The following is a 144,179-nucleotide window of genomic DNA, read 5'->3' as shown; positions in this document are numbered from 1 at the left end:
CTTCCTCTCTAAAGGCTCAGATCCCACTGAGCAAATTGAAGCCGTAGCTAAGAAATTTCAACTTGGTGACCTTGGCTCCCTATTGGACTTGCAATTTTTAATGTCTTGTCTTACCTCTGTAGATGTCATGTCATGATGGCTTTACATTGTTTTGTCTAATAGAATGCAGATCAATATCCATGGGACAAGGACAAGAGGTTCATGCAAAGAAGCTTGTTCAGACATCAATGACACAGGTGCTTATATAAGTTAATGAAACAATAGGTTGCACAAATTTATGGTGTTATAGGGGAGTGCATTGATATGTTTTTTCAAGAGCATGTTCCTTAAATTTGAAAGAATGATTCATTTGTTTTTACATTCACATAGTGTATTGCTTTCCTTCAAATACTTCCTGTTTGTGTGTAGATTTGCCTGCTCATGCTCAAAACATTTGTTGCGGTAACTATTGGAGAAGGTGGAGGTGGGAGGACAAGCATGTACATGGGATGATTTTTTTAAAATATGGTTTTCAAGGTGCTGTACTTCAAATATCTTAATTGCCAATTACTTTCTGACTAATAAACTGACTTACTTGGAAAGAAAATATGCTCAAAATGATGGACGTCACTCTTAAATGAAAATATAAATATGCCACCATATTTTAAGAGTTCCTTAGTAGATTATTTCTCTTGATGTATAGTCTCTGTGTGGTATAGGGAGGTTGGGTCCTTCTGCAAAATTGTCATCTGGGCTTGGAGTTTATGGATGAACTTCTTGAAACTATCGTGACTGCAGAGGACATTCATGATACTTTCGAAGTGTGGATCACCACAGAACCACACAATTTCCTATCACGCTCCGACAGGTGACACTTTACAATGCTTTTATGTAGAACAAAGTGTTAAAAACATATTACTCCAGCTATTGTTTTGCATCCTGACCCTACCTGTATAAATTCTATGATGCACTTTTTTTTTTTTTAAACACAATACCTCCAAACTTAAAACTTATGTCTCTCCCCTCTTTACCTCTAGTGCTCTGTTAAGTTTACCAACAATCCTCCCCAGGGAATATGAGCTGGACTGACAAACATTTGCAGGAATTTCAGAGAACCAGTTAGAAATCAGCAACTTGCCCTCATGGAAGACTTTGCTCTACAGTGTTGCCTTTCTCCACAGTGCTGTTCAGGTAATGTCCATTCTGAAGTCATGGGTGCAGTTCAGGAGCTTTCACAATTCAGATCGGGAGCAGAGTAAAATATAAAAAAAAATAACCTGACACAACCTTACTAAATTAGATAGTTCAGCATTTTTCTGGCATTATTTTGGGTGCAGTTAATAAATTATTACCTAAATTCATGTCATTTTGTGGGGATTCTGCCATAGGAGGTGTTGTTCAGACTGTCACGACCAGAGGAGGGCTGGACCCAAGCAGAGAGCCACGCTTCCACGACCAGAGGAGATTTGGAATGATTTATTTTAGGAGCGGGGAGCGGCTGGTGTAGTGGGGGGTTTTTGGCAAGGAATGGGGGGTCCAGGCAGGCACAGAAGGGGTCCAGGCAGGAACGGGGGGTCCTGGCAGAAGGAAACCAGTGAAGAGTTGCTGGGGAAAACGGACAAGGGTTCTGGATGGCTGGATCCCGGACAGCTGGGTCTGAGGGGAAGCAGGAGAAAACAACGTAAGAAAAGCAAGGCAGGAACTTAAACTGATTGTGCAAGAGGCTAGAGAGCGAACTGAACTGCGTGGTTCTGGTTCAACAATCTGGCAGGGAGTGGAAGGAGGAGCCGGTTCTTATTGTGGAGGTGAGTAATCAGTGTGATGATCGTCAGCTGTCTGGGAGCCGTAGAGGAGGTTGATTGCCTGAGTGGAGTCAGCTGAGAAGCTAGACTCCACTCAGGCACCGAGCTGTAGGGGGAGAGACAAGGCAGAGGAGCGGATGGGAGACAGCAAGACAGACAGGGCAGAGGAGCGGATGGGAGACAGCAAGACAGACAGGGCAGAGGAGCGGATGGGAGACAGGCAGGACAGACAGGGCAGAGGAGAAGGGAGCTGTGACACAGACGGTAAATATATGATATAAAAAAGTAAAATTCAGCATTAATTCCTAGAATTAAGTAGAAGTAGTAAATATATGGATGGTGCACGGTGGATCGGTTGTTAGCACCAGCGTCTCACAGGTTCCTCCACACCTTCCTCGGGTCTTTCTGTGTGCAGTGTGGGTTCTCACCGTGTACTCCAGCTTGTGAATATGGGTGTGCTTGTTTGTCTCTGTGTGTAGCCCTGTGATAGACACTTTCCAGTTTGGTGGTAAATTTTTATCTAATTAAATATAGAGAAAGTTTCCCAGCATCTCTGCAAGAGTACAAAAGGGACAATTTATGTACAGTATGGCAGTTAAACTCTTTTTCCTTTTGCACATTTTAAATGGTTTGACAAGAAAAGCCATATGTTTACAAAAGAGTCTCCTCTGATTGAAACACCATTCCTCAGGACACAAACACACACTTCACAATACTGAAAGCAGTGGTAGGCTTTTGTATAAAATACGTAAGCATTTCATTTCTCTAAAAATGAGGAAATCTATAAGTTCATGATTGTGATATGAATAACTGATAACCTAAGAGCTCACAAATTAGTTTGTTTTCAGAGTAGCCCTCAATGATGGAGTCATCAGTGGCAAAGTGTGCTTATTTGTTCACAACGGTACCTTTGTGATTAAACAACTTAGTTGTCACAAATTCGCCATATGTTCATGACTTTTTCTTTCCAAGACAGGCTAATCTTGTCAATTATATGTTCCTAAAATCTTAGGATCAGCTCGATTTACGTTGACTAGAGACTATTTTCAGTTAGATTTGAGCATAACTTCAGTAAGTAATTGTCAAGAGGAGAACACAAAAATGCAGCAGCACCATGCAATTGCATGAACAGTTAAATTAAAAAATACCATTAAAGATAGTTTAATAAAATTTGTAATGGTTATTATAGGTTGTTATATCTACAGTAGTCTCATTTGAGTGACATACACATCTCATGTTCAAACTGCAATAACATGCAATTTTTACTGATTACATATTTTACAAGCTCATGGAACCCTACAACTTCTATAAACACATGCCATGAGATATTGACATGAGACTGTAAATCTGCTTAGAAAAGAAAACTGCAGCTGCTTTTAACAAATAACAGATGTATGTGGTGAAGGCCAGACACCATTATTGTATGGGGCAATTTGCATTTTTGGCAAACAATATGAAAACTCAAACAACAACTATAGTGCTTTTTAAAGAGTTTTTATATGCTCTTCTTGCAAACATAAGAAAGTAGAGAGGAAATCAGTCAAACCAGTTGACTGTCTTCAACGTCAGTCATTGAATGCTAAATTAATCCATTAGCATGTGTGCCGGTGCATGTCATGCACATGTGTGTAAAGACAGGGAGAGAGTGCTGTTTGAGTGATGTACCCTTTTGCTAAAAGTGAACACTGAGGCGAAAACTAGCAACTGGCGCCAGCCATCAAATCCCCCCACCCTCTGAGTGATCCGCAATTATGTCAAGAGGGGAAAAATGGTGTCCCTTTGAAAAGTGTTCTTAATCAAACCCTATTAATTCCGCTCCTTTCCCTTATTATTTCCACCATGGACCACGTCCTGCTAGTCAGCCTGTTAACTAGAGCCTGGGCCCCAGAGAAGGTCATGCTTGGCTGAGCAAAACAACATCATAATGTGTGTAATTAATTACTAGTTCTGAGTGCATCGTGAGCATATTCTGGGTGTTGCCACATTAAGTATTTGTGACAAAGGTGTGGTGAAAGACAGTTATGACTAAATATAGCATGCTCAGACGCTTCTTACCATATTCTTTCTTCTAATTTATTATCTATTAATTATTTTAAGCTATTGAGATACAAATTATATATTTAGCAATTGATGTCACTACAAAACTAAAGAGTTGCAGTTACTAGCAAGGCAAAGAGAAATAACCTTTTAAGCATACTTGCTTTAGCTGTAATACATTATGTTGTGGTATGGTATTCTAGTAGAAAACATATGTCGTTTTTGTCTCTAAATGACTAAAAGGTGTTTCTACTCCATTATTGTCTAAACGTCTCCTTAACAGTTTGAGCAGTAGCAGTGTATTAAACACTGTAAAAACTGGGACAGGACAGTATGTCTTTGCCCTTTTTAAATGGTAGGCTTTTTCTTTGCATCAGATGATCTGTGTCTATCCATTGTTCATTTATAAAATACTGGACCCAAGCTGTTTTATTATCCAAGACTTCCAGAGCACAACCTTCTATTCGACTTTTTGATTGACTGAAGTTGTGAAACTTCTCACAGATGCATATGATTGGTATAAACTGAAAAAAGGTCATTGTGTTTTTAAAGTGTAGTAGATAAAGAGTTTAGGTTGTCTACCAACTTGTACAATGTTGCAAAGGGCTTGGAAGCAAAATAGACCTCTATGCAATCCTCCCTCCCAAAATAAACTGGGCCAGTTAAGCCACACAGGCTTCTGGAGGGCAATTACAGCTTGAGCCCTTGTGGCCTCACAGCCTTGCAGGCAGGGCCCCCTGACACCCCAAGGTGGGTCTGATGGAGTGGAGCTTCATCTGCCTAACGGCCTGGCAAAGCTCCATGGGCCTGGACGAACACAACAGGCCTCCATCAGGCCAGCTCTCTCTGTCACAGCTTACATGGCCTATTGTACACCAGCACTCATTAACAGCACAAAGTCATGTTGGGGGCTCACTAATGGATGTGTGGAAAGAAAAACAAGATTCACAATCAAGTTCTTCTACAGTACTGCTCGATAACTTTATTCTGTGTTTTGCACATGGAAAATGAAAGCCATATTCTAAAACCTTTAAAAAAAAACTAGAAATTAATGCATAATTATATTAGTGATGGAATAAAAAGTGTTTCTTCTAGTAAAAGTAAATGTTGATTTTTATTTTTTTGGCTTTTTTATCCACTGTAGACAGCAGAGTTTACCACAATGAGCAACAAGACTTATGAATGTGATAGTGGAGGGGCTGCCATTTTGGAGACCATCGTATATAGTGTTTTGTCAGATAAAATCACCATCAGACATTTTACCTTTAGATATGTATTCAGAACATGAACCTAATGACAGTGGTTTTGACAAATAGATGAAACAACAAGTGTGATGCTTTGGAAGCTTCTGGTCACTTGATCCATGACATAAGATGTACTTACAGTCACAGAAAGAAGTATGAAAGAAGAAATATGATTACCTTTGCAAGCCCAGCACCTTTCTGCATTAATTTAATGCACATGCACCAAATGCACACACAGAATAAAACACACACTCCATATCACAACGACCTCATGCCTTTTAGCAGTGTCATATTCTTGTAGACCAGGGGTCGGCAACCCGCGGCTCCGGAGCCGCCCGCGGCTCTCTCAGCCATCTGTTGTGGCTCCCTGTTAGCCTAGCCGCGCTAGACCCATGCTCTGAAGACACAAGGGTCTAGGCACGCTCGACAGGGAGGGAGGCGGGCTAAAAGGTTGTCTATCAAATCACTCTGCAGTCATTGGGTAGGTATACAACCAATCAGCACAACGAATAGGCTCCTAGAGCGCCGAAAATCAGAGGATGCGGTAGTTCGGTGAAGCCTTATTTATACAGTCAATGGGTGAAGCTCAAGTATATTACAGACATGTTAACAGAAAGATTATTCAGAGTCGGTGCTAATGGAGCTCAACGACTGTTGTCGTTTTTGTTGTCGACCCTGGCAGAGAATTAAATTCGTTGCCGTGGGTTATCTAGCGTGGCTAGGCTAGTTGTTTCCGTTTTTTTCTGTCAGAATCGTCGCGCCTCTGTCATCACTTAGTTACGCCCGCCTTCTGACTCTACACTTCATGGTGATTCGTCCGGCCAGTTTTAGGAGCATCCAACCTCGAGCCTTATGGAGGGTAACTAGATCCACCCTGGCAGAGAATTAAATTCGTTGCCGTGGGTTGTCTAGCGCGGCTAGGCTAGCTCCCTGTAACTTTGGAAAATAAATTGTTCTGCCTTTCAGGTGCGTTTCAATGCATTTTAATATAGAGAATTTTATTGTGAAATTACCGCTCTTATTTTGACGTGTCACTCCACAGGATGTGCTGCTGGGATACTATTGCATGAGAGCGCAGAGTTGATGCAGAGGGACAACACGGAGCTTCCGATTCCCACATGTTTCATGCCTTTTTTTTGTTTTACTCCTGGAGAGGCAACGCCTGTAGTTTCACATCGTTTTGTACTCAAGAATGGCAAGGCTGTATATTAAAGCTCCACTCCAAGAAAGACAGGTCTTGTCTTTGAGTCAAAAGTACTCATGATAGGGTAATACATGTTACTCGCAAGAACACGGCTCGATGTCCAGGCAGCAGATCAGAGAGTCAGAGGAGTGTCCTCTTGGAAAATAGGGCAGCGACTTACCGGAAAAAAGTTATTAGCTCAAGATAAATAGATAAATAGATTTTACAAGTTAAATAGACATTCGCAAAATATTGATTTCCAGCTAACGTTATGTAACATATGAGGTCCAGGAGCAAAAATGACATTAATCAAGTAAGACAAATATTAGTGGAAGGACACGATTAAAAAAATGAATCTATCTAATTAGAGGCTTTATAATTAATTAATCACGACTGATTAACAAGGGCATCGAGGTAAAAAAGTGATATATGCAGTGTTGTCTTCATTTTAAATGCCAAAAGGATTTTGCTGCTCCCGGTGTTTTCTTTTCTGTGGGAAACGGGTCGAAATGGCTCTTTGAGTGTTAAAGGTTGCCGACCCCTGTTGTAGACCAACAGTTGCATCAGCAAATGAGAGGCTAGCAGAACCCACTGACTTTCTCACTCTAAATCCACCCAACTGAAGTGAATATTTTGTGAACAATGAAACAAGAAGCATCCTTAACTAATAATGATGAAGATTAAGACAGTGTATGATAAAGAACTAGATTCATATGTAGTACTGTAGCAGTAACTTGGAAATATTAGAAATTTGCAACTTTCAGGGGAGGGGCAAAGTTAATCGGGTCTTGAAAGCGTTTTTCAGGAACATCTGAGGGCATTCTGTCTATGGCTGAGAATCTGGGGTTAATCGCTTTAAAAGCAGTAATTAGGTGTTAAGAGGTATGCTTGTCTGTTTAAATTAGCCTCCAAGTCAGATTATGCTCTGTGACTTCCGATAACATCCCCCATTAGAACTCAATGTTCTTCAAAAGGCCATTTTAATTACTTAAATATAAACTTTCACATTCCCTTTAAACCTACATCAAAGTTAACTTTGAGTTGAAAAGTTGTTTTAAATACCAATTTTTACTCATTTTATAGCAAAAACCAAATAGCTGAAAACATATTTTTAAAAATGCTGGGCAATATTCCACTGCAAACACACAGTAAAATTGAAAAAGACATAACCCAACCAAGCAGACATATGAAAAACCTTCTTGGAAAAACAAAAACATTTATTTGTATACTGACAGTCAATAGAAACTTTGAGGTAGAAATGTACGCAGAATTCTACTTGTAGGGGGGTTGTGATTATTCATTGTGGATTTACTGATGATCAAGTGCCCTGGTAGTTGAGATAATGATGAGTTGTCATTTTGTCATGATTCATTGCACATGGGTTGGTCACTTTGCAAAAGTGAACCAAATACACACCAAGCAATACTCAGTGAGTATCTGCACAATTTGAGAATGGGTTTTGAAGGCCTATGTAAAGGCCCAAAAAAGGCCACCATTGTTAGTCCAGTGAACAGCATCATGCCGCGTCTATCACATGAACGTCGTCTCCGGGCACTGGCTATGGTGGAGGACGGTTTGAGCTACAGTGATGTAACCAGGCGTATGGGCTGTTCCCAACCCACAATCAGAAGCCTGGTCCAAAGCATGCGCCGACAGATTGCTGCCTACATCGAAGCAAATGGAGGCCATACTCGGTATTGACTGTTGTGACTTTGTGTTTGGCAGGTGCAGTTTTCTTTTGTGAAATTCTTTATTTTGAAATCATTCTTGAAACTTTAGATTTTTGTTTCTGTATGCCAATATGCTAAACAAATGATTCATATGAAGAAAATCCAGTTTCGGGCTTCAAAATAAAAATTATGTTGAAAAATATGGTCTCAAAGTTTTTAATGACTGTCAGTGTACTAAAACAGTGGCATTCTAAAGACCTAGACACCAACACCTCAAAGCACTGTACATTGGTCGGTAATCCTCATAAAAATATTATTACTTCAAGGGAACTAGGAATTGTTACATCTGGGCACCTGTAGACAGTCTGTGCCACACAAAAAGGGATCAGAACACAATTCAGTTAAGACAGCAAACTTGTATGAATTTGTTGAAATGTGTTATCAAGTAATACAAAAACACTGCTACTTCTGACAACATGGCTATACGTAGCCTCTCTACGTTGTATTGCAGTTTGTCAGTACTGTCTAAAATTTATCTGAGATATACAAAATTAATGCTGATAACAAAGTGTCTTGTATGAGTGAGTCAGCACTTCTGTTGATCATTCTCCTTAGGGCTACAAAACAGTTTGTTACAAATTAAATGCAGTTTAGAGAGTTCTGAGAGTTACTTATTCATGATAAGATACCTTTCAGACTTCTTTGGTGCCATGCATCCTCTTCATCAGTACATAAATCAAACAGTGTAAAAGCAGTTTGTAAACATTCATAGGAGCATCTCAAAAATCCAATCACATTCACATGTGCTGCCAGGTTTTATCCATTGACTGAATGTGCTCTTTGGCCTTCATCCTGAGTACTGCAATGCTGGAGCTCCTGTCATCCTCCATTGGGTATTTATCATTGAAGCTGGGTGGGCACTGATAGGGAGGTGGACCCATAGGCTGCATACCCTGAACCATGCCAGGTGGGGTGTTGAGGAAACTGTGGCTTGGATAGGCCGGCTGCAGGCCCTGTGGTGAGCCCATGAACCCTGGAATGGTGTGCATGGGTGCGGCACTGGAGATTGGTGAGGTCAGCCAGGGATCAAGTGGCATTGGGTTGGCCACCTGCCCTACACTGGGAGGCATTGGGGGACGGCTGAAGGATAGCATGGGGGAATCTTGGAGCTTCATGGTGCTAGTGTCCATCTTTTCTTGACGTCTCCACTTTGCCCTTCGATTCTGGAACCAAACCTATATAGACAGAAATGGCTTACAATGACATTGTGACATGGAAACACTAAGATACATGTTACCAGAAAAACGTCTCTGAGACTAAAATTACGATATTTTATGGTGAAACCACAATGTAGTGCAACATTGGTTTCATGCTTGCAGTTAAGATATATCTCTATAAAATAGACTGATGTGTTTGCAGCCAGTTGAAAATACAAGGCATTATAAAATGCCTAAATTTGGCATTTGGTCAAGAATATGCAGTCATGTGAAAAAATAATTAAAATTGTTGGCTTTTTAAATATTTGGGCGAGAAAACATTTTATCCTCATTAAAAGAGTATCTATTATTACTATGTATAAGGTGATATTCTCAAACAAGTTATGCATAAAATTGACATATACTGTATAGTCATTCTCATAATTGTTAAAAAAAACAGTTACACCAAAGAAAAGACAAACATTTATGAAATCCAGTCCAAGAACAAACCCTGTATTGCAAAAAGAACCCCACAAATTTCCTCAGAATCGTTGTTTTTCATAGTGCTGCATCCACAATCACAGAGAGATTGTGTAAATTAGTTAAGATTTTAATCCATTTAAAATGTTGGGGGGGGGGGGGGGGGGTTGAAATGAGCAGCACATGCAAGAAAAACCCCAAACATTCTGCAACAAATGGAATTTTGTGCGGAAGAATTGGTCAAACGATTTAGCAAGCTGATGTCAGAGACTAATAGATAATTATGCAAAAGACGTGGAAGAAGTTATGTCTTCTTAAGGGGACAGTTCTAGTTTTTGAAACCACAGAAGAAAGAAAAAGCTTATTTACTTGTGGTTGTGTTTACATGTATCACCCTTAGCTGGGACTAGCATAAAGAGGATCCAATGTTTGCTCTTCCAGATAAATAAGTTACCAATTTTCATGGGATCTACTTACTTTCACACATGACTGTATTTCATAGTGCTTACCTGGACTCGAACCTCAGGCAGATTGACCTTCATTGCCAACTCCTCACGACTGTAGACATCTGGATAATGAGATTTCTCAAAGGCTCGCTCCAGCTCATGGAGTTGATAGGTGGTGAATGTGGTCCTGTTCCTTCTGTGTTTCTTTTTAGTGTGCTCCTCCTCCTTAACTGTCTCTGGAGAGCCCTCATCAACGTCCACGTCTTTCTGCAAGTTGCTCATTTCTCCATCACACTTGTCACCAGAGAACAGGTCTGATTCTAAAATCAAGGATGGGAAATATACAGTGAAAGTCTTTTTTTTTCACTCAGATATCTCTAACAAATTACTAAAACAGGTATCATCAACCATTTGTGTTGTTTCCATGTTGTGGAAACAATAATATTTGATATAGCTGTTTTTCTTGATGTGGATGTTAAAGGAAAACAAAAAGAAAAAGCTGTTATCACCATATGACTGTTATGCCGAGTTAAGGATTACAACAATTTACACTTGCATTCAAATAGTTAATAGGTACAGACAAAGATGTAGAGAGAGAAAGGGTATATTTGGGTGACATAGGGTGACTGAACTGTGTCATTTAACACCTTATCCATGTAAAATTTTGAAACAGTCAAACAGTCACTCCAGTAGGGCATCCTTAGAGAGGGTAAACACCTTGACAAATCTTTTCTGACTGAGCAAAGTCAAGGACATCAGGACAGAGCAAGGAAAATAATGATCAGGATTTTAATTAAACAAAGACATATTTTTTTAGTAAAGGAGTTCATTACTTTAGGGAAATCAGATTTGTATTTTACGCTAGATCCCAGTTAAAAGTCAAGTCAAATTCTGAAATATTCACCAGTTTGTTCAGTTGTATCAGTCAGTCTCTAGAAATTGATCCCTCAGAGTCCTGTTTGGGTTTCCAAGGACAACTTGATTGATATTTATCCATACATTATAACTCAAGCATTTCTCAGAGTAGGGATTTAGAATGTAAAATTGTATTTGTTTTTATGGACAAACTGCCCAAACAGTCACTCCCTACTCTGTCACCCTAATGTAGTGAGAAATGAAAATACCAGTGTTAGCAATGTCGAACATTCAACAACATGCTCCTATTTCACAGTGTGTTAAAAAAATTTTTTGTCTTATTTTATTTGTTCTCTAGAAACTTTGGGGGGAATACTAGTAAAGCTTTCTTTCCTACAATTTGGGACAAAACATGCCACCTGAGAAACACATCTTTATGTATAATTGTTAATTACTTTTTTAAAAAGTAAAACACAGGCTTATCAAAAAGTGAAATCTTTATTCCTCCTCTCATAATGAAACAACTTAGTGACTGGTGAGCCTATCTTTGCCTTTAAGGGTTTGTGAACCCTGGGGGTTTGACAGTTCCAAATGACATCACGTCTTTCACTGAATTCTTCCCTTGCAGTAATCCCTTAGTAACAGATGTTACCAGTTAAACCTGCAAGTCCCTGAGTCTCTTCTTTCTCTAATCTAACAAGGGACTTTAGGTGGTTTTTGCAAAGGCCAGGTAAACAGTTGTAGTCCAGATTGTGTTTTCCAAGTAAAGGATGTAGAGCCAATGAGCCATGTGAGTGATGCACCAAAGCTCATTAGTCATACCAAATAGTTTCAGACAATATGGTGAACAGATCATTGCTTTTTAATAATGATGCCATGCAGCAGAAGTGTGATTGTACTGAGGACAGACCAAGAGGAGGGAATAAGCAGGATGATGCTTTTTGTACTTATGAAGCATGTTTTTCACATCAGCATTCAAGATTATTTAATTATTGACTTTAATAAGGCAAATTTTATATTAAATTTAAAAATCTGGGTATTTTTTTGAGTTGGTCAGAGGCCACTGTTAAGCATAGAACTCACTGCCTACCTTTAGCATATAATTGTTCTTGTAAGTTGTAGGTATGAAAGAGATTTCTGCACTGGACACCGGAGGGGGAACAGAGAGGAGGGCAACTTAAGAACATGTGACAGTGGACTGTGAAAGCAGAGCTGAAGACCTTCATCCACAGCTGGAGTAGCTTTAAGAAAGAGAGAGGTGGAGGATATTTGCCACTGCCCTATATGCTGACCAGCAAGTTGGGAATTTACTACGGAAGTAATGTAAGTATGCAGTGTCCGAAAAAATCAAAAAATAGACCTTTGCTTAAAATCGAAACTGAATTGCAGATCTTGCTGCTACGCTAGATCTTTTAAAAATTATCAAATTTTCCCTCAGGGCTCATACAGTACATGCAGCACTTTACAGTGTTTTTTCAAACAACTAAGCTGTGGCAGTAAACATCAGTGAAGAACAGAAGCTGTGGTCAGCGGGGGTTGTTTGCAGTGGCACCCAATATTGAAAATCTTTCACAGTTATTGGTTAGACCTGCTCTGCTATAGCTCATCCATAGCTTTTTTTATCTACCACTTTTCACATATGCTGCAGCTATGTCAAGCAGCATGTCAGTAGGTTCCTGACATTTAAACCTTTGTGTCTTTCATTATCAAAACTGAACTGAATGCAAACTGGTCAAAAGTGTCAAACAACAGTCTTCTTCACTGATTAATAATATAGGCCAGCAAAACATTAATTTAACTGGATTCTAACCTCTTATTTGCAACCAGTGGATTGATACTTGCACAAGACTGCTATGTGAACAAGAGTTGATTTAATCATCAGGACATTATTTGAAATATGCTCTACATTCTAAAGTTTAAAAAAATGTGAGCCTGAATGAATATATGGCAAAAAGAACACAAGTGTAGAAGATTGCATTAATCTGGGTTCTCTCCGAGTAAGAATGAATGCACAACAGCCAGACTCTGGCACAAAAACACCTGGATAGAACTTTAACCATCATTCAGCATTTATTGGTGGTTACACCTGTGTTTGACAAGTTAGAAGAGAAATAAGGAGGCTTATGACATGGAAGTGTATGTAAGATGATGTACACAACATTTAACATATATCCATTCGAAGTAACAGGCATTGTATACTCAGTGTATGTTTAATATAGATCAAATGAAATTTAGAACAAGACTACAAAGAATCTATGTGACGTATGCTTTCTATCATTTTAAAATAGATTCAAGGGATATTTATTGTGAAATTCCAGAGTTATCGGTTTAGTTTGAACACTCACAAGCAAATGTAACATTATCTTGGGCAGTAAAAGCATGTTGTTAATAATCTTTCCTTTGCTGGATTTTGTGTTTCTGTGGTTGGACTATATATGTGAATCTAGTTGCATGAAGTGTCATATTATCAGACATACCAATAGTCTATTCTCTCAACAGAAAATAAACGCACTTAAATACATGACTGCAGTTTGATGCACCTTTACAGTTGCCACAGCAGCTAAGCTATTCTAATTTGCAAAATAGGAATAACTTACTTCACATCCCAGTCATTTCAGACAACTAAGAAACTAAACATGGGAGCTGCTGCAGATAGACAACATTGAAGACTTTCGTTGAAAGCAGCTGGTTCAAAACTGTGAGGAGTATCATGTTTTATGCTAGAGAGACACTGACAAACTCTGAATACCTTAGTACAGGTTTAATTCCACTTGTTGCTCAATTAAAGACAAAATCCTCTAAACTCATTACAATAAGAGAGAAAATGTATCAAAGGTTTCATCACTGGTAAAAGATTGTTTTCTCAGAAGACTCACCATGGTAGGAGGAGTGCTGGGAGCCGTCACCCAGTTCTGGAAGGTGCCCGTAGTGGTTTGATGAGGCCTGCTTGTCAGAGTCCTGTGGGTTTGCTCCATTGGTTTTCTGGCTGTCATCACCTGCTACCGAATGGAGTAATGGGTCCTGGTCTTTAGTGAATCCCAGTATGACATCAATACTGTGGACTCTACCTCCACTGCTTGACCCAGCTCCTTTTGCCATGTCGTAGTTGTCCAGGCAAGTATCGTCCACTATTCCAAGGGTATCCATTGATAAATGCATCCGAGCCTTTGGACAGACTTTCACTCTTCTTTGCCAGAAATAAAACTAAAAGCCACCAAGTGAAACAAGGTAAAGTAGTTTTTGTACTGAACTGCTGTTTTGCTTCACATTCGATGGAAAAGATTCATGTGAAGTGTCGGGACTTTATCCTTCAAGGTACACTTCAGTGCGGCTGAAGGTATTGTCTCCACAAATGCGGGACAAACTTACATTTTTTTGTCTGCAAATGATAAGGAAAAAAGAACAAGAGACAACGCATTCACTAAACTGCCGCACTTATATTAGACAGTTACTTTAATAATTACTTTGTTATTCTTCATAAACTGTTTTACATTTTACAGAATTGTAGGGGAAAAAAGATGTGCTAAGATATTTATTAATATGCAGGTCTCTTGGTTTAGCTAATCAAGTTAAAATACTGCAAACAATGAGAATTAATATCTCTAATTTAATTTCATTTCATTTGCAATGTCATGTGTGACGTGAGTCACATGTTGTTGACTACATGCAGTCCATTTTCTACAAAAAGAAATTAAAGTAAATATTCATATTAGTCAGTAAAGAATCTTTGCTATAGCATATTTTTTTTATTAGTTAATATGTTTAATCTCATTCTCTCTCAAGACCTCATTTTTAGATGTCTATTTGTTTAAAGTTTTACATAGATATGCAGCTAATTTACTTTAAAATTTGCACCTAATTTGGTTTAAAAAAGATGACACAATTGACAGAATGCACAGTGAGGAAGTACATAAAGTAGTCTTACCTTGGTTCAGGTTCTTGATGCTGGCTATGCAATGCACATGATGTCTCTGTAGTCTGTAAGTAGACAAATGACACCAACGATGTCTACTGTAGGCACTTGTTACTCCGAGTTAAGTCTTTGAAATCCCCTGCAAACAATTGAGCAAAGTACGTACTGGCAGAGTCCTGTGCAACAAGAACATGTAATGTCTTCCTATCTCCTAACAAAATTCTGCTTAACCACACAAGACACCAAAGCTGGTGGGGGAATGGTAGTAAAACCAAAGGCTTTAAGAGGTTTATTAATTGGAATCCTTCCCCTTTAAGAATGACTGACAGTTGTTTTCTGGTCAAGTAATTGCTCCAAATGTGTCCTGCATTCAGACCACAGAGGGAGGCCATTGCTAATGAAGCCTCAACAAAACTTTCTTTCAAAAAATCTATTGTCTAAAAGATAATGGCTTGTACCGAGAGTTTTCACTAATCCCTTCATTATAGACAATGTAAGGGAGAAAAGACACAGAGATGGACTTTTTACTTGAATGACTGCACACTGTATAGACATGTATTCATAAAAGTTTTGTTCAAGTAAGCACTTAATTCTTGCACAGTTGTTTTTTTAATAGCAGACTTTGAAACAAAGTATATTACTTGTGGTTCAAAGCAAATTTGGCTGCCTTTTTTTGGAGGAATTGAATACACATTGTATCCTTAAAATACCCATCATAATAGTTTCATATTTAACAAAAACAATATAATTATAAAATTACTTTAAATAGAACACAAAACTGGGAAGCAGTAATAGTAAGTGTTTAATGTCTGATGCTGCATTTTTCATGTTTATGAATTTAAAACAAACAACAGGGTGAAGAACAAGCCTACTGAATCAAAGTAAGGCACTCATCTATTTAACCTAATTAATTCAAACATATATAATTGGTGAGCAAGACAAGGGTTGAACACAATCTGTATCACTCCTTTACAGTATCTCAGTTTATTCAAGTAAATACGTAATAAATACCGGCAGTTAGATAATTGTGTTGTTCGGCTTCTGATCGTAGAATTGGGTTGGGGGCTTGCTGATTTTCTTATACCCATGATCTAATCATTCCTACAGGGGCCACCGGGGGCATTTTGTTCGGCTTCTGATCGTAGAATTGGGTTGGGGGCATCAAGGGTGTTGCATCTTGCAGCCAGCAAGTTTCTCCTTTGCCAGCTGGCGCAAATAAAGCTGCTACAGCTACAGTAGGTGTTGCAGAGATCAATCCTCTCTCTAATTAGCCTAAAGACTTCAACTAGAGATTTCCTCTGACCTCACTCCTCCTACCTGAAGATATATTAGGAGTTCTTTGCACGTCACACACAAAAACCCCCCTTAAAAAAGGCACAGAAAATCATTTTGACAGTAAATTGTCTGTATTTAATATTTGAAAGCAAATATTTCAAAAATGCAAATTGTTTTGGAAGACAAACTTGATTAATGTCATAAGCTAAGCAACAACAAGGGCATGCAGGAATTTGCATTATTTATTCTAAAAATATGTTGTTGTCCTTTTAACTCTCACACCCTTCAGGGGAAAGCATGCCTGTATTTAAACACGATGTGTGTCTTTGATGGTTTCATTGAGTTCAATTTTATTTTAATTTAGACTTATAGTTTTCAAGTATTTATTATATCATTAGAATCTTTATAAGACGGGCAACCATCTTTTTCATAATTTTTCCTATAGATGCTCGTCTTTGACTTGTACCTGGAGTGCATTTTAACAAGAACCAGTGCAAGATCTGCATAATGTGGATTAAATGTGAAATGAAATGTTTTTGAAATGCTTTCTGACATGCACTAAAGAATGTAGCAAAGGATACACCATTATCAAGGAATCAGTGGGATCTTTAAGCAGCTGAGGAATTGTAAAAGCTAACAGGTTTAAGGCCATCTGGCAACAGTGGACAACACTGGCAATGCTGTCTATCAGCAGAATGACTGCAGGTTAAGTGGCTTTGGCAGACTGCCTTTCTTGGTGGTTGTGGTTGTTTTCCTGGAAAGGATAGATTGAAAAGCCAACTACTTTTGCCTGTGTAATGAAATAAAGAATTCAAAGATGCCCCCTGGCAGGGATTTGCTATGAAGTGGGTAACTACCATATGGTGACTACAAGGAAAGTCAGGCCTATGAGGTGTTGCAGTACCACCTTTCTCTAACTTTCAATATATACTATTTATTGAAGACACAAACAGTTTGTTTTATTAATTAATTATTAACACAGCTAATATGGAGCTTATAAACAACACAAATGGTTAATTCTAGTTCTAATTCTGTTGTTAAATATGTTCAATTTATAGATATTTGTATTCAACATATTTATATTCAATACATTCAGTGTTCAATGCATCAACCCTGGCTGGCAGAGAGTTCCTCTCTGTCCTGTAGCATTTTTTTTTCAGTTCTGTAATTTGAAATTGTACACTTTTTAATACTCTTGCACTCTTTGACACTTTTTGCACTATAAAACACTTAAACATTTGCACATCCTTTACATTTTGCTTTTTATGTTTTTCTTCTTGTTTATTTTTATTTACAGCACATTTTGACTTACATGTCTGTATTTAAGGTGGTGGGAATTGCATTCTTTCTGCTGTAGCAAACAAATTTACTTATAAAATCAAATTAACAAAACATTTCTATTCTATATCACGATGGTAAAGTATTGAATGAATCATTGTTTGTCCTAGTAAGCTAAGGATATGAGAATGTGAATGATAATGATTATTAGTTTCATTAATAAATAATATGCATGTGGATATTAATTGTTGGTAAAATCCTGTTGCATGTATGTTGAAAGTGGATACTGTCACATTCTAAATGCCTTAAAGAACAATAGTCCGCACTGAAGCAGCTTTTGGTTGCATTATATCTTATATGCGGTTGTCTAAAAAAAATGCTCATTTAGTTGATCTATTATTTTCTAATTTTGGTATGTAATATCAGGGAAAGTACAGCTGTTTTAGTAATATTAATAATATTAATGCTGGCTTGATTGTAGTGAGCTAACATGTACAACACATACAGGGGCCTTAAAATGATGCTCACCCTGTGCATGGAATTTAGTTTAATAAGAATTGTTAGAATTTTAAACCTGTTTGCTAATTCAAAATGTTTGCAGTACATCTAGTTGGAAATGCTATTGTCACTGTTGAAAGATAATGTTTAATCCATTCTCAGATCTCATCATTTTATCACATTAATATATTAAAGCTGTCCCTCTTTGCTTGTTTCCCCATTATCCTAATTGAGTACAAATTGGTTAAGAGGGCGCAGCACAGCTATCAAGCGCCTTAGTTTTATCAGATGACAATTTAAGTCCTTGAGATCCTATTAGAAAGAAAGCAGCTAATGTTTAAAGGCGCTGTGTCAGCTTACAAGGGGAAAGGGGGATGGTGAGCAGCAGGGGGATGACAGGGAGATGATGGAAAGGGAGGGTAAAATGCCGAAAAACTGCTCACGTGATCGGCTGGAGCTAAAATGGTAAGAAAAAGCTCACTTGGGGACATCTTGTTCAGCCATGGATGTGCAAGTTCATGGTTCACTTTTGAATGGTTTGAAGGATTTTACCCCAGAATGAAATGTTTTAAAATTAATTTTGCTTTGAGTTTAAAATATGTTAAATTTTATTGGAAGCAAAAAAAAAATGGACAGGGCATTTACTAATTGATTAAAAGAAATCATGTGATGTAACTATAGAGGAACAGAGGGGTCAAGCAGGTAGAAAGGATAAAAAAAATTGATCTCTGGATTGAACTGAACGTCATGGATAGTGCTCAATAGATACAAGCAACTCAGAATTCCTCATGCTACTTCATCAACTGATGCAGCTGAAGTCCAGAAGGAAAAATAAACCTTTGTAGCATTCAAGTACTTTGTCTGTTAATCTTTTTGTTTGTCATAAAGTCATAGAATTTACACAACCTGTGCTCATCCAGATTAAGATGTTTCCATTGTTAAAGCTTTCCTCACTTAAAGTCTAATTTAATGTCTTTAACCTCTTAACAAGCTGAGTGATTGTCACAAAAAGGATTACATGTTGCTGTTTCAGAGACTCTTCTGTCCTAAATAATCTTAAATATGTTAAGCACCCACTGATTTTGCTCCATGCACATCCAACTCACGTTATGCTCCTTGTTAAAGGTGGAGTATGAGATAGATAGATAGATAGATAGATAGATAGATAGATAGATAGATAGATAGATAGATAGATAGATAGATAGATAGATAGATAGATAGATAGATAGATAGATAGTCCTTTGTTGCAAATTACACTTTGTAAATACCACATAGGTCAGTTAGTCTAACTTTGTCTTTCACTGGTCAAAAACTGGACACCTCAAAACTTCCTCCAGCTAGATGAAGAAAAGCTAGAAATAATCTCCAAAATACATATCCACTCTGCAGAGTAGACTTACCTTTCTGTCCACAAATCTCAAACCACTCATGAGAAATCAAAGTATATTTTGGGTAAAGTAGTTGCTAATCACTAGTCTTGTCCATTTATGGTTTCTACAGTTAAGGAGAACTTCAAAGATCAACTACTTCCTCAGCTTCACTGACCTTCCAGAATGTCACACATGTTAAACAAAAAAGAAAAAATATTTCACACTTAGAGTTCATTCAAAATGCAGCTGCCATAATCTTAATTAAAACTGAACATGAGAGCAACAGCAATGCTTTAGCTGTTTTTCACACTTCACTAATTGCCTCTCAGTTTTAGAATTCATATTAAGATTTTCCTGATAACAGTAAAATAGCTATGTTTGCTAAATTGTTGCAGCTCTATGAACAAAACTGCATCTGAAAAGGGCACAGTCAGTGACATCTTTTAAAAATGTATTTTACGAATGTCTTTGTTTTTCTTTGGTCTCCAGTAGGTTTTATTAATTACTGGGAGGTTTAATTTGCTGTGTTCTTTAGAGGCCGGTCTCTGTATTTTACGGGGTTGAACTGTTTTCTCTGAAGTTCCCTGTGTAACACACTTTATAATTCTGTTTTTTTAAAAGTGCTTCATAGCAAAGGTACTATGATTGTTATCATAATTATTAGTGTTTTTAACAGAGGCAACCAAAGTGTCAGTCGAATTAAGCATCATATGAATAAAGTAAATGAATTCTGATAATGGAAGGAACTCAAGAGCTGTGAGATAGAGAAGCTTCCATAGCCAAAGCACTTTATTTCTGGGAAACAGGTAATATGAATCACAATCAGAATCGGTTTTATTGCCAAGTAGGTTTTTACACTTAGGAATTTTCTCTGGTGCTCTTGGTGCAAGTACAGATAAAATAAAATAAAATAGTAAGTAAAGCGATGTAAGAAATATTGATAAAATGGACAAGGTATATACAGTTACTACGCAGTAGTAATTAATATAGTCAACAGAGCTGATTTGCAGTGGCACGGGCAGTGTTTATCAGCGATGCAGCAGAGGGGAAGAAGCTATTCTTGTGGCGAGAGGTTTTAGTCCTGATGGACCGCAGCCTCCTGCCTGAGGGGAGGGGTTCAAAAAGTTTGTGTCCAGGGTGAGAGGGGGTCACCCTTGGACACAAACCAAGGGATCTTGGTTGCACGCCTTAAAAGCCTAGAGATGTACAGATCCTGGAGAGATGGCAGGATACATACGATCACCTTCTCAGCAGAGCAGATGATGCGCTGCAGCCTGCTCTTGTCCCGAGTGGTGGCTGCAGGGTACCAGACAGTGATGGAGGAGGAAAGGATGGACTCTATGATGGCCGTGTAGAAGTGCACCATCATAGTCTTTGGCAGGTTGAACTTCTTCAGCTGCCTCAGGAAGTACATCCTCTGCTGTGCCTTTTTGGTTATGGAGGTGACGTTCATCTCCCACTTCAGGTCCTGGGAGATGATGGATCCCAAAAAGCAGAAAGACTCCACGGTGAGCACTGTGGAGTCAGAGAGCTTGATGGGAGCACGGGGGGCTGTGTTCCTCCTGAGGTCCACCACCATCTCCACTGTCTTCTGGGCATTGAGCTCCAGGTTGTTCCTGCTGCACCAGGACACCAGGTTGTCTACCTCCAGTCTGTAAGCAGACTCATCCCCATCAGAGATAAGTCCGATGAGGGTGGTGTCATCTGCAAACTTCAGGAGTTTGACGAACTGGTGCCTGGAGGTGTAGCTGTGGGTGTACAAGAGGAACGATGAACATTGTTGCATAAAAATAATAATTCTATTAAAAACACATTGAACTCCGATTCTCTAATAATGCAGATCATGTGGAGACATTTTGAAGGCCTGAAAAAAGTGCACGTAAGGTTAAGTTTTAATGACAAATCAACTCAAAGCCTTTTTTGTCAATGTCTGACAGTCACGTGACGGTGCACTTTTCTGCTGTCTGCTTCATCTCCGTCACTGTGCCCTGGGCCTCGGTTTTCAGGGTATCCACATCCATGTTTTAAAGTTTATTGAGGAATGAATCATTGATCTCCTCTTCTTCCTCATCTTCATCCACCATTTTTGTGAGGTCCTCTGGCATGTCAGTGTCATCTCCGACCATCTGAACTGTAGGAGTGTCTTGGGAGCTCTGTTACAGAAGACATGAACTAGCAATACGCTCACAATGATGGCTAAACCTGCAATCCAAAGATGTTTGTTTCTAGAAATAATGTTTGGATTCAAGTTATGACAAATTCTAATGAAATTATACCCAACCAATTAAACCTGTACTGTTTTTTTTGGGGGGGGGAATGAGGCTTTCCTGTGCAATCACACAATTTGATTTATTTTTTTAAATAGCATAAACATACATTTTTAAATTGATGATTCTTTTAAAAAAATGACAATTTCAACTTGTATCCCCATGTTATATAAAGCCATATGTATTTAATTGCCATCATTATAAACACAGGTGTTAACCTTTGCAAGTTTAAAAAAAAATCTTGCTTCAATGATTAGTAGGTTGGGGTGGGATTGGAAATCATGACTTCAAGCTGAAGAAAAGTTACCTAAACTTTGAATAGGTTTAAAATCAACTAAAGTTTAAATTGCACATGATATGAAGTTGAATGACGTGTTTTATATTTTAAAAATTTCTAAAACAGACATTTTATAAAAGAAAAAAAATGCTTTAATCCTGAGATGCATAAGTGGGTCAAAAATGACCCAGTGAGGTCATTTTCTTGCAACATCTTTGTTTGTAATGGAAAAATTGTTATCATTCTGTTTTACAGCTATTCCTCATAAAGCATGTTTTTGATATCATTCCATTAAAATTTTGAAGTTACTATTTATGTAATTTTAAAGAAATTGTAGTTTGTATTACTGCCCCAAGCTCTTTATCACTGATAATATCATATCAGTGATAAAGATATGATGAAAGATGTAATGAAGTGCACAAACTTGGAGGGACAGAGAGCAGCAACAGCTGGAGGAAAAGAGTGGAAAAATGTCAACAAAAAGGATGTTGATTTTCCTTTATTGCTGTTCTGTGTAATATTCTTCTTTATCAATTATAAAAATGATCAACACCTGTTAAAACGTGAAAAATAAACATATTTCAACCATGAAATCATTCTTTTGTGGACAAAAATATACTACAAACAATATTACAAATCATTATTCTTAACCAAAATTATTTAAAAATGGCATAAAAATGCGTTGATTTTTATAAAGGTCATCTTTGACCCACTTATGGAAGAGTGTAGAGTCCAGTCACTCGTGCATCTAAAGGTTAAAGAATAGCAAAAGAAGCACAGAAACATGCTTTCTGTTGCTATTACAGTCACGGTCTGTTACAGACTGACACCTGAGTGTAAATGTAATTAAACTTGTTGAAACGCACTCAAGGAAACCAACAAAAGTAGTCGTTATCTAGCTAATTATCTAACTTAGCTTGTTACTAGCTAATTATGTATAATATGTACTGGAAAATATTCAGTGTGTCAATCCGACTGTAATTACTTCTGCACAGATGTCCCCTTCCATCAAATGCCTGTCATTTAGTTATATTATCAAAACACTTGACAGCAAAACCTTGTTGTGCAGTAGGTTACCTTAATGAAATAAAAATGCTAAAAATACATAGATACGAAGATAGGCATCAAACAAATATAAATATGTGCTTGTGCTAATGTTCTGTTGGGAGAGCATGATTCAGTTTAGAACAAACTAGAAAAGCACTCAGAGAGTGCAGACCTCCGCCAAGGATAGAGAGGAAAACAGGAAACCCATGCAGTAAAGGATCATGAGCTGGAATTGAAGGTCTGAGCCTTGATTTAACAGCTTCTCTGTCACATGAGGTGAGTTAGTGGCAAATACGCACCATCTCGTCACTATTAGCATAGCCGCATTGCTTCACAAGTAGCTTTAGCTCAGTAACGAAACGCTCAAAAGACTCCCCTTCGCCTTGCAGTCTCTCATTGAACTTGTACCTTGCAAAAATCGTTAGTTTTAGGCATGAGGTACTCTTCAAAGCGTCCGTAATAAGTGTCTAGCTTATTAGCTTCATCTGCGGTCAATGTCCAAGTGTTAAAAATATCGCGGCCTCTTTCTCCTACCCACAAAAGCAAGTAGCTGCATTGGGTCGCTTCCTCCTTTCCCTTTAGCGGTCCAGAAAAAATTAGCTTTACGTGCTGCACGAATCTCCGCCATGCGTCGGGAAGGTTTGCCGAATCCCAATCCATCTGCGGTGAAGGCTCTCCCGATGGCTCCATCATTAACTCCTTTCTTTAGAAGCGTACGGTCCGATGAGTCTCTGACACCATGTAATATTGTGGTTTGCATGAAATAAGACGACTTATTGAAGATTCTATCGGAGCTTTATTTGCTGCTCTGCCGCTCACATTGACCTTCATTATAACTGAGGTAAACAACACATCCCAGCATGCATTGCTACTCCCACTTGAACTCTGGTGAGTGATAAGAGACAAAATACTAGTACGCATTGGGAATACCATAGAAATAATATATATATGTCAGGGTAGAGACTGCGATTTGGTAGAATTGGAGTTTCTACCAGTAGAGATTGCGATTGGAGTCTCTACCGGTAGAGATTGCGATTGGAGTCTCTACCAGTAGAGTTTGCGATTGTAATCTCTACCAGTAGAGATGGAACTTTAAATCTGACCCCTGCCCTGACCCCTGCCCCTAACCTTAAAGGCATTAGAGGAGATTTAATTTCCTACGACTTTGAACGTAGCATGCGCATGCGCACATACAACCTCTCCCTCACCCCCCTCTAACCTCCCCCCTCTTAACATTTACGAAGAAACGCCCCCCTCCAGAAACTTGTGTAGCACTCGTGAAGTTGTCTTTTACGGCTGGGTCCTCCTGGATCTTTATCTGCCATTATGTAAAAAAGATGAGCAAAACAAGTCGCCAGCTAACTACGAAGCTATACCAAAGCAACACATACACAAAACACCTAAGTCCAAGGCGTACGTAATCTACGTAACTAGGCCTGAGCTGGAAGATTTTTGATTGACAGGAAAGGGAGCAAACCAAATGCCTCGGTCCGAGCGCAATGATTGGCTGATGTTTTTCAGGTCCTGCCATGTCCACAGTTATTTTTTTTAATTTTTATAGAAACCATACATACAAGTCCACTAAAGGTCAGTATATTCTTTTTATGTGAATCAGACAAATTAAACAAAAAAAAACATCCTCCATAAGAACATCCTCCTTTAAATCTGACCCCTGACCCTAACCTTAACTGACCCTGATCTAACCCCTGCCCTGACCCCTGACCCTAACCTTAAAAGTCTAACCTTAGCCCTGACAAATCTCTACCGGTAGAATTGGAGTTTCTACCGGTACTGGTAGAGACTCCAATCGCAACCTCTACTGGTAGAAACTCCAATTCTACCAAATCGCAGTCTCTACCATGACATATATATATATATATATATATATATATATATAAATTATATATCTATGGGGAATACAACACATACTAAAAACACATACTAAAAAACATACTAAAAAAACAGAATCCAGGATCCTTTCCGGATTGCCACCAAAATTAAATCAGCTCTTCCTCTTACCATAGTCTACATCCCCTCAAAATTTCATCTGAATCTGCCCAGGCGTTTTTGAGTTATCTTGCTAACAGACGGACACACAAACGCCAGGTGTCACATAACCTTCTTGGCAGAGATAATAAATAGTGGTGGAATTGTGTGTCAGCAAATGAGTAGCTAAATGGTGGCAAGAGAGTTCCTCACTTCTGGAAGTCGATATTTATCTCTCAGTGCTACTGTTAGATTTGCTCTCTCAGCCTTCTTTGTGGCAAAGTCCTTGTCACGCTGAGTCCTGCAGAACAAACACACCACATATGAGACAGTGAATTAAATGAGTGAAACTTTTAAGGACAATGCAGTGTAGTCCTTACACGAAAATCGTCAAGTGTGAGTCAGAAGAAAAAAGCTTATATGTATCACTGCAACGTAACTTTTTACACTTCAACAATTCACTGAATGTATAAATTCAGACAAACAAAGTCATTGTGCATTTGGAGGAAAAATTTCCTTAGAAATCAGTGTCTATCATCTCCAGCATTATTACATTACAGTGATGTTGTTAGCAAAGGAAAACAATAAGAACAACGATCCTTCTATGAAACATAATATTAATCTGATTAACAACTCACACTACACTGCTTTGGTTTACTTGCCTTCATCTAATTTGTATGAGAATTTATGGAGCCGTGAGAATGACATCACTCCCATTTCTAGATTATAGAATTACCTTTATGCTGTATGATAGAATAGAATAGAATAGAATAGAATAACTTTATTCATCCCCAAAGGGAGATTCAGTTCATTCATTCTAATTTTATTTACAAATTTATAGCCATGATGCATTTTGAACTTTGTATTTTGTCACAACTAAGTTCAGATTGACCCGAAGGGGCTGCTTTGACTTGTCTCTATTTAAGGGGGGGTCTGCTAAGGCCCTGACGCTACTTTAATAAGATTAGCTGCACCGAGAGCTGCAGCTTGGCACAGATTCGAGGTTACTTGATGTCTTGGCCAGGGCTGCACTTCTTTACCTTACTCCCTCCCACGAAGACAATCTAAGCAGTTACCGGGCTACTTTGTTCTCCAGTGGAGTCACAGGAACTGCAACAGGCAAACTCAATGACACTGAACTTCTGTGGCAAATAAATTGTGTTTCTTGACAGTGTGGAATTACTGAAACTGAGACTGGACCACAGATAGATACAGTCTCTTTTTCAGATTTAACAACATAGCACATGTCTAATTAGCCAGACCTTAGTTTTGTTTTTTCTTTGTTTTTTTGTTATTTTATTGGCTTATTACCTAAATAACAAAAAAGAATAACTACAAGAAGTTTTCTAGAACAACATCCTAGCCTAATAAGATCTTCAAATAAATCAAATTAAATTTGTTTTTTGTTTTTTTCTTTCATTTCAACTTCCATCATTAAATGAGAAATATCAAATTGCTTGAAGTTAAACAAAAAACTGTTGTGCTGTACAGGCGGCAGCAACATTTTCTCGTGGACAAGGAGACTTTAATTTCATTACAATTTGCAATTGAAGACAACCAACTGTTCTGAATCATTTGAGTTTGTAAGGTGATTAAATAATTATTGTTTTAAAGCGTACTGGCTAAGAGACGTGTAAATGGCTTCCTGGAACCGAGCCCTGTTGAGTTATTACACACAGAGCCTAATCTTCTTCTCTGGCTAATTTGAGCCCCAACAAAATAAACCCCTAGCTAAAGCTATCCTATAAGCCTGGCGCGCATCCGTTGATGTCACACATGCATCACACACAGCCTCACAAGCAAACAACACCATGTAATACACGCCCACACATTTCTACAACACTGAACTCAATTTTAGCTTTTTTGTGCTGTTATAGATTGAAATCTTCCAGCATCCATGTTAACAAATAACAAATATATTGGAAAGCACTTTGAATTTATAATAATGTGACTTGACTTGATCTGATCATACACTTTTGTTATGATGACTTAAACTGAGTATAAAATAAGTCATGTCCTGGTGAAAAGTAGCTTGAGGCCAAGACTACACCAAATGGTTTTAATTTGAGAGTCAACAAGAACCTCAGGCATCATTGAGGACAGCTGATTGGATTCAAATATGCAGGATCAGCAAACTTAGGAATTTCTGTTTTACCATTATGGTGCCACTTTTTTTAAAATTGTTTGAGAAACTTGTTTCCTTCACATTATGGCTTTGCTTCAAAATTCAGACTAACTTGTGTTGTCTAAGACCTGAAAGAGACTGTACATTACACCTATTTTAAAAGTCTTGGTAACACTTTCTATGAAGCCCACATTTATAATGCATTATAATGGCATCCATAATGCATTATAATGCATTCATAATGCCTCATAACTACACTTATAAGCAAACATAATGCTTCATGATGCTTTATATTAACGGTCATAAAACATTATGTCATTTATAATGAATTATAATGACTTGTTCCATGGATGCTCATGAATACTCATGAACACTACATTCATAATGCTTTATGAGGTATGAAGCCCCGACAATCACAATGCATTATGAGGGCATTCATAATGCTTCATAACTACACTCATAATGCTTTATGATGCACTATATCAACAGTCATAAAACATATCACTTATAATGAATTATAATGGCTAGTTATATGGATGCTCTTGAGTACTTATGAACACCTATATTATGCTTCATGAGGGCACTTACAGTGCATTATAATGCACTCTTCACTGACTGCTCAGAATACATTATGATTACCTATACACACAACTCAAGTCAACTGTAGTGACAACTTATAGTATGTAATAATAGACTATGAAGTATCATTAGTCATCATTGTATGCATTAAGTAAAGTGACATACATATGGATGCATTTATAATAATGCATAATCCATCATAACACTTCATTGTAGGGGCTAAGTAAAGTGTGATGCATTTGGATGCATTTATAAGAATATATGTTGCATCTTAAGTGATTAGTATGCAAAACATAACACAGTAAATGCGGGTTCTGTAGAAATGGAAACTCAAGGTATTCAAAATACATATTCAAAGTAAGAAAAAGACCAAATATATTTTTACAGTTTATTCAGGGTGTCAAACAAACTAGCCACTATTATAAGAGATATAAAATACAAAATTTAACCGAAGAACGCCCTCCCCCCAGAGGGGCATTAAAGGACGTTTGCTTGAAGCAGCTTTTTAAAGTGCAACTTAACACTTACAGGTAAACAGTATACATATGTAAACACTTGGCCCTTAAGGGCACGATCACACTAAAGTATGTTTGCCAGCTGGGATATGACCATGCCCTAATAGTACAAACAAATAAATTTATTTACAAATACAAGTTTATTCAGGGTGCTCGAACAAACAAGCAACTATTTAAAAAGAGGTATAAAACAATACAAAGAACCTTTCATAAATCCATATCAACACTCATGAACATTAAATTTTCTAATATCATGAAAAAGGCACCCGAGAATGCCATTTCTATGCGATCTCCCAAGCCAGTACTAACACTCAATTACTCTTAAATGCTCTTAACAGCTTGGTCGTTCGATTGCCTCCATGACGCCAAATCTCACATTTAAATGTTTGCCAGGCCCTCTCTAAGTTTTGTGTATGGGCTCTGGTTACAGAATCTACAAAGTGTCTCCTGTGGCAGACAGTATGGTGATCATAACCTTCCTCTGATAGAGCTCTTCACTCATCGGTCACAATGCTGGATCCCCTCCTAATATGGCGCCGTACAGCCCGGTCTCACGGGGATTCGTGAAACTGTCATGTCAGTTTTTGTTTCGGTTTCGTGCGCACTAACACAATGTCATGTTTTTCGTGCCGCTCACCACGAGCGAAACCCGCTGTGGTAATCACGTCTGAAAGTGGTTTATACCGGCGGATTCATGACGATCTAAGCTGTCCATCGGCGTTTGCGGCCTCCGCTTCGGCCGCCGGACATTCTTTAAATTCCTATGCAAATTCGGCGGATTCATGACGATTTAAGCTGTCCATCGGCATTTGCGGCTGCCATTGCGGCCGCCAGACATCCGGCCGCAGCAGCGGCCGCAGCGGCGGCCGCAAACGCCGATGGACAGCTTAAATCGTCATGAATCCGCTAGTATAAACCACTTTCAGATGTGCCGCAACAGCGGCCGGATGTCCGGCGGCCACAATGGCAGTCGCGGCGGCGGCCGCAAACGCCGATGGACAGCTTAGATCGTCATGAATCCGCCGAATTTGCATAGGAATTTAAAGAATGTCCGGCGGCCGAAGCCGCGGCGGCGGCCGCAAACGCCGATGGACAGCTTAGATCGTCATGAATCCGCCGGTATAAACCACTTTCAGATGTGATTACCACAGCGGGTTTCGCTCGTGGTGAGCGGCACGAAAAACATGACGACATCGTGTTGGTGCGCACGAAACCGAAACAAAAACTGACGTGACAGTTTCACGAATCCCCGTGAGACCATGTTGCGCCGTATGATGGGAAGAAGCTGCTCTTTGGAACGCTTTGCGAGGATCTTGAAAATGGGTCTCCTGGTGGTCTGCGCAACTTCCAGCATACCAAATACCCATTTTTTATTCCGTCTCCATGCTGGTCCCATTCTCCCCTGGTTGTACTGTCAAACATATTTTTTGTAATTTACATGCACAGGTAATGACATTTCACACACACACACACACACACACACACACACACACACACACACACACACACACACACACACACACACACACACACACACACACACACACACACACACACACACACACACACACACACACCTTACCTTTCTTTTGTGTGAGAACTTGCTTTCGTCCAGCATAACAAAGCAATGATGGCCACCAACTTTCATTTGACATTGAACTCAAAGTTTGCACACAGCACGACTGCAGACCTGCATGTAGGAAACAATGACAATTCAGTTAAGCTTTGTTAAAGTGTATTACTATATTCACACATCCAACCTCAACTATGGTACTCAAAAACTAACTGTAAAGCCATGGTAGGTTTTGACAAAATTTCAAATCATGCAGCCCATCAGCATGATTTGAAATTCTGTTCCTGTTAACAAAGGCTTCAATCATATTCCACTTTGGAAATTTAATTTGAGATGTTATTCTCCTTTTCACGTTATACAAATTCAATTTTGAATGGCCTGATTATGGTCCCTGCACATTTGATTCAAGTAGGTTAAATAAAAGCAAATATGTGGTCTGTTTTTATACTTTTCTCAGAGATGAAGCCATCTTGGTTAAGGTCCTGCTACTGCCTGTAACACCATCTTCAATAAGATCTGTCTGCTTCAGACGTAATCCTTGGGAGAACCTACAAAGAGATGAAAACAACTTCAAAACCACTTGCCCAATGGACAAAATATTCCATTAACAAAAGGTGGCTCATTGTTATTCTTATGAGTGAGCCACAGTGGCTTTTCATTTCAAATTCCTAGTGCAAGCATAGCTTCCCTGTAGTTGAATGAGAAACATTTAGTTATAAAGTAGGTAATCATTTGTTTCATAGAACACAAATACCCTTTTGATATTGACAGAACTTGCTAAAATGTGTAGCTTTAGGAGTCCTTCATGATTCCATTTTAAACCAGCTAAAATAATTATTGCATAAAATAATTGTTTTCCTAATGTCACATTTGCTAATGCTTCCCAAAAATGTGTAATATTGTGGCAACTTCAATATTAATCATAATTTAAGGAAATTCAAGTAAACTGAAAAATGCTTGGAAAAAATAATTTCAGCAGTGAATCTAGAAATAATCCAAATTTTACATTTTCACATCAAATATGGTAAATGCAATTGCCACCTATTTTATACACCTGACTTGAAAACCTTAAAGCAGAAGAACAGTAAGATCAAAATAAAATATTGAGACTTAACCACCTCTAGTTTTTATACTGTGTTTGTTCAGCATATGGCTAAAACACAAAACTTCATAGAAACTCTTCTCAAACAGAATAACATTAAGCAATGGTCGATACCACCAGCAACTGGACTGCTTGAACGACCACTGAGCCATCTTCTGTTGTTTTTTTTAATACCGTGAGACCAATATCGACCCTCCCCCACCCACTGCACCTGCGATTTCAGCACAGAAATGATTCCCGGTTGAACTCCGGTCACCGTAGGAAAACGCTATGAGCCGCGGTTGGTGTCAACCGCCCTGCCCGCAACAGCTATTTTCTAAATGGAGATATCGTGCCCGCTTCAGCCCCGGTCGCCGGTCCGCCGCCGGACAACACAATAAGCCCCGGGAGTCGCCGGCGGTCGGGGCAAATGTCAACCGGGCTCATTATGTCGTCCGGCGACAGACCGCCTCCGCCAACAGCCGCGACGTAAGGCGGCGGTGGCTGTGACCGTGGCTACTTTGACATAATGAGCCCCAGAAACCGTCACAGCGACTTCTAGCTGAGAAACGTTGTCACCGTTAACTACTAACGAATATCAGGTTCAGTTAGCCAGGTACTTGCTAGCTAAGGTTAGAACAATGTATGCTAACATTAGCGCTAGCTAAAACATGCTATCACACACACGCTCTCGATCGTAAAGCCAAAGGCAGATACACATTTACTTGAATTTAAGTTACCGTCGTCGGTATATCATGTCTACTATTTAATACTCACTACAAAAGTTGCTTTTCGTGCCACGGGCTCTCTGAAAACAGTGAGGTTGTGCTGGTTACTGTCCTCCGTCTCTTCACTTTTGCCGCCACTTCGACCTTTTTCGTATCAATCCTCCGTCTTCTTTCATTTTCTAGGTCAGGCAGGTGCAACCACCATTCTGGCGCGTTACCGCCCCCTAGAAATACGTGTGTACTACACCCACAAACCACATTCAATTTAAAACAATATCCTGATCAAATGAAGAATTCCAGTTTCATGTCCTGCGGCAAATTTTACATTCATTAAATGTAAAAAAAATACTAGATTCAAACCTAAAAAACATTTGATTCAGTGATCAACCAAATAATTTTCAGTTATTCGAATGTGAAAATATACATTAAATGTACAATAGCTTTGTTTTACTTTTTCAGTGCATAAAGCATTATGAGTGTAGTTATGAAGCATTATGAATGCCCTCACAATGCATTGTGATTGTCGGGGCTTCATACCTCATAAAGCATTATGGATGTAGTGTTCATGAGTATTCATGAGCATCCATGGAACAAGTCATTATAATTCATTATAAATGACATTATAATGTTTTATGACCGTTGATATAAAGCATCATGAAGCATTATGTTTGCTTATAAGTGTAGCTATGAGGCATTATGAATGCATTATAATGCATTATGGATGCCATTATAATGTATTATAAATGTGGGCTTCATAGAAAGTGTTACCAAAGTCTCTAGCTGACTATGTACCTGCTTTGGAGCTGACTTTAAGATCCTTTCACTGGTTTATAAAACCTACGAACCTTCTAAAACCATCAAGTTTTAGTGGCCTTTAACTGTACCCATGGTCAGAACAATAACTCGCCGTGAGGCATTATTTTGTTATTATGATTCACATCTCTGGAACAGCCTTCCTGTGGCATTTTCAAAGCAAAACCTAGACCGAGTCTGGCTTTTAGTTGATTTTATTTGTCTATTTAGTCATATGCAACAAGACCAGCCTCTTTATTCAGAAAACAGATATCAGCTTCTGTGAATCATAAGTTTAATCTAGGAAATGCAAACCCACCAGATTTTCTTTATTTACATTGCACTGTGGATCTTCTATTAGTATGGTCCACATTGCAATATCACCCAGTGTTACTGGATGTGCATTTACTTTTGGCTTTTAGAGCAATAGAGTGCCCTATATCATTGTTGAGCATTTATCAGAAGATGTGAGGCTTATTAGGCTCAGAGAAAAACCTTTAATTTTTTCTAATCACACCTGCCAATCTGGTGGCTGTATTTTTGTATATTAATAACTCTCACTTTTGCCAATAAAATGTGCATCACAGAAACTGCTTCCAGTTGCACACTAAAACATTCAGTCATTTTAATATGTTATTTAAAAATGTTGGTTTGTGTGTAAAATTTAAACAAATCTTCACACAGCGCTCACATTGAACATTTTTAAACAGGGCCTCCTGTTCTGTTTACCTGCTGTGCTACACCTGCTGTAAACATTGTTTTATATCATCAGTCTTTTGCTAGGAGGGTAGAATATAAGCAGCTCTGCTTACTCACTTTTCTTCCACCAGGTACTCTGGTACTCCTCAAACTCCTGCCTGGACATGCCTTTGGACTTTGCAGTTTCCTTTCCATCTGCTCCTGCTTTGCTGTTATCTTCACCTTTTCCTCCGGTAAAACTCTTTAACTTATCACCCAACATTTGATTCATGAGAAAAGCCATAGTTCATCTAATGTTTGTCAGTCCCACTGGGAAGAGGGAAGCCACAGTCTAGTAGAGGGGTGAGGTAGTGGTAAACCTAAATCTTATTGTTTAAAGGAAGAAATTGTTTACAAGAGCTGCTCACTATACAAACTTCACATATTACAACTGTGCCTATTGTGTATCAGGATGATCAGATTGTATTAATAACTTGTGGCTGGAGTAAAACCGCTCAAGAGCTTAGCTCATAATTGGCAGCATACCGACAATGGAGGGTGTTTACTTTGTCAACAAGATGCTCCTGAATAGACCCTCAGGCTGTAGGCCATGTAGTCCTCCTGCCAAACCTGCAAGATTCAAAAAAATTTCATCCAAATCTGTTAGTCCATGTTTGAATAATGTTGCTAACAGGCAGACAAACAAACAAACCAACGCTGATTGTCACATAACTCCGCTGCTTTCCTTGGCAGAGTGATAAAAATGGTTGTGTTAATGTTATTCTTTATCAAAACTGGTAAATTCAATTTAAACTGAAAGTGTTTATATTAACTGTACCCCAGAAAGCACCCATTATTTTTAAAAGCGGATTTGGAACTGAAGGAGACTAAAGAAGCATTACATTTTCCTGATCAGCTCTACTGCTGTACTTTTGGGACACTGTGGACTTAACACCTCCCTGACCTAAAACCTATGTACCTAACACACAACTAATAAGACTCTGGACATTAACCTTGTAGGACTTAAGATCACCTAATTACACAGGATTTGTTTCAGATATTCTCCTGTCCTGTTAGTTGAAGCCAAACTGTCATATCCAATGTCTGCAGACTCTCTAGTACACATACACACCTGAAACCTGAGATTATTTCAAAAGTTCAAATGAAGGTTTTGGCAAAATACACCTAAATAAACTTCTTTGTAAAATAGTATCATCCTCTAAAACGTCCTTATTTCCACCAGACGTTTTTTGCTCTGTTGTGTGAGACTGAATGCTAAATTATGCTCCAAGGGTGCTAAAAGCTTTGCATATTGTGTATTTTGTTTAGAAATTTTCTATAATGAGACTTTGTCACAAATTGAATCTGTTGACAATGACTGCTAGAAGTTGAAGCGGAACATAGCTGCTTATCAAACCTTTCTAAGTCACCGGTTGCCGAGTCTCAGTTCTTACAGTAAAGGCAGTACATGTGTGGACAGTTAAGCCAGAACCCTGAGCTCATGTTTTGTTGTAGTGTTCACTTTTAGTCAGTTACAATGATGCTGTGCCGCTATCTTGCAATGATACAGAAATCTTCAAATCCAGACTAGAAGTCGCATCACTAAAATCTAATCACTATTATGTTCATGTCCTGGAGGAGCCAGTTCAATGTCAACATCTCAGTCCAGTTTGTGAATTAAAGGAGGACTTGAATGTGGCTTTCAAAACTGCTTATGGCAGTTTCACAAGGATCAACTGGCAAACAAAGTGTGATGTTAATGGAATGATGAAATCAACCTAATGATATTGCAGTGTTGCCAAAGATGGGTCTTTACTTGAGGAACATGAGCACGCTTTCCCCCCCCATTTTGACAGTGTTTTTCAGTCATGTATTAAAAGCTTATTAAATCCACTGTGATTTTTAAAAACATAATGAAACATGAAAGGGTTCAAACGGGTGTTTAATCCTTCTTATGAGCATTCTATGGTCAGCTGTTAAAACTACTTGTATTACTATCATAACGGCAAAGACAGCTCTGCAGTACAAGACAATGTACTGCTGTGTGTTCACACAAGTTTAAAACTATGCACATAGTCCCTTTCAGATGAGCTGAACAATAAAATCCTCATCATATTGTAGACAACTTTGTTCTTGTGTCATTTCTGACCTTCCCTGAAAATTTCATCCAAATCCATTGGTCTGCTTTTGAGTAATGTTGCAAACTGTCACGAACTAGGGAGGGCTGGACCAAAGCAGAGAGCCACGCTACCAAGACCAGAGGAGATTTAGAATGATTTATTGCCGGGGATGAATAATGGTCGGGATGGGGAAACCAGAGTGCAGGAACGGCTGGTGTAGTGGGGGGTTTTGGCCAGGAACCGGGGGTCCAAGCAGGGACAGAAGGGGTCCAGGCAGGAATGGGGGTCCAGGCATGAGCAGGGGGGTCCAGGAGGGGAAAACCGGTGATGACTGGGTTGGGGAGAGCCAGAGGGGAAGGAGGACAGCAGGGATTCCGGACAGCTGAATCTGGCAGAGGCAGAAGGAAAAAACAATGTAAAACAACTGGCAAACTGAACAGATTAAACAGGAGGCTAGACAGCAAACTGACTGTGAGGTCTTTGTTCAACAATCTGACAGAGAGTGGAAGGATGAGCCGGTTCTTATTGCAGAGGTGTGTAATCAGAATGATGTTCGTCAGCTGTCCGGGAGCCGGAGAGGTGGTTGATTGCCTGAGTGGAGTCAGCTGGGAAGCTAGACTCCACTCAGGCACCGAGCTGCAGAGGGAGAGACAGGGCAGAGGAGCGGATGGGAGACCAGAGCATGAGAGGGAGAGGAACAGGAGAGGGGGAGAGGAGCATGAGAGGGAGAGAGATGGGGAAAAAGGTATTTGGGATGCCAGATGGGAAAGACAGGGGATGAGAAGGGAGCTCTGACACAAACAGACAGACAGACAGACAGACAAACCAAAGATGACTGTCACATAACTGTCGCGTTTCTTGGCAGAGTAATGATTACATGGATATTCACATAACTCTAAACAAATGTTTATCTGTTATTGAGATGCTTTTTCACAGCACCATTTTGTATATGTGGATTACTTTAGATTCAGTTTTGTACAGTGAAGCTGATCAGTTATGTGTTACACTTGAAGGCTTCACAGTGTTACCCTGACATATGCTGTAAATTTCTCTACTTAATGAATCACAAATACATTTCATTTGTATACATATTGCACATTGCCCTCCAACTGAGTATGATTTGGACTATAGAGTTTATAGAGATAGGAGCAATCCTTTTAATAACTCCCAACAAGGGAATGTGTGGTGTAAGAGGTTTAATTTGGACAGTTTATATTAATCTGTGACTCACACAATTGCAACCCTCTAGGAAAACAGGCCAGAAAATCCAGCATAGGTATAGCAGCTTTAGCCAGAAACCTGCTGAACTGAAACCAGAAGAGTTATGTTTGTCAGGCTGCTGCCAGACCCAGATAGTGCTCTCTCTCTTTCCCCTCCCCTTTTTTCTTTTTAGGTGCTCCTCTCGGGCTGCACAGTGGAGTAGTGATTTGCACTTTCTCCTTGCAGCAAGAAGATCCCTGGTTCAAATCCCGGAGTGTGCCTGGGATCTTTCTGCATGGAGTTTGCATGTTCTCCCTGTGCATGCATGGGTTTTCTCTGGGCACTCTGGCTTCCTCCCACAGTCCAAATATATGCTGAGGTTAATTGATTACTCTAAATTGCCCATAGGTGTGAATGTGAGAGTGATTGTTTGTCTGTATATGTAGCTCTGCGACAGACTGGTGACCTGTCCAGGGTGTCCCCTTACTTCGCCCGAGTCAGCTGGGATAGGCTCCAGTACCCCCTGCGACCCTAGTGAGGATAAAGCAGTGTATAGAGAATGGATGGATGATTGTCTTGTCAGTGTTCCCTTTCATTTGCATCTCTCTGCTTTTGTTTATTATTCTGTCACATATTCTCAGTGTTACTTCTACAGGGATTTGGAATTGTCTCTAGTGCTCTTCAAATGTCCTGCGTTCCACATATTTGTGGGTGTACAAGAAGCAATTAACTGCTTGGGTGTTTTTTTCTTACATGCTTAACATGAACAAGTCACATGGAGACGTGTAAATCTCATATAATATATTGTACCACCAATTTAGCTGATAAGAGTGTAGTGTTTTCTCAGTGGAGGCCTACAGTGGGCCTGTATAATCACATCTCTCCTGCTGTATCTCACCTCTTTATTTGACAGGTATTCCCCAGTGGGAATCATCTTCCTGCTGGCAGGACAGGTGGTAAAGATGACAGACACAGGACAGATGGGCCATGTATGCTCTTACTGTGATTACTGGCCTGATAATCCACAGCTTCTTCACCTCGCCCCTCATCTATTTCATTGTGACATGTAAGAAGCCTTTGAAGTTTATGGCTGGGCTCCTCCAGGCTCTCAGCACTGTTTTTGGGACTTCATCCAGGTTAGTCTTCATATTTAACATCCACTGAATAACAGTGGAATATCTGGGACTTTAATAGTCAGTACGTTTTGGGTTTTGTTGTTGCTCTGCAACCCTCCCTGTTACCCTGCATTGTATGGAGCAGAATCACAACATGGACAAACAAGTGACGCGCTTCATGCTCCCTGTCGGAGCCACAATGAACATGGATGGTGCAGCCCTTTACGAAGCAATAGCTGCTTTATTTATAGCCCAGATTAATGATATGGATTTAGTCTAGGACAAATTATTGTTCTCAGGTATGTTCATATGTACAATACACTTGCATTACATACACTACCTTTTAAAAGTTTGGGGTCACCCAGGCAATTTCATGTTTTCCATAAAAACTCACACTTTTATTGTGCTAACATAATTGCACAAGGGTTTTCCAATCATTGATTAGCATTTCAACACCATCAGCTAACACAATACAGCATTAGAACACAGGAGTGATGGTTGCTGGAAATGTTCCTCTGTACCCAATGTAGATATTCCATTAAAAATCAGCCATTTCCAGCTAGAATAGTCATTTACCACATTAACAACATCTAGACTGGATTTCTGATTGATTTATTGGTACCTTCATTGAAAAAAAGTTTTTCTTTCAAAAATAAGGACATTTCTAAGTGACCCCAAACTTTTGAACAGTAATGTATAAATATATGTCTTCAGGAAATTAGGCTAGTGAATAATTGTAAAAATACTGCAAATATAACCTTTCAGGCTTTCACATTCGTAGTGTGTGGTAAGGTTTTTGTTAATTTACATATCCCTTTCTTCATGTGTATGTTTTCTTCTTTCACCTTGCTTGGATTCTACCTGACTTGGCAGGTATAAAATCTTTTTCATGAGTCACTTCAGATTTAGCTAATGTACAGTAGAAAGAACACTAACATTATGTAGGATATTCACATTTTCAGTGTTTACCTCCACAAGCATGACTGGTCAAGCTTAAGATCTCAGTTAATAGGTTCTGTCTGAATTCATAGAATCTAAAATTATTTTTCCATTACAAAGCCATTACTGTATCTATTGTTTAGTTTGATTGTCACAGCTGCAAGTACTGGTGGAGCAGACATCCCACAGGCTGGCATGGTATCCATGGTGATTGTGTTGGCATCAACGGGACTGCCCACTGAGGACATATCACTACTCATGACTCTTGACTGGATTCTGTGAGTGCACATGCAGCTATTGCCATGTTCAGATCTTGATAATAATAAGGCTTTTGGAAAGTGTGGACTGTGTTAGTTTAGGATACTGTAAGCACTGGCTACGGTTCAAGGTTGATGAATACATTCTGTCAGTGAGGCTCTTTACAATTAGAGTAATACCAATATATTCAAGGACAGTAATAAGCTGAATTATATTAGAACAAAAACAAAAATATTTGAGCAAAAATATATAAATGCAGGAATATTTTTATTCCACTTGTAACATAATTAATTTTGTAGCATGATCATGTCCTTTTGAAAGCACGATATAGTTTTGGTGGAGTCATGCTGACTCATAGCTTGTGGGTGCAGTTATAGGGATCGTGTCAGGACTGCTACCAATGTGCTTGGTGACTGTATCCGTGTCGGTATTGTCAGGGCTCCCTCCTCACCCCCGTCCTTCCCACCTGACATCCCAAATACCCCTTTTTCCCCATCTGTTTCCTCTCCCTCTCCTGCTCCTCTCCCTCTCTTGCTCCTCTCTTCCACTCATGCTCCCCTCTCTCTCTCTCTGTCCCTCGGTTTCTGACTCTGTCTCCCATCCGCTCCTCTACCCCTGTCTTCCCCTACAGCTCGGCGCCTGAGTGGCGTTCGGCTTCCCAGCTGACTCCACTCAGGCAATCAACCACCTCTACGGCTCCCGGACAGCTGAAGGACTTTCACCTGATTACTCCTCTGCAATAAGAACCGGCTCATCCTTCCACTCCCTGCCAGATTGTTGAACAAGACTCCACAGTCAGTTTGCTCTCTAGCCTCCTGAAGTCAGTTGAGGTTTTGGCGTGTTTAAACATTGTTTCTCTTCTGCTTCGTCTAGACCCAGCTGTCCGGGACCCCCGCCGTCCCTCTTCCCCTCCGGCTCTCCCCAGACCATTTGGCACTGGTTTCCCCCTCACTGGACCCCCTGTTCCTGCCTGGACCCCCGACCTGCTTCCCTCCTGACCTCTGGAACCCGCAGCAGCCAATCGGCTGCTCCCGCCTCCTCGGAACCCCTCCTCATCCACCGAATACGATTCCCCTCCAACGTCTGCCCGCCAGGGATCCCCCCCACCTCCGTCTGCGTCACTCTGGTCCTCCCCAGGACCACAGATGACCGCCAATCCCCGGTCTCAGACCCACCCGGCCACATCCCCCCCCCCCATCAGCCTCCCACGTCCCTGCACTCCTGCCATAACCACCAGTAAACAATTAAAACCCTCTTCATTCCACCATCCTTGGTTGTGAGGCTCTCTGCTCGGGTCCAACCCGCCTAAGCCGTGACAGGTATAGTGCAGCATCTGTCCAGACATGAGCTACAGAACTCCTGTCCTGCAGATAAAAACTTGGTGCAAGAAAACTCCCAGCTTTAAGATGCATGGAGCATTAATTTTCAACCCCAAAGAGTCTTCTGATGTGTGGTTGTTAAAAGGATTACAGGTAGTGTCTACAGATACGGATCGTACTCGTAGCCTGTGACATAAATATTAATGAGCCGGCTACTCTGATGAAGGCGCGTCCGTGATTCGAGGTGAATCTGCGTGCAGAGCCTGTCGGATACGGTCCGTACCTCTAGCATCAACCATTAAAAAAAACCCACAAACTCCATTTACTGTGATATTGTGAGATTTGTTTGTGGTGATGTAAATTACCCATTCAACAGAGTCCGCTAACATTAAAGTGACTGTGACGGTGTCTGTTGACAGACGCAGAAAATACGTCAGGGTTTTGTTTAGGTTGTTAATATGTAATAGTCTGTCGCTACTTTTGAAGGTAAAAAATACTTGTAGGTTGCTGGCTGTTAGTTCTGCCATTTGTTTTGTTTGCTGTTTGTGCTTTATTAGAACAGGGTCACGTGAATAAAAAGTTTTGCTGTTTTTAATAGTAGTTCTGATTTCAACCCCCAAATTGCTGTCCGTGAAATACTTGTAGTTTGCTGGCTGTTAGTTCCGCCATTTGTTTTGTTTGCTGTTTGTGCTTTATTAGAACAGGGTCACGTGAATAAAAAGTTTTGCTGTTTTTAATAGTAGTGCTGATTTCAACCCCCAAATCACTGTCCGTGAAAAAGTCAGATAGTGATGTTGGACTTTTCCACAGACAACGATGACCCCAGCACACTGATTGTAAAATATTTCTTGTAACTTTATTGGCACTTGATATTGAATGAATGGACTTTAATACACAAAATACATTTATTTTTAATACAGTGTTATATTATGTGTTTACATCATTAAATACTGATGTTCAAATTCCACGAAGAGCAGATGACTGACATGACAGGCTCCGCAAGCAGATTCACCTCGAATCACGGAAGCGCCTTCATCAGAGTAGCCGGCTCATTAATATTTATGTCCGTCGGATTACCAGCCAATCACGAAGCACGTTCATCAGCCGGCTCATTAACATTTATGTCCGGCTCATTAATATTTATGATAAGGGAAAGTGCTGTATCCAGAGCCTTAGAGATAGTAAGAGTTGCGACACTCCCATAGGGTGCCGTTGTACGCTTTCTTTCGGTCTACTTCCGGGTTGTGGAGGCTTGTTTAGTTCCAAGCACCGCTTAGACCAGGGGTCGGCAACCCGCGGCTCCGGAGCCGCATGCGGCTCTTTCAGCCCTCTGTTGTGGCTCCCTGTAACTTTGGAAAATAAATTGCTCTGCCTTTCAGGCGCGTTTCAATGCATTTTAATATAGAGAGTTTATTGTGAAATTACCGCTCTTATTTTGACGTGTCAGTCCACCGGATGTGCTGCTGGGGTTTTCCCCTGGCTGGGACATGAGAGCGCAAGGTTGATGCAGAGGAGATGGAGAAGCAACACCTGTAGTTTCACATCGTTTTGTACTCAAGAATGGCAAGCCTGTATATTAAAGCTCCACTCCAAGAAAGACACGTCTGTCTTTGAGTCAAAAGTATTCATGATAGGGTAATACACGTTACTCGCAAGAACACGGCAGCAGGTCAGAGAGTCAGAGGAGTGTCGTCTTGGAAAATAGGGCAGCGACTTACCGGAGAAAAGTTATTAGCTTAAGATAAATAGATAAATAGATTTTACAAGTTAAATAGACATTCGCAAAATATGGATTTCCAGCTAACATTACGTAACATATGAGGTCCAGGAGCAAAAATGACATTAACCAGGTAAGATAAATATTAGTGGAAGGACACAATTTTAAAAATGAATCTAATTAGAGACTTTGTAATTAATTAATCACGACTGATTAACAAGGGCATAGAAGTAAAAAAAAAAGCGATATATGCAGTGTTGTCTTCATTTTAAATGTCAAAAGGATTTTGCGGCTCCCGGTGTTTTCTTTTCTGTGGGAAACGGATCGAAATGGCTCTTTGAGTGTTAAAGGTTGCCGACCCCTGGCTTAGACAGTGATAGCCACAGTTCATTTGCACTGCAGGTTGTTGAGTATATGTGGAGGTAAGTTGATGAAATGCCTACCTCTTTTGAATTGTCAACTGCCTATATTTTATCAGAGGCTCTTTATGATGCATATGCTGAGCTTTATTTGTATTTGCGTAGCGTAATTATATATATTTTTTTTATCTTGGTAGACGACCGAATTTCTGCTACATTTTTTAGCTCGACTCTGCTGTTAGCTGTGAAGTTATCTCCAGGGATATATTGGTGGATTAATTGTTGATGAGTCGCTACCTCTTTTTAATTTTAACGTCTTTATATTATATCAGAAGCCTTTTGTGGTGCATACATTTATCTGTATTTGTGAATATTGGCAGATGACCGACTTTCAGGCATTGCCATGTGCTTGTTAGCTCTTCTTTGAAAGCTACTTAGCTACATTGCTACCTCTTTTTAATTGTCAAGACTACGTCCTTTATATGAGACCCTTTATAATGCATAAACTTATACTTGTAAGTATTTAACAAATATATTTATTAATATCTATCGTATCTATCTATCCGCCAGTATCCCGAGAGCCCTCACTGAAGACACGAAGACCCTCATTGTTTCTCCCATTGTCAATAAAACATACTATTTCATTCATCAAAGCATAATGAGTTGTTATTCTTGAATATATATTTTGTGTATGTCTTAAAATGGTTATAGTGAGTCAACTCCTGCCTCATCAGAAGTGGCTGGACACTATCTGCTGAATGGACTGTTGTTACTCTGCTTTTCAATAACTCCCAGACTACGGGTAAGTGAATCAGAGAAATATAGACATTGTCTGGAAATACAATAATCCAGCTGGGCAAAATTAACATCTTCAATCATCTTACATTTCTGTGTAAAAGTCGATTTTCCATGCTAATACGAATGTGAAACATTCCCTCCAAAACCCCAAAAGTGTCTTTAATATGTCACCTTACGGCTCAAAATGTAAAACTGACATTTACATACATACTCCAATGAATTAATAATCAAACAAGGACTTGGAGGTGTGATTTTATTCCTTTTTTTTTTTTTACCTGAAATCGCCGCTCTCAGTCCCATAGAAGGAAATTACAGCGCTGCCTGTTTGGAACTATTCAGGCTTACATGAACCACGTGACTGCCCCGTTGCGAGAGCATGAGTATCGCAACTCTTAGGCTGTGTCCGAAATCGCATACTAACGTACTACTCATACTAAATGTGTAGTGCGTTCACACTGGATAGTATGAATAGATTGAGTACGCGAGAAATACCCGGATGTATACTATATCCGGAAAAATTTTAAGTATGCGCGGTGACCACACTAGTCATACTCAACCGCCCCATAATGCTTTGCGAGCTACCCAGCGAAATGCAAGCCTCCGCGGGATTTGTGGCCGGACCGCGGCAATTTTTATTTTATTTTATGTGGTTAAGTAGTCATCCTAATCACCCCACAGATTTGAGAAACAGGTGTTTTCTGACCAAAATATTAAATTTGTCAGACTCACAACGTGCTACTGAATGCTAGCAGCTAGTTATAGTAGCTCGCTTTGCATACAGAACAAGTAGCAGCTACCTCGAGTAGCCTGCAGCTACAACTGAAACGATTCGCATAATCTGGCTAATAACTGCATGAGGAGTGCCGGCTTGAAATTGCCACATTAATTATGCAACTGTTTGTTAGCGTAAAATCGACCTGAAGCCGGCATTCAGCCGAGATATTTGATAGCCGTACTTCTGGTTTTTGTTGTCGGAGGTTTGAAATGCATTATGGGAAACGGAGTAGTATACTACAGTGTGAACGGTCGGCATTCTAATCATACTTATAGTACCTAGTATACAGTATATACTCATTGAGAATGTAGTATGTAGTACGTTAGTATGCGATTTCGGACACAGCCTTAGTTTCTCTAGGGCTCTGGCCGTATCCATAGGCCACAGGCTATGGGTACGGGTCTGTATCTGTAGACACTACCTTTTTTAATTCATGCCGAATTAAAGAGCTGCTCCTCACCATTCACGAGTGTTTGTTTCATATTCGACATCCTTAATTTTATCTTGTAAATTAGCGTCCGAAATTAAATGGGAACATTTGCAATGGAGTTCGTCAGCCGCTTCTACCACTGAACGCGGTAAACTAATTAATAGGAACTGGAGTTCAAACAATTTAGACACGGCGTCTAAAAGCGTAAAAACTACATTGTCTAAAGTGTGAGAGGAGACGGTGTATTGTTGGTTAAATTATAGACCCTTTAATGACCCACGTCACGAATGACGTCACAGCTTTAGCTGGAGGCAAAAGAGGAAGCCCGCGGCCGTGACCGAAAGGCGAAAGACTGAGGGACTAGGCTCTGTCAACTTTTCTAAAATGTCGTCCTGCTGTGTTTTTGGATGCCAGAATAGGAGGAATGACATTGGCGAACGCAAATTAAAATTTTATAGGATTCCACCGAACACTCGTGCTCAGAGGGAACGAAGACAGTTGTGGTTAAATGCACTGAGGCGAAAAGACTGGACAGAGACGATCAGCTGCAGTCAATTCCAGCCATTTTCAGTACAAAAAATCGCTAATATTCTATTTGTAAATAAAATATACTCAATTCAATTCAGCTTTTTTCCAGACACTGGGTCCAAATACACACACCATAAGAACAAGGACACAACAAGACACAGAAATGTCAGGGCTCCCTCCTCACCCCCGTCCTTCCCACCTGACATCCCCAAATACCCCTTTTCCCATCTACTTCTCTCCCCCTCTCCTGTTCCTCTGCCCTGCCTGTCTCTCATCCACTCCTCTGCCCTGCCTGTCTCTCATCCACTCCTCTGCCCTGCCTGGCCTGCCTATCTTCCATCTGCTCCTCTGTCCTGTCTTTCCCCTACAGCTCGGTGCCTGAGTGGAGTCTAGCTTCTCCAGCTGACTCCACTCAGGCAATCAACTATCTCCACGTCTCCCGGGCAGCTGACAATCATCTTGCTAACGACTCACCTCCACAATAAGTACCGGCTCAGCCTTCCACTCCCTGCCAGAGTATTAAACAAGAACCATGCAGTTCGGTTTGCGTCGGTTTGTCTTCTCCTGCTTTTGTTCAGTTCAGCTGCCCGGGATCCCCCGTCATCCTCCTTCCCCCTCCGGCTCTCCCGTCAAGTCCTCACCGGTTTCCCCTGCCTGGACCCCCATTCCTGCCTGGAACCCCCACTCCTGCCTGGAACCCCCACTCCTGCCTGGAACCCCCACTCCTGCCTGGAACCCCACTCCTGCCTGGACCCCCACTCTTGCCTGGACCCCCACTCCTGCCCGGAACCCCCCGCTCCTACACCCTGGTTTTCCCCCACCTAGCCACCCTTTTCAACCCAAACAATAAACCACTTGCATTCAGCCAGCCCTGGTAGTGTGGCTTTCTGCTCGGGTCCACCAGCTCAGTCCGTGACAGAATACTCTGGCCAACAAACGGACCCAGAGAGCCCACTACCGGGGTTGGACCAACTATCTCCCCTTCACAGCCCTCGCCGTCCTCGTAAACCGGAATCCCTCTGCTCTGCTCCTCGTCTGGTCACCCATCAGTCCCTGTGAGTAATTTTCCTTCTGCTACATCTAGTCCAGCTCAGTACACCCCACTGTTAATTTTGTTGGAGCCACCCTGTTTAGTTTTCAGTCACCATGCCTAGCAAGACCTCGACCCAGCCCGCTGACCCCCAGACCCAGTCCTCGGTACCCCCGAGCCAGGTGCCGACCCAGACTTCTGGTTCACCCTACGTGTTCTTCTTTTCTTGTAAGGAGAACAGTGTTTTTTTTTTATGCTGTCAGCGACCTCTGGTGGGACTGGAAGGAGACTGGCAAGGAGAGCACGGTAGTCTTGGCGCGCAGGTTAGCAGCCCAGAGGCCCGAGCTAACCTGCCGCCTACCCAAGGAGATACAGGACTTCCTGGACACTCCTCCCCGCACCCAGTCCCCGGCTCCAGTTCCGCCCCCGGAGGGGCTCCAGTCCCCGGCTCCAGTTCCGCCCCCGGAGGGGCTCCAGTCCCCGGCTCCAGTTCCGCCCCCGGAGGGACTCCAGTTCCGCCCCCGGAGGGCTCCAGTCCCCGGCTCCTGTTCCGCCCCCGGAGGGGCTCCAGTCCCCGGCTCCTGTTCCGCCCCCGGAGGGGCTCCAGTCCCCGCCCCCAGTTCCCGCGGAGGTCGACGACGCTCCGCTCCCAGTTCCCGCGGAGATCGACGACGCTCCGCCCCCAGTTCCCGCGGAGGCCGACGACGCCCCGCCTCCGCTCCCTGAGGAGGCCGACGACGCCCCGCCTCCGCTCCCTGAGGAGGCCGACGACGCCCCGCCTCCGCTCCCTGAGGAGGCCGTCGACGCCCCGCCTCCGCTCCCTGGAACCTCGGCAACCTTAAAAGGTTCCCCGAGTCCAGGAAGAGGCTTTGCGCCTCCCATCCTGCGCCGCCCCCGGAGGGGCCCCTGGATCCTGCGCCGCCCCTGGATCCTGCGCCGTCCCCAGAGGGGCCCCTGGATCCTGCGCCGCCCCCGGAGGGGCCCCTGGATCCTGCGCCGCCCCCGGAGGGACCCCTGGCCCAGTGTTCGGTCCTGCCCCCGGAGGACCCATCGGACCCGGCTCTGCCCCCAGTCCGGCCCCCGGGCCGTCCGCCGGAGCGGCCCCTCTGCCCTGTCCGGCCCCCGGGCCGTCCGCCGGAGCGGCCCCTCTGCCCTGTCCGGCCCCGGAGCCGTCCGCCGGAGCGGCCCCTCTGCCCTGTCCGGCCCCGGAGCCGTCCGCCGGAGCAGCCCCTCTGCCCTGTCCGGCCCCCGGGCCGTCCGCCGGAGCGGCCCCGCCAGTCTGTCCGGTCCCCGGGCCGTCCGCCGGAGCGGCCCCGCCAGTCTGTCCGGTCTCCACCTGCCCGGCCCCTGGGCCGTCCGCCAGAGCGGCCCCGCCTGTCTATCCGGCCCCGCCTGTCTGTCCGGCCCCCGGGCCGTCCGCCGGAGCGGCCCCGCCTGTCTGTCCGGTCCCTACCTGCCCAGTCCCTGGGCCGTCCGCCGGAGCGGCCCCGCATGTCTGTCTGGACCCCAGGCCGTCCTCAGAGGAGGACCCTCCGGCGAGTCCAGCTTCGGCCGGCCCCGCCTCCAGGCCTCCCTCTGAAGCGTGCCCTCCGCCCTGTCCTATCTCAACCCGTCCCGCCTTCTGGCCGTCCCCCAGAACGGACCCTCCGGCTTGTCCTGCCTCGACCAGTCCGGTCCACGAAGCGGACCCTTAGGCCGGTCCGGCCTCGACCTATCCCGCCTTCGGGCCGTCCCCCGAAGCGGACCCTCTGGCCCATCCAGCCTTGGCCTCTACCGCCTCCGGGCCGCCCCCCGGAACGGACCCTCCGGCTTGCCCAGCCTCGACCGGGCCGCCCACCGGAACGGACTCTCCGTCCTGTCCATCCACGGCCAGCCCGACCCCCGGGCCGCCCACCGGAACGGACTCTCCGTCCTGTCCATCCCCGGCCAGTCCGGCCCACGGTCCGTCCTCCGGAGCGGACCCTCCGGCCCACTCATCCCCAGCCAGTCCGGCCCACGGTCCGTCCTCCGGAGCGGACCCTCCGCCCTATCCATCCTCGGCCAGTTGAGCCTTCGGGCCGACCCCCAGAGCTACTGCCCTGTTAGTTCGGTCCAGCCCTTCCCTTCACTCAGTTCAGTTCGGTCCAGCCCTTCCCTTCACTCAGTTCAGTTCGGTCCGGCCCTTCCCTTCACTCAGTTCAGTTCGGTCCGGCCCTTCCCTTCACTCAGTTCAGTCCGGCCCTTCCCTTCACTCAGTCCCGCTCAGTTCAGTCCTGCCCAGTCCTGCCCTCAGTTCAGTCCTGCCCAGTCCCAATCCTGCCCCAGTCTAGTTCCCCCCTTGGGCCCTTCTAGTTCCCCCCTTGGGCCCTTCCAGTTCCCCCCTTGGGCCCTTCCAGTTCCCCCCTTGGGCCCTTCCAGTTTCCCCCTTGGGCCCTTCCAGTTTCCCCCGTGGGCCCTTCCAGTTTCCCCCGTGGGCCCTTCCAGTTTCCCCTGTGGGGCTCCTGGCTGCCCTTGGTAGCTGTGGGTTCTCGCCCCGGCTGGCTCCGTAGGGCGCCAGGAGGCGCCCATTGAGGGGGGGGTACTGTCAGGGCTCCCTCCTCACCCCCGTCCTTCCCACCTGACATCCCCAAATACCCCTTTTCCCATCTGCTTCTCTCCCCCTCTCCTGTTCCTCTGCCCTGCCTGTCTCTCATCCACTCCTCTGCCCTGCCTGTCTCTCATCCACTCCTCTGCCCTGCCTGGCCTGCCTATCTTCCATCTGCTCCTCTGTCCTGTCTTTCCCCTACAGCTCGGTGCCTGAGTGGAGTCTAGCTTCTCCAGCTGACTCCACTCAGGCAATCAACTATCTCCACGTCTCCCGGGCAGCTGACAATCATCTTGCTAACGACTCACCTCCACAATAAGTACCGGCTCAGCCTTCCACTCCCTGCCAGAGTATTAAACAAGAACCATGCAGTTCGGTTTGCGCTCTAGCCTTTAACATTTTCCTGTTTTGAGTTCCTGCTTAATTCTGACGTTGTCTTCTCCTGCTTTTGTTCAGTTCAGCTGCCCGGGATCCCCCGTCATCCTCCTTCCCCCTCCGGCTCTCCCGTCAAGTCCTCACCGGTTTCCCCTGCCTGGATCCCCCACTCCTGCCTGGATCCCCCACTCCTGCCTGGATCCCCCACTCCTGCCTGGATCCCCCACTCCTGCCTGGATCCCCCACTCTTGCCTGGACCCCCCGCTCCTACACCCTGGTTTTCCCCCACCTAGCCACCCTTTTCACCCCAAACAATAAACCACTTGCATTCAGCCAGCCCTGGTAGTGTGGCTTTCTGCTCGGGTTCACCAGCTCAGTCCGTGACACAGAAAAAAAATACAATCAAAAACAATAACCCGTTAAATATGACGAGAAATACAGGGAATATTGGACGCGCATTGCGAGGTGCATTTCCTTGAAAACGACCGATTCGTGGATTATATACCGACTTCAAGACATGTTTTGGACAAAATAGTTTACTGGCTTGTTTCGTCTGGATGTCCAAGGTTGGATTATGGCCGTTTTTTGTGGAATATTTTCATCTGTGTGTAGTAATGAACCTGGAAATGTGAGTCACGCTGTGTACGTTAAAGCCGTGTACAGAGAAAGGATGGATGGATATTCGTTGTTTGTCGGACAAATGTGTTTATATTACCCGCTGTGGTAGTCACATCTGAAAGTGGTTTATACCGGCGGATTCATGAGAATCTAAGCTTTCCATCGGTGTATAGTGTTTATATAATCGCGTTTGCAGCCTTCGGACATTCTTTAAATTCCTATGCAAATTAGTAAGTGTACCGCCGGCGGTACACTGAAGTTTAACAGGTTAAAAATGCTCGAGTTTGCAGCGCAAACTATATACTCCCAATCCCGCTTGACTTCTCGCTCTGCTTTTGCCTCCAGCATAAAAGCCCCGCCCACAAAAAACGACACAATGTTTGTAAACAAATAAAGGGTCTATACAATGTTCGCCGTCAAAGTCATTCATATAAACTGCCTGTAATGTGCAGCAAATAGTAGTTAACCGGCGCCAGCTCTTCAGTGACCATAACGGGTCCGTACCTCTAGTACAGATGCTACGGTTACGGTCCGTACCTCTAGCATCAACCTTACAAAATACCTTCCTGGAGGAAAACATGTTTTAGCTCTTTGTAAAACAAGAAAAGATAGAGCAAAGACTAGGTAGAGGACAGACAATTTTCTTTTTGCGTTATCTGCACCTGCTCCTGCTGGTGGAATCATGAGTAGTACCAAATATTGAAGACATAACTCTCAGTTCTGGAGAAGTGATTAACAACCCATTCCCTATAGTATTGCAGTATTACAAAACTTTGCTAAACTGGGGTCTCTTAAAAGCTTTAGGATTTTTAAGGGGGTGGGAAATTAATATAGACTAAAACTATTTAGGGGAACGGTAAACACATTTTGTACCCGTTTGGTTTGGATGATGTGTTTAGTTAGTTTATATCTGTTATAAAATTATAATCATGTTATAATTGAATGCTCTTTATGATTTCAAACTACTGTGTGACTGTGAATTCATAAAACCCAGTGTACCCAGTAAATTTCCATGATCTAACTTTGACCATGAAATATAACAAGTTCATCATCCGGTTGAAACTGGCTGCTCAGAAACTGATATTACCAATGTAATTTGTTTATGTACCTGCTTGAAAACTAAGCTATTTCCACCTATTGCTGCAGTCACTTGTTTAGACTCTGCTCTATTCAAGTGATTCCTTGCGCAAGTAAAACGTTACTTTGACTTGAGAGACGGCTCTGAGTATTTATTTGGAGAAGTCAGGACTCCACTGAAGAATTTTCCTGACAGTATCCCATAATTCTTTGTATGATAAAGCCTTTGTTTGCTGTTATTTTCTACTGTATTGTAAAAACGGTTTTTGTAACTCATTTACTGACATTAACAGCTGTTCTATATTCACAAATGTTCTTATGCATATTATTGCATCAGTAGCACTGTTAAACTGCATGGCTTTAAAGAAACACTGGAAAAACAGAGTTACTAACTTTGCTGAGCATATAAAACAAAGTCATGGACGAAAGTATTGGCAAAAGCGCTTTGTCTCCAACCATTTCTTGGTGCTATTTGATGTATGTTTTGGGCCACTGTCCTGCTGGAACACACATGACCTCTGATGCAAACCCAGTTTTCTGACATTAGTCTTCAGATTTCATGATTCCTTGCCACTGTCAAGGCACCCAGTGCCAGTGACACCAAAGCATCTTCGAAACTTCACCATGTTTGACTGTAGGTACTGTGTTCTTCTCTTTGTGTTCTGAATTTGTGTAGAAGTTGACTGAGGATGTTTATCCACCATTCGAACAATCTTGCATTGCATTCTATTGTCAATTGTTCTCTTCCGTCCCCATCCAGGGAGATTAGCCACGGTTCCATGAGTTATAAACTTCTTGATTATATTACACACAGTGGACGAAGGAATTTCAAGATGTCTGGAGATGGTCTTGTAACCTTGAGATTGTTCATATCTTTTCCACAATTTTGCTTCTTATGTCCTTAGACACTTCTCGGTTCTTCTTTCTCTTCTTCATGCTCGGTGTGACACACATAGGCACACAACACAAAGGCTGAGTCAAATTTTATACATTCTAACTGGCTTCAAGTGTGATTTCTATGTTGCCAGCACCTGTTACTTGCCACAGGTGAGTTTAAACGAGTATTACATGCTTGAAATAAAATGGTTTACCCACAGTTTTAAAAGGGTGCCAACAATTTTGTCCCATTTTTTGAATATTGTGAAAAAATTATGTCAATTTTGGCTTTTTTCTTTTGCTTTTTTAAAAATATTTTTCCAGTGCACATCAAGGAAATAAACACGTGTATGCCAAAAACATTTGTAATTGCAACAATTTCTGGGAGAAATGGTGTATTTCCTGGAAAAATTCCAAAAGTGCCAATACTTTCGTCCATGACCCTATAACACAGGTGTTACTGAGAGGTCGGGCCCAGGTGTGAACTAACCGTGACGTCACCCGTTGGGTTTTGGATTTTTTGGAGCCAGTGACGTAAAAAGCATCATCCAACAGGCTGGACCAGAGAGCAACTAGGGGCAGGATTGGCTGAAGACTCTCTTATCCCGCCCACATTTTACCGCAGAGGCTTCTGTTGCTGTCTATCAAGTATAGCCACGCCCCCTGGCTCCGCCAACTTTAACGATTTATTTAAAATTCAGTATTGATTTATTTTAAGATCGACCACCTGATCTCTCATTTTGACCATGAAAACTAACGGGAAAAAAATCCTGAGCTGTAGAAAATCAGTCTATCAAATTTTATTTTTTAAGAAATGAATTGGGGTCTATGGTGCAAAAGCTTTTTGGAGCCAGCCCTAGTGGACGGCGTGATATTGCAAGTTTATGACACTTCCGGGTGAGCTTCAAATTTGAAGCCAGATGCGATGTCCATCTTTATATACAGTCTATGGTCAGGCCATGTTTTACACCTAATAAGCGCTGATTCTTATAGAACACTCTTCCACCATCTAGTGGCAGGAAGGCCAACGTGCAAGGCAAAATATAGAATTAAATGAGTGACCCAGTTACACATTGGCTTTGCTTGAAACTGTTCAACACATTATGGCACTGCATCTTGCAGAAGTAAATATAAAATATTGTAGGTCTGGAACTGAAACACTGCAGAAAATTACAGTGTTTAGCATTAAAATGAACCAAAACATAATCAACATGTAATTTCACTTTATCGACTATTAATAATGAGTTTAAGATTGGGAAAAGTCAGGAATTCGAAGCAAGAGAGACCTTCCTTGAAGATAAGATAGACAAACCATGACTTCTTTATTCTATTTATTGCAATTAATTCATGAAAACAATGCACTGAAATACCTAAAAGCATCTACTCTAAATGTTGCAGATCTGTGTCAAACAAATGCTTTTACCCACAAATTGGGCGTATTTCAGTATTTAAGTGCTGTGCAATGTGATATTATTAATAGAAAACTGTAAACATAACAGAAATACATTTTTCAGCCAAGCAGTGAATGGAGATGGACAGGAAACTATGGCTATTGGCTCTGGGCGGTGAGGACAGTGCCACAGATAGGCCACTGTGTGTTTGCTGACATAGTGCAGAGCTCAGTGCAGCTGTGAGGAGAGCAGGGGAGGAAGAGAAGGAGAGGAGAGGAAGGAGGAGGAGTGAGCGTTACAGGCAGCAAGCAAGAAAAAGGAGGGAGAAATCATGTGGAGGAGGGACTTCATCGAGGGCGAGAGAGTTATAAGTGATTGTGAGAAAAAGCGGGAGAGAGAGAGACTGTGTGTGTGTGTGTGTGAGGGAGGAAGATGCTGTTGCCAGGGAACAATGCTGAAATAGAATCTTCCATCTTCTCAAGCTCGGAGGAGGACAGAAATTCATTTAATGATGGATGCTAAATGGACTGGGGAAAGCAGGTGATCCTGACACGGAGCAACCTGAAAGAATCAAAGAGAAGGTAGGCAGTTGTGATTACATAACCATCATAACACAGCGCCCATACGGCTGACATCATCACAGCAGGATTAAAGCCTGGGGTGGGGGCATTAGTGTTGGTGAGGGGAGGAGGCAGAGGGGGATTCGGTAGAGAGGAGCCGAAGTAAATAGGAGGCCGAGAGCAAGAGAGTGATCATTATGAGACGAGCTGAAAGCACGGGGTGAGGATTATCTTTTGTCCAAAAAGCCACACACGATCTGAGCGGCAGAGGACACAGAAAAGATGAGAGCAGGATGGTGTCTGCTACATGGTGACTCTGACTCTTCTCATCACTCTCCACTCTGCAGAAGGACACGACTTCTCTCTCAGCCTCCATTAGCATCCGTAAACAAGAGCAAGTGAACAGCAGCCCAGGTTCTGAACACAGCGGTGTCCCACCTACAGGTGTAAACAGGGATGACCGTCACTCAGCAGCTGTAAGGAGGAGGAGGAAGACAGGAAACATCTGAAAGCAAAACAGGGAAGGTTTCAACACAGTGAAGAGGGAGTCACTGTAGTTACAGCATGTGAGTATCTTGTCCTTTGATTTTCTAGTTCCAGCTGAGCAAAGATGTTATGTTTTGTTCTGTTGTCTGTGATTCAATTTACCAAGACTGTATTTTTTGGGTAAAAAAGGTTGACAGCCACGAAATAATAGCTTCTCTGCTTTCATACTCAGTTTAAGGCCATGAAAACTGTCATTTTCTCAGCTTCTGGATAAGAGCAACGACACCTGTATGATGTAACATAAGTTACTGTTTTGTAATTTCACATTAAATATTTCATTATTGCTTTCCAAGAGTTTTCCTTGTGATTTGAAGTGAAGAGGACTACAAAAAAGGAAAAGAGGATGTTTTAGATCAACATCTGATAACAGATTTAGGGTTATTTGGTCACTGGCAATCAACTCTGATGACACTACAGAGTCACTTCTCTGATGAGGCAAGCTGGCTGAGGTTTCAAATGTCAAACTCAATTACTCAGTGCCAAAAGATGTGTATTACTTTGGTGCCTTTTAAGTCATTCATGTCTTGTGAAGTATATTGAAAGTGTTCTTCCTTTTCACATCACTATCCTCTTACCTGCAGATAACAGTCAGCAAGGAAAAGAAAGCTACACTCGTACATCGCGATATCTGTTACCTTTCATCCTCAGATCTGTTGGTGCTTTTCTCCAAAGCCATGTAAATGTTGTTATAACACAGAGGAAAGAATACTTTGATGCTTTTTCAAGTGGAAACTCCACTGCTTCCCTCAATTATATTTACTGCATATCATAGAAATGGTATCTGTCAGGAAAATGATGTGGTAAAAAAAAATGCATATTTAGGGTCTGTATCTTTGCAACAAGTTTGTGTTCCATCTGTGATACAGATTTTTGGGGTAAATAGGTTTGGTAAGCACAATCCAGTCATTAAGTCAAGTGACAGTGTTGGAAAAATGAAGGCAGCTCTGCCATCTGGAGACAAATCCCCACCAAACACGTGCTGCTGCAACATTACTTTGTGTCCATCAATCACCAGTTCACTGTATGAGCAGCTGAGCCTTAGAAAGAGACATTTGCACAAACAACCAAACACATGCACTGATCATGTGAATCTCTTCCTCGGAAGGCAGCGTGATTCAGCTTGAAGGGTCTTAATTAAAGTGCTGTTTAAGGAATTCCTCATAATATCGCTATCAAACTCCAGAGTGTAAACACTATCTCTTCTATCTATTATTGAAAAACCAATCACAGCGCAGCAGTACCCGCAGCCTGCAGCTGGAGGGCTTGTGTCCCTTTTAGCCCACATTTGCTGTTATTTTCCATATGGGCAGGTTATAGAACATCAGTGCCACCCCAGTGGACAAATGGACTGTGGTAACGTCTGCTATAGTATGAACTCTGGCTGGGACACTGACGTAGGAAGCACACTCATTCCCCAATGTACTTGCATGACACAAGACTTGCACATGATGTTTACTCTGTGTATGATTTATCCTTGATTGTTTTATTTCAAACTTCATTTATTTGTATAGCACTTTTCATGCAGAACAACACAAAGTGCTTTACAAGAATTAAAAACAAAGAAAGCAATAAATAAATACAATTAAAAATAGAAATAAAAATAAAAAACCCAACTCTCCACCCTCCCTACATATATACAGCCATTCACATGCAACACACCCACGCAAGCACACACACACACAGACTCACACACCCACATAACATGACATCATCAAGACATGGCGAGGCACCGAGGAACACTAGAACTGAAATAAATAAATAGAAAAAATAAATAAGTTAAAAAATAAGTTAAAATAAAAGTTAAAATATGTAAAACCATAAAACCCTAAAAGTTCAAAAATTGAGTAATAAATAATAATAATAATAGTAATAAAAAGCATAACACGAAGAGTTAAGAAGTATCAAAACAAGATGAAGGTCTGGTTAAAAAGATGAGTCTTGAGCCTCTTTTTAAAAATATCAACAATTTCTGTCTTTCCCAGAGGATCAGTGTGATATGTGGAATTCTTATTATTGTGGCTTGACTGTGCAGTAATTATCCATAGCTAAATTTTACCTGAGTGCTTGAAACTTGTAGATGTGTTCAGTGTTGTAGAACTCAACAATGTTAGTCAGAAAATGATGAACTTCTAGGAAAGAAAATACATCTACACATGTTGCTGACTTTCAGATTTTAACTACAACTCATAAAACATAAAAGTTGTCTCATCTCATATTCATATACTCCGGAAATTTTGTATAAAATTTTTTTCAAATGAAAATTTTTACAATACAAGAACTTTATTTATCATGGAAGGGGAATTCAGTAAATATACATATATATTCAATAAATATAAATAAATATAAATATTAAATAAAAATAAATATTTTAATAAACAGTGGTATAAATTGAAGCAGAAGAGGCTGAGATATAGACTTTTGTGCATGGAACAAACGCAATGAAATTCCACATTTACCATATAGCAACCAAATAGTCTAGACTGAATGAAAAAATTCACTCATCTCTGTCTGGTGACCATCCACATCTCTCGCCACACCTTCAGTTTGTAGCAAAGATCAATAAGGTTAAAATACATAGCTGATCTGCTGTCACTTTATGAAACATCTCAACTTCTGAGGTCATCAGGTACTGGTCTGCTTTCAGTCCCTACAGTTGAAGTAAACACAGTGAAACAGCATTTACTCATTATGCTCCACATAATGGAACAAAATCCCTGAAAGCTGTAGGTCCACTCCTACTCTTGCTTCTTTTAGATCACAGCTCAAGACTTTTCTGTTTGCCACTGTTTTCCTATTATAGCTTATTTTAAATTGTTGGAAATGCAAATTGTAAACATATTTTTCAATATATTTCTAATATTCCTGTTTTTTATATGTTTTATTATATTTTTCATTTTAATTGTGCTTTTTATGTTTGTCTGAATGTTTTAATGGAAATCACATTGAATTGCCCTTGTGTATGAAATGTGCCATAGAAATACAGCTGCCTTGCCTTGCCTTAAAATCTCACATCAAAAGTCAGATAATCCAGATTAAATCATCACTGTTCCATAAAACGGGTGGGGCTCCTCCTTTAATACAGCTACAATCACTGTATGTTTTAACACTTAGCTTCCTACTGCATGGCTTGATGAATGATTTCCACTGTTTGTTGACAACACAGTGAGCTGAGGCCCATCCTCCCTACCAGAAGATGGGCACAGCAGAAGCCACTTTACGCATGGACAGCATGGAGGTGAAGGACGAGTGGCAAGATGAGGACTTCCCCAGGTATTCGTTTGTCTGGGAATAAGTGAAATGCTGCGTTTGTGTGTACAGTCTCTCCGATTTGTGCACAAACTCTGACAAACAGCTCAGGCTTTGATGGAAAGTTGGTCACGTGTCGAAGGCTAAAAGGAAGCAGGTGTGTGCTTTCCGGGATGTAGTTATTAGGTGTTGCGTGATGAGGTTGTATCATGTCAGTGAACAAAATAGCAGCTTGAAAAGAGAGCAGAGGAGAAGAGAACACATAGACGTCAGTGTTCAGAAATGTAGCCAGACACCCACTCTTTTACTGGCACAACTCATTTTTACAATCGAGGAGAGAAGTTTTTGAAAGATGAGCAGAGAAAATGCTGTAGCTTATGAAAGAACAGTCAGTATACTCATAACACATTTCCATACAATGCATTACATAACAGTATGTAATATCTGCTTGTACCGATACAATACAAAGTGAAATGGAAATGGTTGTTTTAAATGCTGCATGTCTCTTAAGTCTTTAAATGAGCTAACAAGGTCAAAAAATATCCCAGGAGGAGACCACAATAATTCACATAGTGGAATTAGGTAAGCGAAGTGGAATAATTGAGCAAATGAGAGAGAAAAGATGAAATTTCATGTCAGATTTAATATTTTGCTTGTATTTTACACTAATCCCAACCCTGTATGTATATTTCTTCATAATTACTTTGAATATAGTGGCAGACAGTTTAACCTGGAGTCCTAAAGCAACATTTCAGAAGGCTTTTACACTTGAAATTATTTTCCCCTCCCTGCTGTTGGTGCTGATCTTGCCTTACCTTTACAAAGCTACTGACAGCTTAATAACAGCAATTATCCCAGCAGCTACATCAGCTGGCCCATACTTGTGGTGTTATAGGGTGTGTTTGCTTGTCTATGTTAATGTCTGTGTCCTTCACTCTCTGCATGTGTGTGTTGGTACGAATACGATCGACTGTAATCTAGCACTCCTGACCCCCACTTCTGAGGGTTCAGCCATCTCATTTTAACGTCAGAGGGGAGCTGGTAATTACTGATGTTGCTTTCTCCAACAACAGATTGTTATGATTAGGGGAGGTTGGAGAACCGAAGTGTAGACTCAGACAGGCAACAGGTGTAAAGGAAAAAAAAGGGATTTATTAGCCAAACTCAAAACTATCACAAACCAAAACCTAGACTAAGGAGGCAGCGAGAAAACCAAAATCGAACACAAAAGAGCTGAGGGAAAGTACTCACACTCAGAGAATAAATACTGAGGGGAAACCAAGCCTGAAGTCCATCCAAAGTACTGAGTCCATGGGGGAAATCCACAAAAGGGGGAAAACAGGAAGGTGCAGAAGCTGATGCAGTCCAGAAAGGATTGTGGGGGAACAACATGTGGGTCTGTCCAAACAATGCTCCAGCAACAACAGAGGGGAGCAGTGGCCTTTTATGGCAGAGGAGGGGAGCAGGTGAGTGGAGTTTGACTGATTACCGCAGCTGGAGCTTGTGCAGCAATCAGGTGCAGGGAGACAGTGGGCGAGCGACTGGGAGAGCGAAAGAGACAGGAGGGAACAGAGGAGAAAAAGGGGTAGGAGCTGGAGTGAAACCATGACAGTACCCCCCAACAATACTACTACTACTACTATAACAATAATAATAATAATAATTACAAGTCTGCTGCCTGGCCTGGATACATCTAATGCGAGGACGCGAGATCGGTAAATGTTCACCTTTGCGATAAGTGTGACATGTATTTTTTGATCAACAGACATAGCATCAACCAGAGTGCCGGTTGATGTGACACTTATCGCAAAGGTGAACATTTAACGATCTCGTGTCCGCGCATTAGATGTATCCAGGCCAGGCAGCAGACCTGTAATTATTATTACTATCATTATTATTATTATTATTATTATAGTAGTAGTAGTAGTAGTAGTAGTATTGTTGTTCATAATAATAATAATTATTATTATTTTCTAACATTATCACAAGCCTAGTAGTGTATATAATACATACTGTGCAAAAATAAAAACGCTATTTAACGTAATTTATCTTTTATTACCCATTTATCAGTAAGGCTTTTATTTTGATAGGGAGTCCATTTGACCCGTGACGGTCAGGGGTCACGTGCTTCCGTTTTTTCGTTTTGAGACCTGAAACGAAAAAACGGAAAATTGAAATCCAAAAAACGAAATTCGGCCGTAATTTGCTTGTGTTGGTTTCGTTTTTGGTTTTGAATTGAGAAAGGAAAAAAACGTTTTTTCGTTTTTGGTCGAAAACGAAAAAAGGAAAATTGAGCCGTTTTTCCCTTTTTCGTTTGTTGGTTTGGTCAGAAAAACAGATTATACTTTTGGCGGACAAGGTACGGACAAGGTACGTTTTATCCGTTTGATTCCCGGCTATAAAACACACAAGCAGAAACAAAAAATCAAGCCGTTTTTTCGTTTTTTCGTTTTGAGCAAAAAACAAAAATACAGGAAACGGTTCGTTTTTTCGTTTTTTCGTTTTGAACAAAAAAACAAACAAAACAGGAAACGGTTCGTTTTTTCGTTTTTTCGTTTTCACCCCCAAAATGAAAATACGACTCAATATTCCGTTTCATTGGTGGGCGGGGCTTCGGAGCCCACCAGTGCACAATAAAGCTCCTGCCCATCACAATAAAGCTCTTGCGCTGGCGTTCATAGACAGACTGACTTTCATTGTATTGCCTGCCCCCACTGCACTTCCCCTAACTCTAAATCAAAGCAAGTCGTGTACACAGTAATGACAGTCATAACCAGTGGTGTAGTCTAGTTTTTTCTACTGGGTATACTCCAACCTCATAAACCAAAGCCAGGTCAGGTTCTCATATGTCCACGCACGCGCGCACACACACACACACACCAACCCACACACACACACACACACACGCAGCAGTAGCAGCTCCTTTATTTCAAACTACCAATTAGATACTTATAGACATTATAGCGTCAGCAGCTCCTCTTCCTGCCATCAGGTAGACCTGATGTTTCCTCTTCATCAGGTAGAGCTGATGTTTCCTCTTCATCAGGCTCCCTTTCCTAAATGTTAACCTTAGCTCCAGCTGTAGTGTTCCCTAAAGTGGAAGTATTCACAGGACAAGCAACAGGCTTATTAAAACACTGAAATAGTTTCATTTAGCGTTGCTTTCTTTTTCTTATTTTTTCTCCACTGACTGATGTTGGGTCATTAGAAGTTCTAGACTCATGTCCCTCTTCTTCTAAGCCAGGGGTATTCAGCTAAAATTCAGAGAGGTCCAGTCAGCAAAGGTCCAGAACATCATAATGTCTAACTTGAGTTACTGTGATATATGCTGATGTAACCTGGTAGTTTTATTAGAGTCTGCCTGTAATCAAAAACTGACCGTCAAATAAATTCAGTACGGTTCAAAAACATTTTGACATTTATTAATAAATAACTTATATATAACTGTATATCTTAAAATAAAGTGTAGAACTTAAAAAAGCATGACTGAACAACCTGAATCAACTTCTATACATCTTTAACAATAATTAAATCTCATAAATGTAAACATTTGAACACTTTTACATTTTTGTCTGTCTCATATCACTCCCCTAATACACACGTGGACAAAATTGTTGGTACCCCTCAGTTAAAGAAGGAAAAACCCACAATTCTCACTGAAATCACTTGAAACTCACAAAAGTAACAATAAATAAAAATTTTGAAAATTAAATAATCAAAATCAGCCATCACTTTTGAATTGTGGATTAACATAATTATTTAAAAAAAACAAACTAATGAAATAGGGCTCGACAAAAATGATGGTACCCATAACTTAATATTTTGCTGCACAACCTTTTGAGGCAATCACTGCAATTAAACGATTTCTGTATTTGTCAATGAGCGTTCTGCAGCTGTCAACAGGTATTTTGGCCCACTCCTCATGAGCAAACAGCTCCAGTTGTCTCAGGTTTGATGGGTGTCTTCTCCAAATGGCATGTTTCAGCTCCTTCCACATATGTTCAATGGGATTCAGATCTGGGCTCATAGAAGGCCACTTTAGAATAGTCCAACGCTTTTCTCTCAGCCATTCTTGGGTGTTTTTGGCTGTGTGTTTTGGATGGTTGTCCTGTTGGAAGACCCATGACCTGCGACTGAGACCAAGCTTTCTGACACTAGGCAGCACATTTCTCTCCAGAATGCCTTGATAGTCTTCAGATTTCATCGTACCTTGCACACTTTCAAGACACCCTGTGCCAGATGCAGCAAAGCAGCCCCAAAACATTACTGAGCCTCCTCCATGTTTCACCGTAGGGACAGTGTTCTTTTCTTCGTATGCTTGGTTTTTGAGTCTATGAACATAGAGTTGATGTGCCTTACCAAAAAGCTCCAGTTTGGTCTCATCTGTCCAAAGGACATTCTCCCAGAAGCTTTGTGGCTTGTCAACATGCATTTTTGCAAATTCCAGTCTGGCTTTTTTATGAGTTTTTTTCAGCAGTGGTGTCCTCCTTGGTCGTCTCCCATGAAGTCCACTTTGGCTCAAACAACGACGAATGGTGCGATCTGACACTGATGTACCTTGGCCTTGGAGTTCACCTTTAATTTCTTTGGAGGTTGCTCTGGGCTCTTTGGATACAATTTCGAACGATCCGTCTCTTCAATTTGTCATCAATTTTCCTCTTGCGGCCACGTCCAGGGAGGTTGGCTACTGTCCCGTGGGTCTTGAACTTCTGAATAATATGAGCCACTGTTGTCACAGGAACTTCAAGCTGTTTAGAGATGGTCTTATAGCCTTTACCTTTAAGATGTTTGTCTATAATTTTTTTTCGGATGTCCTGGGACAATTCTCTCCTTCGCTTTCTGTTGTCCATGTTCAGTGTGGTACACACCTTTTCACCAAACAGCAGGGTGACTACTTGTCTCCCTTTAAATAGGCAGACTGACTGATTATGAATTTGGAAACACCTGTGATGTCAATTAAATGACACACCTGAGTTAATCATGTCACTCTGGTCAAATAGTTTTCAATCTTTTATAGAGGTACCATCATTTTTGTCCAGGCCTGTTTCATTACTTTGTTTTTTTAAATAATTATGTTAATCAACAATTCAAAAGTAATGGCTGTTTTTGATTATTTAATTTTCAATAAATTTTTATTTATTGTTACTTTTGTGAGTTTCAAGTGATTTCAGTGAGAATTGTGGGTTTTTCCTTCTTTAACTGAGGGGTACCAACAATTTTGTCCACGTGTGTATCTCTGCAGCTTAATGGGAGAACTGAGCTGCTGCTTGTTTGAGCCGTTCTCAAAACATATTTTGATTATGTTCATAGTTGAGAAAGCTGCCTTACAGCTGTTTGCTGAGCCAAACATGGTCAGCATGTGACCACAGTCTGTCCTCTAGAGATGTATAAGGCACAAAAGATACGACTCTCAGAGCCGATGCTTTGTAGTGAATCTGAAGAGCCGACTCCTAACGTATTTAATGGAGTATGGAGTTTAACACTGTCCTAGCAGAAAACATGTTACTGGATCCTAGATTAAAGAAGCTTGCCTTCAGTGACAACAGAGCTGTTGATGAGACACTTCAGAGAATATGAGCAGCAGTCTGACACCTCCATTAGAGGACCAAGTGGAGGAGGAACCTCAAACTTCTGCTGTGTGGAGGCTCTTTGATGGAAGAGCTACAGGAGATGATTCAGGAGAAATCCTACAGCTGATGTGGTAATGGAGGATCATATCTAGAGGAACCCCTCATCCAACCAGCAGACGACCCACTGAGCTGGAGCAGGACAAGGCCTCAGTCTGCCCCACCTGGTGAAGGTGATGGAGGAGAGACAACTTCTTCCATCTGAGAGAATCTTCTCAAAAACACAGCAGATATTCACTGAAAGAAGAAATGTATCAGCCCATCCAAGCTCAGCCATCTGATTTTTTTAAATGTCAGCCTGCTCTGAGGACATTTATACTGTTTGAATACTGAGTCTGGATCTGGTTCTGTTCTGGTTCTGTGGGTTCATGTGCAGAGTTTTGTTCATTTATTTTTTGTGCAAAAACAGTTTGGTTGAAATAATAAACAAAAGCAAGAATACCTGTTTTTGTAACAGAGCAAATGTACAAAATGAGTCAATTATAAGGCTTCTCATAAAAACACTGAATGAAAAAGAGTTTGTCAAAACACAAATGATTCATTTTTGCCAGGTTAGGCAAAAACATGAGGCTACAAAGAATAATAAATTAGGAGCCATTTGGGAGCTGAAAGAACCGGCTTTTCTTTGGAAGCAGTGCCAAAAGCTCTCTGAAAAGAGCTGAACTTCCATCACTATTGTCCTCTCTGTCCCTCATCTCTCAGCTGCTTTTTGAAGGCAGAGCTGCGATGCGATTCAGCGACGTCATTGGCTGAGTAGCGTCACGTGGGATGCCTGAACTCGTACATAATTGGTCTGTGCGTTTCTGAGCCGATAGACCAATGATAAACACTGGAAAGCTGCCCCGGTAAAATAGAAGCGACCTGTCAAATTTACACCCGTATAGACGGCGTCTGGGTCCGGATCCGGACCGCGGTCGGCCTTCAGTGAGCCCTGTTCTCAGCCAGACACCTTCCCCCGTCCCATACAGCTTCACCGCTTCCTGACACAGAGAAAAGTGAACGTTATGTCAAAAAACATACTAATACATGTGTTTGCGCATTTTTAAGTGGTTATATGGAAATTCGGGAAGTTTTCTAGTGGGTATAAGGCGTATATCTGCGTGTTTACACTCCTGGGTATACGTATCTTTGCGCATTTTTAAGTGGGTATACAGAAATTTGGAAAATTTTCTTGTGGTGGGGTGTATACCTGCGTATCACGTAGACTACACCACTGATCATAGCTACATGGATGACGTTTGTAGCAAAAAAATAAAAAAAAAACGCGTGAAAATCATTTTAATATTCAGAGTTAAGATGGATTAAATGCGCTGTCAAACAGCGCTGAGTGGAGCGGCTGACCGGACCAAGACGGCGGCCGTATTTCTCGCCGCGCAGCACCCCGAGCAGCGTTGACCTGACCTGGCTTTGGTTTATGAGGTTGGAGTATACCCAGTAGAAAAAACTAGACTACACCACTGGTTATGACTGTCATTACTGTGTACACGACTTGCTTTGATTTAGAGTTAGGGGAAGTGCAGTGGGGGCAGGCAATACAATGAAAGTCAGTCTGTCTATGAATGCCAGCGCAAGAGCTTTATTGTGATGGGCAGGAGCTTTATTGTGCACTGGCAGGCTCCGAAGCCCCGCCCACAAATGAAACGGAATATGGAGTCGTATTTTCATTTTGGGGGTGAAAACGAAAAAACGAAAAAACGAACCGTTTCCTGTTTTTTTTGTTTTTTGTTCAAAACGAAAAAACGAAAAAACGAACCGTTTCCTGTTTTTTTGTTTTTTGCTCAAAACGAAAAAACGAAAAAACGGCTTGATTTTTTGTTTCTGCTTGTGTCTTTTATAGCCAGGAAACAAACGGATAAAACGTACCTTGTCCAAGGTACGTTTTATCCGTTTGTTTCCTGGCTATAAAAGACACAAGCAGAAACAAAAAAATCAAGCCGTTTTTTCGTTTTTTCGTTTTGAGCAAAAAACAAAAAAACAGGAAACGGTTCGTTTTTTCGTTTTTTCGTTTTGAACAAAAAAACAAAAAAAACAGGAAACGGTTCGTTTTTTCGTTTTCACCCCCAAAATGAAAATACGACTCAATATTCCGTTTCATTGGTGGGCGGGGCTTCGGAGCCTGCCAGTGCACAATAAAGCTCCTGCCCATCACAATAAAGCTCTTGCGCTGGCATTCATAGACAGACTGACTTTCATTGTATTGCCTTCCCCCACTGCACTTCCCCTAACTCTAAATCAAAGCAAGTCGAGTACACAGTAATGACAGTCATAACCAGTGGTGTAGTCTAGTTTTTTCTAGTGGGTATATTCCAACCTCATAAACCAAAGCCAGGTCAGGTTCTCATATATGTGCGCGTGCACTCACATGTCCACGCGCGCGCGCACACATACACACACACACACACAGCGGCAGCAGCTCCTTTATTTCAAACTACCAATTAGATACTTATAGACATTATAGAGTCAGCAGCTCCTCCTCCTGCCATCAGGTAGACCTGATGTTTCCTCTTCATCAGGTAGAGCTGATGTTTCCTCTTCATCAGGTAGAGCTGATGTTTCCTCTTCATCAGGCTCCCTTTCCTAAATGTTAACCTTAGCTCCAGCTGTAGTGTTCCCTAAAGTGGCAGTATTCACAGGACAAGCAACAGGCTTATTAAAACACTGAAATAGTTTCATTTAGCTTTGCTTTCTTTTTCTTATTTTTTCTCCACTGACTGATGTTGGGTCATTAGAAGTTCTAGACTCATGTCCCTCTTCTTCTAAACCAGGGGTATTCAGCTAAAATTCAGAGAGGTCCAGTCAGCAAAGGTCCAGAACATCATAATGTCTAACTTGAGTTACTGTGATATATGCTGATGTAACCTGGTAGTTTTATTAGAGTCTGCCTGTAATCAAAAACTGACTGTCAAATAAATTCAGTACGGTTCAAAAACATTTTGACATTTATTAATAAATAACTTATATGTAACTGTATATCTTAAAATAAAGTTCAGAACTTAAAAAAGCATGACTGAACAACCTGAATCAACTTCTATACATCTTTAACAATAATTAAATCTCATAAATGTAAACATTTGAACACTTTTACATTTTTGTCTGTCTCATATCACTCCCCTAATATCTCTGCAGCTTAATGGGAGAGCTGAGCTGCTGCTTGTTCGAGCCGTTCTCAAAACATATTTTGATTATGTTCATAGTTGAGAAAGCTGCCTTACAGCTGTATGTTGAGCCGAACATGGTCAGCATGTGACCACAGTCTGTCCTCTAGAGATGTATAAGGCACAAAAGATACGACTCTCAGAGCCGATGCTTTGTAGTGAATCTGAAGAGCCGACTCCTAACGTATTTAATGGAGTATGGAGTTTAACACTGTCCTAGCAGAAAACATGTCACTGGATCCTAGATTAAAGAAGCTTGCCTTCAGTGGCAACAGAGCTATTGATGAGACACTTCAGAGAATATGAGCAGCAGTCTGACACCTCCACCATTAGAGGACCAAGTGGAGGAGGAACCTCAAACTTCTGCTGTGTGGAGGCTCTTTGATGGAAGAGCTACAGGAGATGATTCAGGAGAAATCCTACAGCTGATGTGGTAATGGAGGATCATATCTAGAGGAAGCCCTCATCCAACCAGCAGACGACTCACTGAGCTGGAGCAGGACAAGGCCTCAGTCTGCCCCACCTGGTGAAGGTGATGGAGGAGAGACAACTTCTTCCATCTGAGAGAATCTTCTCAAAAACACGGCAGATATTCACTGAAAGAAGAAATGTATCAGCCCATCCAAGCTCAGCCATCTGATTTTTCTGAATGTCAGCCTGCTCTGAGGACATTTATACTGTTTGAATACTGAGTCTGGTTCTGGTTCTGTTCTGGTTCTGTGGGTTCATGTGCAGAGTTTTGTTCATTTATTTTTTGTGCAAAAACAGTTTGGTTGAAATAATAAACAAAAGCAAGAATACCTGTTTTTGTAACAGAGCAAATGTACAAAATGAGTCAATTATAAGGCTTCTCATAAAAACACTGAATGAAAAAGAGTTTGTCAAAACACAAATGATTCATATTTGCCAGGTTAGGCAAAAACATGAGACTACAAAGAATAATAAATTAGGAGCCATTTGGGAGCCGAAAGAACCGGCTTTTCTTCAGAAGCAGTGCCAAAAGCTCTCTGAAAAGACCTGAACTCCCATCACTACTGTCCTCTTTGTCGTTCATCTCTCAGCTGCTTTTTGAAGGCAGAGCTGCGATGCGATTCAGCGACGTCATTGGCTGAGTAGCGTCACGTGGGATGCCTGAACTCGTACATAATTGGTCTGTGCGTTTCTGAGCCGATAGACCAATGATAAACACTGGAAAGCTGCCCCGGTAAAATAGAAGCGACCTGTCAAATTTACACCCGTATAGACGGCGTCTGGGTCCGGATCCGGACCGCGGGCCGCCTTTAGTGAGCGCTGTTCTCAGCCAGACACCTTCCCCTGTCCCATACAGCTTCACCGCTTCCTGACACAGAGAAAAGTGAACGTTATGTCAAAAAAACATACTAATACATGTGTTTGCGCATTTTTAAGTGGTTATATGGAAATTCGGACCGTATCTTTTGTGCCTTATACATCTCTAGAGGACAGACTGTGGTCACATGCTGACCATGTTTGGCTCAGCAAACAGCTGTAAGGCAGCTTTCTCAACTATGAACATAATCAAAATATGTTTTGAGAACGGCTCAAACAAGCAGCAGCTCAGTTGTCCCATTAAACTGCAGAGATATTAGGGGAGTGATATGAGACAGACAAAAATGTAAAAGTGTTCACATGTTTACATTTATGAGATTTAATTATTGTTAAAGATGTATAGAAGTTAATTCAGGTTGTTCAGTCATGTTTTTTAAGTTCTGCACTTTATTTTAAGATATACAGTTACATATAAGTTATTTATTAATAAATGTCAAAATGTTTTTGAACCGTACTGAATTTATTTGACAGTCAGTTTTTGATTACAGGCAGACTCTAATAAAACTACCAGGTTACATCAGCATATATCACAGTAACTCAAGTTAGACATTATGATGTTCTGGACCTTTGCTGACTGGACCTCTCTGAATTTTAGCTGAATACCCCTGGCTTAGAAGAAGAGGGACATGAGTCTAGAACTTCTAATGACCCAACATCAGTCAGTGGAGAAAAAATAAGAAAAAGAAAGCAAAGCTAAATGAAACTATTTCAGTGTTTTAATAAGCCTGTTGCTTGTCCTGTGAATACTGCCACTTTAGGGAACACTACAGCTGGAGCTAAGGTTTACGTTTAGGAAAGGGAGCCTGATGGAGAGGAAACATCAGCTCTACCTGATGGCAGGAGGAGGAGCTGCTGACTCTATAATGTCTATAAGTATCTAATTGGTAGTTTGAAATAAAGGAGCTGCTGCTGCTGCTTCTGCTGCTGCGCGCGCGCGCGTGGACATGTGAGTGCACGCGCACATATATGAGAACCTGACCTGGCTTTGGTTTATGAGGTTGGAATATAGTAGTAATACCGTTTCCATTTTTTTTTTGTTTTTTTGTTCAAAACGAAAAAACGAAAAAACGAACCGTTTCCTGTTTTTTTGTTTTTTGCTCAAAACGAAAAAACGAAAAAACGGCTTGATTTTTTGTTTCTGCTTGTGTCTTTTATAGCCAGGAAACAAACGGATAAAACGTACCTTGTCCCGTCCGGCCCCTGACCCTGTATATTCTTATCTGTCTCTGTAGGCCGCTACCAGAAGATGGAGATATTGATTCATGTGGCCTCACTGACAACAGAACCAGTAAGTGAAATAAACAAACAGCATTACATTTGATTTATTTTTATTATTTTTTTACTACATATTGTATCTGAACTTTCTTGACCTGCTCTTTTAGATCCTCCAACCAGTCTGAATGTGGGGGAGTCCATGACCCAGCGTAAGCGTCGCACACTTGTTGCCCCTGACATGAACCTGTCTCTGGACCAGAGTGAAGGCTCAGTGCTCTCTGATGACTTCCTGGAAACCCCTGATGACCTGGACATCAATGTTGATGACATTGAGACTCCTGATGAGACCGACTCTCTGGAGTTCATTAACAATGGCAACGAACTGGAGTGGGAAGGTCAGATAGATATCAAATGTTAATGACAACTGTTGAAACCAATATTGAAGAACTTTAAAGGTTAAGGGAAACATGCCAGAATTTATTTGAAAAGTAAATCATTTCCTGTCTCCCTTTGGTTGCCTTAACACATATAGCTGCCAACTGTCAACTGAAACCAAAAGCTTTAAATTTAATCATTGAATGTCTTTATAAACAATTGGCTTGAAAAGCAAGGCAGCATTTTTGGTCTTTTTACAGCTGTTAAGTGTATTTTATACTTATACAGTATTCTCTTTTGCCTTTCTATAATGAATCTAGTGAAACAATAACACTTTATCAGTTTGAAATAACTAGAGAGTAAATAAATACTATCTTCCACAGCCAGCTAAAGCTAGCGTATGTTAATCTTGTCAACAGTGTTCATTGCAGGGATTTTGTGTAATGGATAACAAAACTAGGATTCTTAAGGATTCCTTTTATTTTATCTATATCCTGAAAGTACAGTTTGTTGAAACATTACAGTTTTATTAATGACAGTGAAGAAAAGTTTCAGTTCTCTGACTATAACCTCCCTCATGCTGATTTAATGTGATTTCTTAAATGTAAAAACAAAAGCAAAGAGGAAGGTTGCACAATCTGAGTAGGAACTCTATGGTGTCCCCTTGCTTTCAGATGACACTCCTGTTGCCACTGCTAAGCGTCTTCCAGGTGAAAGTGAGGAGGAGAGAGACTCGTCTGGTCGTCTGTGGCGAACAGTGATCATCGGTGACCAGGAGCAACGTATTGACATGCAGGTCATCAGACCATACCTGAGGGTGGTCACACATGGAGGTTAGTCAGACAGTGTGTGAGTTCATTCAAAATGGGTTCAAAAGAAAGCAAACTGACCAATTTTAATTCTGAGAAGTACATCAAGTGAAGGAGAGTGCACACACAAAACAATAAAAAAGATTTATGTTCTGATACATTTAAGTGCACAGCCTGCATTTGTGCTTGCTGAATATTTACTCAACCTGTAAGCCTCTGAAGCAGCTTTAGACCATCAAAGAACATTAGATCCCAACATCCACTCACAGCAAGAATGCATAGATATTTACTTTCACTTCAAAAAGCAATACTTTGATGAGAAAATGCAATTGATGACTTGACTGGCTGATACCATAACTTGCCCCTACCTTTGCACTGCATGTGTCTTTCTTCCTTTCAGGTTACTATGGTGAGGGTTTGAATGCCATCATTGTGTTTGCAGCCTGCCACCTGCCTGACAGCAGCTGTGAGGACTATGCATACATCATGGAGAATCTATTTCTGTAATATTCTTTTTTTTATTTCTTAAGGGATTCCTTTACAATAGCAAACTTCAGTAGGATCCTACTTTATTTCCCATCATCTCTGCATAATTGATCAAAGGACATCCATTCATTCATTATATATATCCGCTTTATTCTATCAAAGGACATTAGAGAAGAAAATATTTCTTCTTAACATGCATGTCAAACCACATTTTAAATTATTACTAATATTAAATGAACAACGAATCAGTGTAACCCTCATAGATTTGCTATGAAATGAAGCATCTTCATTTTTGTGCTTCTGTCATGAAGTTTCAGTAGGTGTGAGTTTGTTTGCTCTGTTGTCAGGTATGTTGTAAGCAGCCTGGAGCTGCTGGTGGCAGAAGACTACATGATTATTTACCTGAATGGAGCAACTCCTCGCAGGAAGATGCCTGGCATCAGCTGGCTGAAGAGATGCTACCAGATGATAGACAGGAAGTAAGATGAACAGCATCAGAATTGTGTCTGCATGCAGAAGTGATAGAAATGAGAAGAAAAGTTAAAAATGTGAATGATGTTGTTATTGCTAAAGATTAAAACAATGGCAATAAATGGGAATTCATCACGTTGAAAATGTACAACAATGATCATTAATATTGTCTGATTATCTCTTGCAGACTGAGAAAGAATCTAAAGTGTCTCATTATTGCTCACCCAACATGGTTCATCCGCACTGTCCTGGCGATCTCAAGACCTTTCATCAGGTGAGAACATATTTATGGTCCACCAGTGCATTTGCTGACTGTCGAGTCATCTCTCTTAACATGTCCAAGAAGCAAAAGGAAGATCTTAAACAAATAATAGCAGTGTACAGCAGATTTAGGGTACGTCAAAACATCACAAACATAAAGGTGTAGCTGGTGCAAAACTCCAGAATGAGCACTGTGCTATATGATATAGACACATGTTTTTAGACATGATCATATGTGACAATAACTGCATGTTGTAATTTTTTGCTACAGTGTGAAATTCATGGATAAGATCCGTTATGTTCAAACGTTGGAGGAACTCAGCCAGATTATCCCCATGGAGCATGTGCAGATCCCTGAGTGCGTGCTGCAGTAAGTACTTTCTGCCACCAAGGGACGCCGATGAAACACTGCACCAGTCTGTCTAAGCTTTGTGCATTGTCAGTTTACAGTAATAATGCCCAGACAGAATTCTCACCATAAGATCGAGTCAAACCTCAGCCAAACAGTGTAAAAGAATGATTTGTTAGGAGTGACAGTTGGTTATTTTTAGCTTTTATTTAAATGCACAGTTCTCAGTGTCTACTTTTTTGGGCTTGGGCAACTAAAACAGTGGAATATTGATATGTGTAATGTAGCTCTAATTCAGCACTCACGTTGTAGTTATTTCTGTTATTATCTATTTCTGTTATTTCTATTTCTAGTTTTTCTGGAATATGGTGGGGAGCCTAAAAATAACTAATATAATCATGACAGTAAATTCCTGCAGCCAGCAGCTGAAATAGACACTGTATAAGTGTTCATACTGATTTTCAAGCAAGCTGTAGGTGGCTGTACCTTTACATTCAATAACTGTAGGACTTCCTGGGTAGAGCTGCAGTGAATATCTAAACACATTAAACAGGGTCAACAGAGTCTTTGGCTCTTTTTTTTTTTTTTTTTTTTTTTTACATATGATTTACAGTTGGAAACTTATCAATTATGTTGATGTAATGAGATTTTTTATTCCAATTTTTTAAAGGTATGATGATGAGAAGATTAGAACACAAAGGGAAAGGTAAGCAGTAGACTTCCCTCTGATTTAGTGTTGAAACAAGTTATAATGAACACAGTTTTTCCTATTTGTTCATAAAAATAATAAGGCTTCCCTGTCGTACTTACAGACTTGAACAGGAGCGGCAGCAGACAAACTCAACGCTCCCTAAAGAAAGGTGACCTCATTTTCAGTACATACAGCTCAGTGCAATATGCAAGATATCTGACTTCTTATATTACATAGTAACACATAAATATAATTTGGCAACAGGGAGTACAGCCTAATATGGGCTAGATTACCAAGCAAAATATTTTTATTTGCTCTTGGCTTAACGTTAATATGTTGTTTCCAGGCCAAAGTCAATGATAGCAGAGGTTGGTCGTGACATCTGACATTAAGGTAAGAGGTCTCGTTCATTGAACTCTCCAGACTGGTTTGTAATGTCAGCCCTCTGTAACTAATCCCTGATATACAGGGAAATGTTCTCTTCTGTGCATATGCTTATGTGTGCAAAAGAGACACGATACATTAAATCAGATGCTGGACGATGGCCTGTCTGGAGTCTTGGGTCACTGACCAATCGTCCAAACAGCCAGCACTCAGTTAAGGGACACCAAAATCCAAACTACAGTATCGTATTGACCCAGACCTGAAGCAAGTACAGTAATACATTTATTTCTTTTTTATGAGTATTTGAGCCATCTGAGAAATCAAGAGCAGAGTCTGATTCTTTAATCACAGTCACTCATTATTTTCATCTTAAAAAGGGAAACGACTAAATATGAACCTGACATACAGTGCTGTCAGATTGTTGTCAGTCCTCCAGGGCATCTTCCCTTTTGCCAAGTCATGTTTCAGCTCTTTAAATTCAGACTGTATGTGAATTCAGGAAATGTTAGCTGATCCTCAAACAACCCCCGATGTTACATAAAGCACAGCTGTTCATCTCCTCAAGCCTGCCTGCCCATAACCAATCAATTCTATTTTGTGCTACGAAGGTGTTCTAGCAAATTGATCTGCGCCTCAGGCCTGACATGAAATCGGGGGAAATACCCGCCATGGCCAGTCTGGGTTCATTAGGGTGGGAGAAGGGGGTTATTTAAGAACCCCAACCCCTCGCAGTGTTCCGTGTTGCTGACCGTTCCTATCGGCCCTCATATATCAAAAGAGCTGTCAGTCGGAGTACTGGCTGACATTCCAGGAATGGACACAGGCACTGTCCCTTAACCAAATGCCATCAGAGGAAGCAGAGAAAAATGAATAGGCAAACCTGATATGTGTCAAGTTAGATCAGTTTCCATTTAGTGCTTGCCTACTGACACACTGCCAGATTTAAATACTATATTTGTGTATTGATTATGTCAGACAGTTGAAGTGTCAGGGTATAGGTGCCAGAGACAGAGAGAGAATTAAACTTTCTGTATTTGCATTACAGAGCTTTATGTTGAAGAGGGAGTGGGAAACATCCATTCATGAAACGAGAGCCAGCATCACACAAGATTAAATCCCCTGAATTGATCTGTTTGCTGCAGGACAATCATTCCTCAGTGTTTCTATTATTTTCAGTGACATGCTTGCTTCTAACAACTTAAAGTCCATTTACACCAAAGCAGGATAACTTCATGCTAAATTAAAAAGTATCTGCATGTCAGATCGAGCTTTATCTACAGCATGACTTCTATAGGAATGAAAAGTAAAGGATTTGTATAAATTCTGGAGCATCTGCTGATGGAGTTGGAAATGTGCATACTTGTAGTATATATTTTGAGCAAGGGATTTGCACAGGAACAGCATGGGCATTGTTTGGTTTTATGGATATTTACTGAAAATAATGTGCGATGATATTGTTCTTCTTAAACCTACAGTAGATATTACTGTTAATGCAAAAGTGTGTTACAGTTTTCAGATTTTCCAGAGTGGAATATGCAGGTGGCATGCTTGTTTATATCCTTCCTGTCTTTGTTACATGTTTTTGTCAGTTTAAAAAGAAAAGTACTTTTACATGACGGGAATTGTACATTGTTACAAATGAAATGAAATTTATTTAAAGAGAGAATCAAATTAAATGCTTAAAGTGTTATTTATGAAAATGTGCCATTTACTGTTTGTAAAAAATAACAACAAAGAAATAAATGAGTGAAACTAAATTTGCTTTGTCATGATTATTCACCTCTTACATTCAACTTTGACTCCTAAAACTGAACAGGTGACTTGAAAGGACAGTTTCGCTCATTTACAATACATTACAGCTTTAACTTTCATCTTTTTATTGCCTTTGTCTCTGTTTCCCTTTGATGCAGTTCAGTTAAATTCAATTCAAAAAACTTTATTTGTCCTCAAGAAGCAATTAAAAAGGGCATACAAGCAGCTTAAGAAGGACAGCCAAGTGAGACAAGCAAATACACACAAAAAGACAAAACAACATTAAAAAGAACATTGTAAATTTAAAGTGCTTTTTTGTTCCTCATGTATGGGGCAGTAAAGTACTCCTTAAATACTATGATTAAAAAAATGTGTGTGCTAAAATAAAAAAAAGTCTACTCTTAAGTACTATGTTAAAAGAATGTGTGTGTTAAAATAAATAAAAAGTCTACTCTTAAATACTATGTTAAAAGAATGTGTGTGTAAAAAATTTTTAAGAAAGGTCTACTGAGCTGAATTAAGAAGCAGGATGGCTCTGGGAACAAAGGAGGACTTCCTCCTCTGGGTCCAGAATGTGTTTGACGGTTGAGTTATTAAGGGGCACAATTATGATCTATGAGTGTGTTGGCCAAGTCAGTTGATTATCTTTGTATCATCTGACTGTCCTGTGCTATTCTTTATGGGAGTCATTTGGACTTAATACCTTTGAAGTGACCCCTCTTTATTAACCACGCCTGACGTACGTCAGCAGGGTTACTGCATTTGCTTTGGTATCTGGCTGGCTGGCTGGCTGGGTAAGTATGTATGTGGGTGGGTATATCCGGTCAGATATCTCTGCAAGTGCTGAAGTCAGGATAATCAAACTTGGCACTGAAGATCAGTCTAAGGTCCCCTGCTCAGTTGTGGAGTTAGAGGTCAGCAGATCAAGTAGGAAAGGATATACGTAGGATGATCAAAATTGATACAGAGTATCATGCATGGGCGTGGTTCTGCCCCCTACTGGGGGCTCGTCTAGTTTTATTATGTAATGTTACTATGATCACAAGGTATTAGCACTGGACATAATCCATAGTAAAGTATACTTTATTTGGCATGTTCCCTCACATTTTTACTGCTATCTTTTTTAATGTAATGTGCAAAGTCAGCCATTTGAACAATTAACCCTCTGAATCCCAAACAGTTTGTGTTTGTTTCATTTATTTGCTCCTGTGACATTTTTCCCCACTGTGGGCTCATTTTTGCACCTCTATTGAAACGCCACAGCTATGGGCAGATGTAGAGAAAAGTCTTTAACCTATTATGTCATAAATCATATAAAAATATTTATTTTACATAAGTGCACACAGTTGTTAGCAACACTGGAGAAAAAAGGCGATTCTACATACGATTGATATTTCACTGCTTACATTTTTTGTCATACTAATCTTCTCTCTGCTCTGTGTAAACACGGCCTGCAGTTCAACTGAAAAGTCCCTGAATCTCTGTTATGTGACTGTTGCTTGCAACTGCTTCCCTGTTGCAATGAGTGCAGATATATATATATATTTTTTTACAGATTTCAAGCAAATAATTTATATACTTTATTCAACTTTAAATTAAGCATTTAGAACAATATGATTTAAATAAAATATCATGATCTTAAGCTTAGATTTAATTGAGTTTTCCAGTAGAATGGTATGTCACTGATGGTTAATTCAATGACAGTTTTTAAAGATAAAGAATTTATTATTTTTATTATTATTTCTATTAAACAGACTGCCTTAACACTGATTTATATGCTGTTTAAGTGCTAATAAAAAGAGTTGTGTTGACCTTAAGCCAGGAGGATCTTGAATAATGTTCAAGATCCCACACTTTGTGAATTGGGATAAACCAAAGGTGAATTGACCAGGTCAGCAAGGACATGCCTGTGCACCAACAAAGAGAAGGCCGAGTTTAACGCAGTTCCTCTATAACAGTTTTGACCAATAAGATTGTTGCACATTCTATGGAAAGGCACTGAATACTGTGAACTTCATCCATCCCTGAGAAGACGGCTACAGATTAACATTTTGTTAACAATAGGCCTCTGAACAGTAATGGTCCTTGATATCAAGCGACTTGGCATTGCAGAATAAACAACTTTACCTGAGAGAAGTTGCTTGTCTTCTATCTCAGAAAAAGAACCTGTTCAGCAGTTCAGACAGAAAAAAATCTTTTTGTCTTGTGACATTGCTTCACTTGATAAGTCTCTCTGTCTTTAATACTGTTTGAAATTTGATGAACACTAAAAGTTACCTGTTTAATGTTGCCCTTTTTAGAAAATAAACTAAATGCTCTGTTTCCTACTTTCCATGAGTTAAAATGAAAAGATGGATTCCGCTGTCATGTCTTTGCATGAAATGCAGAGCTGGAGACCTGTTAGCTTGGCATTATGAATGGAAGCACAGGGAAACAGCTGGCCTAACTCTGTACAATGAAACACCTACCAACACCTCTGAAACTGACTGATTAACATGGATCCATACACAAGCAAAATTCCTTAGAGCATAAATTATGGTAGGTTCTTAACCTTAGCATTTAGGTTCATCAGGTTAATTTGTACTACATATAATAAGGTAGGGCCATAGCCATAATATTTCATCTGACTGGTCAACTGACATTTTACATAATATTGTAGGGTTATAGCCATAATATTTTAATTACACAGATAAATTCCCATAAATAATACTGTAAGGTCCTAACCTTAATATTTAAACTTGTGAGGTAAATTTGTAATGCCCATCTCATTTCTCTACTGGAAAGCACTTTGGCTCAACAGCTATTGTTTAAAATGTGTTATATAAATAAAGGTGACTTCACACTCAAGCTCCATGTTTAACTCACACACGAGCAAAATCTCAAAATGAAAAACTATTTCTTTACACCTGCACATGTAGATTGATATTTGCTCTTGGTCATAAACTTGAAAGGTTAAAATGGACAAAAAATATTGTTCAAGTAAAGATGTGTCCTTTTTGTGATTCTACGGAGGAAAAAGTATGTGCACCACATGCCTCTCATGTTGGACTACATGCTCTGGTGCCTTACAGTCAGCCGAAGCCTATTTGGGACCATTATAAATGTTTTACCAGCTTTTAAGATCTTCTGTTTATCTACATTAGATTGCTACAATCACTTTGTGTGAGCAGATGTTACCTTTCATTTACGATTATCCTGATAATAAAACGTGAATATATGTGAATGTGTTCCGACACCTTGGCCTTAAAGCTCACCTCCTTGACGCCTACAGTTGCACAGATAAGAGCAGCTGTAAAAGAAACTGTCCAAATAGTGTATAAAGAAAATTAATATCCAGAGGTGTGTAACAATCAGGGCTGATAAGTTCAAAGAAACTGATGTGTTTTACTGTACCTAAAGCCGTGACTTGAGACACCACAGTCACATGGCTGGTTGCCATGTACTCTGGCTGGTTGCATCAGAAATATGCGTGACGCAGCAGACAGACACAGGCAACTAAATATAGTTCTGGTTTTCACTCATCCACAGCTGTTTAAGCATGGAAATTTTTCTGAAAAAATCCCAAATAATGAGGCTTTACTCTGTACTGTGATACAGATGTCTCACGATATACACACACACACACACATTTATATATATAAAATGTATATCATGTATAAAATATACAAGAGTGCAGCAGAATTGTCACATTAAAAACAATGAATAACAAATAAAATTTCAATAGGGTCTTCGCACCGTTCAGTTAACAGCATTTAAATTTGCTCGCATATAACAATTGCACACAGACAAATTAGACTGTAATGATGATAGATAGATAGATAGATAGATAGATAGATAGATAGACAGACAGACAGACAGACAGACAGACAGACAGACAGACAGACAGAGAATGTATGATAGTACATGTGTTCATACAGTTTTGTGTTTCACAGCTTAGCTACAGTACAAATTCTTTATTATTCACTTCATCTTCTAAGGACTCTCTCTGGTGTGGGATTTGACTTGCGTTTGGTTGGCTAGTGTTCACTGACCCCCGACAGCAGGTGCAAAATTTAGGATCTACTTTCACACAACTGTGAGGCTCCATAGTCCTGCACATGTCACTGGTTCTGTGGACTGTGAAGAGGCAGCTCATTGGCTGCAGGAAAGATGGGCTGATTGGTTTCAGAGGTTGTGACGATGCAGCCAAATCCTTTAAATGCCCAGCAAAGAGATTGTCTATCAATGAAGTAGTAAAAGGGGGGAACATCTGTGGCGGAGGAGAAGGATAAGGTTTTTATAAGAAGCTTTTGATAGACTGCTTGCTTTGGCTGGGTTCCCTGCTTTTATTTACTGAATTCCAGAGGTGACCAATATACAAAAGAAGAAAACAAAAATAAAAAATGAAGATCATCATTGGCATTGGAGGGTAAGTTTTATTTGGTCTATTTACCATGCTGTCTAATAAGCGAGACTTGCAAAAACCTGAAGTGTAATCCATATTTATGTGATGTGTTGATTTTAGAGTGACCAACGGTGGGAAGACTACTTTGACAAATAGACTACTAAAGACATTACCCAACTGTTGTGTGGTGCATCAGGATGACTTTTTCAAGGTAAGATGAGTTAAAGTATTTTTTCTTTTTTCTTTTTAAGTAACTAGTAATATTTTTACAAGAAAGATACAGTAAAATGTTTATGTTATTACTGTGAAGTTATTGCATTATTGTAAGTATTGTTTTTTTTTTTTAGATATTTCATTTGATACATTAAAGTTGCCCTTGAAGACATTTTGTGCTCAGAAATAACCCACCAGTCTGACCTGCAGATGTCCTGTCATCGCAGTAGCCTAGTAATGCATCTGGCTGATTGTGTCCTGGACAGCCAATGAAAGGACTTTTCCACTTAAAGTCAGACTTTCAAGATGTTGCAAAGTTCTGCAACCCACATTTTTGAAAGCATTTAACGAGGCCAGAAGATTTTATTTCAACCATAACCATCTGTTCGTGCTGCATTGAGGGACAGCAAAAGATGATTGACCATCAAACATCATTTTCATCACATATATTTAAGTACTTCGAGAAGACAACACAACTAAAAGAATTAAAAACTCCATTTCGAAAGAGCCTGCATTTTTACCTTTAATGAAAAGAACATTTGAGACAGTTTGCCAAACAAGCAAGAAGCTCCATTCCTCAAAGCTTTAAATCATCAATGTGACGCGACAATAAGCATTACCACCCTTCCGTAGTTTTAACCACTGTAAAAGAAGCTATGTAGGAAACTGTGTCCTAAGGTTTTGGAATCCAAATCGCATAAGCGAAATATTGCTGATAACTATTTAACCGCACCTAAAACTGTCACCGTGCGTTCACTTTTGGTGGAGACGAGTCCTTGACTTGTCCTGTCCAGGTGTGATCAGCTCCGACTGGTTACTAGGTTGCAGCAATGTTTTATTGGTGACTGTTATTTCAGAAACCCGATCAAATAGAAGTCGGGGAGGACGGCTTTAGACAGTGGGATGGTAAGAATGGATTTCACGTAGGAAAACCATGCAGTAATGTACTTTTTCTTTCCTGCACATTTCTTTAGTTTGGTAACCAATCAATCCTAAACTTTGTGATACTTTTCAAATATTCTGTGAATGCTACAGACATTCACTAACCGTGACTAATGTGTGTTAAAGCACATTGGTGAGGACTGTTGAGTAAATGTGTGGTGAAACCTGTTCTTCTCTGTTCTTTCCTTGTTCTGTATCAGTGATCACAGCTCTGGACATGGAGGCTATGATCAGCACTATCAAAGGCTGGCAGGAGAACCCTGTCAAGTTTGCCCGCTCACATGGCATCAGTCTCTCACCTGAAGCTGAGAAATCTGACTCAGAGGACAAGGGGGTCCATATTCTCATTGTGGAGGGGTTCCTCATCTACAACTACAAGTGGGTCACTTTTCGTTTTCCTCGTTATTCTATACAGGCTCTAAGACGCATCATATGAGCCTCTTGACATCAGAAGCTTTTCACTAATCTGAGCTCTGGTTTCCTCTGTGCAGGCCTTTTATTGACATCTATGACAAATGTTTCTACATTTCCATTCCTTATGAGGAGTGCAAAAGGAGGAGAAGGTAACAAGCTCTTGGAGTAATTTTAACTAATTCCACTCAAAAGTTAAACACTCTAGCACTGAATATAATAATACTTTTTGTGTCTCCTTAGTGCAAGGACATATACAGTCCCTGATCCCCCCGGCCTGTTCGATGGCCACGTCTGGCCCATGTACTTGAAACACAGAAAAGAGATGGAGGACAACTGTGACAGAATAGGTTTGTAAATTTAAAAAGCAAAATTCTCTTCAGCAAAGTCAACCCTAACTGCTAATCATCTACTGCAAATGACTGTCATTCACTTCTCACTTGTCTGTTTCTGAACAGAGTACCTTGATGGAATGACATCAAAAGAGGATATCTACAACAAAGTGTACGAAAGTGTTCAGAACTGTCTCCTGAACAAATTATAGGTAAATAAAAAAAAATAACATCTTCTACATACTGACAGATCACTAATAATTGTTTGGATTCAATGTATGTTACATCCTTCTCTCTCTCTCTCTCTCTCTCTCTCTCTCTCTCTCTCTCTCTCTCTCACTCTACAGCAGGACGGGGCTCACAGTGGATTTGTGTATAGACTTGTAAATATCATTTTGAATGATTGTGTAACACCAGTTCTATTATTCCAGCCTGATTTGTAAATAGGAAATCATGTAACTTATTCAGAACTAATGGCAGAAGTGTTGTGTTTTGTATGATCCTGTGTAACTTTTTCTAAAAGATAAGCCACCTCTGGACTGTCCAGTGTGTAACACCTGTCTGTCTCTGATCTTGTTGTACTTTAAAGTATAAAATGCCCACTGGGATTGATATGTGTCTCACAACTCAAAGAAATGACTCGACCCATTTTGCGTTTCCTGTTTTTCTTAGTACACATGATTCATAAACCACATAGACAAAAATACAGTATATAGAGGATGACTGATGACATCCTGTAGCTCTTGAATGAGCCTCTATCACAGAGATTAGATTTAGTGCTTTTGCAGTCATAACAGCAGCTGGACGAAAAGAGAGAGTGATTTGCAGTGAACATAAAGGAAAAGATAAAAGAGAAGTGATTCAATCTAACAGCTGTGTAACTGTCATCTCAAACACGAGGAAGCATTTTTTTAAAGCTATCTATTGCTTTAAAGAAAGAGGAAATAAACAGGTGCACTTGCATTGACAAAGAGAGATAATACAATATATTTGTATAAAGCAAGATCCTAATACAAATATCCTACTTTAATTAAAGACAATTTATTTCTCATCATCTGTTTGATCGCCTGGAACTCAATAATTTGTTCCCCATATAACCTTCTGTAACATAGCCATCTACAACTATCATATCTATATTTAAATACGCATTGTGTTACCTTTTAATCCATTCAATATACCCACTTTATCCTGTAAAACATTGATACTCAACTTATTACTCCAATGACAGGAGGCCAGGGGTCAGTAGTATTTTTCAGATAAAATGAATAAAAATTAAAATACTCATAACTCAACTTTGTTTTAAGTTGCTTATTTTCAAATGGACTAAGTAATGGTATAAGGACATTATTGAATAGTTACTATATAAACAAGAAAACCTGTAAATTAATTTATTGTCATTGTGGATTAGAAAATGTAAGATGCAGAGGTATTCAATTTTAATATGTAAAAGAATTGTTCTAGCTATGACCTGAAATCCATAAACAGATCAATGCTAGGGGAAACCTCAGTTTGTTTTGTGTGTCACTTTAAGTTCTAATCTTCCAAGAGAGAAACGTTGAGTATGTACAACAGCTTCTTTTACTGCTGTTCAGCTCCAGCATTGCAGACTCACATCGACTGTATTCATGGACAAGCTAAGACAAAAAGACAACGTCACCTGATGAGGAACACTTACAGTGCCTATCATAAGTATTCACCCCCTTTGATGTTTTACCCTTTTATTAACCCTTTCATAAATCAATCATGGTCAATAAAATTTTGCTTTTTTAACAAAAACTTTATTGGAAAAAACTCTTTAATGTCAAAGTGAAAACAGATTTCTATAAAGTAATGTTAATGAAAGAAAATTATATAAATAAAAATAATTGTTTGCATAATTATTCACCCCTTTTTAATTTAATGGTCTAATTCAATAGTGGTCCATCAAATTGTTGCCAATAGTCTCACAATTAGTGAAATGAAGATCACCTGAGTGGTGTGGGTGTGTTGTGATTGAGTTGTAAAACACCTGTGTCTGAAGGGTCCAGAGAGTGGTTGATCAGTATTCCTGGCTACCATTACACCATGAAGACAGAAGAACACTCTAAGCAACTCAGGGAAAGGGTTATTGAGAAGTACAATTCAGGGGATGGTTACAAAAAAATTTCCAAGGCACTGAACATCCCCCGGAGTTCAGTGAAATCAATTATTAAGAAATGGAAGGAATATGGCACTTGTGTGAATCTGCCTAGATCAGGCCGCTCTCGTAAACTGAGTGACCGTGCAAGTAGGAGACTAGTGAGAGAAGCAGCCAAGACCCCTACAACTACTCTGAAGGAGTTACAAGCTTCAGCTGCTGAGATGGGAGAGACTGTGCATGTAGCAACTGCTGCCCGGGTTCTTCACCGGTCAAAGCTTTATGGGAGAGTGGCAATGAGAAAGCCACTGTTGAAGAAAAGTCATATTAGATCTCGACTAGAGTTTGCCAAAAACACGTGGAAGACTCCATGGTCAAGTGGAAGAAGATTCTTTGGTCTGATGAGACTAAAATTGAGCTTTTTGGCCATCAGACAAGACGTCATGTTTGGCGGAAACCAAACACTGCACATCACCAAAAACACACCATCCCCACTGGGTAGCATGGTGGTGGCAGCATCATGCTGTGGGGATGTTTCTCAGCAACTGGACCTGGAAGGCTTGTAAAGATAGAGGGCAGAATGAATGCTGCAAAATACACTGAAATCCTGGGGGACAATCTTTTTCAGTCTGCAAGAGAACTACGTCTTGGGAGAGACAATGATCCAAAACATACTGCAAAAGCTACACAGAAATGGTTAAAAAAAACAACCAGGTAAATGTTCTGGAGTGGCCGAGTCAAAGCCCAGACCTCAATCCTATAGAGAATTTGTGGCTGGACTTAAAAAGGGCTGTTCATGCCCGATACCCGCGCAACCTGACAGAGCTTGAGCAGTTTTGCAAAGAAGAATGGAGCAAAATTGCAGTGGGCAGATGTGCAAGACTGATTGAGACCTATCCACACAGACTCACTGCTGTGATTGCAGCCAAAGGTGCATCTACTAAATACTGACTTGAAGGGAGTGAATAATTATGCAAACAATTATTTTCATTTATATAATTTTCTCTCATTAACATTACTTTATAGAAATCTGTTTTCACTTTGACATTAAAGAGTTTTTTCCAATAAATTTTTTTGTTAAAAAAGCAAAATTTTATTGACCATGATTGCTTTATGAAAGCAATAAAAGGGTAAAACATCAAAGGGGGTGAATACTTATGATAGGCACTGTAACAGGACATGGAACCCCCTCTGGAACTTTTAAGGAAATAAACTGCATGACATTTCTGTAAACCCTACAAGGGAAAATTATCTTTTCACTTGCATCCACACAGGGAGGTCAGAGTGAGCTCCAGAATGTTCTGCGTATGTCTTGCTCAAGAGCCAAACTAAAACCAAAGCCTTGGTTGCCTCGTGTTCGGGTGCTGTGCAAACAACACAACATGCCCTGTAACAACTGATAACTTTTCTATGTCTTTGTCTGCAGCACAGCAAAATAAACTAGCAAAATTACTGTTTAAATATATTTTCAATTTCTGGCATCAATTTCAACAAGACATGGAGTGAGAGTACTTGTGCTTAGCATTGGAAGGTGAATAGCTCTCCAAAAGTCATTTAAAAGTCACCCACTCTGCTCGACCTTCAGTCTCAGCTGCGTGCAGCATATATTTAATTTAACTAATATTTTAAAATCATGAACCTATTGAACACAAAGACTGTAATGTCTAGCTGCAGCCGAAGACATGGAATCACTTTTGACCCATAAAAGAACTTATTTGTGTGGCACAAACACTGATGACTAAGATGTTTTAAGGTTTATACTCTCAGAATACACAGTATAAGCCTTTGGTGACAGACTTTTTGTGAATTTTCCCTTGTGATCACACACGTAACCTTGCTCAGAGTACAGAGGGTGTGTCAGGGGACTGGGGGTCTTGTGATGCATTTCTGGGAGTCTTTATGTGCCAACAGTTGGAGTGTAACTGCTCTGTTAGTTTATATTTAGGCTAAGTGCTTGAGGTGTCAGGGGAATATATTTAACAAGTGTACAGCCAATTACTGATTGCCCCTCACCCTCTGGAACCTCCACAGCCTGGTCAGAGTGACCGACCGCTAAACTGAGAGCCTTGTGGGGTGGCATGTGCTCTCACGTCACCTGCTGCTATGGAAACCCCAAAATGTACAGCCAGGGCATCCATATTAGGGAGAAGAGGCAGTGACACAGGAGATAAGCAGCCATCACATGCTCCATTGAGCCCCTGTATGAGTGAGTGAGGACCGCTGAGGCATGTGAACAGTTGTGGTTATGCCACTGAATGAATGACAGGAATATTCATACCAGCCTCACTGAGTCAAACATATGTGAACAACTGTTTTTGTGCAACGCTTGAGTCTTACAACTGATTTAGCACTTATAAGCAGTCCTAGTATATGAACATGCAATAAATTGTTTCTAAAGTACAATAATGTCCTTATAAGCAGGGATAGGTATATTTTAAGTATATTTCAATGTACAGTAGAGTTACCTATATTTATTATTACTACAGTATTGAGTGATTTATTATCTGTTAATACACCAGCCTCGGCTTATGGTACCCCACAGCATGAATTATATTTTTCTGATGAATAAATACATAATCATTTGTTTCTATTCTGCTTAGAAGTGATGAAAAAAGACTTCAAGTAAACTGATGCCTCTTTTGGTAATGACTGATGAGACTGGCTGTATGTTTTTTACAGTTTACATTTTAAGATGCTAGGAGGTGAGCGATTCAGTTCCAGCCACTTGGAAGAAAAAAAGAGAAATAAGTTACAGTGTATCTGCTGTTAAAAAATCTTCATCTATCCCCACCCATTAAACAACAAATAAATAATTTTGAATTGGATTTAAAAACTCTTTTCCTCTCAAACTACTAAACTACAATTCAAATGCAGTGAGTTGGGATAAAATGTAGTGTTTCAGTAATATAAGAAGCATGTTATATATTTCAGCAGACTGCATTTATTTTCAGCATATCTCTCAAGCATTCAACTCTTGATTCTTGACATTTATATTGAGGCTTAGGTTCAAGGTCATCAGTCTAGAAGTCTATTTAGAACCGCTTCAATAGATCACATATTAAATGCTCTCCCTGCTAACATGTCACGTGTAGAAAAATTAAAACGTGAAGATGATAACAGCAGCATGTTGGTGAAATGTGAGGAGAGCTGACTAGCTTCTGGCAAAGGTTAATCAAAGATAAGCAAGACACGAGTCATGAGAACTGACAATCTGCACTCCTGTGTCCAACTATACTAAATATGTACATAACTGTAGAGTTTCATATTTCAAACATTTTTTCAATATCTCACCTGTGTTGTCTCCCCATGATCTGTGGTAAACCTTCTGGATCTATCATTTTACTCCTCAGAATGGCAGTGTGAGGCCTCAGGGAAAGATAACAGGTATATTCCTTGTAGGAGGAGTTTCTTGTGGTAAAACCATTTTAAGATCATCATCTTCGTTAATTCTCACAAGAAGCAAAGCTGTGAGCAGCCCTGGATACCTAGATTCATGGGATAAGATATATTCAAAGCGTACAAGAATTAGTCTTTCACATGGGGAAAGATCTGTCGCTGCTGTAGATGTACCATGAAAACAACCAGAAACTGTTTGTTTTATTTCCAAACACTCCCATTTAACAATAAAAGATTGGTTTTTGTGGCAACATTTGTTGTGATTTGTTTACTTTCAGGTAATACAGACAAGAAAGGCTTAATTCGACGTTAATACTTACTGGCTAAATTTTGTTGGTTATATGTCCTGCTTGGGAAGTCTTGTGCCAAACCAGTGCTGAGGATCTGTGGCTCTTATAAATCTGGACAGTGGCAGGGAACAGAGCAAGGCGGTGCTGGGCTTTGGGAGGTTTCTTTAGCTAAAAATAGAACAGTGGAGAGGATTGCCATCCTGTTGCCTTATTTGGCAGAGGAAACATATACCACAATAATTAATTTGAGAAGTGACAAACTCTAGGCTCTACATGACTCCTCTATACATCAATGCCTTATTTTTTTTGTGACCCATATCAAGCAAATTCTTTCCCTAAAAAAACCCCATTGTCATTAATAACAGTCCTCAGTTGTTATTTATGCTGAAGTCTGAGTCACACAGTGAAGGAAAGTAACTTAGTACGATTTCCTGTATTGTACGTAAATATTATCCTGTAGTTAATATATATTTAATTTTCTTTAAAATAGCTTCTATTCTTTTAAGTTGCTTTGTATTATTTTCGTTTTGATTTAATATATATATATATATATATATATATATATATATATATATATATACATATCCATTATCTATACACCACTTTATCCTCACTAGGGTCGCGGGGGGTGCTGGAGCCTGTCCCAGCTGACTCGTGCGAAGGCAGGGGACACCCTGGACAGGTCGCCAGTCCGTTGCAGGTCTCCATATACAGACAAACAATCACACTCACATTCACACCTACGGGCAATTTAGAATAACAATTAATCTCAGCATATTTTTGGACTGTGGGAGGAAGCCGGAGTGCCCCGAGAAAACCCACGCATGCACAGGGAGAACATGCAAACTTCATGCAGAAAGATCCCAGGCCCACCCCAGGATTTTAACCGGGGATCTTCTTGCTGATAGGCGAAAGTGCTAACCACTACCCACTGTGCAGCCCACCTATCTATCTATCTATCTATCTATATATATATATATATATATATATACAGTGCCTTGTGAAAGTATTCGGCCCCCTTGAACTTTTCAACCTTTCGCCACATTTCAGGCTTCAAACATAAAGATAAAAATTTTAATTTTTTGTCAAGAATCAACAACAAGTGGGACACAATCGTGAAGTGGAACTAAATTTATTGGATATTTTAAACTTTTTTAACAAATAAAAAACCTGAAAAGTGGGGCGTGCAATATTATTCGGCCCCCTTGCATTAATACTTTGTAGCGCCACCTTTTGCTGCAATTACAGCTGCAAGTCGCTTGGGGTATGTCTATCAGTTTTGCACATCGAGAGACTGAAATTCTTGCCAATTCTTCCTTGCAAAACAGCTCGAGCTCAGTGAGGTTGGATGGAGAGCGTTTGTGAACAGCAGTCTTCAGCTCTGCCCACAGATTCTCGATTGGATTCAGGTCTGGACTTTGACTTGGCCATTCTAACACCTGATACGTTTATTTGTGAACCATTCCATTGTAGATTTGACTTTATGTTTTGGATCATTGTCCTGTTGGAAGATAAATCTCCATCCCAGTCTCAGGTCTTTTGCAGACTCCAACAGGTTTTCTTCCAGAATAGTCCTGTATTTGGCTCCATTCATCTTCCCATCAATTTTAACCATCTTCCCTGTCCCTGCTGAAGAAAAGCAGGCCCAAACCATGAGGCTGCCACCACCATGTTTGACAGTGGGGATGGTGTGTTCAGGGTGATGAACTGTGTTGCTTTTACGCCAAACATATCATTTTGCATTGTGGCCAAAAAGTTCCATTTTGGTTTCATCTGACCGGAGCACCTTCTTCCACATGTTTGGTGTGTCTCCCAGGTGGCTTGTGGCAAACTTCAAACGAGACTTTTTATGGATATCTTTGACAAATGGCTTTCTTCTTGCCACTCTTCCATAAAGGCCAGATTTGTGCAGTGTACGACTGATTGTTGTCCTATGGACAGACTCTCCCACCTCAGCTGTAGATCTCTGCAGTTCATCCAGAGTGATCATGGGCCTCTTGGCTGCATCTCTGATCAGTCTTCTCCTTGTTCGAGGTTAAAGTTTAGAGGGACGGCCGGGTCTTGGTAGATTTGCAGTGGTCTGATACTCCTTCCATTTCAATATGATTGCTTGCACAGTGCTCCTTGAGATATTTAAAGCTTGGGAAATCTTTTTGTATCCAAATCCGGCTTTAAACTTCTCCACAACAGTATCTCGGACCTGCCTGGTGTGTTCCTTGGTCTTCATGATGCTCTCTGCACTTTAAACAGAACCCTGAGACTATCACAGAGCAGGTGCATTTATACGGAGACTAGATTACACACAGGTGGATTCTATTTATCATCATCAGTCATTTAGGACAACATTGGATCATTCAGAGATCCTCACTGAACTTCTGGAGTGAGTTTGCTGCACTGAAAGTAAAGGGGCCGAATAATATTGCACACCCCACTTTTCAGTTTTTTATTTGTTAAAAAAGTTTAAAATATCCAATAAATTTCATTCCACTTCACGATTGTGTCCCACTTGTTGTTGATTCTTGACAATATTTATATAGTACAGATTCACACAGTAAGGGGAAGACCTCACACAATTACAAATCTTAGGATTGTCTTTGAACAAAATCTTTGGAGATGGCAGGGAATAAAACTCCCCTTTAAAGTTTCTTTCCGATCATTGAAGAGTTTTTTGAAGGAAATAATCTCTAACAAGGAACAACAAATGTTGTTGGTCTTTGACAGGAAGGGACCTTCAGCAGAACCAGGCTCAGGGAGAGCAGCCATCTGCCTCAACTGGTTGGGGATGGGATAAAAGAGAGAAAAAAATGTGATAGCAGAGCATTGAATTACCTTTGTGCATAATCTATGCTATAAAAATAAACTTGCTTTGACCCTGCTTGAGTATTTACATTTCCTACTGGCAATTTTTTAGAGGAAATCAATATATATTTGTGCTTCATTACATCTGGTTGGTACTTACTTTGTAGAGTAAGATTTCTATTTAAATATGATGCAGTCTGTACACAAGATCTTCTCATCAAGTCTTTACAAGTGTTATTTAGTCTTTACCATTTTATTTTATTTTGAAAGTGAAATAATCTGACAGTTCTCTAAAAATATTTCAACTTGCTTACTCTGAGTGCAGTTTACTTTAGTATTTCCACAGTATCATTAGTTTTGTTCTCAATGACTCTAGCACAAAATACTTCTTCTCTGTTGTTTGTCAAACTTTAGAGCACTGAAGTATTAAATTAGGTAAACATGTTTTTACTCTATTGCTTTAACAGATTTTGTTGCATTTTCCCCATTTTTTCATTTGTTGTTTTCTTGTTTTGTTTTCTTAAACAACAGTCCAACAGTTAATTTGCACCAACTTTTCATCATTAAGGTCTGTTGTATGTACTGGCCAAATCTGAGGTCAGTATATACAACAGTCTGGTAACCCCAGAGAATGGAGATTCATTTTTTTTTTGATGAGGTTCCAGTGCATTCCCACACCTCAATCACCGCCTTTCCTGTCTTATGCCTATACACACCACTCTGCTCTTACCACTTGTTCCTTCATGCTTCTCAAACCCCATCCACCCTCCCTGTACTTCTGCCTCCTATTCCTGTCTTCTCCTTTTCCTAGGGAGTTGCTGCTGACCTCTGACTAAACTTTTCCCCCTACACCCTTTCAACTCATCACAGTCATCACCAACTTAATGATCCTTTGTATCCAATAAACAATCAAGCTTCAAATCAATGGTGTGGTCCTTGCAAGTGAAATTACCAAGTGGGCTAATTTTTCCAAATGTTGCAGGGTGGGCTATGAAGCCATTTGGCCACACACATTCTCAGGTCCCAAAAAAATGTGTGTGCGAATGGTAACATGTTTTCGAGCATCTTTAATCCATCAAAAAGGCACCTAAAAGTGAAGCTGGATGATAAAAGCAACCATGTCTGCAGCATAGAGTGTATAATGGGCTGCAAGATTGTAACTTCCAAACGCAGACTGCCGCCTTGTGGTGAATGTTTATACTATAAAACTATAATACAGCTTTTTCATGACTGTTGCAGAATTACAGTTTTGGTTAAAATGTACCAGGTTGTATTTGTCTAAATAATCCTAAAAAAAACAAAAATGAATCTGGAATTACATAAACAGAAATTCAAGTAAGTGCGTTTTTAATTCTTAATGAAACTCTTACTAATTCTTATCCAAAGGAGGATGAGATTTTTTCTTTTGCAGTCTTCTTTTTCAGTGCGGGTTTGATGTGAACGTTAATATATTCAACAAACAGCTTCTGCTTTTCCTGGAAAGTAACCATATTGAACAGAAACATTTGGACGACTTCAGATGACACCCTTGCGTAAAGTTTACTTAGCAAACGTGCTTGTGTAACCGAACTTTACCACGGCAAGGGATGGGTTAAATTTTCCCGCAAGAAATTTGACTTTACGAAATTAAGTGGGCTGAATTCGATAAAAGAGCAGAAAAAGGTTGCAGCCCTCCTCTCCTCTCCAGTCCTGAGAAGTGGCATGTTGTCCAGTGTCACAGCTCAGAGCACACTCCTGCTTTTCATCCTGTCTCCAAAAAACGAGCAATTTATGCCATAATCACTGATTTACTGGAAGGGGTTCGTTTTTTTCCACTTTTATTGCAATGGCAAAATGGTCACTTCTCTTTTTATACTTTTTCCAAGGACTACTTCCCATCATCTTTGGGCAGCAGCGCACAGCTGGCCCCTGGCGGCACCGGATTCAGTGGCAGAACAACGGGCAGGTTTACAGTTTAATGAGCACTGGATCAGAGTACCAGGCTCCGGTTAGGTCCAGAAGTCATTCGAGGTTTTATGTGAGCAGCAGGAGGGATGGTACCGGGAGCCAAATCCCAGGAGCGCAGACAAGACCGACTGGACAAAGTGAATCCAGACACTTCAGGACTGATCAGCCAGGATCCTTCACAGCTGTCAGACAAGTTAATGGTCGCGCGTCAGGGGCCCGTCAGCTGCCTGATCGCCCTTATGGAGCAAGAACTGCAGGGTATCCAGGGGCGCGAAGATTTAACCCTGAAAGCACTAATGCCATCAACGCCTCTTCATTGGGGACTTCAACAGATTTCCTCGGCAGAAGAGGAAGTGCTATCAGAGGGACTAACATGGCACTACACACTAGAGGAGGGGAACCAGGCCCCGGAGCGCAAAACCAGCAGCTACGCGCAGCACCAGAGGCGATGCACGTCTCCAGGCAACCAGCGCAGACTGATCACTCCATCTCAGCATATCCCACAACTGCAGAAACCGAATCTGAGGCTCCAGTTCCATTTCCTGCACTTAGTGAGGATGTTTTAAACGAAATAGTCAGTAATGGAGAGAGCATGGTTAACGACGACCCTCGAAACCCGTTTAAAAACCACAGGAATTCTATTTTCTACAACATGTATCCCACAAGAGGAAGGTCAGTGGCCCGCCGTCCGCCTGGCACAGGGTACGGAACAAGATTTTTCCAAAATGGTAAGTCAAGTGTCCTGTCCATGTGGAGGGAGTAGTCCGGTTAAAGGACAAGTTCACAGTCTTTCAAGTTAGTAAAACAGTTTTTATTCTAATTATTATACTTGGTTAGACTGGCCATTAACATTTGCCTCTGTTTGATTTCAGTGTGAGTAAATCAGAGTAAAATCCAGAAATTCACTTAACTGACTCATTAATTCGTAATTATTATAGAATAATCTCAGTTGTCAATATGAACAGTGTGTATAATTACAGAATGCCTTATAATCATTGGCACATCACTGTTTTATGATAGGTTTGAAAAACTATGAGCATGCCCTTTAACTGGCACAGAGTTAGATGACAACACTATGGTCTAGTAAAAGAGGCAGGATAAAACCATCATGGCATTTTAAATCAGCTGGTTTTGCCAATCATTTTAAGATGGTTTACACAGCCTTATTTCTCTCCCACTTAAATAAAAAGCTGAAAAAGAAAGAAAAATAAATCTTATTTGAATCTCAATGACAGCTGAGAATTGTTAAATATGTTGAAATATGCCAGCAAACAGTTGTGCTCATGTTCAGCCAGTGGAGACTATATTTTAGTGGACTGTTCTCTGCAAGAATAAAATGGCAACATTAACATCTCAGAAAAGAAATTGGATTTTGCCTTTAATCTCCTCCTTCAGGATTGCCAGACCTCGTGCCAGACCCGTATGCCATCCAAGCAGGTGCTTATATCCAGCGCATGCAGATGTATGCACTCCGCTGTGCAGCTGAGGAGAACTGTCTGGCCAGGTAAGCTGTGGTGCCAAAAGTGATTCATTTGTCCAGTACGCACACAGCAGTACGTACATACCAAGGCAAACACACACACAGACACACACACACACACACACACACACACACACACACACACACACACACACACACACACACACACACACAGGTATTTCCTTTGCTTTCATATGCTAAAGGTTAATTTTACTTGTTTTAGCACGTTTTGATTGTTTTGTTTTAGGATTGCTTTCAGTTATATCAGTTAAAGTTGCCGATGTGTTGAGAAAACTATTCTGTTGATAGAGTTACAAAAACAGTCTGATTTTATTCTGGAGCAGCAACTCTCCAACATGATGTCCTGCCAAGACATAAATATTCTGGATTGGTTTTCCCAAAAGCATTAAGCACAATGGAACAAACCCTTTGTGCTCTGTTACTTTTAAGAAAACTAGACCTGGGAGCTCAGCCAATAGCACTTTCCAGTGCAGCTTATGCCTGTGTCCCCTGTGATCCATCCAAGGTCAGCTTATGGACCTGCTGTGCGAGACATCGACTTCAGAGTCCTCCTGCGGTTCCCACAGAAAGTGAAGAACCAAGGCACCACTGACTTCCTCCCTATCAAGCCAAGACACCAATGGGACTGGCACAGCTGTCACCAGTGAGTTTACTCAGCCTAAAAATACAAATTAACTGAGCTCATCACTTTTTAAAATGTTTTTTGGGATTATTTCGGCCCTATTCAAGTCAGGAAGACACCAACTCCTACAAATTCAGTCAAGACAATAAAGTTGGTGCCTTACAGCCATTCCTTAATCCTGCCTCAAGAAAACATTATTATTCAATTCTTTTCTGTCTGTTCTACAAATTCAGGCACTACCACAGCATGGACGCCTTCAGTACCTACGACCTGCTGGATGTCATCACAGGACGTAAAGTGGCCGAGGGACACAAGGCCAGTTTCTGTCTGGAGGACACAGGCTGTGATCCTGGAATCAGGCGGCGCTATGCCTGTACATCTCACACACAGGTAATATACTGTCATATATTGTGTTTTACATGAAAGGCCTGTCTCAGCTGATGACACACAAAGAGATCAGTCACATAAAAGCACAATCACAACTGCAGTATATACACACGTGGACAAAATTGTTGGTACCCCTCAGTTAAAGAAGGAAAAACCCACAATTCTCACTGAAATCACTTGAAACTCACAAAAGTAACAATAAATAAAAATTTATTGAAAATTAAATAATCAAAAACAGCCATTACTTTTGAATTGTTGATTAACATAATTATTTAAGAAAACAAACTAATGAAATAGGGCTGGACAAAAATGATGGTACCTCTATAAAAGATTGAAAACTATTTGACCAGAGTGACATGATTAACTCAGGTGTGTCATTTAATTGACATCACAGGTGTTTCCAAACTCATAATCAGTCAGTCTGCCTATTTAAAGGGAGACAAGTAGTCACCCTGCTGTTTGGTGAAAAGGTGTGTACCACACTGAACATGGACAACAGAAAGCGAAGGAGAGAATTGTCCCAGGACATCCGAAAAAAAATTATAGACAAACATCTTAAAGGTAAAGGCTATAAGACCATCTCTAAACAGCTTGAAGTTCCTATGACAACAGTGGCTCATATTATTCAGAAGTTCAAGACCCACGGGACAGTAGCCAACCTCCCTGGACGTGGCCGCAAGAGGAAAATTGATGACAAATTGAAGAGACGGATCGTTGGAATTGTATCCAAAGAGCCCAGAGCAACCTCCAAAGAAATTAAAGGTAAACTCCAAGGCCAAGGTACATCAGTGTCAGATCGCACCATTCGTCGTTGTTTGAGCCAAAGTGGACTTCATGGGAGATGACCAAGGAGGACACCACTGCTGAAAAAAACTCATAAAAAAGCGAGACTGGAATTTGCAAAAATGCATGTTGACAAGCCACAAAGCTTCTGGGAGAATGTCCTTTGGACAGATGAGACCAAACTGGAGCTTTTTGGTAAGGCACATCAACTCTATGTTCATAGACTCAAAAACCAAGCATACGAAGAAAAGAACACTGTCCCTACGGTGAAACATGGAGGAGGCTCAGTAATGTTTTGGGGCTGCTTTGCTGCATCTGGCACAGGGTGTCTTGAAAGTGTGCAAGGTACGATGAAATCTGAAGACTATCAAGGCATTCTGGAGAGAAATGTGCTGCCTAGTGTCAGAAAGCTTGGTCTCAGTCGCAGGTCATGGGTCTTCCAACAGGACTACGATCCAAAACACACAGCCAAAAACACCCAAGAATGGCTGAGAGAAAAGTGTTGGACTATTCTAAAGTGGCCTTCTATGAGCCCAGATCTGAATCCCATTGAACATATGTGGAAGGAGCTGAAACATGCCATTTGGAGAAGACATCCATCAAACCTGAGACAACTGGAGCTGTTTGCTCATGAGGAGTGGGCCAAAATACCTGTTGACAGCTGCAGAACGCTCATTGACAAATACAGAAATCGTTTAATTGCAGTGATTGCCTCAAAAGGTTGTGCAACAAAATATTAAGTTATGGGTACCATCATTTTTGTCCAGCCCTATTTCATTAGTTTGTTTTTTTAAATAATTATGTTAATCAACAATTCAAAAGTGATGGCTGATTTTGATTATTTAATTTTCAATAAATTTTTATTTATTGTTACTTTTGTGAGTTTCAAGTGATTTCAGTGAGAATTGTGGGTTTTTCCTTCTTTAACTGAGGGGTACCAACAATTTTGTCCACGTGTGTATATATGTCCAATATACTCAATAAATATGTCTTGAGGTGAATATTCTGCTTTTGTTTTTTCCCTTTCCTTTAGTATGTTATAAAGCTGCTGTTTTGCACATGTAAAAGGTCTTCACAAAGCCCAAAGTCATCATCAAAGGGGAACTATTCTCTCCCACGAATACATGGCTTCTTATCCTCCTAGCAGCTAGTCTTGATGAGCAGCTTCATTGTTAGAGCTGCTTCCATTGGATGTACTGTACATTCTCATAATCAGAGGTCACTTTAGTTGGGCCAGATAACTTTTAACTTTTCAGGAGGGAGACCTTAAAGAAACTGGAGCTAAGTACCTATAAGAAGAAAAATAGAGCCTCTTTCTAATCCACTTATATAGACTTCTATGAAATGTTTTTCAAAATATACTGTGTTGTATGCCAAAATAAAACAAATCAGGTCAGGGACATGGCAATCCATTTTCTGGGCTCTGTGATAGCCCCTACTTAGTGTTGGTTTCTTACAGCAACTGTGCTTCCAAGAGCTGTTTATATAACTAAAACTCAAATCTTGTTCATTTGCAGCACTTCAATAGTAGTTAAAGAGCTTAAATCAAAACTGTGAACTACACTGACAGAGTAAGGTTTGTGTTTTCAGGGACTGAGCCCAGGATGCCATGACATCTATGCTGCCAACATCGATTGTCAGTGGATCGACATCACTGATGTACCTCCAGGAAACTACATCCTTAAGGTAACACATGTCACACAAGCTTAGAGCTGTTCAGGTGCACATTTTTCTCTGTCTATGGGCTTTATTTTATGGCACATCGTGAACCTTCCTGAACAGCTGCTCAGGTTTTCATTGATGATTTTTTCAGGTTACTGTCAATCCCAACCTCCATGTTCTGGAGTCGGACTTTACAAACAACATAGTGAGATGTGATATCACATACACAGGAATGTATGTCCAGACACGCAACTGTCGAGTAACAAGGTACTGTAAGAGAGTTTCTGTGGAACATGATCCCAGCATGTGCTTTATTTTCTTTTTAACATTTTATACATTTCATATAGTTTACTGAGATGAATATAGTACTAAATTCGTGAATATTTTGGATAAAGAATAAAATGCTTCCTTGTGGGTTTAGATTAAACCATCCTAATTTTTCTGCTAAATAAATAATTAAAAAAAGCCATTGGTTTAGTTTAAGAAGGCACAAAGCTAAAACCAAGACTAGTTTTCTTAGTTCAGATAGCAACACTGAATATACATTTGTATGGTTATATTCCTCTCTCTGTCTGTTTTTAGAGGTTGAACCGTTTCCTGTAATATCTGCAGGACTTTTACAACCACATATCTCTCCCTGCTGGACAGCAACATTCGAAGAGAAAGTGCAATTGGTAACGTTTTTGTATTACAGATGTAGCTGTGAGCTACAATTTTGCTATGAAGGCTTAAGTTGCATTTATTGGCAATAAATACAAAATCAGTTTACACCGGTTTTGTAAATAAACTAGTGATATCATCACAATTACTTGATTATGTATTTTTAGAAATGATATTTTGTTTTGTTTGTTTCTTTTGTTTTGCTTTAACAAATACAAGTACTGTTGTTAGATGCTTCTGTTCCTTGCACGCTGGTTAACTGCTTGAAATGTGTGTTCTGCTGCTGTTCATTGTCCTTGTCTTGTTTTGCTGCTTTGTGTTACTGATATTGCACACCATTAGTTATAATAATTTTATTTGGAGGATAACAAATTCTATATTTTTGTTACTGATGACCAATGTCATGAAAAGATTGAAACCAACAATTTCTTATGAATTCTGACTGCACTGGTCTGATGAGATGTCACATAATATGCAGTTTTCATACAATGCAAAAACAATGAGAATTTCAGTTGTTATGAAGCAGCATCTGTTGTCATCCACTTTGACACACTACATGGGATAAAACAGTCAATTGTCAAACCTGATGCTTATTTTAATCATAATGTCTTTCAGACAGGCCTGTCATTAGGTATTTATTTAAAAAGTTCAATAATTCCCAAAAATAGATATGCACTGTAGTATTTGTAATGTTCGCCAATGTCACTCAAACTGGAGTAAATACGACATTTGCAAGTGAGTATTCAGGTAGGCAGATGGTGTATGTGGGATTAACCAAAATAGAACTACAATGCCAATATTCATGAGAATGAAGGAAAGCCTGGTTAAACAGCATGAATCATAATTTCAGGAGACAGATGCATCACGCTTTGGATCCACATAGACCAGTAATAGTTCATCATTGGTCTTTTCATGGGATGTCTTGATAATAGAAAAATAAAGAATATCAACTGACATATCCTTTAATCTCTTGGTGGTTGTAGTAGAAAATTGCAAATAGTTCTTTTGTGTTAAATAGCTAGTGCAGTATATGGGAATGTGTTTTTATGAATGTGTATAACTCAGTGAATGGAAAATACTGAAAACTGTTAGTACTCTTAAAACGTTGTTTAAAACCTTATTACATTCTGTTTGGTATGTTGGATTTGATGCAATAAATATTGAGGAGTTAGGAGTTTATCATGACTACAGCTCTGTCCTTGTCTGTTAAAAAGACAGCCAGAAACAGAATTTAATCTTGTAAAATGCCAGAATGTGAAAATTACTTCACTATATCTGTGTATCGCAAAAGATTTTCTCTGATTTGTAACTACATGTCTGTGTTCTGCCATAAAAATTCCAAGAGCTATAAAAGAATAAGTTCTTTAAACAGTTTCATATCCTGCATTCCAGCTGAACAAGAGCAACTTGTTCATACTGGGTTACCTCAGCACACTGCGGACTTCATCAGCTGAATGAAGAGCTTTACTTTGAGTGATGCGTGCAGATCGTGGCCTCAGAGACAAACAGGCCTGCAGGCAGACGCTGGCGGCATGTTTGCTGACAGACCTCTGTGAAGACAGCGCTCAGGATCTTATACAGCCCTGCCATATCTACTAAAACACAGCAGAGCAAGATGAATAGAGTCTTTTTCTCACTGTCCTTGTTTAGAAGAGGCTCTCTCAGCTGCTGGTTAAGACTCCCTCTTGGCTTAGAATTCATCACATCATGGCTTAATCCACCTCAGTGGGAGATAGTCTAAGTCAACATTCGTTTTAATAGCACTAGGATATTTTATCTGAGTGGGAGGATTGACTGAACCTGCCAAAGAATGTCTCTGCCTAGTCATTCAAACATGTTTTTACTGAGGACAAATGTGTTTTTCCAGCAAACACAAACAGTTTCAAACAGCAAAAGAACGACAGAAGAAACCTGTGTGTGTGGATCATATTTACTGTGGAGCGGGTAGTGCTTCAGCTCATTCAAAGATAGTTTTCCTTGAACAAATCACTGTCTCAAACAAGCTTTACATATGATGAAACAGTTTTGAATGATGTACTGGAAAACAGGCTCCAGACAATGTATACACTGTTAAATGCACAGATGTTGGATATTTACAACAAGACCAAGCTCAGTCTCAGCTTAAGACAGCAGTGAACCGGGAAGATTAAGCGCAATTGAAATGGTTTACATTGAAAGTTGCCAAGGTGCTTCCCTGCCAGAGTAGATTGTCTATGTTATTGAAAGTGTCTGGAAAATCCCCCTACTCCTATTTAGCCAGCTTCATTCCTGTCTGCCTAGGAACTTTGAAGACAATATTTGCAGACAGTGACTGTGTCAGCAGAGGATCTCTGCACTGTAGAGTTAAAGTCTGGATCTGCTGCACAGCCATGCGAACAGCTACACAAAGCTGCAGTAAAGCAATGCTTTAAGGTAGATGCTCACTTTACAAGGCAAACATTATCACAGTCTAACTGACATGAGATTTTTTACTGAGATATAATGTCAAAGGTATTTTTGGTTTCACTTAAACCTTATGTAAATTGAAAGTAAATGAACAGTCAGGGATTATTAACCCTCCTAAATATGCTTTTAAACCTTCCAGCAAGTTAAAAAGGCATGTTTTTTGCTGTTGTTTTTTGAAGTCAAAATGACATCATTGAGCAAAGCAAAAAAACTGTAAAAACTGAAAAGTTTGTCAGATTTTCAACTTCTGTCAGTCTGTACAGTATATGCTTCTGTCAGGTAAAATACCAAATCTAAGACAAAAATTGGGGATATTTAGGCTAAAATGCATCTATATATATTATGTGTATATATATATATATATATATATATATATACACACATATATATATATATATATATATATATATATATATACACACGTGGACAAAATTGTTGGTACCCCTCAGTTAAAGAAGGAAAAATCCACAATTCTCACTGAAATCACTTGAAACTCACAAAAGTAACAATAAATAAAAATTTATTGAAAATTAAATAATCAAAAACAGCCATTACTTTTGAATTGTTGATTAACATAATTATTTAAAAAAACAAACTAATGAAACAGGCCTGGACAAAAATGATGGTACCTCTATAAAAGATTGAAAACTATTTGACCAGAGTGACATGATTAACTCAGGTGTGTCATTTAATTGACATCACAGGTGTTTCCAAACTCATAATCAGTCAGTCTGCCTATTTAAAGGGAGACAAGTAGTCACCCTGCTGTTTGGTAAAAAGGTGTGTACCACACTGAACATGGACAACAGAAAGCGAAGGAGAGAATTGTCCCAGGACATCCGAAAAAAATGATAGACAAACATCTTAAAGGTAAAGGCTATAAGACCATCTCTAAACAGCTTGAAGTTCCTGTGACAACAGTGGCTCATATTATTCAGAAGTTCAAGACCCACGGGACAGTAGCCAACCTCCCTGGACGTGGCCGCAAGAGGAAAATTGATGACAAATTGAAGAGACGGATCGTTGGAATTGTATCCAAAGAACCCAGAGCAACCTCCAAAGAAATTAAAGGTGAACTCCAAGGCCAAGGTACATCAGTGTCAGATCGCACCATTCGTCGTTGTTTGAGCCAAAGTGGACTTCATGGGAGACGACCAAGGAGGACACCACTGCTGAAAAAAACTCATAAAAAAGCGAGACTGGAATTTGCAAAAATGCATGTTGACAAGCCACAAAGCTTCTGGGAGAATGCCCTTTGGACAGATGAGACCAAACTGGAGCTTTTTGGTAAGGCACATCAACTCTATGTTCATAGACTCAAAAACCAAGCATACAAAGAAAAGAACACTGTCCCTACGGTGAAACATGGAGGAGGCTCAGTAATGTTTTGGGGCTGCTTTGCTGCATCTGGCACAGGGTGTCTTGAAAGTGTGCAAGGTACGATGAAATCTGAAGACTATCAAGGCATTCTGGAGAGAAATGTGCTGCCTAGTGTCAGAAAGCTTGGTCTCAGTCGCAGGTCATGGGTCTTCCAACAGGACAACGATCCAAAACACACAGCCAAAAACACCCAAGAATGGCTGAGAGAAAAGCGTTGGACTGTTCTAAAGTGGCCTTCTATGAGCCCAGATCTGAATCCCATTGAACATATGTGGAAGGAGCTGAAACATGCCATTTGGAGAAGACACCCATCAAACCTGAGACAACTGGAGCTGTTTGCTCATGAGGAGTGGGCCAAAATACCTGTTGACAGCTGCAGAACGCTCATTGACAAATACAGAAATCGTTTAATTGCAGTGATTGCCTCAAAAGGTTGTGCAACAAAATATTAAGTTATGGGTACCATCATTTTTGTCCAGCCCTATTTCATTAGTTTGTTTTTTTAAATAATTATGTTAATCAACAATTCAAAAGTGATGGGTGATTTTGATTATTTAATTTTCAATAAATTTTTATTTATTGTTACTTTTGTGAGTTTCAAGTGATTTCAGTGAGAATTGTGGGTTTTTCCTTCTTTAACTGAGGGGTACCAACAATTTTGTCCATGTGTGTGTGTGTATATATATATATATATATATATATATATATATATATATATCATTTGCTATATAAATGCAAAATAGATTCTGTAAAAGTGTAAAACCTCTGTGTTCCTCAGCTCAGCGGAAAAGCCATGAGCAACTCAGGTGTGACCAACAGGCATGTGATAAAAGTCTGAGAGTTTTCAGGTGAACTGCAGGTTGTGCAAAAAAGTTTTCAGCAAGTTACAGCAAGAAACTAGTCATCTATAGCTTGTGGAGCCCAGATTTTTAGGGGGGGATTTCAGCACATGAAGATTTTAAAACTGTTAAAACCACAATGAGTAAAACTCTTTGAAGTGGAAGAACAATTTTAAAAAAAATTAAAGAACCACTGGAGTCACTGGAAGGTCTGTGCAAAATTTTACAGAAATCTGTCTAATAATATGAGATTTCTGTTTGACTCACAATACTGGGCTGATTGTATGTAGTGAGGATGCAGCTAAAAGCAATGTTTGATAGGTACAAATTAACAACAACAGAAAATGGACAAGCGAAGAAAATTCTTCCATTAACCCCTAGATACTCATCTTCTTTTTAAATAAAAAGCATGAAAATATTTTGCTCATTGGGCTCTTTTGGGGAAAATTATCCAGCACTTAATGATATAATAAAGAAAGTGAGGAACAACAGTGTTGCTGCTACAACTGTCTTTGTGCTATTACTGTCTTAAAATGTTTGAATCATGAGACTTTGCGCTTTCAAATTACTTAAAATTGGGTATTTCAAAATGCAGCAGCAGAACTGTGTTATGAGTTCTTCTTACTTTTTGCCTTTTACTCACTTATAAATCACACTAGCATTGGCATTATTGGAGCCATAATGTTGAATTTTAATCTGTTCCACTTGATCAGATGATCAGTGTTTGACTGACTCTGTTTCTCAGAACTCAGCTGGTCTGTTCCTTTTTGGACTGGCATGTCATTTTAAACATATCATGCTGTAGAGAAGACACTGTTTGTTCAGCTGTGGAGCTTCACACTAACATCTGTCTTTCATTAGTCTTACGAAAGCACAGAATGGCAATGACAATGGCAAATTTTTTTTAAAAGGCAGTCTAGCACCTCTCAGTTGGTCTCAGCATACAGTAAGGTGAGGAAGGAATGGGTTCTGCCATGTGCCTGCCTGTAGCCTCCTCTGAACATATTGTGGCAAGGAGAGACATTTTCCGGATGCATCTGCACGTAGGTGGGCAATGTTTGGAGAGGTTACTAAGGGCAGAGTTTGGTATTTGCAGGTCATATTTCAACAAAGCGAGGCCACGTGAGAGCTGGCCTGCATGTAACAGAGGAACGTGCTCAGCCTAAAGAGAATGTCTTGGCAGGTTAGTTTAGGCACTGAGCAGAGAAATTCCTCAGCAGTTCTGTCATCTTACTGAGATTAAGAACAGAGCTGAGGTCAGCTGAAGACCAGTGAGAGTGTGTGGCCAGACACTGTGCTACTTCCTCACCTGGGGTCACTTACACAACCAGTGTTGTAAATTTGGCCAGTGAAAACTACATGGAGCTCAGAGACAAAACACAGTGGAGACATCTTTGAGTGGGACTAATGATGAGTTCTGTTTCTCTTTCAAACTGGGTGGCATTGTGACTTGGGTGGTATTTGGAAGGACAGCTGAAAGGATTTGCTTTTCTCTGATTTTTATCCACTGCTTTGTCTCTAAGCTCTTCATCTCTCCCTTTAAACATTTGTATTAATTTTTCTCTGTAGCAGTCTGTCCAGTGTAATTTAAGATGCCTAAGGGAAGCTCCCGGTCAGGATGGAGATGGCAAAACAATGTTTTGACTGTGAACTTCACGATGAACTTCAGCAAATTATTTCTTTGTGTTACTAATTTCTGAGAATGAAAGGGGCAAAAAATGGCTACTTGTATAGAGTTTTGAAAATTGAACAAAGATATAAGGACAAATATTAGTATTTAGTTTTTGCATTAAACAATATGTGATAAGTTCACTTTATTATTATTTTTTTTACCAATGCCAGTGGGTGTACTTTGTCTAAAGTACTGTACTGTGTAATGCACTGCATTTCACAATGAAAGAGTAACTTTTTAAACTCTTTACCTAAAAATCATGTGGCTGATATCCAGGGGTTTAACTTCACACTTGGTGCATCCCAGGACCCTGACACATCATTGCAGGGGCAGAGCCAAAGGGTGGCCATAATCGCCTTAGAGTAGAGTCTGCATATTCCAAACAACCACTAATGAGGCCCATTTGAGCACTATGCACAAACTAATAGAATAGAAAAAGTCTAAACCATAATGTAACTGAAACTGTAATTTTAATAACTGAAAAAGCCTAGCCTGATTATTTCTTTAATTCATCTCTGTAAATTAATCTTTTACTAATGAATAATAATGTGCCAAAATAACTAAATCTGAAACCAAAATATGATTGCAATGTTTTTCTTGCTTAGCAGCTAACTTTTATAAAATCAGTTGGAACCATACTAGTCTTCAAAAAATTTGGAGTCACCCAGTGAAGTGGAAACTAATTCACAAATCATTGGTCAGAGTCTAAGACTTGTCTATGTTCAAATGTTAAAGATCTTGAAAAAAAAAGGGATTTACTGTTGATAAAAATCCAACATTTCTTTGCAGTGATTAACGCCCCAAGAAAAAACAGAAATACTGAGCTGTGCATCGTCTTTTATGCTATGAGAGTTGGTCATTTTTCCACGTCTATAGGGCGTATGATTGGAGTAACAGTTTTGACACCATTATACTTAACTAAATCTATTGGTCAGATCATGACGTCAGGATATCATATTTCACCCCTAAATCATATCCTACAGAAGACATAAGGTTATCATTAGGTCATTTTTTGAAGAGAACATGTCAACCAATGTTCAAACTTTTGCTTCAATCTGCTATACATTGGCTATACATTGATCCCTATTATTTTGTGACAGATGCTATGCATATTATACCTTTATGTATTGTAAAGTTTCTTATGCCCCTTATAGGTATATGTAGCTCAGGGATGGGGAACGTCACGATCAAAAATGGATATACGAATTTTAAAAAATGCTTTGATTTTCATTTTTTATTTACAAAAACAAAAAATAAAATAAGTCAGAGACAGAAACGAAAAAAGAACCGTTTTTCATTTTCTGCGACCGGAAGTGGTCATCAGCAAGGGTGGTCAGATTGAATCAGAGCCGAGGACTCTCTGTCCCGCCCACATTTACCGGCTTCTGCTGTTTATGGACGCTGCTACCGCTGCTGCTAACAACGTTAGCTTCCAAAAGTGGAGATAAACTCTACAGGTAAGTGTTAAAGTCAACTTTGTAACTAGTTGCACTCTTCTCTACTTCTGGACAATATCACATATAAAGCAGTGAAGTTACTGTAAGTTACCATCAGACTGTAACCTCTGATATAAACTTGTTCTAACATCGTGTTTTAAAGTCGTTCTATAAATCTCAATTTATGTTTCCTAACTTTGTATTTACAATGAGGCTAATCCCGGTTAGTCAGTGTTATCTATTAGGTGTAGCTAAGTGTCCTGAAGGTCACAGCTGATCAATCATAATAGATCAGTCATAGGGAAACTGCTGTTTCGAGGCGCAGTTTATTAATGATCAGCAGATAGAAATTAATCTATGTTAACGTTCCTCCACAGAACTCTGATGAATGTTAATCTCTCAGTTCAATGAATGAAGAACAGTTCAGTTCTGAGTTAATATATCTGTTCTTTGCTTCAGACTCTATTTGACAGCTTCTGTTCATACAACAGTGTACGGTCAGATAACTGTGAAGCTCATGTTAATGCTAATGCTACATTAGAATAAAAATAATAAACTTTATTGTCCATCTAAGGCAGTAAAATACTCTTTGGCCTCAACCAGGAAAACAAACATTTCTGTAAGATTAGAAAGTAGGACAAAATACAACACTCTGTTGTGTTTCATTCGTACCCTGATGTGTTCATTCTGATATTTAAAGTTCCAGCAGTTGGACTGAAAGAACCTTGGAGGTCTTCTTCTCACTGTTCGTGTCTTTTCCTTCCAGCCTTGGTCTGGATCATTGGGAACATCTGATCTGATGGACTGAGAGCTACAGAGAACACCAACATCCAGCTGTGGTTGTCTGAACAGTCTTCTCTCCATCACTGTGAGGAAGAGCAGCACTGATGTCCTCCTCATCCTTCCATTAAGAACAATGATGCTGCAGATTAAGCTCCTCTCTTCATAATATTTGTCTTGTGACTGTTCAGTTTTTACACTTCACTGTCAGCAACACATTATTTATTTCATCCATTTATTACGTGTTTACACATCTTTACAGTTCACAATTGTTAAATAATGCAGTTTTTAAATGTGCAATGAAGGAAATAATGAAGCTCTTGAGCTGAATGTGTTGATGTTTTAATGCTGCATATCTGCTATAAATAACATTGTACAGGGTTTCTGCAGATATCAACCAGTCAAATTTAATGCTATACTGTAAAAAATGTAATGCCACGACCATGAACTCAAATTACACGGGTTTGTTTTTTTTTGTAAAAGATTATTTTTATATGAAAACCCTACATTTGACTATTTCTGAATCTGGGAACCACCCCTGAACACCAACGGGCTGCAGTCATTCTCTGAAATCCACGTTTTTCAGCCATTTTTGCTGGAATTTGTGTTTCCCCATTTCCCAGCCTGGTCCAGCCTGTCAGCCACTTTAAAAACATGCAGTTTTTAGAAATTGTACCCACCCGGCTGGAACAATTATCTCAATGCTTCGGCATGTTTACGCAGATGCACATACCTGACAAATCGCAGTCTATAAATATATTATTGTCAATTATTTTCTTGAAAACTGCAGAAAGAAATTTTAATGCTACCGAGAATCAAATTTAATGATTTTTAATGCCATTTAAGGCCTTAATTTCTGCAAAATCAACTTAATGACTATTAATGTTCTGCAGAAACCCTGTTGTATTTCTGCTACAGCAGCAGAGATGAAGTTAAAAGTGATAAATAGAATCTGTGAATACTAAGAACAGAGAATAATAAACTGCTGAAAGAGTTGGTCTGTCCTTCTGTCAGTGAAAGCTAAACAGGAAGTGGTTCACTGAGGATGTCGTCCATTCAGTCTCCTTCTTCACAACCAGATGAGGTTTTCCTTCTGTTGGCTTCACTCAGAAGATCCTCACAGTGAACATGAGACACCTGAGATGAAGAGAGATGTCACAGTATCAGCATCAACAGCAGAGGTTCATTTTAAAGTATCCCTGGAAAGATTTCCTATTTCATATAGTTTTCCAAGCACTGAACGACAGAAAGACCTGTAGTCACTTTAGCTTTAGGAGAGGATTTTATTATCCAGCTTATCTGTGCTGCAGTTTAAATGTATTAACTGTAGTGTTCATCATTATTTTGGACATATTCTGGGAGGTTATTTTTCTAATCTGCACTAAGATGTACTACAACATGTGAATCAGTCATTAAACAATGTTAACGACTAGAGAGTAGATTTACTGTTTTCTCCAGTTTAACTTCAGAGACTCAGCAGATATTTAGGACTACTGACAACATAGAACTTTAACCTTACTGTTTGAATCACATTTAGGTTTTCTAAACGTTATATTAATGTGAACCAGCGTCTCCACACGGTTTTATTAACTAAATGTACCACATTACACTAACACGACACACTTCAGCCTTTTCCATGAAACACAATGCAAACATCGTTAGCTTAATGCTACACTAGGTTTAATCAGGCTACGACTGAGCAGCTCGCTCGGTTAGCATCACTAATTTATATTAAAGCTAATATTTACTGGATGCTAACTCTCTTCTCTTGTCAATAAACAAAGAAATAAACTCCACCAATATCTGGACTGCATGGCACACATTATATCTGACACGAAAGTTGCATATGAAGTGCATTAAAAGCGGCACTGATAAGAAAATAAACATTTAGCCTACTTACCGAACTTTCAGTGTCTGCTGGTAGAATCAGCCGAAGGTAGCAAAATGGTTAAAACAAGCCAACAGGCAGGGAAAGTGTCTGTGGAAAAGATTCTGCTTCTTCACCGATAAACCACCAGTGACCATATCAGAATTAATCCTCCAGACTGTCAGTCATTCCAGACGAACTGTCAATCAGGTAACCACGCCCCCTTGCGTCGTAAAACTTAATAAAAAAAATCGATATTGATTTATTTTAAGATCGGCCACTTGATCTTTCATTTTGACCATGAAAACAAACAAAAAAAACCCATTTATTTACAGTCTATGCACCGTACTTTGTTTGGCTCCACCCTTGCTGATGACCACTTCCGGTCTCAGAAAACGAAAAAATTGACCTTTTTTCGTTTCTGTCTCTTACTTATTTTAGTTTTTGTTTTTGTAAATAAAAAATGAAAACCAAAGCATTTCTTAAAATTCGTATATCCATTTTTGATCGTGAAAAGGAAAAACGCCTTGTATTTCAGTTTTAATTTTTGCCTTTGAAAACGAAAATCAAATAACCACTCGTTTTTTGTTTTTCAATACCTGCTTTAGAACGGAAAATCCAATTACCAAAATATACACGGACCCCTGGTAGCCACCGCGGAGCTTCTCGCGCCCGACAAAGTGAAATTATTTAAAAGCGTCAGTTTGTCTCGAAGAACTGTTTCAGACAGGATTACTGATATGGCGCAAGATATTGGAAAAAACACTGAAGAACACTGCAAGAGACTTTGAGTATTTTTCTCTGGCTTGTGAGACAACAGACATCACAAACACAGCGCAGCTTGCCATTTTTGTGCGTGGGATTACGACCGAGTTTGAAACGAAGGAGAAGTTGCTGTCTTTGCAAGCCATGCATGGCACTACTAAAGGTGAGGATTTGTTCAATCAGTTATTGTGGCCATGAACAATTTTGAACTGCCATTTGAGAAGTTGAGCGGCATCGCCACTGACGGAGCTCTCGCAATGGTTGGCGCGCAAAAAGGATCGACTGCATTAGTCAAAAAAGAAATGAGCCGTCTGAGTCTGGATCCAAGTGATTTAGTTGTATACCACTGTATCGTACATCAAGAGAGTTTATGTGCACATTCCCTGAAGTTTACCCATGTGATGAAAACAGTTGTGTCCACCATAAACTTCATTAAAAGCAGAGGGCTGAACAACCGCCAGTTTATGGAGCTACTCAGCGAGCTTGAGTCAGAGTATGGTGATCTGGTGTATCATTGTGAAGTGCGAAGGCTGAGTCGTGCAAATATGCTCGCGTGGTTTTATACACTGCGGGAAGAAGTCAGACGCTTCATGGAGATGAAGGGGAAACCTGTCGTGGAGCTCAGTGATGGCAAGTTCCTCTGTGATCTGGCCTTCATGGTGGACATCAGCAAGCACCTGTCAGAGCTAAACATGAAGCTGCAAGGTCCCAATCAGCTCATCAGCTCTCTGCTTTCAAATGTGAAATAATTTGAAGTGAAGTTAAGGCTGTGGCAAGGACAACTGGAAGGGGGAAACACTGTGCACTTTCCCACCCTACAAGAGCAAAAGCCTGATGTTACAACTGAATATGCTGGTGAGTGTGCAAAACTCATCCAGGCATTTGATGAGAGGTTTCGTGATGTGAAAAATATACAAAAGGAACTCGACATGTTTGAGACGCCATTTAATGTGCAACCATCTAATGTGCCAGACAACCTCCAAATGGAAATAACTGAGCTGCAAAACAACAACGAGCTCAAAGCCAAGTACAACAACCTCTCTCTGCTGGACTTTTACAAACTGTATGTCCGTGCTGAGGATTTTCCCATCCTGAAGTTTGCGTCCCTGTTTGGGACAATGTACCGCTGTGAACGGTTCTTTTCAAAACTGACTCTTGCAAAGACTCGCCTCCGCTCAAGACTGACTGACTCAAACTTGGAAAACCAGCTTCGAGTAGCATCATCATCACTGCCAGCTGACATCAGACGCCTCGCTAAAGAAAAACAGTTCCAGCCATCGCATTAGGTGAGTCTACAAATGCAGCAATCATGAGGCTTAGTAACAGCAGTTATAGACTTTCTTCGTCTTTTTTTCATCACTTATGTGTTCATAGTAGTATGGCCCTTGGAGGACTTTATAAAAATTGAAATCGCCCTTGATATGAAAAAGGTTCCCCACCCCTGATGTAGCTCATGCACATGTCTTAACTCTATTCTTTGGTTTTAATAGCATTTACCATAACTATATCATCTTTTACTCTTAGTATATTGCACCCAGAAAATGTTGCACTACATCAGACAATTTCACATTTTCCATGAAAGCTCACACTTTAATTCATGTGCTAACATAACTGCACAAGGATTTTCTAATCATCAATTAGCCTTTCAACGTAATGAGCTGACACATTGTAGCATTAGAACACAGGAGTGATGGTTGCTGGAAATGTTCCTGTGTACCCCTATGGAGATATTCCATTAAAAATCTGCATTTTCGAGCTGGAATAGTCATTTACCACATTAACAAAGTCTAGCCTCGATTTCTGATTAATTTAGTGTTACCTTCATTGAAAAAAATGTTTTTCTTTCAAAAATAAGGACATTTCAAAGTGACCCTAAATTTTTGAAAGGTAATGCATATGTCCTTATCTGAGAGCTGCTGTCACCTGTCTCTGCCTCTCTATGTTTAAGGAGGATGGTTGGATCTATTACCACTTATCTGTTGTTCATACGCTACCCGACATCGACTGAACACCTATGGCATTAACTGCATTCAACTCGTGTGTTATTTTTGGATGGATGAGACGATCGTGAGGTGGCAGGACTGAGAGTCAGTGTTGTTCTTGGTTTGGATCTCTGTCTGACATTCCAGACGCACTCCAGTATTTAGAAAGACAGCCCAGCCAACGACTCAGCCGGTGTGCCTTCTGGTTGACAAGATTCACAGAGAGGGTGTGCAGAAGGCCCAGACTTGGACAGCAGGCCAAGAAATGGCCTTTCTCAAAGCCCATTTAGGCACTGCAGACATTTTCTGAGATCCAGGCTTGCAGACTGTAAAATAACTGCTCTGAAGATTGATGGTTTCATTGTGACTTTGTATTGGTATTCACACAACAATCTGAACTTCTCTCACCTAAGATATGTGTTTAAAAAGTCACACTTTGATCAAACATAATAGCTGAAAGAAAATTCTTTAAAAACAACAGACTTTTACCTCTCCGCCCAACCCTTTTCTATGAATAGAAAGCAGGGTAATGTTGTATTTGCAGTATGGCAAATAGTCTGACACAGTTCATGACTAAACTATAAAAATATTCAGTGTTTGTGCCTTTAAGAAAATGCAGCATTTAGAAGATATGATTCCGCACCTATGATGATGATCTTCTACTCAAACATGTGTCATCATTGTGAACAATCACTTTTGTCAAGAAAAAATGCCAAACATCCTGAGCTCAACTAAAGTAAGGAATTACTGCCTGTCACTGATTATTCACATGTTGAAATTAATCAGTTTGAGCAAGATGGCAGCCAAGACTTTAATAAACTTAAACCTTATAGATAAGATGCTTAATTTATCCTTATATTCTTGTGTTACAGCCGCGAAATGTGAAGATATTTTATTATTTCTAGCGCAATTTGTAATTTAAATTTGTTCTTAACAAGTAATAATAATAATAATAAAGTTTATTTCTCATGACCCATAATCTCACTGTTATTTACTCTTTCTAACAATCATTGGGTCATGTTAGCTGGCTCAGGCATCATGTCATACTGAATAATCTTTAAGCTCTATTTTAACTGGTGTCCAAGACACTGCTTTATTTCTAAAGAGTGAAAATGTATATAAATTACACTGACGATCAAAGACTGTAAAAAAGTAACTCAAGGGAAGTTCTCCCACCACTTACTTAACTGCATCCTTGTAAGATGAAAAACACAAAGTTCAAATTTCTAGATTTAGTTAAACCTTTTAAGCTTCAAACACGATGGATTGGGTTGAGGCGTCAAATTAGTATTTTGTGTCATTTAAACTCAAATTTCTGCGTTCATGGATTTAAAACTAAATTCAAGTTGTAGTGAGAAAATGAATTTGGCTTGGTACTTTATTTTTCCTCACCTTTAGTTTAGATTCAAGTCCTCTGTCCTCTCATTAAACATACCTGGACAATTACAGTGAATGTAGTGGTTAAAGGGTCTGTAGGCTGAAAAAAAAATATCTGTGAAGGACATTTCAAGGTGAGCATCAAGTCTTTTACAAATAACTTCCACTAAAGCAATACATTTGGGAATATTTTCAGTTGTGAAATGACTAATAGTGGACTCATGTTCAGAATTTAGGCCACACTTGCAGTTGCAGTCCCATCATTTCCTGCCGCCCTCTACATACAGCCATGGCCATAAGTTTGGACACAAGTACCATGAGGCTTGTGAATCTTAGAAAATACCACAAAATTTTCACTTACAATATAAATACCAGTCATGGCCATCAACCAAAATGAAATATATTGCTCTCTCTCTCTCTTTTTTCAGGATCGAGCCTTTTCACTTGCTGGAACAAACTGCCCCCTGACATTCACACCATCACTGACTTTGGCTTGTTCAAAGCACTGCTAAAAACATATTGGAACACTGGGTGTAGTTTGTCCAAGCTGCCTAGCTACACTGCAACACTATAATATCTTTTCAGACTGGCTTTTAATACACAGGAATGTGGTGATATTTTATTTCATTTTATTTTATTCTATTTTTATTTTATTTTATTCTGTTCTATTTTATCTTATTTTATTTTATCTGATTTTATGAGATTTTATTTTTCTGATGTTCTATTTTTGCTTTCTTTTAAATCTGCTTTTATTTCTTATTTTATTGTTTGTTTTTAACTGGAAAGCCCTTTGGTCACTATGAGTGTTGTGAAATGCTCTATAAATAAATTTACACACGTGGACAAAATTGTTGGTACCCCTCAGTTAAAGAAGGAAAAACCCACAATTCTCACTGAAATCACTTGAAACTCACAAAAGTAACAATAAATAAAAATTTATTGAAAATTAAATAATCAAAAACAGCCATTACTTTTGAATTGTTGATTAACATAATTATTTAAAAAAACAAACTAATGAAACAGGCCTGGACAAAAATGATGGTACCTCTATAAAAGATTGAAAACTATTTGACCAGAGTGACATGATTAACTCAGGTGTGTCATTTAATTGACATCACAGGTGTTTCCAAACTCATAATCAGTCAGTCTGCCTATTTAAAGGGAGACAAGTAGTCACCCTGCTGTTTGGTAAAAAGGTGTGTACCACACTGAACATGGACAACAGAAAGCGAAGGAGAGAATTGTCCCAGGACATCCGAAAAAAATGATAGACAAACATCTTAAAGGTAAAGGCTATAAGACCATCTCTAAACAGCTTGAAGTTCCTGTGACAACAGTGGCTCATATTATTCAGAAGTTCAAGACCCACGGGACAGTAGCCAACCTCCCTGGACGTGGCCGCAAGAGGAAAATTGATGACAAATTGAAGAGACGGATCGTTGGAATTGTATCCAAAGAGCCCAGAGCAACCTCCAAAGAAATTAAAGGTGAACTCCAAGGCCAAGGTACATCAGTGTCAGATCGCACCATTCGTCGTTGTTTGAGCCAAAGTGGACTTCATGGGAGACGACCAAGGAGGACACCACTGCTGAAAAAAACTCATAAAAAAGCGAGACTGGAATTTGCAAAAATGCATGTTGACAAGCCACAAAGCTTCTGGGAGAATGTCCTTTGGACAGATGAGACCAAACTGGAGCTTTTTGGTAAGGCACATCAACTCTATGTTCATAGACTCAAAAAGCAAGCATACGAAGAAAAGAACACTGTCCCTACGGTGAAACATGGAGGAGGCTCAGTAATGTTTTGGGGCTGCTTTGCTGCATCTGGCACAGGGTGTCTTGAAAGTGTGCAAGGTACGATGAAATCTGAAGACTATCAAGGCATTCTGGAGAGAAATGTGCAGCCTAGTGTCAGAAAGCTTGGTCTCAGTCGCAGGTCATGGGTCTTCCAACAGGACAACGATCCAAAACACACAGCCAAAAACACCCAAGAATGGCTGAGAGAAAAGCGTTGGACTGTTCTAAAGTGGCCTTCTATGAGCCCAGATCTGAATCCCATTGAACATATGTGGAAGGAGCTGAAACATGCCATTTGGAGAAGACACCCATCAAACCTGAGACAACTGGAGCTGTTTGCTCATGAGGAGTGGGCCAAAATACCTGTTGACAGCTGCAGAACGCTCATTGACAAATACAGAAATCGTTTAATTGCAGTGATTGCCTCAAAAGGTTGTGCAACAAAATATTAAGTTATGGGTACCATCATTTTTGTCCAGCCCTATTTCATTAGTTTGTTTTTTTAAATAATTATGTTAATCAACAATTCAAAAGTGATGAGTGATTTTGATTATTTAATTTTCAATAAATTTTTATTTATTGTTACTTTTGTGAGTTTCAAGTGATTTCAGTGAGAATTGTGGGTTTTTCCTTCTTTAACTGAGGGGTACCAACAATTTTGTCCACGTGTGTATATTGATTGATTGATTGATCCTTTGCTAGATAGTAACAGTGTGTAACTGTTTTCCTTCCTCTTCATGTGAATTTTCGGACTTGTGGGCAGCGTCTTTGTCATGTCAAGAAACCGCTTCTTAGATAAACACTTCTTGTGCTGTTGGAATGGTTACCAAATAAAACGCCCATAGCTTTAAAAATATGCCTTCAAAATAAAAGCATGGAAGGAACGGTTATTTTAACACTGGCAAACAAAGATTTACCAAAAGTGATGAACTGATCATTATAAGAGTAATTTACACGCAATTCGATAACCATACATAACATGCACCTGTATAACACATGCCTGTGCTCAGCACAAGGTCATATTTTTTTTTAAAGATTTCATCCATCGGAAATGATAGGTCAACTGAACAGCCTTGGCGGAGTAGCCTGCTGTGCTCTGAGTGCTTTTCTAGTTTATGATCTGTGGGACAATTAGAATGACTGATTAAACAAATGTGTTGAAATGTGCTACCTCAGTAAAATAAGGTTTAAAAAATCACTCACAAAAACATTTGTTTTTAAACTGATTAATGTCTTTAAAGTTACTACATGAAGAAAGACATGAAATAAGCAATTTGACAGTGTTTTAACAGAGTTATGGGTGAGCTGTGTTCTCCAGCTGCACTCAGTAAGGAGGGATGGTTGGAATGCAAGGCAGAGAGGACCAAGATCCACACATTCTAAAGGAAGCAATGGTGGACTTACATCTCAGTCCTTTTAAGGCAGAAAACAAGTTCTTAGGAGTTTAATCAAGCAACTTTAATTAAAACATTAACTTTTAGCTAAGCAACCATGAAGCTGTTATTCATTCAAATCAGCATTTTCTGGTTACTAAAAGAATCACTGCACTATGAATCACTGCTTCATAGTGCAGCACCTGCAGTGCTGCACTATGAAGCTTGACAGGTACAGCAACGGTTGTATCTTCAGTGGTACCTGTATGAATCTGGGTTGACAATGAGATTGAAGAAGTTGTCATTGCTCTTCATTACTATTTTCTGACATTTTATACAGTCAACAGCTACTCAAAAGTCAATTATTAAATTGATTGTTACAATAATCCTTATTATCAGCCCTAGACTGTATTATTAAATTATGATAAAATAGGATCCTTGAGGGGCCAAAACGCCATTTTTAAATTGAATTTTTGACAAGAAATAATGGCCTCTGGCACATGATTTTGTCCATCTATCTGCAGCGGCTTATCGACTCTTTACAGCCACAATGTTGTCACTATTGCACAATTATTCAAACTGCTTTAGGCTGCATACAGAGACCGCTAGTGACAAAGTGGCCAGGACAGTTAAGAGTTTGCATGTGTCATCCTCCATCTGTCACTGCAGCACTCATCAGTGATACATTCACAGAGAGAGACAGAGAAGGAGGGATGTTTTGTAAGGTAGATGGATTGCAGGGTGCTCTCCCAGGGTGGCAGTGTGCTCTGATAGCAGCAGGAGCTTGTGAGAGCAATAATAAATAATAATAATAAACCGTAGGGTTTCAATAGGGTCCTACGGCACCGTTGGTGCCTTGGACAGCCGGTGCGTGGTGAAATTCTCAGACAAGATTTAAGCAAACAGAGACGCAGACGCTTATTCTGACAGAACGATTGCGGTTGTGTCCCAGGCCAAGCCAGCCTGGGACACAACAGCAATCGTTCTGACAGAATAAGGCCACGAGAGACCACACACCGTCATCTCTAGATTAGAAGTATTTCTACAAGTTGCACAGTCACACTTTCCTTAGTCAGACTTCAAAAGGGCATAAATCATTTCTCTGAGTCAGGGATGATACAATGCTGGCATCATTTCTTTTATTTCATATTCAAATGTGGGATATTCAGCGGTCAATACAATATCTCTAGAAATCAATAATCGAGATGTCAAATTGATTTGTGTGAGAAAAGCACAAGAGAATTTATTGTATATAGAGCAATTAAATCTCAGCTCTGCCTTTCCAACTTTCCTGTCTTCTTGAATTTTCTTCCTCTTACGTACTTAACTACCATGTAGCAGGCAGAAAAACTACATCATATTATATGGAAAATATCTTTCTAATAATGTGGATGATATAAACCTTAAGGATAGGTAGTATCCAGACTAGGATATACAGTCATGAAAAAAAATATAAGACCACCCTTGTTTTCTTCAATTCCTTGTTCATTTTAATGCCTTCAAGAAGTCGGTTTGGAAACTGCTTTTTTTTTTTTGTCGTGTTGATTGTATTCATCAGATAATATACCTTTAGTGGTACAAGCCATTAAAATGAACAAGAAATTGAACAAAACAAGGGCGGTCAAATATTTTTTCCCATGATTCTCTCTCTCTCTCTCTCTCTCTCTCTCTCTCTCTGTCTCTCTCTCTCTCTCTCTCTCTCTTGCAGAAAAAAACAGTCCGAAATGAAGTCCAAATAAATTATTTCTTTCATTAAAAAATACATTAAACATTAAAAAATGTTTCTTTTGGTGGTTGCTGGTTATTAATTTGCATTTCATTATTTGTCATGCATCTCCAGCCCTAAACTCTCAGACAGATTTCACTGCCTCTCCTCCATGCTCCTGTGCTTGCATGACATCCAGCCGCAAGTCGACTCTTGGGTGAGTTTTCCCTTTGGAAATATCTCCACCTTCAGGCCATGCTCTGTTTTCACCAGCTGACAGCTTGTCTCAGTGGCATCAGCTCCTGCTGAAAACGTATCAGAGACAGGAAGGGAAAAAAATATCAATTCAGAACTTAGTCGCTGACACTCAGTGCTGCTCCTCAGTCAGACACTGTGCATGCAAACTGTGTCTCAAGGATTTTCCTGTAGCCTCTTTCAATGATGAAACCACAGAAACAGAACGTGTCCTTGTGAGTCAAGTCATGTTGTCTTGTTTATGAATGAGCGCTGTAAATCAGACTGTTATTGAAGCATGTGGCAAGAGCTTCTGACTTTGCAATGACCTCAAAAAAGTTTAGACCTTGAGAGTAAGGCCATTTTTGGAAAGTAGATGCAGGAAATGTTATTCTTTTTAATAAATCTTCACACATCAATAGCAATGACAAAAAAAAAGAAAACAGAACATAAGGGACAAAAATAAAGTTGCTGGTAAGTTTAAAATATAAAGGAATAAACTATGAAGATTCACAGTACCCACTCATCAAGTATCCAGAAAGCAACCAGCACTGGAATGCTATCTGACGTACTGTTTTACTGTGTATAAGTTAGTTTCAGGTAAGTTGATAAAACACACGTTTAGATAGAATCATTCACTCATACAATCATACAACAAAATTTGAATTGGAGGTATTTCTAACTTCTCCCAGTCAGTTATCCAGCTGTGGCTGTAATATAAGTAGCAAAGTTTATAATTAGGGTCAGAGCACCAAATGGTTTGAAGACCTTATTGAAAGCCGTGGGTTTATTATTAACATTTGAGTCTGCTTCTTCTTATTTTCTTCTGTTTATCTGTTGAGATCAAATGAATGTTGTCCTAGGCTGTACACACACATTTGCTAATAGTGATCCTATGATATTAATCAGTGCGCATCTTCTGCTACTAACTAGCTTGTGAGCATTTTTTCATTCCTCACTTTTGCGTGTGAATTTCACCTAAATTAAATATTAAACCTGAAAAAAACTGGGGATTCTTTAAACCTTACAAAAAATAATAAAGAAGAAGTGTGGAAGGAAAGTATTTTAGTGTGCAACAGGATTTCTTTACAAGTGTTTTGTGCCATTTAAACACTGAACCTGAGTGAGGTGACTAATTAAGATGATTCAGGCCTTTGAAATGCCAACAGCATTGATGCTTTAAAAACTTTGAAAGAACAGTATTAAGCAGAGAAGGAACATTACATAACCAATTTTCAAATGAATGAAAAGTTCAGGAACGTGCACATTTTTGACCTGTTTCCTCTGTCTGCCAGTCTCAACCTGAAGGCTGCAGCCTCGCAAGCGCGTCTGTCCCTGCAGCAATAGGTGGAGAGCTGATTTGCTGCGTAGGGTTGCTCCTGTTTATATGGACGTCACAAATATACCAAGAGTTTGCCTCACTCTGTTCTGGCATGGAGCCAGGGGGTTTTATGATTAAAACCAGATTGTGCTTGCCCAACTTCAAAAGGCCAGAAAAATAGATTGCAGTTACACATAGTCTGCACAAGAGGGAAGTACAGAAACATGCATGCCTGTATCTGCAGCATCTGTAAAGGTGGTCTCAGTGCTTAACTGTATGTATCATGTTTAATTTTCCACTTCTGCTACAGGGACTTTTTTTACAGATGCCATCTTGTTATTAAGTCTGCTTCTAGCTCACTGTCAGTAACGACATATCTGACTGTGGCATGAGAACAAAGGCTCAGTACCTCCTCATCAACCCCTAACAGTAAATTATGCCAATTCTGAGTCAGAGCTATGATCATCCTGTAAATATAATGATGCCTTTTTTGTGTCACATGATTGGAGTCAAGCAGCTATGGGGTCTTCTTTTGCCAAATACCACTGAACTGCTGCCAAGTCTCAGTTCCTTCGAAGTTATGACTCAGTTACACTGCAAAAAAAAAAAAAATCTATCTTAAGATTTTATCTGGCTTCTGCTTTCAGATTCAACAGATCAAAGTAATACAAAAAAGCCAAAATAACAGGATATTAAGCTTCTTGAATTGTGAAAGTATACTGTTGTTATAATTTTCACCAATCTTGTTTTGAAGATCAGAAAGTTCTCATATCGACCCATAAAAACAGAATTTTACTTCAGTGAATGAAATTTTCTTTCTTCTCTTGCCAAGGCAGACACTTTTTGCAGTGTGGTGAAGACTGGGAAATCATGTGACATCAACAAAAGCAGAGACATTACGCCCCCTCCACCGCCGCCCACACACAGACACCGCACACACACACATACATCAAACACATACATCTTTTTTGTAACAGGGAGGAACACTGGAATTCATTTCCTGACTTTGAACACTATGCTGCCAGTAAGCACAGCACACGTCATCAGCTGCATGCACTAACACAAATATCAACACTGTAAAAGAGGAGAGAGAAGAAAAAGCCCTCTGAACCTACCATGAGTTCTTCCCCTGCCTGGTCCCTCTCTGACCTCCACTCACTGCAGCAGGGTCTCATGTTTCAGGCCCCCGTGGCACTGGGGCATATCAACCCCCTCCTTCACACCATGCTGGTGCTCTGACGGCCTCTCCCAGGGTTGGCAGGGGTCCTCGCAGGCTTGGAAGGTGCATATGCACCCTTCCCGCACCGACCGTTTTGGGGGTAAGGTGGAGGCTTTTGAGTTCTTGGGTAGGAGGTGCTGTTCCCTATGATGACCTTAGGGTCTAGGGTCTGCGGGTGATGTTCTAGCTGAGTTTGACCGCTGTGGTTGGAGTCTCTGCGAGGGTACAGGTGAGGCGGGTGGCCATTTACATCTGCCTTTTCGTGGCTGACATCCTTATTGAGACTGGGAGGGGTGAAGCGGCTGGTTTTGACAACTGATGCCATGTGGACAGGGGAGGGAGAGTTAGTTCTGAGGATGATGCAATCTTCATTGGTGTGTTGTGATGCCTGAACTGAAGTAGGCTTGTGATTGGGCAGCGGAGCCACCCTGAGGTCTCCTAAATGAGTACAGTTTTGCAAGTTATTGGCTGTCCTCTGAGTTTGCGCCTCCTCACTGAGGTCGATACTGGCTGTAAGACGATCAATCTGGTCCACTACCTGAATGATAATATAGAGAGTGAATACAACAAAACCGAAGTGCAAATTGAGTATACAAACATTCAACTCAGTTCATTCTCAATGCCCTCAGCTACTTTAGTTATCGACTGTACTTTAAGATGCATTGAAAAACATATTATACACTTGTAAAACATGTCACATTATCAAAAATTAAACTTGGTTTTTGGTTGCAGTCCTTCAAAGAAAACTCTGTCTGGTTGTGGGTCCTTGTCATATTTCAAATGTCTGCAACTCATTTGTATTGACAAGTGATAAAGTTCTCCAATATTTAACACAGAAGCAAATATTTCTGTAGTAGAACTTAAAGTTTTCTTTTTTCTTACTGTAAGCTATTGATCATGTTCTGACTGCTTGGATTGATTCTGTGACTCTTTAAAGGGATCTGACCCCTTGTTCAGAAACTACCGTACTAAACCAAAATTGAATACTTTGGTACATTTTTAACATTACCTCCATCTTAACCAATCAAAATAATAAAATAGCATTTAAAGGCATTACTATAGGCAATATAATAATGTAATACTGATAATATTACTTTTTAAAGACTGTATACTTTTTTATTTTGATAGTTGCAGAAAATTAAGGCCAAACTTTGACGAAGGTGGGATTGTGATGCAGTAATGAAATGTTTTTACATTTTTTACCTAAGGGATCTGAGTACTTCTTACACTGCTGCCAAACTGTATTTCTAACCACAAGTTTTTTATTGATTGAAGCAACAATCAACAGTTTAACCAACTGCACAAATCCAAGCAGTTTTTTTTTTTGGATCTATTGGTTTCCAACTGTGTCAATTCTCAATTACTGAGGTTTTTATATATGTAACAGTGAAATGTCAGGGCTTGCACAAATGCATTCAGCTGTGAATCAATGCTATTCTACAGCTGCATGCAAAATAGATACTGTAAGAGCAAAGCATAATTCAGTAACAGTCTCTAGCCAGGCTTTTTAATGCGCTGGCCGGAACACTGCCAATTTCAGCAGCGTTCTGCAAAAGGTCAGTGCAAATCGTTTTCAATCACCCACTCGGTAAGAGATGATGACTGAGTCACAAACAGTACAGTCAGCATGCGCACTTACACATGTTGACATGCTCTCATGAACACACACAGACAGATGCCCTACCTGTGTCAGGCTGTTCTGCACTGTGGGTCATTCAGAATCGGAGCTTTGTGTTAATCGTTTTAAATGTCACAGTATCCGGGGGAACTGATGAAAGGCTAGGACATCTACACAAGACTGTCATGATTAGACACCTGCTAGACACAATTAAACATCTGTAATAATAGACCCTCCTACCTCTTTCATCTCAGTGTGAACTTGCTTCAAACCCCCCAACACGTCCTCCAGATCTGTTACCACTTGTCGGATTTGATCCCTTACTGAATCTTGCCTTCTCCTCTGCTTTGTCACTTCCAAACCCTGGTGCTGGTGGTCGTTGTTGGTGGTTGATTTTGAGGTTTCTGGACTAGCGATGCCTGTGGGAGGGACGTAGGACCCCTTCCGTCTGCTTTGGGTCAAATGCTTTTGTGGAACTTCAGTTGGGAAGAAGGTTTTATGAGACCCACTGCATCCATTAAAATCCTCCTCTGATCCACCCTTCAGTCTGCCCTGGTCCTGATGGCTATCTATTTCCTCTCCACCCTCAAAGAACACAGGTCTCGGCCCACAGTGGCCATTCGACATGTGCAAATGTCCCAGCTGGGGATTGTGTAGCTCCAAGTGGTAGCTCTCAGATTTGCATCCACAGCTTTCCTCCTCATCCACAGCAACATACCTGACAGTCCTCCTGTGCCTGTGTCTCTGACCTTTGACCTGAAGATGAGGAAGAGGATGTGGTAGTCCAGCGTTGAACGGGTGTGCCCTGGTGTCGCTGTGCACCACACAGCCACACTGTTCTCTGACAGATGAATAATGTCTCACCCTAGGCTCTAGTGGGTAGTTCCACTGGGCAGGGTTCAACTCCCAGGGGCAGAGTTGGCTCAACTCTTCTGAATGGCTGTAAGGGCCCGACCCTGCAAACACAGGCCTCCTCTGTGGGCTTCTCTCAGCTCTGTCCACTACGAAAACTCCGTCTCCTACGTTTTTAACCCGAGGAGCCTGGATGTCTCTCCTGCAGTCCAGCGATGGGTGGTCTGTTTGTCTGGCTGATGTTGGTTTGCATCCCGGCCCACCATGATGGCTGTATGGCTGCTCATAGTGGATGCAGTGCTGGCAGGGGCAGGGGGTGGGGTTGTTGTTGTGCTGAAGAAATCGGTGGTGTCCCGTTGTTTGTGCGCCTTCTGTGTACATGTCCAAAGACGTCCTGAGATTTGTGTAGAAAACGCTTTAGAAAACAATTGGTTTCCTCCCTTCCCAGCTCTCTCCACCCCAGTCATTCGCTTACTCTCTTTTCCTCATATGCGTCTTCCCACAAGAAAACTTTTCTCCAGCTCTTTTTCTACTCTCTGCACAAGACTTCTCCCTCCCCTTCCTTCCTGTCTGTTGTTTCCCTTCTTCTTCTCTTCTGTAGTTGCTAACCTATGCGTCTGTATTTTCCCCGAGTCCTCCTTCTCTTACTTCACCTAACTTTCTCTTGCTCCTTCGTCTTCCTCACCCTGTAGCCCTCTCTCCTACACGGGCCCCTCTCCACCTCCCTCCCTCTCTGTCTCTCTTTCTACCTCTCCCGCCTCGTTGTTCTGTCTCATTTGCTGCTGCAGGCTTCCAGTCTCTCTCTCTCCCTCTCTCTCTGGCAGTGTATTTCCCGTTTCCTCCCCTCCCCTCTCCCACTCACCTCTCTTTCTCCACCTCTTACTCCGTCTCTTGCCTGTGGTATATTCTCCCACATACACGGCTGTACCTTAATCTCAGAATTTCTTCTTTCCCCACCACATGAAATTCGGCAGCTGTGAGGATCCTCCAGTGAAGGACTCCACATAGGTTTCTGTCTTTCAGTGAGTGTGTGAAAGAGTCCTAGCTCCAGTGCTGAGTTCATTAGCCAAACTAAAGGCTTTGCACTCTACAATTAAACCCTGCCTGGGATTCCTCGGCCAGAGACTGAGAGAGAAGGGGAGGGGAGGAGAGAAGCACTGGGGGAGGTGGGGTTTCTAACATACACAGACAAGGGAGTAGACACCACTCTGAGTTAAGGAGACGGAGCCACCACTGTTGTACAAGGAGAGCATTTTTCATTTTCTCTCCCTCTCTCACCACCAATTTCTTCCTCCCTTTGTCCTTTGCCTCTCCTGTCTTTCCCACTCTGTCATTGTCTTGGTTAAAATGACTTCACCTCAACAGTTGAGCAAAACTTCACTCTGCTGAGGCAAGCACAGACAGTATAGCAGCTGTAGAGGTAAGTATATGTTCCACTTCAGTCCATACAATAGTGATTAAATGCCACTTAAATGGCACACTGTCAGAAATGTGCTGTAGCTTTGTTAAATTCATCATCTGCTTCATTATACGTCAGTCTCCTCTCACTACAGATAACCATAATCTCCAGATGAATGGAGCAAAACAAAAAACAAAACAAAAGCAAAATTAAACAGGATGAGCAATCAAGATCTCTCCTCTTTCCAAAATAGCATAACACGCCGGTGTTGCGGTTCTTTGTCCACATTGACTAGGGAAAGCTAGGCATTTATTTTCAAAGAAAAAAAAACAGGAGCTTTGAAAACAATAGATCGTGAAAAAGAACTACTGAGAATAACAGCAGTCGAAGATGAGAGGGATTCATTCGTCCCAGCAGGAGAATGAGCAGACCAGTGAGAAAGATTGTTGTTGTAGATGAAACACAGCTCTATCCATCTCTCTCTCTCTCTCTCTCTCTCTCTCTCTCTCTCTCTATATATATATATATATATATATACACACACACACACACACTGCTCAGAAAAATTAAAGGAACACTTTTTAATCTAAGTATTGCATCAAATCAGTCAAACATGTGGGATACTGATCTGGTCAAGTAAGTAAAAGAGAGGGTTTTAGTCAGCTTCAGCTGCTTTGGTGTTCATAAAATTAACAACAGGTGCACTAGAGGGGTAACAATGAGACACCCCTCAAAACAGGATTGGTTTTACACATGAAGGCCACTGACATTTTATTCCCTTCTTGTGTTTTCTGACTGTTTTTCAATAGTTTTGCATTTGGCTGGGGTCACTGTCACGACTGATAGCATGAGGCGATGCCTGGACCCTACAGAGGTTGAAGAGGCAGTCCAGCTCCTCCACAATAGCACATCAATATACGTGCCATTACCAGAAGGTTTGCTGTGTTGCCCAGCACAGTCTCAAGAGCATGGAGGAGGTTCCAGGAAACAGGCAGTTACTCGAAGAGAGCTGGAGAGGGCTGCAGAAGGTCCTCAACCCATCAGCAGGACAGCTATCTGCTCCTTTGTGTATGGAGGACCAGGATGAGCACTGCCAGAGCCCTACAAAATGGCCTCTAGCAGGCCACTAGTGTGAATGTGTCTGACCAAACAATCAGACAATCCTCTAGTGGCCCCTGTGCTCACTGCCTGGCACCGTGGAGCTTGATTAGCATTTGCCATAGAACACAGGAACTGGCCGGTGCTTGCTTTTCACACATAAGAGCAGGCTCATCGTGAGCACACGTGACAGACATGGAAAGGTCTGGAGAAGTCATGGAGAATGTTATGCTGCCTGTAACATGGTTTAGCATGACCAGTTTGGTGGGGAGTCAGTGATGGTCTGAGGAGGCATATCCATGGAGGGACGCACAGACCTCCACAGGCTAGACGACGGCACTCTGACTGTCATTAGGTATCAGGATGAAATCCTTGGATCCATTGTCAGACCCTACACTGGTGCAATGGTCCTGGGTTCCTTGTGGTGCACGACAATGCCTCATGTGGCAAGAGGATGCAGGCACTTCCTGGAGGAGGAAGGAATTGACAGCATTGACTGGCCCCAATACTCACCTGACCTAAATCCAATAGAACGTCTTTGGAACATTATGTTTTGTTCCGTCCAACACCACCAGGTTGCTCCTCAGACTGTCCAGGAGCTCAGTGATGCCCTGGTTCAGATCTGGGAAGAGATACCCCAGGACACCATCCATCGTCTCATTCGGAGCTTGTCCCGATATTGTCAGGCTGCATACAAGCATATGGAGGCCATGCAAACTACTGAGTACTGTTTTGAGTTGCTACCAATGAATTTCAGAAAATGGACCAGTCTGCCACATCAGTTTTTCAGTTTGATTTTGGAATGTCTTGAATTTAGCCCTCCTGGGGGTTGATAATTTTCATTTCCATCAAACAATGTGGCATCTTTTCATTCCTAACACATTAACCAGTCCATATCAGTGTAAATATCCAGTTTGTTTTTTCCCTGCATTGAAATATTATGTGTTTTCAAAGTGTTCCTTTAATTTTTTTGAGCAGTGTATTTTTGGACCGTGGGATGAAGCTGGAGAATCCGATGAAAACCCATGCATGCAAAGGGAGAATATGTAAACTCCACACAGAAAGATCCCAGGGCCAGCTCTCTGGTGAACATATGAAGAGTTCATTTGCAAAAACAGGTAACTCCATTTTCAGAAAACTCATTTTTTATTGTTTATTTGAGATAATAATAACACTAATAATGTATTTCTTCTCTATTTCATCATGTATTTTTCTACTGAGTCAAATCCACTCAACTTCAGTTTGATATTATCTCAAGTAAACCATTGAAAAAAAGTTTTCTGAAAATTTATCCTAACGGAGTTATCTGTTTTTGCAAATGAACGCTTCATATTCACAACTGCTTTTAGCTGCGTTTTGGTATCTACCAACTCCTTATTTTTGGTTGGTTGATGACTATGAACAGCAGCTTTCACATGCTAGCAGTCATGTGACATTGTTGACATAAAAATATGAATTTGTTCTCCAATTAGACTGCACAGTGGGTTGGTGGTTCACACTGTCACCTCGCAGCTACAAGATTCCCAGTTTGCATGTCGGCCTGGGCCTGGGATCTTTCTTAGGGGAGTTTGCATGTTCTCCCTGTGCATGCATGGGTTTTCTCTGAGTTGTCCGGCTTCTTTCAAAGGCATGCTGAGGTTAATTGGTGATTCTAAATTGTCTGTAGGTGTGAATGTGAGTGTGATTGTTTGTCTCCATGTATTGCCCTGTGATAGACTGGTGACCTGTTCACAGTGTCCCCTGCCTTCACCCTATGTCAGCTGGGATAGACTCCAGCCCCCCACGACCCTAATGAGGATTAAGCCGTGTATAGATAATACACTGCTCAAAAAAAATTAAAGGAACACTTTTTAATCTAAGTATTGCATCAAGTCAGTGAAACATGTGGAACACTGATCTGGTCAAGTAAGTAACAGAGGAGGTTTTTAGTCAGTTTCAGCTGCTTTGGTGTTCATAAAATTAACAACAGATGCACTAGAGGGGTAACAATGAGACAATGCCCAAAACAAGAATGAGTTTACAGGTGAAGGCCACTGACATGTTTTTCCTTCCTAATGTTTTCTGACTGTTTTCACTAGTTTTGCATTTGGCTAGGGTCAGAGTCCCTTCTGGTAGCATGAGGCAATACCTGGACCCTACAGAGGTTCCACAGACAGTCCAACCCCTCCAGGATGCCACATCAGTGTGTGCCATTGCCAGAAGGTTTGCTGTGTCTCCCAGCACAGTCTCAAGAGCATGGTGGAGATTCCAGGAGAGAGGCAGTTTGTCTAGGAGAGCTGGACAGGGCTGTCGAAGGTCCTTAACCCATCAGCAGGACAGATATCTGCTCCGTTGTGCAATGAGGAACAGGATGAACACTGCTATAGCCCTACAAAATGAGCTCCAGCAGACCACTGGTGTGAATTTCTCTGACCAAACAATCAGAAAGAGCTTTAATGAGGGTAGTCTGTCAAGGCCGGGCGGGTGAACCCAAGAAAGCAGGCACTGACAGGTGGGTGGATCAATAATGATTTAATGAACAGAAAATATATGTCTATAATAAACAGAAACTCTTAATCGAGGAAGCAGGGGAGGAATAACTGAGTGGAGAGTTAAACTGAACTGAACTAAAAGCGGACCCGAAGGCCGAGGTAAAAACTAAACACAAAGCTAAATTAACATGGGAGGAAACTCACTAGAAGTCCAGAGAACGGGAGCCGAGGTCAGGGGGCAGAGCAGAGGGAGCCGGAGGTGAGGGGTGCAGCAATGGCAGAGCAGACAAACTGACAAGGGGGTTCCTGGGTGAGGCATAGACGAGGTGATCCAAGGAAAATAAAACCCAGAGTCCATAGAGCGACGTGTGTGAAGCAGGGGGGGTAGCTTGTGGAGAGCGGAGTGCAGCATGTCGTTTGTAATGAGCCAGCAGTGAGTCTAAGAGAGAGTCAGGCTTTTTTGCTGCCTTGATTATTGATGAAGAGCAGCTGCGCTCTGTCACAGCTGCTGGTGATTAGGCCGATTGCAGAGTAGGAGAGGGAGGAATCGTGACATAGTCTGAGTGTCCGACGTCCTATAGTGGGCCCTGTGCTCGCTGACCGGCACCATGGAGCTCGGTTGGCGTTTGCCATAAAACACAGGAACTGGAAGGTCCACCATTAGCGCCCTGTGCTTTTCACAGATGAGAGCAGGTTCATCATGAGCACGTGACAGACATGAAAAGGTCTGGAGAAGCCGTGGAGAACGTTATGCTGCCTGTAACATTGTTCAGTGTGACTGGTTTGGTGGTGAGTCAGTGATGGTCTGGGGAGGCATATCCATGGAGGGACACACAGACCTCTACAGGCTGGACAATGGTGCTCTGACTGTCATTAGCCATCAGGATGAAATCCTTGGACCCATTTTAGACCCTACATTGGTGCAGTGGTCCTGGATTCCTTCTGGTGCACGACAATGCCCGGCCTTATGTGGTAGGAGAACTCATGCAGTTCCTGGAGGATAAAGGAACTGATACCATTAGCTGGCCCCCATGCTCACCTGACCTGAATCCAATAGAACACCTTTGGAACATTATGTTTTGTTCCATCTGACACCATCAGGTTGCTCCTCAGACTGTCCAGGAGATCAGCGATGGCATGGTCCAGTTCTGGGAGGAGATACCCCAGGACACCATCCGTCGTCTCATTAGGAGCTTGTCCCGACATCGTCAGTCACGCATACAAGCACATGGAGGCCGTAAAAACTACTGAATACCATTGTGAGTTGCTGCCAAGGAATTTCAGAAAGATGGAAAAGCCTGCCACATCAGTTTTTCAGTTTGATTTTGGGGTGTCTTGAATTTAGCCCTCTTGGGAGTTGATAATTTTCATTTCCATCAAACAATGTGGCATCTTTTCATTCCTAACACATTATCCAGTCCATATCAATGTAAATATCCAGTTTGTTTTCCCCCACATTAAAATATGATGTTTTTGCATTTGGCAAAGTGTTTCCTTAATTTTTTTGAGCAGTGTAGATGGATGGATGGGTTGAAACATCTAGAGATAATAAAAGGATTGATGCATGTTATGAACTGTAGGGCAAAATCTCCCATGTTTGCCTACTTCTGATGTAAGATAACTATATGCTACAGTCGCATGTTTTGACTGCCTTTGCACAAACTTTATATGTTACTGGTCCATCATAAAATATCAGTCAGTTAAATAAGAAAAGCAGTCTGGCTCGACTTTACTGGCTCTTCTCTGATTTTTTACTGGCTCTTCTGTGTTTTTAAACCTCTTTGTAACTGCACAATTCACTTTGAACATTTCTTATTTTTGTTATTTATTTTTCCTTGACTTGAGTAGAATATTAGCAATATTTATACCTGCATGAGACATTTTGAGATATTTTCCCAACATTAACATGAGAACTGTACCACAGCTCCATCTCATACATATGCATTCATACAATCCATACTGAAAGACAAAGAAGTCGACACCTCAGCCTGTCATCTTGATCTCAGTATTTCTCAGGAGGGGTTCCTCAGTCAGATTTTGTCTGCAAGCTGTAAAAGAAATATCAAAGGTTGTAGTTGTCATACTGTGTGCACAGATACATATAGATGGGTGTAGTTTATGTGTGCGTGTTGCCTCAGAAAGTTCCCAGCTTGTGCAGCTCTTACATCACACTGTTTTGTGTCGGCCTGCCCTCCTGCCGCTTCATTGCATTACTGCAGGGCAACCACGGAGTAGAGAATAGGAGCCAGTCTTCACCACTCTGCTACTTTGAACTCTCCTGTCCTCGCTATAGTCAAGATGACCTAATTAGCACATATGGATCCTTCTAAATGAGCCTATAACAGGAGCTCAATATGTTGTCAAGATTGTGTCAGATGGTATGTGGCCCCTTTACCCTCCTGTGGGTGCTCAGACCCAGATAACATCACTCAACAAGCAAAGTGTTTATAATGCTTTAATGTGAAATGAGATTCAGTACGTGACATAAATAAAGTTTTTTTCTGTATTGTAGAAGTTAGTTTAAGCCTTATTAAATTAGCTTCCAGAGTGTTACATTGATTTCAAATTCCTTTTAATTACCTAATAGCTCTAGAGTACATTGCTGACTGCTTAAAGCTACATTGTTCTTCATTTGGTCTGCAGTCGTCAGAATATGGTCAAATACCCCAACTCACTCAAGTAGTAGTTGGGGCCCAACACTTTATAGAGCAGCTTATTATGTTATATTTGAAAAATCAACCTCATTTGTACCCCCTTATTCCTAAATCAAAAGTTAGAACTTTATTATATCCAACATCTAATTTTCATTTTTTGTTGTGTGATGTTCATTATAATAATGTCTATGCAGCATATTCCCTTTTGCTAACGTTTATATGCATTTGTGTCTTTCCAATGTTCTATTGGGTGCAAGTTTTAGGGTCAAGGTATCTATGACTCAGGAAGTAAAATACATAGACTGAATAAACCTTTCCATGAATTCACCCATAGGTTTCTTTAACAGCAATTTTAATCTCAGTGTGGTGTCTCGTCGCTGCTCATCGGCAATGGACAGAGCCTGCCTTTCATCACAGTTAACTTTTAATGCCTTAACACAATTCAAAAGTGTGACTTACACTCAGTGGCCACTTTATTAGGTACACTTTGCTAGTAAGAGGTTGGACCTCTTTTGCCTTCAGAACTGCCTTAATTCTTTGTGGTATACTTTCAACAAGGTGTTGGAAACATTCCTCCAAGATTTTGGTCCATATTGCCATTTTAGAATCACGCAGTTCTGCAGATTTGTCCATCCTTGATGCCAATCTCTCGTTCCACCACATCCCAAAGCTGCTCAACTGGATTGAGATCTGATGATTGTGGAGGCCATTGGAACACAGTGAACTCATTGTCATGTTCAAGAAACCAGTTTGAGATGATTTGAGCTTTGTGACATGGTGCATTACTCCACTGGCAGTAGCCATCAGAAGATGGTACACTGTAGTCAAAAAGAGATGCACATGGTTAACAACAACATTCAGGTAGGCTGTGGCAATGAAACCATGCTCAATTGGTACTAACTGGCTACCACCACCATTAATGTAAGGTAGGATGGATCCATGCTTTCATGCTGTTGACGCCAAAGTCTGACCCTACCTGTCAGGGTTTCAGAATGTGAGCTCAAGTGCACAGAATGAACAGGCAGGCCGAGAGGTAGGTTTTAAGAGGCTTTATTGCCAAGGTATAATATTTAACAAAGGAATATGGCTAGCAGGCGGAAGGCTAAGCGATAAACAACTAAGAAGGTACATTGTGATGATTGGCCCCGGGTCCTAATCGTCATCAGACGCAGCAAACTGACGCGATAGGGCATCAGGCTTAACATTTCTAGAACCTGGGCGGTAGGACAAGGAGAAGTTAAAACGTCCAAAAAATAATGTCCATCTCGCCTGGTGGGAATTTAATCTCTTAGCTGTCCTAACGTACTCCAAATTCTTATGGTCGGTCCAAACCACAAAAGGCTGTTCAGCCCCCTCCAGCCAGTGGCGCCATTCTTCCAGAGCCAGTTTTACCGCCAACAGTTCCCTGCAGTGTTTCCCCTGGGTTGAAATGGCTGTGAGGTGGTGGGGTCACTTTCAGCTGAAAGTTGTTGACCGGGGGGGGGGGGGCCGTCTCCGCCGCAGCTGCGCACCCCCCCGCGGACGGTCTCGTCGGTCCGGCGGTGGCCTATACCAACGAGGCGGGCCGCCTCGCTGGTTATATGGGAGGGGAAACACTGCCCTGTTAGCAATATCATAGTTCTGTTCGGCAGGGGAGAGGCGCCGAGAGAAATAGGCGCACGGATGGAGCTTTCGGTCTTGGGGGGACCGCTGAGAAAGCATAGCCCCTACTCCTGTGTCAGACGCATCTACCTCCACAATAAACTGAAGGGAAGGGTCTGGTTGGGTGAGGATTGGCACAGAGGTAAACCGCTGTTTGAGGTCCTCAAATGCCCGGGCCCACCTCTCACCTCTCAGAGCAGTGAGAGGTGAAGCAACTTTGCTATAGTCTTAAATAAAGCATCTGTAAAAATTAGCGAACCCCAGGAAATGCTGGAGTTGCTTCCTAGTCTCAGGGACCGGCCACTCTTGTACCGCTGTAAGCTTCCCTGGGTCCATTTTAATTTGACCTGGAGAGATGACAAACCCCAGAAAAGAAACAGTCGTGGCACGGAACTCGCATTTCTCTGCTTTGAGAAAAAGACGGTTCTTCAACAACCTTTCCAACACCTGTTGTACATGGCCAACGTATTCCTCCAGGTTCCGTGAAAAAATCAAAATTTCATCCAGATAGATGAACACGAATCGATTAAGCATGTCACAGAGAACATTGTTGATCAAATGCTGGAAAACAGCTGGGGCATTCATGAGACCAAAAGGCATAACTGGATACTCGAAATGACCAAGAGGTGGAGGAAAAGGCAGTTTTCCACTCGTCCCCACTTCGGGTCCGGACAAGGTGGTAGGCGTTACGAAGGTCTAATTCAGTAAACACCGTGGCCCCCTGAAGGGGTGTGAAAGCCGAATCCATAAGAGGCAGTGCATATGAATTCCTGACCGTAATACTATTTAACCCTTGAAAGTCAATACAAGGTCTCGGGGAGCCATCCTTCTTCTCAACAAAAAAAAATCCTGCTCCGAGGGGAGAGGATGAGGGCCTGATGATTCCTGTCGCCAGTGACTCCCTGATATAAGTCTCCATTGCTGCTTGTTCAGGCTTGGAAATGCTAAAAGCTGACTCGATGGCAACGTGTTACCATGTAAAAGCTCAATGGTACAGTCATAAGGACGGTGAGGCGGCAGAGACATGGCCTTAGATTTACTAAAAACAGCAGCTAAATCATGATATTGAGCAGAGACCTTCTCTAAATTAATGGGTTCGGCAGGGCTGGTTACAGCCGAATTGGAAGGAGTTAGTGCTGAGAGTAAACAACTTTGGTGACATGAAGGGCTCCAGGAAGAGATCTCAAGCTGCCAGTCAATCTGCGGATTATGTTTAACCAACCAAAAGTGACCTAGGACCATAGGACCATTAGCATTTTCAAAAACACAAAAAGTAAGTTTCTCTCTATGGTTGCCTGCAGTGACTAGATCTATAGGGACGGTTTCTACAATTCTACAATTCTACAATTTCATTTAGCAGATGCTTTTGTCCAAAGCGACGTACAACACAAGCAAGAATTCAGACATAAGGAAAAACCTGTAGTAAGTGCAAAAAGTGCTTCAAGTGCGATTGGTCAAAGGTGTTGCCATCAAGTTGCAGAAGAAATTGCCAACCCCCCCCCCCCCCCCCCTTTTTTTAATACTTTGTCAGTGCTAAATAAGTGCTGGGTTTTGGGCCACCTAACTTATTCTACCCCTAAGGTGGAGTCAGATTAAGTGCCTGGGTGTTCTCTGAACAATTGAGTCTTCAATTGTCTCTTAAAAGTAGAAAGGGACTCAGCAGAATGCACAGAGTTTGGTAGATTGTTCCACCATTTGGGAATAACAGAGGAAAAGAGTCTGGCTAGAGATATCGAGCCGTGCTGGGCTGGAAGCACCAGGCGTCTCTCACATGCAGAGCGAAATGGGCGTGGAGGGGAGTAGACCTGGATCAGGGAATCCAGGTAGGCTGGGGCCGTTCTTGTAAATGTTTTGTAAGCCAGGAGGAGAGTTTTGAATTTGATTCTGGCTGCAACTGGAAGCCAGTGAAGGGAGATGAACAGGGGAGTGACATGAGCTCTTTTGGGCTGGTTGAAGACCAGACGTGCTGCTGCATTCTGGATCATCTGTAGAGGTTTGACTGTACATGCAGGGAGACCTACCAGAAGAGAGTTGCAGTAGTCAATACGTGACATCACAAGAGCCTGAACCAGAAGTTGCATGGCCTGTTGGATCAGGAAGGGTCTGATCTTCCTGATGTTGTAAAGGGCATAACGACAAGATCGAGAAACTGAGGCCACGTGAACCTTAAAGGTCAGCTGGTCATCAATCATGACACCCAGGTTCCTGGCTGAGTTTGTGGGCACAAGTAGGCTCGAGTGAAGTTGGACACTGATCTGAGGCTGAACAGATGGACAAGCTGGAAAGACCATGAGTTCAGTCTTAGACAGATTCAGCTGAAGGTGCCGTTCCTTCATCCATGTGGAGATATCAGCCAGACATGCTGATATCCGAGCTGAAACTGTTGTGTCGTCAGGTGGAAAAGAGAGGAAAAGCTGAGTGTCGTCAGCATAACAGTGGTAGGAGAAGCCATGGGAGCGGATCACTGCACCAAGTGAGGTGGTGTACAGAGAGAGAGAGGGTTTCTTTGGAAAGCTGAGCTAAACAGAGGCCGTTAAGGGAACGAGCAGTTAAAGTTTGGTCTAAAGGGATAGTTGGAATGCCCAGCTGTCTTACCAGATTTGCGTCCAAAAGGCATTGCTTGGCCCCAGAATCCACCAGTGCAGACACAGGTAAAGAGACGGAGCCCCAGCAAAGCGTAGTAATAAGCTGCATTCGCAGAGGAGGGGAGGTGGATGCTCGGCTCACCAGTAATTCCCCATTTATTGGCGAGCCTTCTCTTTTGCCGACAGCTGGGGACGGGTGGCTACGAAGTGACCGGCACCCCTGCAGTAGAGGCAGAGCCGCGACGTCCTCCGGTGATCCTTTTCATGCTGGGTTAACTTGGTGCGGCCCAGCTGCATCGGTTCCGGTTCGGGTAAGGAAGCCTGTGGTTCAGATGGTGGTAAGGAAACCACGGGCGACGCCGAAGGGGTTCCCTGCAGAGGTCATGCTCTCTTCTCGCGGCGTCTTTCCTGGGTGCAGTTGTCCAGGGCAATGGCTAGAGATATCCACTGATCCAAAGATGACGGTTGATCCTTCATTACCAGTTGATCCTTCAACTGTTCATTTAGTCCACGGTAGAAGGATCCTCTCAGAGCTGACTCGTTCCAGTCTGTGTCAGCGGCAAGGGTGCGGAATTCGCGTGCATAAGCCACAGCGCTGCGAGATCCTTGCTGAATTTCTAATAATCTGGATGTGCAGTCTTTGCCGCTGACTGGGTAATCAAAGTTCTTTTGCATTTCCTTCACAAAGGAAGAATAGGAATTACAGAGGATACGAGCGGGGTTTAAGCTCAAAAACAAGCTCAAATACCTGGGTCAAAAAGGCTTGACACAATCCTAAGTCGCCGCTGTAACGTTCCGGAGATGGAGCTTCGGGTTCCAAATCAGGTGGGACCGGAGCGGACTGGGACGGCTGAATGGTTAACTGATTAACCTTCTCTGTTAAGGTGGAGAGCTGTTTAAATAACCCTGAATTACTGGAAGATAACGAACGCAGGGTTTGATCATGTTGTGCTAATGCAGAATCTAAGCTATGAAGGGCTTCCAGGATGGTTAAATTGGAAGCTCCATCGGTTACCGGAGCATTCCCTTCTGAGCTCATTCTGGCTGGATCGTGCTGTCAGGGTTTCAGAATGTGAGCTCAAGTGCACAGAATGAACAGGCAGGTCAAGAGGTAGGTTTTAAGAGGCTGTATTGCCAAGGTATAATATTTAACAAAGGAATACGGCTAGTAGGCGGAAGGCTAAGCGGTAAACAACTAAGAAGGTATGTCAGCACGCTACAGCTACTAGTGGCTAGGAAGACGAATGACGACCAGAACTCACGGTGGGTATTTTCCAGGCAAGAACTGGAGTAACACAATAGACTAAAGCGAAACAAGAAAAATAACTAAAAGCGAAGCCGATGGCTTGTAACTCTAAAGGCGAAAAAGAAATACACTCAGAATCAGAACTAAATTCAATACGCAAGCGAGAAGCAAAGAATAACTCAGGGCGCAGCTTAAGGCTGGTACTACTCAATACTAAACAAACAACACTCGTAAAGATAATAAGGCACTAAACGAAAAACTCAAAGAACTCTAGTTGCTTGGACTGGGTTCCAGCTGGGGAGCATGTCCGAGGTTGGCTGTGACGGAGGGAACGACGGTTGTGGACACTGGACGGAACGGTGGGTGGCTTGCCAGGTGGCGACGGAGGAATCCAGGTGTAGGATGGAGGAAACCCAGGCAGCATACAGAAGGTGCAGGCGATCAATGACTGTAGCAGAGAGGAGAACAAAGTTACCAAAGGCACGCAGAATGACTAGAACAATGACTATAGGCACGAGAGAAGGTTACAAGTGGTTTCACAATCCAGCACAGGAAGACGAGTGGCGTCTGCTCTTGTAGTCGAAGGAGTGGGGCTGATTGGCTGAGACTGCACGTGCTTCCAATCCAGCAGCTGATTATCATGAGCCGCAGCTGTCGCTGCAGCCACAAAGTGCAGATGCCTAAAAAGGAAAAAAAGGGGAGGGGAGAGACAGTAGACAGAGCCGTCAACAGTTGGCCTGACACTACCATTTGAATGTCACAGCTGGAATGGAGGCTCATCAGACCAGACAACATTTTTCCAGTCCAATTCTGTTATCCAGTTTGGTGAGTGTGTGTGAATTGTACCTTCAGTTTCCTGTTCTTAGCTGACAAGAATGGCACCCAGTGTTGTCATCTGCTGCTGTAGCCCATCTTCTTCAAGGCTGGGTGTGTTGTCCTTCAGAGATGGTATTCTGCATTCCTTGGTTGTAACGACTGGTTATTTGAGTTACTGTTGCCTTTCGATCATCTCCAACCAATCTGACCATTCTTCTCTGACCTCTCACATCAACAAGACATTTTCATTCACACAACTGCTGCTCACTGGATATATTCTCTTTTTCTGACCATTCTCTGTAAACCCTAGAGCTGGTTGTGTATGAAAATCCTAGTAGATCAGCAGTTTCTGAAATACTTAGACCAGCCCATCTGGCACCAACAACCATGCCACATTCAAAAATCCCTTTTCTTCCCCATTCTGATGCTTAGTTTGAACTTCAACAAGTTGTTGTGACCATGTCTACATACCTAAATGCATTGAGTTGCAGCCATATGATTGGCTGGTTATCTATTTGTGTTTACAAGTAATTGAACAGGAAAAATTCGTCATCCATACAGTTATGTCGGAGAGGCAAATTAGCTATACAGATCCAAATCACTAGCTGTAAACAAGTTCATTTCTGTTATAAAATTGGACATTTTAACATGGGGGTCTATGGAGAATAGCTCACTTTTATAGCTAGCCTCCAGCAGTCATTGAAGAAACAGTGGCCAGCCAGACTGAAAAATCTATAACTTCATGCTGCATTCACAGTACAGTATGACAGATAATATGCATGTTTAAATCTTCTCTATTTGTGCTCAAACAGATTTCTGTATTGGTACTGTTACGACCCCGGCTCCAAGGGCCCTAAACGATGCAGTGAAACAACCCGGGAGAACGTTTAAAAGCCCAAAATCAGAGCGTTTATTTATAAGTAAAAACAAGCAGGTGGCAACGACAGCCCAGCCAAGTGGGCTGCGCCCCAACAGTCACAGAGTCAGTGTAAGGTGAGAGAGAGAGCCCCAAGGCAGCCCCAGCGCCAGACAGCCCAACTCTCTCCCCAGGAGTCAGCTCCGGTGCGCGCCCCAATGCGCGTTCCAAAGCGAACTGCAGCTTGACAGCGGAAGCCAGCTTTTATGCCCGAGAACCGGAAGTCAAGCAGGACCCTTAGCCGTCCTTGGTCGCCTCCTGCTGTCAGCTCCTTAAAGACAAAGCACATATTATGACCACCACACTGGCAGCAGGATGGGAGCCGTCACAGTACAAAAAGTAATAATTTGACAAACTAAACTCACTACAAGATCCATTTTTCGATAGAGATTTTGACCAGATCTCGTGATCAGATGGAGCTTACCCAGCTGTTGCAATCACAATGTCTGAGAAAGGAAGGAAAAACTGAAAATTAAACATTCCATGAAGAGTGGGCAAATTTCATTTGCTGATTAAGATTCTGTAAACACACGCTCCGTAAGCTGCTATGTAGACCATGTGGTGACATTGTTTTGTCAATTGCTTTTCCCAAGGTTAAGAATGAACTTGAATCTCAAACATGTTTTCCCATGCCATACTTTGAGACAACAAATATGCTCTTCCAAACTTTTTTGTTGTCTAGTAAATGAGCAAAAGATCTCCACTGTGTCTATAACAGAGGTGACCTTACAAGATTTTACAGTAAATAAGATACCAAAAAATACTGATGTAAATCTGGAATTATCTCTTAAAACAGCACGAATCATCAGTGTTTCATGCAGAAATTTAGCAGAAAATAAATAGCTTCTCAGAAGCTACAGAGCACAGGTAAACTGTTTGTCATTGTACCTTTTCTCAGTTTAGCAGAGTTGGAGGTCTTGACAGTGGTGTCTGTATGTGTTATTTTCTAATATAAAGATATCACTCCCATTACTCTGTTAAGCTCTCCATCACATACACTATAACAATTGTGTATAATAAGCTAACAACAGTGGTAGACATCAGTGCTTAACTCTCACTAAACATATACATTAGTTTCCCTATTGAGAACACACTGTTTCTGAGTCCTGAGAAAATCAAATCATTCACGCAGCTTCTCACATCAATGCTTTAATGTACACTGAATGTATAATGTATGAGGAACATCTTCGTAACATTGCGATATTGTATGCTTCTCTTTATCCACCTTCTCCTTAAAAACCTTAATAAAGATTACATTTATTTTATGCCAGTGACAGAAAATAGATCTTGCCTTTTTTTCATGTTTGTCAAATACAAAAAACTAGAGCCCACAGAGTGTTTTCATGATGATGAACAGCTTCTACATCTGCAGATGAGGTCAATCTAGTTCCACTCCAAACTGATCTCCTATTGAGAGGACATTATTGCATTTCCTGAGAAGCTACCATCACCATGGAATAGCAGTAAAAATTTCCATCTCACCTTAAAATGAGATTACACTTTCAATGGTGGAAAATCTGACTGATGGTGTGTGTGTAGCATCCAAAATGGGTGCATTTCGTACTTACTCATACAGATTCCACTCCAGCAGTTTTTAAAAGATGATAAGAGAAGGTAGCCAGAAAAAGTGCAGTCAGAAGTGATATCTCACTGTGTGGTAGTGACTTGCGACAGTGTCGAGCCTGTTTTACAGAAGACCGCTTTTTAAAACCCAGTGAGGTAATTTCTAATATCAGTGTTCAGTGTGTTAATGGAGGTCCTGCTTTTAGAGAACACAGTGGTTACGTTGTTTCCAAAGGCGATTATAAAACAATTCCTGTTTTCAAGCCAAGAACCCTAGTTGCATCATTGTGCAATAAAAATGCTGCGTCACGCATTTTATTCATAAGATAAGCTATTCTGGGTTTTAAGTGACATTGGAAGCTGAGAGACACTGTGCTCTTGTTTCAAAGAACTTAAAAGAAAAAAATAAGGCAAATGGCTTATTTCACTAATTAAGTCTTTGAGCCAGATTAGAAAATGAAACGAGAAAAGTTGATTCATGCATTTTCATCTCTCTTATTAGGGTGGAAATTAAAGTTATAGCTTGAAGTTCTTGAGATGGGTTTGCACGGTCAGTCATTATTTCACACAACATATTTCACAATACGCTGCACAGAAAGTGAATCCGCACAATCCGTGAAAGACCTCAGGGTGCTGTGGCTAATTTGTCTTTATGTGCCAAGCATCAAGGACACTACGTAAGAGTCAGTTGTTGAGAAAAAGCCTAAAGTCCAAATAACAATGGTAAAAAGCACTAATGGACAGGATAATGACAGGGGAGAGCAAGTGTTGCCTTGAGAAGCACAGCTGAGATGGCACACAGAAAGCTGTTGCCATGGCTGACAGGAAGAAAATGTAAGCAAAATGATTCATTTTGCCCTGTTAGCATGAGACTGCGCTTGCTATAGGGACAAAGTGCAGAGAGGTAAAACACTTGTTTTGCCTGACTCTTCAATGGCAACAAGGGAGGAGGAAAAGACAGATGGCAGGCACAGGAAAGGAGTTTATCAGATCTGCTCTGACAGCACTAAAAGACAAGTGGAAGGCTATATTCAGATTGTGCAAGGCAATTCTAAGACCACATCCATGTAGGCGGAAAAAAAAGCATGTGCTGTGACCACATCAAGACCAACCGCAGCATTGATCTTGTTCTTCTCTAAAAGACTATGTCTTCCAAATTTAACATTGTTATGAATGAACAGACTAAGATCAACTTGCGAAAACCCTCTGCACTAAGTTACATTTTGATAAATTAATATTTAAGCTGTATGTACCACGACATACAGTAGATGAAGCTGAACAGGACAATATGCAAGCAGCTTGATGTAAACACTGAATCTATGTGTCGTAGTGCTTTCAGCCAAATTCTGATATCAGCACACTAATGCACTCACAGTGATGATACTGACATGTGGATGTTAGCAGGTATATGCTTCACCATGCTTACCAGCTCAGCTTTGCATGTTTGTATGTTATATAGTCAGCATTACACATGAGGTGCAGCTACGGCTGAAGGTGTTGTTCTTGTAAGAATGACGGCAAAAAACAAAGAACTGGACAAATTAAAATATTGTCCTGATGATGGGCAAGAGGAAAGCTACAAGATCAACAAGGCATTCAATACTTGTTGAGACACATTTCAAACCATAAATACAAAGGTATACATTTTAGGTGGGACACAAGGGATCCAGCTTCATCAATGTTTAGAGCACATGTACTTGACCCTTGCAACAAAAACATGAAAGAAATAAAGGCCTCATATTTTGAAAAGTTGCTGTAGCATTACTTAAAGACAGCAACAATACAGACAAATTCCAAGAAGGCAAAAATTGCTGCATGAAAATTCACCAGAATGCAGAAAACGTGAGAAAAGTGTTTGACACGCAGCATCACATCTCCCTCTTGATGTGCTACGTTCTCTTTATAAATAGACCAACCAACAGACTGACATCCTAATCATAAAGGCACGCATTTAGCATTTAGCATTTAGCATTTAGTCATATCAAGATCTAGCGGTCCAGAGGTCAAGATCCTGTATGACAGATAATAAGTTCAAGAAAGTGTAGCCCAGACTCAAACAAAACAACCCTGGCAGACCCTCCAGCATTACATTAAAACTCAAAATAAACGCCATCCCATTGAGTAGTCTGGCTCCTACCATTAAAGTATTTCATCTGGGAAAAAAACAGCTTGTCTCATGAGCCTGAGACATTAAAGCCTGTCCTGGCGTCTCAGCTTGGGAGCCAGCAGAAAGAATAGAAGTCTCACTTCTTTTGATTCAGATGTGACCTGCAGTAGTCCCACCATATACTGACCCAGATAATTCCACATCACGTTGTTCATTAAACAGTACAACGCCACAGGCTTTGGTTATTAGTCCAGTGTGGAAAATCTGAAACGACCACTGCCAAAGTCCATTGACTACATGTGTATGACATTTTTCAAATGATGAAAGAAGTATTCAGATCTTTTAAGTAAGACATCCATCCATTCTCTATCCACCGCTTTATCCTCACTAGGGTTGCGGGGGGTGCTGGAGTTAATTAAGACACTGTAAAGATATTTAATTACAAGTCTTGAGAATAACGTGAAAAAATTATTGGAGAAACTTATTTAAAGTATTAAAGTTCCTTTTTATTATCCAGAAAAATGGAAAAATACGATCTGTGCTTACAACTAGAAGCTAAGAATGAAGCTGTGGTTCAATATCAGCACTGTCTTAAAATTTTGCTTTATTTCATCATACGAGCATTACAACAATCACAGGCCTATATTCATGTATATATTTGATCTAAATCAAGTATTTGGTGCACTTCTAAGCATTTTGTAATGACTGACAGGAATAGATTTTTTGCTCTTATATATTTAGAGAAACATTCCATTTGAGACAACAATGTGAAGGTCAGCATATTACAGACAGGCTTTCAGGGATACAACTACTGAAGAGACAAGGGATGAACAAAGACTTTTGAAAATGTTCCATAAAAATGATACATATTTGGTACATTTTCAATAAGTGGTCTGTTAAGGGCTCCTTTGACAGCAGGCACTTGGACACAATGAAGCAAGGGAACAGTGTAGTATTATTTACCATATATGTCTATATCTGTACAGAACCATCATTTACTAAAGGGATTATTGAGAATCTATTATAATTATATTGTTTTTTAGGAAAAACAAATGAGTAAACTAGGGGAGGTGGGGGCATTGCAAGATAGGTTTGAGGATAATTATGACATGCTTAAAGCTGAAACAAAGTTGTAAAAAAAAGGTGGGGGGGGAGGGGAGGGGGGCAGCTGTGGCTCCACAAAAAGGACCGTAAAATGGAAAATAACCATGTCATGAAAATGCTAAAATTTTCCAAAATTAAAATGTTTTCTTTCTTTATTGTTAGATTATCTAACAATAAGTATCAACGAAATTGTATTTTGACACATTACCAAAGCCTATATACACAGATACTAATAAAAACACATTCGTTCAACATTGTAATTGTGAAAACTTTTATAATTATACAAGATTTATAATTATAATTATACAAGATTTTCTCATTTAATGATAAAATCTGTAAAATTACAGAAATATTGCTTCTTTTTCCATTAAATTTTACTTGCTGTGTCTGATTTTAGAAATCATTCATATGATAAAACCTGATTTAATAAATTAATAGCTTCAGTGATTAAATAAAAACAAAATATTTGAGAGATTACTATACTTTTGCAAATGTACACTGACAGTCAATAGAAACTTTGAGACCATATTTTTCAACATAATTTTTATTTTGAAGCCCGAAACTGGATTTTCTTCATATGAATCATTTGTTTAGCATATTGGCATACAGAAACAAAAATCTAAAGTTTCAAGAATGATTTCAAAATAAAGAATTTCACAAAAGAAAACAGCACCTGCCAAACACAAAGTCACAACAGTCAATACCGAGTATGGCCTCCATTTGCTTCGATGCAGGCAGCAATCCGTCGGCGCATGCTTTGGACCAGGCTTCTGATTGTGGGTTGGGAACAGCCCATACGCCTGGTTACATCACTGTAGCTCAAACCGTCCTCCACCATACCCAGTACCCGGAGACGACGTTCATGTGATAGACGCGACATGATGCTGTTCACTGGACTAACAATGGTGGCCTTTTTTGGGCCTTTATATAGGCCTTCAAAACCCATTCTCAAATTGTGCAGATACTCACTGAGTATTGCTTGGTGTGTATTTGGTTCACTTTTGCAAAGTGACCAACCCATGTGCAATGAATCATGACAAAATGACAACTCATCATTATCTCAACTACCAGGGCTCTTGATCATCAGTAAATCCACAATGAATAATTACAACCCCCCTACAAGTAGAATTCTGTGTACATTTCTACCTCAAAGTTTCTATTGACTGTCAGTATAATTTGACAGGCTCTTCATATCAAAAATTTCAAAATGCTTCAAAAAATAGAAATTTCATTTAGTTTTCCTTCAGTTAAAGGTTACGTAATATGTTATATAATGGTACTTTTTGATATATAGATTTTTTGTATTTAAAAAAATACAGTAAAGAAACAACTAAAACTTAATAAAAAAACAAATGTTAACATGAGCATGCTAATGCACTGACATTAACAATGCAGGAATAATGTTTACTGCGTCTCATGTGTTTCATCAGCAAAGCATGCTTGAGTTAAGGTGTCTTCAGTCAAAGCCACAAACAGGAACTTCATGTTGGCACTAGAAGAATCATTTGGATTCATCCTCTAGACCCAGTTATTTAGAAATAATCTGGAATTGGATTTTAGCAATGAATCAGATCAATGTCAGGTTCAATGACATCACATCCTCCACAATCGCCCTGAACACTGGCTCACCCCAGGGCTGTGTTCTCAGCCCAGTACTGCACATACTGATGACCTACAACTGCAGAGCACACTACAAGAACAATCTAGTGGTGAAGTTTGCAGCTGACACTGTAGTGGTTGGACTCATCACTCACAGAGACGAATCGGTGTACAGGCAAGAGATGGAGCACCTGGTACAGAAGTGCAGGGACAATAACCTCATCTTCAGTGTCCACAAGACCAAGGAGATGGTTGTGGATTTCCACATGTCTGGAACTGCCTTGCAACCTCTTTACATCAATGATGCAACTGTGGAGATGGTTTCCTCTGTCCAGTACCTCAGGGCACACCTGTCCAAGATCTTCACCTGGCACACCCAGGTACCAACAGCACCTCTACTTTCTGAGAAAGCTGAAGAAAGCAGGACTGGACTCTGATGTTCTCAGGTCCATCTACTGCTGTGTGGTAGAGATGTCCTGCCTTAGTGTGTGCTATGGGGGCTGCACTGTAGCAGAGAAGAAGGTGCTCCAGAGGGTGGTAAGGCCTGCACGGAGGACCATTGGGTGCAGCTTACCATCCATCAGGGACATGAACACCACCATCTGCATTCTCTGAGACCCCACCCACCCTGCACATGAACTGTACACCCTCCTGCCCAATGAAAGGTGACCACCTGGGTAAAAATATCCAGACTGAGAAACAGCTTTTACCCAGTTGCTTTGCTTTCACTCTTCTGTCCAGTTCATCCCAAATCAGCTCCATGGGGTTTAAGTCCTAAGACTATGCTGGCCACTCCATGGTGAGTATCAGAGGATACTGCATGGCACTGCAGAATGCTGTGGTAACCATTCTGGTTCAGGATACCTCTCACTCTGTACAAGTCACCGACCCTGGATCCAGCAAAACAGCCCCAGACCGCCACACTTCCTCCATGTTTGACAGTTGATGTCACACGCTGAGGAACCAACCTCACCTACTAGATGGCGTACAAAAATCTTGTGTGATGAACCAAAGATTTCAAATTTGGATTCATCAGTCCATAATACCTTCTTCCAGTCTTCAGTAGTCCATTGGCAGGCAAGCCTCTTTTTCTTCTTCTGATGTCTTAGAAATGGCTTTCTTGCTGCAACTTCACCTGTCAAATCTGCAACTCCAAGTCTTCTCTTCACAGTTGAAACTGAGACTTGCTTACTACAACCACTATTAAGCTGTGCTTGAAGGTGTTGTCCTGTGAGCTGCCTGTCACCATGCTATTGATTCTCACAAACTTGTCTTCTGATTCAGGTGTGGCTTTGGATCTTCCAAACCTCTTACTGTCAGAGTTTCCTCAAGTATTTCAGTGCCTTTTGATGGTGAAGAAAATGTACTCACTGACACCTTGACTTTCTTCACAATTTCTGTATAGGAAAGACATACATTTTGAAGTTTTATGATGGTCTGTCTCTTTTCTATTGTTAATTGCCTTTTCCTTGTGTAGTATTCAATCTGTATAAGAGAAACCATGACACTTGCCATCTTTATAGCAACACACTGCTTTCTGCAGTACAATATTGTTCAAATAATACTCTCAAAGGTAATGGTGCTATGGTGTGTTCCAACACTACTTTTATGCAGACATAGGGGGTTGTACATTAAGTAATCAAGAAAAGATAAGACACATGTAGAAATTGATAGCACCAACTTTCAAGGCTTGATCAACTTCCATTGCTTTAAGTTGTCAACCCATTTCTTGTTCCTTGGAAAGGCTGTTTTGTATAACCCTAAACCTAAACCTAACCCTAACACCAACCCTAACCCTAACCCTAAGCCTAACCATACCCTTTTTAAATTTTTGACAGTTCACCACTTACTCACTTACCTTTGTACCATTTCAAGCTATTCATTGGACTTGAGCTTGAATTTTAATAAAAGTCTGAGCAGTTGAACAGAATGAAATCCTGTTCAAAAGACAAAAGGATCCAATAACTGGTCAAATAATACAATATTTGTGCCATGTAGAATACATTTATATATATTTTGGACTTAATCTGCTTAGTAAAGTATCATTTATTACTGTATATTAAACACAATTTATGACAGTACAGAGCTTAAAAGGTTGGTCTCCCCACAAATCAAGAACTGCTGAATGTTCTCTATTTTTTAACTATCAGATATTTCTGATCAAAAACTTCTGTTCAAAATATCTGCGATGTATTTGTGAATAAAATATGTTTGTCTGTAGCTATTTGTTGTGGTCAC

The 144,179-nt window shown here is 40.6% G+C and overlaps 6 protein-coding genes, 3 long non-coding RNA genes and 1 pseudogene across 17 annotated transcripts; 5 read left to right on the top strand and 5 right to left on the bottom strand.

Annotated features, from left to right (window-relative positions):
- Positions 1-4,785: 4,785 nt before the first annotated feature.
- Positions 4,786-14,077, bottom strand: rx2 (retinal homeobox gene 2). The gene is made up of 3 exons (XM_022221098.2): positions 13,769-14,077; positions 10,101-10,357; positions 4,786-9,150 (listed from the first exon to the last, which is right to left on the bottom strand). The coding sequence occupies exons 1-3, from the start codon at positions 14,049-14,051 to the stop codon at positions 8,713-8,715; spliced, it is 978 nt and encodes a 325-aa protein (XP_022076790.1). The 5' UTR covers positions 14,052-14,077; the 3' UTR covers positions 4,786-8,712.
- A 7,086-nt stretch (positions 14,078-21,163) lies between these two features.
- cplx4c (complexin 4c) lies at positions 21,164-33,609 on the bottom strand. The gene is given in 3 exon segments (XM_051953670.1): positions 21,164-21,379; positions 25,017-25,104; positions 33,009-33,609. Coding segments are annotated over 3 exon segments (474 nt in total). The 5' UTR covers positions 33,179-33,609.
- LOC127535510 (uncharacterized) lies at positions 29,293-31,723 on the bottom strand. The gene is made up of 4 exons (XR_007944343.1): positions 31,454-31,723; positions 30,044-30,143; positions 29,605-29,712; positions 29,293-29,433 (listed from the first exon to the last, which is right to left on the bottom strand). It is a non-coding gene; the product is annotated as an uncharacterized LOC127535510 (long non-coding RNA).
- A 1,185-nt stretch (positions 33,610-34,794) lies between the features above and the next one.
- Positions 34,795-39,911, top strand: LOC110970776 (excitatory amino acid transporter 1-like; annotated as a pseudogene).
- A 12,705-nt stretch (positions 39,912-52,616) lies between these two features.
- On the top strand, positions 52,617-73,641 carry atcayb (ATCAY kinesin light chain interacting caytaxin b). 3 transcript variants are annotated; one of them, XM_022218761.2, is made up of 14 exons: positions 52,617-52,943; positions 53,367-53,488; positions 56,632-56,738; positions 68,076-68,131; positions 68,226-68,453; positions 69,108-69,266; positions 69,643-69,745; positions 70,076-70,207; positions 70,387-70,473; positions 70,732-70,830; positions 71,480-71,515; positions 71,622-71,669; positions 71,847-71,893; positions 72,930-73,641. In XM_022218761.2, the coding sequence occupies exons 3-13, from the start codon at positions 56,662-56,664 to the stop codon at positions 71,884-71,886; spliced, it is 1,065 nt and encodes a 354-aa protein (XP_022074453.1). In that variant the 5' UTR covers positions 52,617-52,943; positions 53,367-53,488; positions 56,632-56,661; the 3' UTR covers positions 71,887-71,893; positions 72,930-73,641. The 3 variants fall into 3 exon arrangements, with proteins under 3 accessions (XP_022074453.1, XP_022074451.1, XP_022074452.1); XM_022218759.2 differs by having other exon boundaries at positions 53,270-53,488; XM_022218760.2 differs by lacking the exon at positions 52,617-52,943 and adding an exon at positions 53,003-53,142 and having other exon boundaries at positions 53,270-53,488.
- LOC127535471 (uncharacterized) lies at positions 61,534-65,907 on the bottom strand. The gene is made up of 2 exons (XR_007944333.1): positions 65,818-65,907; positions 61,534-62,306 (listed from the first exon to the last, which is right to left on the bottom strand). It is a non-coding gene; the product is annotated as an uncharacterized LOC127535471 (long non-coding RNA).
- A 1,718-nt stretch (positions 73,642-75,359) lies between the features above and the next one.
- Positions 75,360-80,567, top strand: LOC110968791 (nicotinamide riboside kinase 2-like). Of its 4 annotated transcripts, none has more exons than XM_022218763.2 (8): positions 75,360-78,044; positions 78,141-78,231; positions 79,091-79,139; positions 79,376-79,553; positions 79,667-79,738; positions 79,830-79,936; positions 80,045-80,130; positions 80,269-80,567. In XM_022218763.2, exons 1-7 carry the CDS (start codon positions 78,019-78,021, stop codon positions 80,128-80,130), a joined length of 609 nt encoding a protein of 202 aa, XP_022074455.1. In that variant the 5' UTR covers positions 75,360-78,018; the 3' UTR covers positions 80,269-80,567. The 4 variants fall into 4 exon arrangements, with proteins under 4 accessions (XP_022074455.1, XP_022074454.1, XP_022074457.1 ...); XM_022218762.2 differs by having other exon boundaries at positions 75,374-78,044; positions 80,266-80,567; XM_022218765.2 differs by lacking the exons at positions 75,360-78,044; positions 78,141-78,231 and having other exon boundaries at positions 78,249-79,139; positions 80,266-80,567.
- A 7,649-nt stretch (positions 80,568-88,216) lies between these two features.
- LOC110968789 (protein-lysine 6-oxidase-like) lies at positions 88,217-97,260 on the top strand. 2 transcript variants are annotated; one of them, XM_022218758.2, is made up of 7 exons: positions 88,217-91,194; positions 91,862-91,970; positions 92,473-92,610; positions 92,823-92,979; positions 95,350-95,445; positions 95,573-95,688; positions 96,004-97,260. In XM_022218758.2, the coding sequence occupies exons 1-7, from the start codon at positions 90,345-90,347 to the stop codon at positions 96,008-96,010; spliced, it is 1,473 nt and encodes a 490-aa protein (XP_022074450.1). In that variant the 5' UTR covers positions 88,217-90,344; the 3' UTR covers positions 96,011-97,260. The 2 variants fall into 2 exon arrangements, with proteins under 2 accessions (XP_022074450.1, XP_051809573.1); XM_051953613.1 differs by lacking the exon at positions 88,217-91,194 and having other exon boundaries at positions 91,202-91,970.
- A 6,343-nt stretch (positions 97,261-103,603) lies between these two features.
- LOC127535470 (uncharacterized) lies at positions 103,604-106,065 on the top strand. Its single transcript, XR_007944332.1, has 2 exons — positions 103,604-103,874; positions 104,620-106,065. It is a non-coding gene; the product is annotated as an uncharacterized LOC127535470 (long non-coding RNA).
- An 8,845-nt stretch (positions 106,066-114,910) lies between these two features.
- On the bottom strand, positions 114,911-121,865 carry LOC110968792 (uncharacterized). Of its 3 annotated transcripts, XM_051953612.1 has the most exons (4): positions 121,605-121,865; positions 120,131-121,136; positions 118,169-118,810; positions 114,911-115,803 (listed from the first exon to the last, which is right to left on the bottom strand). In XM_051953612.1, exons 2-3 carry the CDS (start codon positions 121,121-121,123, stop codon positions 118,271-118,273), a joined length of 1,533 nt encoding a protein of 510 aa, XP_051809572.1. In that variant the 5' UTR covers positions 121,124-121,136; positions 121,605-121,865; the 3' UTR covers positions 114,911-115,803; positions 118,169-118,270. The 3 variants fall into 3 exon arrangements, with proteins under 3 accessions (XP_051809572.1, XP_022074460.1, XP_022074461.1); XM_022218768.2 differs by lacking the exon at positions 121,605-121,865 and having other exon boundaries at positions 114,911-115,800; positions 120,131-121,584; XM_022218769.2 differs by lacking the exons at positions 114,911-115,803; positions 121,605-121,865 and adding an exon at positions 115,810-117,647 and having other exon boundaries at positions 120,131-121,585.
- Between the last annotated feature and the right edge of the window lie 22,314 nt (positions 121,866-144,179).

Source organism: Acanthochromis polyacanthus, chromosome 9, assembly GCF_021347895.1.
Source record: "Acanthochromis polyacanthus isolate Apoly-LR-REF ecotype Palm Island chromosome 9, KAUST_Apoly_ChrSc, whole genome shotgun sequence".
NCBI classification, from domain to species: Eukaryota; Metazoa; Chordata; class Actinopteri; family Pomacentridae; genus Acanthochromis; species Acanthochromis polyacanthus.
This window is presented reverse-complemented; position numbering and strand designations above follow the sequence as displayed.

Bases quoted from the DNA above. Each gene is read 5' to 3' on its own strand.
- LOC110968789 (XM_022218758.2), top strand. From the start codon at position 90,345: ATGGCAAAATGGTCACTTCTCTTTTTATACTTTTTCCAAGGACTACTT. The intron at 91,195-91,861 runs GTAAGTCAAGTG...CTCCTCCTTCAG, and splicing joins AACAAGATTTTTCCAAAATG to GATTGCCAGACCTCGTGCCA. The intron at 92,980-95,349 runs GTAATATACTGT...TTGTGTTTTCAG, and splicing joins CCTGTACATCTCACACACAG to GGACTGAGCCCAGGATGCCA.
- rx2 (XM_022221098.2), bottom strand. From the start codon at position 14,051: ATGCATTTATCAATGGATACCCTTGGAATAGTGGACGATACTTGCCTG. The intron at 10,358-13,768 runs GTGAGTCTTCTG...CCTTGATTTTAG, and splicing joins CCAGCACTCCTCCTACCATG to AATCAGACCTGTTCTCTGGT. The intron at 9,151-10,100 runs GTAAGCACTATG...CTGTCTATATAG, and splicing joins TGCCTGAGGTTCGAGTCCAG to GTTTGGTTCCAGAATCGAAG.
- LOC110968792 (XM_051953612.1), bottom strand. From the start codon at position 121,123: ATGTACACAGAAGGCGCACAAACAACGGGACACCACCGATTTCTTCAG. The intron at 118,811-120,130 runs GTAGGAGGGTCT...ATTATCATTCAG, and splicing joins TTCACACTGAGATGAAAGAG to GTAGTGGACCAGATTGATCG.
- LOC110968791 (XM_022218763.2), top strand. From the start codon at position 78,019: ATGAAGATCATCATTGGCATTGGAGG. The intron at 79,554-79,666 runs GTGGGTCACTTT...TCCTCTGTGCAG, and splicing joins TTCCTCATCTACAACTACAA to GCCTTTTATTGACATCTATG. The intron at 79,739-79,829 runs GTAACAAGCTCT...GTGTCTCCTTAG, and splicing joins GAGTGCAAAAGGAGGAGAAG to TGCAAGGACATATACAGTCC.
- atcayb (XM_022218761.2), top strand. From the start codon at position 56,662: ATGGGCACAGCAGAAGCCACTTTACGCATGGACAGCATGGAGGTGAAG. The intron at 69,267-69,642 runs GTTAGTCAGACA...TCTTCCTTTCAG, and splicing joins GAGGGTGGTCACACATGGAG to GTTACTATGGTGAGGGTTTG. The intron at 70,208-70,386 runs GTAAGATGAACA...TATCTCTTGCAG, and splicing joins TACCAGATGATAGACAGGAA to ACTGAGAAAGAATCTAAAGT.